This window comes from Eschrichtius robustus, chromosome 4 (genome assembly GCF_028021215.1).
Source record: "Eschrichtius robustus isolate mEscRob2 chromosome 4, mEscRob2.pri, whole genome shotgun sequence".
Taxonomy (NCBI): domain Eukaryota; kingdom Metazoa; phylum Chordata; class Mammalia; order Artiodactyla; family Eschrichtiidae; genus Eschrichtius; species Eschrichtius robustus.
In genome coordinates this window covers 44,076,152-44,220,330 of record NC_090827.1, presented here as the reverse complement: position 1 = coordinate 44,220,330, position 144,179 = coordinate 44,076,152, and the positions used below count along the sequence as shown (strand labels likewise).

Here is a 144,179-nt window from a genome sequence, read left to right as displayed (position 1 = left end):
GGCCCCCAGGCAGTGGGACCCATGACAATTAAGTTTGGAGCTGATTTCAGAAGCAATAAGAAACCACTGATAATTTTTGAGCCAGGAAATGATAGGACCAAATAACTATAACTCTGTAACTGGAAATTTAGAAAAATTTGTCCAGAGAAAGTGTGGTATGGGCTTGCAGGGGAGAGCCTGGAGAGAGAGGGAGCCCAGGGAGGCGAGGGAGGAGGTGATGAAAATGAGGGGGGCAAAGGTCAGAGGCGCTGAACCAGGGCCACGGCAGTGGGAGGGCAAAGGACAGATTCCAAGCACACAGTGATGGAGGGAGTGACAGGACTTAATTGGATGACAGGAGAAGAGGAGAGAAAGGGATCAAAGATGGCAGCAAGATTTAGTGCTTGGTGACATAATTAACAGAGATGGGAAGTCAGGAGGAAGAAGCAGGTTATACATTTTGCTTCAGCTGCCATCATGTCATCAACTTGGAAATGTCCAGTGACATGTTTGAAATTAGGAATGGGAACACAGCAGAGAATTTCAAAGTAGAAGCAGAGATTTGGGTGTCATATCATTGTGGGTCATTAGGGAAGGTGACATGTGAATTCTCTGAGGGGCATGAAGTAGATAAAAGCATCTTTGACTATGCTTGAGGGGGCTTGTGAAGGAGACAGGAAAACACAGAAAGGGACAAGGACAGGCTGTGTCTCAGGACTCAGTGAGAAGAAGAGATTCCAAGAGCATGGCATAATCTATAATGGCGAATGTTGCAGGAAAATAATCACAAATTAAGGCAGAAAAAAAACCCGGGGTATAGCCATTCACAGATCACTGGTGACCAAAAAAATACTAGGATGAAGGCAGCATCCATAGCAGGTGGGGCGAGAGCAAGACAGCTGGGAGCTGAAGGTGGGGGGCAAGAAAGTGGAGCCATGAAGTCAGGTCAACTGACTCAAAGAGTCTGCAGGTGGAGGAGAGAGGGAACTACCCAGACAGCTGAACTACCCATTCAGAGCAAGTGAAATCGATAAAGGAGCTCCATGAATGTGGACACGTGTGGGGGCCAGAGCAACCAGGGGAGACTTAGATGCCCAAGGGGAAGGGGTGCTGAGGAGAGGGCAAGGGGTCATTCAGAAGGTAGGTCAAAACGCAGCCCTTCCCAGGAAGGAAGGCTAGGTCATCTTTTTCTTGGAAACAGAAGGAAAGGAGAAGGGATTCAAGAAAGGACAGCTCAGCAGCAGTGGAAAGGAGAATAGTGAGGGAGCTGGAAAACCTGATGATCGAGGTTTTCCCAGTGACCCAGAAAACAAGGGTCCCTTCGAAAGATGGGAGAGCAGGTGGCACAGAGGCAGGAGGATGCCTGTGTGTGGGTGGGGGCAGGCAGAGCCCCGACCTGGGCTAGACAGATGACCCAAAGGAACCAAAGAACCCAGCCGGCACCAGCCTCAAAGTGGTCTCCCTTAAGTGCTACCACCCAGAAGCAATCTGAGTGTACAAGCCCCTCTCCACCACACAAGCTCCCCTTGAGGTCTTAAACCAGTAAGTCGTTCCCACCTCCCACTTCGGGTGTCAGGAGTTCTTTAAAAGGCTGCAAACCTCAGCCTGGCCCGATGTAAGCTCCCCTCCCCGGTTCAGCTTCACTGCTGTTATCTTCACTTTCAAGGCTCCTATGGCCCAAACGGGCAGATTCTCAACCCAACCTGCGTTCGTGAACAAGTCACATATCACGCGTCTCCTGGACTGGAAAATGAAGGGCGATGATGATGGGGCTCGGCCTCCAGCACAAAGGGCTTCTGAGGATTAAAGGACAAAGGGCTGAGCAATTTGCAGTTATGAAGCCATAGAAAAGCCCCGCGATCATCTCTGCCTGGCTGGGCACAGCACAGTCCAGCACACACAAAGGCCACAGTCAGACCTTCCCAGGTGCCAAAGACCCGCAGGGAGCTGGTCAAATGAAGCAGAAGCAGAAGACAAAAGAAAATCCCTCAACAAAACAAGGCCAGAGGAGAGAGGATACATAGAGGAAAGGGATTGGGCGGTTAGAGGGTCATGGGGTTTCTGCCGCTGAAATTCCCCCGGACAAAGAAATCATTTCATGTTTCTGTTTGGGTTCCAATACGTGGGCGCATATATCGGAGGCTGCGCGTTGACCCCAGAGCCAGCTAGGAAATCTATCTGATGGAGTGGGAGAGGTCTCTGCGCAGCACAGTGCCACTGCGGTCCAATAAAGCCAGCTGCTGTGGCTTGTCAAGCCTACCGCCATGCATTCCTCCTGCGGAGCACTTCCCTCCAGGGAAGAAGCAGCACCTCCAAGTATCGGGGGCAGCCCTCTTTTCCTTTTCTACTCAGCCAGAGACTTGCTCCATGGGGACTTCATGAACTTTAGAGACTTTCATCTTAAATAATAGTCTGTGCAAAACTTTTTTAAAGCCTACTAAATGCCGAAAGTCACCAAACTTGTCCACCCTTATCAGTGTTGTAAAGTGCTATGGAATGAGCATCCCCACGGCATTTTGAAGAAACATACTCCTTGGGGTGGGTCACACTTGAAGTTGTTGGGTAACGCAGGGTTCCCAGGACCCTGTCCAGTTTTCAGGCCCTAGAAGAACACATGAGCATGGTATGTCTTGGCTCTGTGAGTGGCCTTCATCCACTAGAGAGTGGTTATCCCCAGGCTCTATGTTCCCAGGTTTCTGAGAGGCCCTGAAAGGGCAGATGGGGTGGTGATCTTGCATGTATTCTGACAAAAGCTGAGCCAGTGTCTTTTCAGCCTGGCCCTGCGCTCCAACTGCTTCCTTCATCATGCAGCTCTGGGCTCCCTGGGCTCCAGGCCACTGCTGTGTGGTTGCCAAGCCCACCATATCCTGTGCTGACTGTCTCGTGACCACAGCTGCCCCCGGCTTCAGCCCTCTCTGTACGGCCAGCCTCCACCTTCCTCGTGGTCTCCGCCTTATGATGGCCATGCTACCTTCCTGCAGCTGATACAGAAAACAGTTGATACAGAAAATGTCCTCCTTGTTCAGAAAAGTGAGGGACAGTCACAGCCCTGGGGTCGGGGTGCTTGTGGCATGATTATGTCACTTCGTCCTCAGCTGCAGCCCTCTCTCACAGAACATGTGGGTGAAGGAGGGAGGACCACAGTGGTCCTTGGTCCCCTGTGGCCTCCTGACATCAGTTCTCGGGCTTGGTCTGACCCATGCTTTCAAACTCCTTATTCATTCCTGGTGGTTTTCTTACAGGGACCCTGCTCCCAGTCTTCCCTGAAGCAGGTTTCCAAGGGGTAGGAGTTGGGGAACTGTTACAGGGATAGTTAGATAGTGTAGTCAGTCCGTCATGTCAGGATAGGTCTGAACATCAGTTGTGAATGAGGTTTAAACCTTCTTAAGTGGCTTCTGGGCCTCTGGCCTGCAGCTCATTCTCTTAGAAAGGTCCCATTAAATGACTCAAGCCTGGGTCCACACTCGGTGTGCACTTGGCCCCTGGGAAATTCATCTTCTTGCTACTCTTTCCAGTGAGAGGACAGGACCTGCTGCTGCCACCCTATCCCCCTTGTCAGGCAGCTCTCCTTCTTTAAGAGGATGCCCAACCTCCAAGAGCGGTTCTCTTGAAGCGCTACGCCCACCTCCTCCCGTGAAATACATACACATATGTACAAGTGCGCATGCACGTACACACACACACAGACACACACACACACACACACACACAGAGCCAGTACTTCCTAGGCTGGCACAACCCTATCTTGAACTCCTTACGCTTTACTTTGATGGCTGTCTTCAACCCATCTTCTGAAGGTCTAGCCTTATCCTGGATAGGCTGAGCGGGTGACAGGTTTTCGTGACTGGCTCTGCTAGCCTCTTACTCAGTGCAGCAGGGAGGTCTCTGGCCCCCTCTTTGGAAAGTAGGAGTTACTTACTGCTTTGTTCTCAGCTTTGGGGCAGCAGCTGAAATTAGAGCAATAGGATATCATTTATTTATGTATGTGTTTAGGTTATTGAATACAAATTATTGATATGAGTTAACAGTTGTTGAAAAGCAATGGTTCCTAACAGTTTTTAATATAAATTAGCCGGTATTATATCTGCTTCATGATGAGATACTTTCCAGAGTATACTCATAATTTAGTGCATGAGAAAAGAGATTATAAAGGTTTACTGGAGCTTCAAAAGAATAAGGAAGAAATCCAACATAGAGGCATTTAATACTGATTATTTCACTTATTTGAAATCCAGTGACTCACTTTTGTTCACCAAGCCTCTTCCAGGCAGTAACAGTTCTGATTGCTCTAAGAGGTCTACAGTGATTGGAAATCAGGAAATTAGTTGAAAAAATTACTATTTTCTCTCACATATTAAAGTACAAAAAAAGATTCACCCTATGTAGGGTCTAGCTATTAAGTTGAATTATTAATGGAGCCCTCAATACCAGAGTTTACCACTCAAGTAAAAATACTCCAAATAAGTTAATATGCTTCCAAACCAAAGATAGTGTACTATTTAACATCACCCAGAAATGGTCACACAAGACACATCTAGCTTGACATTTAATCCCTGCTGTCATATTTTTGGCTCTCTCTGTATCACTGACCAACATAAACATAAACTTCTACTCTGAACCTAGACACAGTAAATCGCCTGTATCTTTTGCTTGGGCTCTTTTGGCAGAGTTGGCAAGTTTCAACACAGAAAGAATTAGGAGCAGAGGCATCCCTGACAATCCCACTGTTGATCTATCCCTGCGGTTTTCGCCTCTGAAATGCAGTGCATCCACAGATGTTGTTGAGATACTGTTGGCCAGAGAAGCAACTCAGGCAGCTGGTTCCACTCAGCACGGTCTTCATACACAGCTGCATCCCACCCACCACAGAAACCACTGCTTCTCTCTCGGAGCCGTGGCACTTTCACCAGCACTTCCTCAGGTAACAGCGTCTGCAGATGCCCCGTCCCTTACAGTTCCCCTTTCCGGCTTCACCCACACCCCGGGCCCATTGCCCTGAGTCATCGCACCCCAACCAAATAGGGAAAATACGGCTTTGACTCTCCCACCTCTCCCTTTCTCCACCTTTTTTTTTCTTCAGTGTCATCTCCTGGCCACAAGTCCCCAGGGGTCTTGAGTATGTTCCCTCCTTCCTAACAGAGTATGTTCTCGGGAAAGAATCAGGACAAGTCATTAGCTCGTTGAGACTGAAGTATAAAAGACTGACAAGGTTGCACTTTTCCTTAATGATTTTCACAGTCATTAAGTCCCTTGTTTGGCTTTAGCTGGAGCTCTGATTGTGGCAGACCTCTGCCAGCCTGTCTCAGCAATAAACTCTCATGGTCATTCCTTCATAACTAGCTTCCCAGTCTCATGACCTGGTCTGACACAGCCTTCTTCCCCCTGCATACTCCCCCCACCCCCAGCCATTTCACCTCTAAATTTCTAACAAGATTTGCCTTTTATTCTCTGCCAGTTACTCTGCTTCCCCTCACCCCTGCCACACACCCCCCTATCTCTCAACCCTAAGACTGCCTTATCTTTCCCCATTAAACTATACTCTCGGGCTTCCCTGGTGGCGCAGTGGTTGAGAGTCTGCCTGCCAATGCAGGGGACACAGGTTTGAGCCCTGGTCTGGGAAGATCCCACATGCCGCGGAGCGACTAGGCCCGTGAGCCACAATTGCTGAGCCTGCGCGTCTGGAGCCTGTGCTCCGCAACAAGAGAGGCCACGATAGGGAGAGGCCCGCGCACCGCAATGAAGAGTGGCCCCCGCTTGCCGCAACTAGAGAAAGCCCTCGCACAGAAACGAAGACCCAACACAGCCAAAAATAAATAAATAAATAAACTATACTCTCCACTCACTCCTCTAGCTATAAGCAAAATTGTTAAACAAACTTTCTCAGATAGCTGTTGTCCGTAACCTCTTTAAAGAGAAAAGAGAAATTGTAAGTTCCCTAAAGTGAATTTACAGCTTATTCCTCCGTTACACTAAAAAAGCAAAGGAGAGAAGATAAAGTACCCATCAATTCTTGGTTAACTGAAACCAAGTCGGTGTGTTTTCAAACAAACCTCTAGCACAGGATAAAATTAGTTAGCCAAAGAATACTAGGTTTAATATATGGAGAGCTCATTTTTAAAAAATCAGTGATTTCCAGTAGAAAAATGTAAAAGTTACCTGAACAAACAATATAAAAAGAGGAAATGTAATTGGCTATAAAAAGAGAAATCTTCTCTCTCTACATAGTTAACGCTTCAACAAAATTTACATTTTTCATGTACAAAATTAGAGGAACAAAATGATAATACTCAACATTGTGGAAGAGTAAATTCAGAGACGCTTTTGGAAAGCAATTTGGTGAAATATATCTAGTAGCCTTAAGAAGTTTATACTTTTTAATCAGAAATTCCACTTCTAAGGAAAAATTCTAAACACAGAAAAAAATAAGATTATTAAAAGTTTACAGTAGCAATGCTTATAAGAGCAAAATGTTGGAATAATCTGAAGAGCCAATAAAAAAGATATGATAAAATATGATATATACACTTCATAGAATGGTGAAACAGAATGAAAGGTTTATATATTCATATATTATGCCTAGAAAAGATGGAAGGAAATATATTAAAATGTTAGCACTGTTTTGTCTGAGAGATGAAGCTAATGGTGATTATTTCTTTTTATTTGATATTCTCCATGATGAAAAGGTATTCCATTTATAGTTTTTTTTTAAGTATACCTTAAAAGAAATCATTTATAAGCTACACTTATTTTCAGCCTAATAAATCTAGAAATCCAAAAAAGTCTGGAGAAGTCCTCTCACCAGGTTCATCCTTGGCTACTTCTTGATGACAGCCTTCTGATTCTCACTGGGGAAAAAAATCAATCAAAGGATAGAAAGTAATCCTAGTTCAAGGTGGTAAATTGAACATACACACATGCACACACACACCTGCCTTCCGTGCTGACGGAATGCAGCAGAAACTGTTCTGGGCCATCTGTATCCAGTTCTCCTTGCCCTCCTGGGTACACAGCTAAACTTCATTTCTCAGCTTCTCCTGAGGAGTCCAGCCAGTTAATGCTGACAGAGGCGCTACAACGCACTTCAAGGCCTCTCTGTAAAGCCACTCTAGCTCTAGCTATCTCTCTCCTGCCTGCATGGCTGGAAGTGAAGGACTCAGCTTGGAGGACAGCTGACCAGAAGAGATGCCCAAACAGGATCAACCAATTAGACTCTGGATGAGGCAGAAATACACCTTTACTATATTAAGCCACAGAGATGTCAAGATTTGTTTGTTATTATAGCACAACCTAACCTTCTCTGCCTAATATACCAAGGCCCTGGTGAAAGTAAAGGAATCCATGTAGAAATAAACCCATAAACACATTTTGAAAAGAGAAGGCCAAGGGAGGCAATTTGATGGAAGAAACAGAGGAGAAAGAGCTGCAGCTCCAAGTGTGCGCAGGACAACGCTGCAGCTGTGGGAGCATCTTCCCACAAAAACCTAAAGATGATGTCAAGGAGGATGCAGGACAGGTCTGACAAATGGAGCTGAAAACAAGGAATTGGATGGATACCTATCAAGAGGAAAGCTATTCCAGGTACCCTGCTCTCAGCAGTAGGTTAGCCAGCGTTTACCTCCAAGGAAAAAAAATTTCTTCCCTAAACAGCAGAAAGAAAAGGCACTAGGAAGAATGATCCAATAAGATTTCCTAAATAGAGAACACGGAGAGCAGTAAATTATTAGAGAAATGATAATCAAACATCCCCAACCTGAAGAAAGGGAGTGTTCTGATTGTAAGGGCCCACGGAGCACACGCACAGAAAACATAAGTGGGCCGACCTAGAAATAGCATCGTGAAATTTGAAAACTGCACAGAGTACAAGAAGATCAGTTCAAGACAACGGAATCATCAAGGTGGCCACCCACAGAATTGAAAACTGAAACAGTTCAAAGTGACTGCCTCTGACAGGGACTGCTACTGGGAGGGGTGGGGTGGGGACTCGCCTTTCATTTGAGTATTTCTACCATATTTCTAGTCAAACCCATACCTGAATAAGAGACCTTTACAGAAGTGTTATTTGCATAAGCAAATTTTGTCAATTGATTCAGTATATGCACTTTCCCAAATATCTGATGGGCCTCTGCCTCTTTGGTTCTCTCACTAACCCACTTTAGTCCTTGGCAGGAACGGGGATGAAATGCGTACTTGTGTGGTAAGGTTAGAACTGCAGTCAGAGTCCAAATGAAAGTGGTTTAAATTGGGAACCATTTAAATCATTGTCTTTTTTTTCCTGCATTAACAACTAGTAATTAATAGTTCCATTTAATGTATTCATACTCTGCCATTTTTCAGGAAAAAAAAATTAGAAGTCACTTACAAAACAAATATCATAAAATGCCTCAAAATAGGGATGAAAAAGAAGGTAACACAGGGGTAGAAAGAGGAAATCTAAAGGCCAGTCATCATAATGGTTGTGGTACCTGTGACTGAGCATAACCAGCATCACATTTTCTGGCAACTGAAGTTTGAGGAGGGAAGAAAAGAGGGAAGATTCTCATAGAAAAAAAAAAAAACCAAAGCATTCCTTAGGAAAGACAAAGGTCTTTCTTGGACCAACTTTGAGAGAAATACACTGGGTGGGGCATGACAGAGAGCTCTGAGAAACAGGAGAGCAACGTTCTTTCAGCATCTTCTCAACAGAGACAGAAACCCTCCTCCGACTGTTACTCAATATTTATCATCCCCACCCCCGACCCCCCCACACACACCCAGTCACAAAATCCACCCCTTTTAAAATGCCCGTCCTCATTATACGAGGTGAGTAATTCCCAGACTTGCCTGATCATAGCAATCAGCTGGTCCATTTCCTCAACTGGAGACGCAGTTGATTTGATGAGTCTGCAGGAATCGCCATGGTGAACACCTTCTCCAGGTGAGCAGGTGAGTCTGGGAAACAAGGTGACAGGGGATAGTCTCCAGCTGCAAATGAGTATGCTCCTCTGGTTGATTACAGCCCTGTGGTAACCTCCCTCAGCTGGACTCTCTCCGGATGACAGCCGCTCTGACATGAATTTGCAGGAACTTGAGAAAGATAAATAATGTAACATTTGTTCCTTGACGGTAATAACTCAAAACTCTCCCCTCCCTTCCTCCACAACACTAATTTCATCAGTGTTACCATGAGAATTCACTAGAGACTCCACATGAGGTACATCACCCACACGATTTGATACAAACACATCTGTGCTGATGTGCACAGCTCTTTATCACTACAGATGATACGTAGGCCGCTGCAGAATGTTTTTAAAGTCTTAAGATTGCATCTATTATTTCTGAAACGAGGGAGGAAAAAAAATCTCCCTGGGAAAAGAGCTACGTACAATGGGGCATACATTACTTTTGCTAGACTCCCATGCTGAATTAATTGCACTTCCAAAACATTCTTGCCTGAACCACGTTTCAAGAAGGTTCTTAGCTACAGAGAACGAAAATTCCCTTCCATACACATTGAAATCAGGAAATCAGAGCAGGCACCAGATTTCCCCCCACAGTGTCGTTTCCCTCCTGCCATTCATGAGAAACCTGGTCCAAGATGTTGCATTGCAAGGAAATTGGAGATGAAATGGTCACAAAAGTAGAGAGATGTTTAGCCTAAGGACAGTTATATGTGTTCCAGAACAAAGGAAAAAAAGGTCAAACCTAAGTCAAGGGACTGGCTCAGCTTTCTCTAAAATAGAGACAGAGAACTTTTCTCAGCTGAAAACATAATAATTGCAGGAGAGGAAAGAAACCTGAGAGGGAGCTCGATAGCATTCTCTTGACTTGGCCAAATGTTCATGTGGATTGTCAAAATTCATGGAGAATCAAACTGTGTGCAAAGCCTAAAGGTGAAGTATGACCTATAAATAAATACAAAAATCCTTAATCATGGGTTAGGAGTGGGGGTTCCCCAAAATACATTGTCCATGTACCCTGAAATTTTAGGATGCATTGGAAGCCATAGATTCAAAAAAGGCCAACCAGAGAGGCCAGACCTACTACATGCATTCCAAGTCAACCTAACCAGTCGAACCCTGGCCACCCAAAAAGGATTAAAGATTAGTTATCATTTCAATCCTGTGAAAGAAGATCTATATTTCTCTTTTAGACACAAAATTCTCTAGAGGATAGTGCTTGCCAACACTCTGAAAAAATAATCTCTCAAAATTCTTGCAACCCACTGTGTTATGATTTCATCTCATGAAATACAACACCTTTACATTAAACCTCATAAAACTAAGTCCCACTGGATCTCTTCCAAACTCAGAGAATAAGCAGCTCTGTTGGTGATGCTTAGAAAAGTGAAACACAGCCTCTCCTCATTGGGTTGGTTCCCACCACTGTGTCCATTTTGCTTTACTTCTACCACATATTTACATGTGATTAATCTCACACATAATAGACCTTACAAATGTTTTGTGATTGAAATAACACCTTCCAACATCACAAAGTTAATTACCTTTAAAAGGATCTTTTAAATTGAAATGTACACAAATTCATTCTGGTTTTCCAATCTATGAAAGTTATATCTAGTTGTCTTGGATTTGCCTGTGCGTGGTCAAAAGTGTGAATATAGGTTCAGAAAGGACAAAATAAAAGGGTCTTCTGGCTAAGGAGAAATTCCCTCGGGTTTCCATTATATTCTTGACTCAAGAACAAGAAACAGTTGCCTTGTTAGAGAGACAATATCTCCATCTATCATACACACACATTCACACAAAGCAAATCTTCACATGCTTTCATCAGTGGCTATATGTTCTCCCAATACTGTAATTTCCAGCAACAAAGTCATCTCTTGATAAAGATCTCACCAAGAAATCAATCAATGATCAGTACCCCAAAGATCAATACCTCGTGCTTTCATATTATTATCATTAGAATCGCCTCCCTTCACTCACATTTACCATCAGTCTTTCCATTTGTCTCAAAGGTGGGCCAAATGTCAAGAAAGTTCCATTGGAACCCCACATGTCTTCTCACACTCCCTTTGACACCATCCTTCTTCTGTCAGATGTAAAATGATACGGTATAGACTATGCTTTGGTATCATCACAGACAACTTTCCATACACCCCAGCAAGTATCACTTGGAATAGAGGCTAGTTTCTTGGCCTGGGAAATTCTTCTCTAGTCAGGCATTCATATGATAGGATAGAGTTACCATTTTATTCAGCAAATAACTGTTGAATGCCTTCATTGAACCAGCATGGTGATGCAAAGAGGTATTAGGTAGTAATGTTTATCCACCCAATGAAGAATCTATTCTCATTTCAGAAAGATAAATACCATATGATATCACTTATATGTGGAATCTAAAATATGGCACAAATGAAGCTACCTATGAAACAGAAACAGAATCACGGACATAGAGAACAGACTGGTGGTTGCCAAGGGGGAGGGGGTTGGGGGAGGGATGGAGTGGGAGGGTGGGGTTAGCAGATGTAAGCTTTTATATATAGAATGGATAAACAACAAGGTCCTACTGTATAGCACAGGGAACTATATTCAATATCCTATGATAAACCATAATGGAAAAGAATTTTTTAAAAAAGAATGTATATATATGTATAACTGAATCACTTTGCTATACAGCAGTAATTAACACAACATTGTAAATCAACTATACTTCAATTAAAAAAAAAGAATCTATTATCATTTCTAATGCATCTTCTAAAGGGCATTAGTACAGATTTGACATCCTTTTTACCTTTTCTATGTACATATATTTTCAGGATTCAACCCATCATTCTTGAGTAAAAAGTGATTAGTCAGTGACATTTAGATGTGACATGGGAATTCCAATGTTCTACAGAAGAGTTTCAGCTGGTCTTCTATAGCATTCAAATTCATAATGTACTCATGTCCATACTTATTTCAGGAATATATTAATAATTTACCCACAATAGGCTCTCAGACATGTAAATCCATTATTTCTACTATTCCAGATTAGTGGGGGTAAAGGTTATAAACCCCATGTTTCTAGTGGTAGGAAAAGACAGGATGAATGTGTCTGTATTATTCTTGGTCCCATCAAGCTTCCTTTATCTCATTCAGGTTGTCAATCATTTACATTAATGTTAACACAGAGAAAGTATTTTATTCTTCAAAACATCAAAATTCTTCTCCCATTTGGTATTTGCTTCCACTGGACCCATAAAACTCCTGTATTGACCCTCTCTGGCTGCCCTTGGAATATGAATTAAAGACAATGCTTGTGTTCCTACAGGGCTGATAGGGGCCATGAGCAGTTAATGTAAATTCCAGTGACATTTTCTCATCTAGATGTAAACACGCTTGTTCTCTGAACTGATACACAAGAAATACAGAGTAATCACATAGTTACTCATTCACTTAATATGTCATTAAAACATTTACTCATGTCCCCAAATCTGGCTGTATAGACAAGAAATATGGGGCACAAAATTTGTAATACAATTATCATGAGGTATGAGACCTTAAGATGCTTAATTTCTCTGAGCTTCCTCAGTTTTCTCATCTGTAAAATAGAAATGATACCTTTTTACCAGGGTTTCTGTGATTAATTGAGAATAATACCTATGCTTTTTAAACTAACATTAGTAGTAGTAGTTGTTGTTGTTATTAATAAGCCCAGATTGAACTTCCCAAGGCTACTCTTTCATGAGATCATATATTCATTCTACAGATACGTTCTGAGTCCCTGTGAAGGGCTGCCAAGCACTGCATGTCTCAGTGATGACCAAAAACAACTATAGCTTCTGCCTTCATGGAGCTTTTTAAGGTCTGCCTAGTGAGGGGGAAAGACAGTAATTTAATAATCACACTAAAAAAGAAAAAAGAAAAATTGTAACTGTAATAAGTGCTTTGAAGCTGTACATAGTGTTATGAGAATTTCTCATAGCGGATTTTGACCAGAAGGGGCCATTATGGTTCATTTATTTAACAGTATTAATTGGGCACATGAATTGCCACACACTGTGAAAGTGCCGGGGATTCAAAGACTAAAGCATGATGCCAACCCCCAGCCAGCTCACCATGCAGAGAAAGGGGTCACGTGGGTAAACAAGCAAGCACCGTGCCCAGGGGAAGCCAGTGAGGCACCAAGAAGAGGGAATTCTACAGAGAAAGGAAGGGAAAGGAAGATGAGAAAAGAGTTTGTAAATGAGGTAAGCCAAGACTTAAAAGGTAAGTAGAAGCCTCTCAGGTGTTCACCCAAGAAAGGGCAACACAGAAAGAAGCAGAAATGTAAGCAAAGACAGAGCAGTGGGAAGCGTAATCCACTGCAGCAGTAGTTGGTGGGGGGAGGCGTGATTTCCCTCACCCCTACTACCAGGGACATTTGGCTACGTCTGGAGACATTTTTGGTTGTCATAACCTGGGGGAAAGGGGAGGTACCACTGGCATCTAGTGGGTAGAGGACAAAGATGCTGTTAAACATCCTACAAGGCACAGACCGTCCCCCCACTGGTAAAAAATTACCTGGTCCAAAATGTCAACAAGGCTGAGGTTGAGAAACCCTACATTAGAGGAAATATGGTAGAAAAGCCTCAGTGCTCATACATGTACGAAAGAAACACAGAAATTTTTCCTTCCTTATGAGAAACAGTCCCCAGAATTGGATGTCCTTCTTCTCTGGGGTGTCGCCCACATCTCCCTATAGGAGACATTCAAGAAGTGAAGTGCACACTTTCTTTCAAGAGAAAGATGTACAATGGAAATATAGGCTTAGGGCACATCGGGAGGTGATGACTGGAGTCCTGGGAGTGGACGAGACCATGCAGGAAACATGTGTGATATACTGAAAATAGGAGAAGGCCCAACACGGAGCTCTGGAGAAACAGCACCATCTAAGAGGCTGACAAAGGAGGCAACAGCAAAGGGCAACAGGAGGGGATCAAAGGAGAAGGGCACCTGTGGAAGTCAGGAAGGACAGGCTTTCAGAATTGAGGGGCCATGACCCAAATGAGCAGAAAACCTGCACACGGATGTTTCTAGCAGCTTTATCCACAGTTGCCAAAACTTGAAGCAACCACAATGTTTTCAACAGGCAAATGGATAAACAAACTGGAGTACATCCACACGATGGAATATTACTCAGTGATAACAAAGAAATGAGCTATGAAGCCACACAAAGACATGGAGGAACCTTAAATGCATGTTGCTAAGTGAAAGAAGCCAGTCTGGAAATGCTCACACTGTGTGACTCCAAGTATATGACATTCTGAAAAAGGCAAAACGATGGAGACAGTAAACAGATTAATGGTTGCCAGGTTCAGGGCGGGGGGGAGGGGGGTGGTCAATAGGTGGAACACAGGAGATCTTCTAGGGCAGTGAAACTATTCTGTTTGGTACCATAACTGTGGATACGAGACATTATACATTTATCAAAACCCATTCAACCATACAACACCAAGAGCGAGCCCTAATGTAAGCTGTGCACTTTAGTTAATGATGTATCAATATTGGCTCATCAGTTGTGACAAATATACCACACTAATGCAAGATGTGAAAACTGTGAGAGAGGAAAGAAGAGGTATATGGGAACTCTCCCGGTACTTTCCATTCAATTTTTCTGTAAGCCCAAAACTGCTCTAAAAAATAAAGTCTATTAATTGTATTTTTAAGACTAGGATTTAGTAACTTAAGTTCAATTAATATGCATACTAATGAATGAAGATTAACATAAAAAGATGCTAAACATTACCTTAAATGTTATAATTTATAATTTATCTGCATTAACCACCCCCCCAAAAAAACTGAGTGATAAACTGTTAAATATCATAGAGAAGTCAAATAAGGAGATCCAAAACTGAATCTATTCAACTTGATAATCAGGATATCATGGTGACATTTGACAGACAATTAAGTGAAATGGTCAAGGCAAGGATTGCAGAGGGCTTAACATGAATTAGCGGTAAGAAAGTGGAAAAAATAAGTGTAGAAGCTAATACCACAATGGCAATAATATTGCAAAATATAAATGTATCGAATCAACATGTACACCTTAACCTTACACAATGTGATACATTAACTATATTTTGATTTTTAAAATGAAAAAATAAAGTGTAGACAACTCTTTCAAGAAGCTAGGCTGTGAAAGAATAAAAGGATAGTGGGATGCAGAATAAAGGTCTTTTTCTTAATATAGGAGGGACTTGAATATGTTTGTAAACTGCAGGGAAGACCCGGCAAAGAAGGAGAGATTAGAAATATGGTAAAGAGAGATTACTAAAGAACAGGTCAATGAAGAAGACATGGAAGATAATTGACTCAAGTCTTAGAGGAAAATACAGGGACATTTTTCTTTACTATTTTAATAAGGAGATTTTGAAAGACAAGGGGTAGCCTGAGAGTGGAGAGAGTAGCAAGACCAGCTTTGTCTCCCTCACCATCCAGCCTGGTCCTCAGTCTCGGATTCTCATAGACCAGCATCAGGAGCACTCGACAGGCTGACATGGCCAGCTTTCCATGGATGTGTGGACTTGAATTAAGAATCAGGAATTCTAGGACCTGCCCCCACCCCACATCTATTGCATCTCCATACCACTATCAGCTTCATCTCCTAGTGATTTAGCTAAGTTGTTTGGCCCTCTTGGGACCTCAGGTACGTCACCTATAAAACAGCAGAAGCACTAAATTCCCAGCCTAGGGCTGGGTGCCTGATCAATTGACCTTGGGATTGTACAGCCAGAGATACTGCAGATGGACCACCACTTTGGCTGAGGAAGTAAGCCTTCTGGTCATGGAGATTTTCCTTCAAACATCATGGAGAAGAAAAACAAGTCAACCAAGCAGTATTCTCCATGGAAATTTACAGTATCTAGCCTCTCCAAAGTCAACCTCAAAAGATAAAGTTGCACTTTGAGGTCAATATGAACTTCAACATGAGCCAATTCTAATGTTAACCAACACTGGCATTCATCCAATTTTTTAAAGCCTTTCTGTTTATATCAAAGGAAACTGCACTGAGGCAATCACAGATGGACTAAGCAATCTCTGAAACAAACAAAAACAGTTTAAATGACTTCATATGGACTAACAATCTTTATCACCAACTTTTGATCTTACAAGCATGACATTTTTTAATCAAGAAGGGTAATGTTCAAAAAAAGGTGGGAAAAGCCAAATAGGCTAAAACCACATCATCGCGAAGTGTGTTTCCACAAGCTAGAGATCAAAGCCTCAAGACCCATGGCATCCTATTCCCACAGATAAACCATCTTGGTCTGAGAAGTTTAGCAGAGTATGGCATAGAAATCTTAGTTGGAGGATTTTCCAAGGGAAGACATTTCAGTGCCGTAGAAATTAGTTGGCAAACTTCCTACCTAACTTCGTCCTGCACCCTGATACTTTCAATTGCTTCTTCTGTAGCCTTATCCCAAGCCTGGCCAGATTGAAAGTGCCAGGGATAGACCATGCGGCAGCCTGAGTCACAAACCACACATTCAAGGCATGACCAGGCTTGCCACAAAACCTTTGATACTAGCCTCACAGGAACACTAATGAAATCTGAGTAGAACTAACAATCCTAAGTGCCCCTCAACTCATGCTCCTGGAGGTTCTTTCAGCCAAGGATGACTCAGGGCTGGGCTGCTCCATGCTCATGCCTTTATCTATGCCACTCCCCCTGCTACCCTGTCTTCAGCCCTTGACCAGAACCAAAGGACACTCTGTGGGAAGGCAGGTGGCATGACCTGTCCTTGCTGGGAATTCATTCATCTGTGTCAGGGAACCAGAAACTGGACCAAGTGTTCACTGCCAAATCTAAACCTAGGACTGGTCAGTAATGCAAGAAGTTGGATTATATCTTTGTGTGAATTGTGCACAAGATGGTGACACGGAATAGCAGCAGGATGCTTGTTTCTTTCAAAGCCACACCAATAGAATACAGACCATCCTGTGGCTACAACAGGTGGATTGGAATGCTTGTGTCTCTTGAAGCAAATGCCTTAGAGTTCCAAAAGGAACTTTTTATGGATTGTTTTGTAGTAGAAAACACACTGTTGAACATCTCATACTACAAAATAGTCCTGCGAGTATTTATAATGTGACTTTAGGAGCACATGACATGTGCTCTGAGGAGTAAGTATTCGATGCACAAAAATATCCTTGTGGTACCCAAGCTGCCACAGTGAATCCAAGATGTTTGTAGAAAGATCATCTAAGGAAAACTTGGAACCAACTGTTGGCACATGGGGCACTTACTAATCATAAACTGCCTCTCAATCTGTAGTCATGTTTTACTCCTCCTATTAGAAGTTAAATTCTGGATACACAAGGAACACGTTCTGTCTTCTCCTTTCCCTTCCTCTGTTGGATCCTCCCTCACCTCACTAACTCATACCCATTACTGTAAATGTTTTCAGTGATAACCAATATTGAATTAATGAATGAATGTGTTTGGCTATAAATGAATGTAAAAAATAAAAACTTTCACTACAAGGCCTTACCCAGATATGGGTTTACTTTGTCTCTGGCGACAGGAAGTCTAAGGGTAGGAACACCAGGCTGTCAGAGGAGCTCAGGATGCCACAAGTCTCTGTCCTCAGGATCACCAGACGGCCACTGCACTTTCAGATGCCAAATCCACTCTCCAGGAAGCAAGACCGTGTGAGGGCTAATGGCCTTTCCCCCAGGCGTGTTGGTCTTTTTGCCTGGGAAGGGGTGCTGGGCACCTGAATCACTGGCCAGCACTGAGCCACGTGTCCCCCCAAGACAGAACATGTCCAAGAAAAGTGAGTGGTGAGCATTCCGGCCTCTTTAAAGGGGGAAGGCAAGGGACAAGCCGGTTGGGAATGGGGTTGAGTGAGCCAAGCCCTGGAACTATGTGCTAACAGCTCTTCTCCCAAGAATAAATGGTTTTCACATAACTTGCTGCTCACTGATACTGTTTTGTTCTATTTATTTAGTCCAGGCTCTTGGGTTGCATGTGATGAAGGGTCCTCTTCATTTCATTCCAGTATTTCTAGAGTCCAGTGAGAGCCTTATGGTCCAGCTCTTCCAGCCATTTCAAATTGATACAGACAGCTCAGGTTTCTGCCCCAAACTTCTGTCCAATTATATTTATTTCAATATCAACTTTTTTCACTTTGATTCATTTTGTTAACATTCTTTTTACCCTACTTTGTTTATAAGTGAGAGAGCTTGAATTCAAACTCAATCAGATCTGTAGTCACCATTTTTTAGCTGCTTCTAGAACACCTGTGACTCCGGGGATACTTGGACACACTTTGCCATCAAGAGGATTTCCACCACGTTTGCTCACCGAAGTCTGTATAAAGTTGCCTGGTATGTGATAACACATGAAAATAAAATATAAAAAGAATTATTTATGGACTTGAAGGGTTGGCTATTACAACCCTATCTCAGACCATTCACAAAAAGCAATTCCAGGTCAATTAAAGACTATGAAAAGCAAAATTTCTAGACAAATGTTAGGATACATTTTTATGAAGTTATGTTGAAAGGATTTCTTAACCAAGTCATAGAAAACATAAACCATAAACAAAAAGAATTATAATTTTGCCTAAATTAAAGTTACTTCTAGATGAAATGAGACAATAATAAAAATTTAAAAGACAAGATCCAGAGAAAGTGAAAATACTTGCAATTTATTTCATGGATTTTTTTTTTAAACATGACATCCAGAATATATAAAGAAGATCTACAAGTCAACTAAAGAAATAGAAAAGACAAAAAATAGAAAATAGGGGAAAACACGCAATTGGCTCAAGAAGAAATCTGAACAGCCCATAAATATTACAAAATATATGTTGACCCTCAGTTGTAGTCAGGGAATTGAAAAAAAATTAATACAATATTCATTCACACCCATCAAATTGGTAAAAATGTATGTCTGCCAACACTAAATGTAAGGGTGTGGGAAAATAGGAGCCCTCCAACATTGCTGGTGGGATTTTTGATTGGCACAGACACTTGGAGAGCAATTTGGACTATCTAGTACATCCCAAGACTCAGCAATCCTATCCCCCAGTACATATCCTGAAAAAAACTCTCCAGTGTGCAAGAGAAAACATATGCTAAGGTGTTCACAATAGCTTTGTTTGTGACAACAACAATTTGGAAGCAATTTAATTGTCCATCAGTAGGAAAATGGGTGAATAAATTATATATTCGTCCAATGGAATACTATAAAAACATTAAAATGAATGAGACAGAGCTCATGTTTCAAGATAGATAAACCTCCAAAACATGGGGAGATGAAAAAGCACTGCCCTTCATCGAGCTCTGCGCCTCGCCTTCCATTTCCATCCTCCACCTGTTTAAATTCCATCTCTCCTCCAAAATCCTTCCAGAAACTTTCCCTGCTGTTTCCAACTTTGATCCTTCCTTGGGGGCTTGTGGTTTGTATCTCTATGACGCTCACTCTCAGTGCAGCACAGCAGAGTGCCCTAGCATCATCGCCTCCCCGACATTTTTTCTTAATCTTGGATCACTTGATAGAAGGGAAAAATCTTACTTTAATGCATATTTATCAATTGCTCATGAGATTGAAATTTTTTCATATGTTAATTATTTACATGTAGTTCTTCTGTCGTATTTACAGCATCCCCTACAGCCTTTGAACATGGTGCCTAGCACATATAGAAAACAGCAAAGAAATTTTGACCTGACTTGAATTAAAAGCTAGAAATTCAAAGTAAATCAACAAAAACACTCAAAAAATTACTCCAACATAAGCCGTGTACTAAAATATAAAAGCATATCACTAATACTACAAGCTTGCCTGTTGAGGTCCTTTCTTAATTAGGGAAATGGAACACGTCTTATTGCTTATATGATGCCAGGTATAGGAGGCATCCACCCTTTTAGGCTTAAATAGCTTCTGCTGGTTTGAGGAACAAGTGGAATTTGATGCAAACAAAAAGAATACAGACGCCAAGAGAGTATGTGCCAGGAGCCAGTGTTCCCTACAAAGTCTCTAATGTGAGACAGGTACCCACTCCAACAAACCTTGAATTCCACAAATGTATGACCTTACTCCCCAAGTTTAATGTATGTGTCTTTGGAAAGGTTCCTATTAACCTCATGACTTCTGGGGTTTATAGCTAATAAGCAGAATCATAATTGAAATGATTACATAAATACAGAGAGTTACTTTTCTTCCAGAAAATGTAAGCTGAGAGTAGGGGCAAGATGGTGGAAGAGTAAGACGCGGAGATCACCTTCCTTCCCACAGATACAGTAGAAATACATCTACACGTGGAACTGCTCCTACAGAACACCCACTGAACGCTGGCAGAAGGCATCAGACCTCCCAAAAGGCAAGAAAATCCCCACGTACTTGGATAGGGCAAAAGAAAAAAGAAATAACAGAGACAAAAGAATAGGGACTGGACCTGCACCACTGGGAGGGAGCCGTGAAGGAGGAAAGGTTCCCACGCACTAGGAAGCCCCTTTGCGGGGGGAGACTGCGGGTGGCAGAGGGGGAAAGCTTCGGAGCCACGGAGGAGAGCACAGCCACAGGGGTGCGGAGGGCAAAGCGGAGAGACTCCCGCAGAGGATCGGTGCCGACCAGCACTCGCCAGCCCGAGAGGCTTGTCTGCTCAGCCGCCGGGGCGGGCGGGGGCTGGGAGGTGAGGCTCGGGCTTCGGTGCTAGCCGGGAGGGAGTCCGGGAAAAAGTCTGCAGCTGCCGAAGAGGCAGGAGACTTTTTCTTGCCTCTTTGTTTTGCGGCGCACAAGGAGAGGGGATTCAGAGCGCCGCCTAAACGAACTCCAGAGACAGGCGCGAGCCGCGGCTTTCAGCGCGGACCCCAGAGGCGGGAGCGAGCCGCGGCTATCAGCGCGGATCCCACAGCAACAGGGGCGCAGAGGGAAAAACGGAGATTCCCGCACAGAGGCTCGGCGCCGAGCAGCACTCACCAGCCCGAGAGGCTTGTCTGCTCACCCGCCGGGGCGGGTGGGGGCTGGGAGCCGAGGCTCGGGCTTCGGACGGATCTCAGGGAGAGGACTGGGGCTGGCGGCGTGAACACAGCCTGAAGGGGTTGGCGCACCACAGCTAGCTGGGAGGGAGCCCGAGAAAAAGTCTGCAGCTGCCGAAGAGGCAAGAGACTTTTTCTTGCCTCTTTGTTTCGCGGCGTGCAAGGAGAGGGGATTCAGAGTGCCGCCTAAACGAACTCCAGAGATGGGCGCGAGCCGCGGTTATCAGCGCGGACCCCAGAGACGGGCAGGAGACGCTAAGGCTGCTGCTGCCGCCACCAAGAAGCCTGTGTGCGAGCACAGGTCACTCTCCACACCACCGGGAGCCGGTGCAGCTCGCCACTGCCAGGCTCCCGTGATCTGGGGACAACTTCCCTGGGAGAACACACGGCGCGCCTCAGGCTGGTGCAACGTCACGCCGGCCTCTGCAGCCACAGGCTCGCCCCGCCTCCTCCGTACCGCTCCCTCCCCCCGCCTGAGTGAGCCAGAGCCCCCGAAGCAGCTGCTCCTTTAACCCCGTTCTGTCTGGGCGGGGAACGGACGCCCTCAGGCGACCTACATGCAGAGGCGGGTCCAAATCCAAAGCTGAACCCCGGGAGCTGTACGAACAAAGAAGAGAAAGGGAAATCTCGCCCAGCAGCCTCAGAAGCAGCGGATTAAAGCTCCACAAACAACTTGATGGGCCTGTATCTGTTGAATACCTGAATAGACAATGAATCATCCCAAATTCAAGAGGTGGACTTTGGGAGCAGGATATATTAATTTTTCCCCTTTTCCTTTTTTTGTGAGTGTATATGTGATTGCTTTTGGGTGAGATTTTGTCTGTATAGCTTTGCTTTCACCATTAGTCCTAGGGTTAGGTCCGTCCGGTTTTATTTTATTTTATTTTATTTTTACTTAAAAAAAATTTTCATTTCCTAATAAATGATTTCTTACTAATTTTTTCTTTATTTTCTATTTTTAGAAATTAAAAAAAATTTTAATAAGTTTTTTCATATATTTTCTTTTAAAAAATTAAAAAAATTTTTTTCTTACTTAATTGTTTTCTTATTTTTTATTATAAAAAATTAATAAATCTATTTTTAAAAATTAAAAAAAACTTTTTTCTGAATACATTTATTCTTAATAATTTTTTTCTTGTTTTTTATTATAATAGCTTTATTTTATTTTATCCTCTTTCTTTCTTTCTTTCTATTTTTTTTTCCCCCTTATATTCTGAGCTGTGTGGATGAAAGGCTCTTGGTGCTCCAGCCAGGCATCAGGGCTGTGCCTCTGAGGTGGGAGAGCCAACTTCAGGACACTGGTCCACAAGAGACCTCCCAGCTCCACGTAACACCAAACGGCGAAAATCTCTCAGAGATCTCCATCTCAACATCAAGACCCAGCTTCACTCAACAACCAGCAAGCTACAGTGCTGGACACCCTATGCCAAAAAACTAGCAAGACAGGAACACAGCCCCATCCATTAGCAGAGAGGCTGCCTAAGATCATAATAAGGCCACAGACACCCCAAAACACACCACCAGACGTGGACGTGCCCACCAGAAAGACAAGATCCAACCTCATCCACCAGAACACAGGCACTAGTCCCCTCCACCAGGAAGCCTATACAACCCACTGAACCAACCTTAGCCACTGGGGACAGATACCAAAAACAAAGGGAACTACGAACCTGCAGCCTGTGAAAAGGAGACCCCAAACACAGTAAGATAAGCAAAATGAGACGACAGAAAAACACACAGCAGATGAAGGAGCAGGGTCAAAACACACCAGACCTAACAAATGAAGAGGAAATATGCAGTCTACCTGAAAAAGAATTCAGAATAATGATAGTAAAGATGATCCAAAATCGTGGAAATAGAATAGACAAATTGCAAGAAACATTTAACAAGGATGTAGAAGAACTAAAGAGGAACAAAGCAATGATGAAAAACAAAATAAATGAAATTAAAAATACTCTAGATGGGATCAATAGCAGAATAACTGAGGCAGAAGAATGGATAAGTGACCTGGAAGATAAAATAGTGGAAATACCTACTGCAGAGCAGAATAAAGAAAAAAGAATGAAAAGAACTGAGGACAGTCTCAGAGACCTCTGGGACAACATTAAATGAACCAACTTCCGAATTATAAGGGTCCCAGAAGAAGAAGAGAAAAAGAAAGGGACTGAGAAAATATTTGAAGAGATTATAATTGAAAACTTCCCTAATATGGGAAAGGAAATAGTTAATCAAGTCCAGGAAGCACAGAGAGTCCCATACAGGATAAATCCAAGGATAAACATGCCAAGACACATATTAATCAAACTATCAAAAATTAAATATAAAGAAAACATATTAAAAGCAGCAAGGGAAAAACAACAAATAACGCACAAGGGAATCCCCATAAGGTTAACAGCTGATCTTTCAGCAGAAACTCTGCAAGCCAGAAGGGAGTGGCAGGATATACTTAAAGTCATGAAGGAGAAAAACCTACAACCAAGGTTACTCTACCCAGTAAGGATCTCATTCAGATGTGATGGAGAAATTAAAACCTTTACAAACAAGCAAAAGCTGAGAGAGTTCAGCACCACCAAACCAGCTTTACAACAAATGCTAAAGGAACTTCTCTAGGCAAGAAACACAAGAGAAGGAAAACACCTACAATAACAAACCCAAAACATTTAAGAAAATGGGAATAGGAACATACATATCAATAATTACCTTAAATGTAAATGGATTAAATGCTCCCACCAAAAGACACAGACTGGCTGAATGAATACAAAAACAAGACCCGTATATATGCTGTCTGCAAGAGACCCACTTCAGACCTAGAGACACATACAGACTGAAAGTGAGGGGATGCAAAAAGATATTCCATGCAAATGGAAAGCAAAAGAAAGCTGGAGTAGCAATTCTCATATCAGACAAAATAGACTTTAAAATAAAGACTATTAGAAGAGACAAACAAGGACACTATATAATGATCAAGGGATTGATCCAAGAGGAAGGTATAACAATTGTAAATATTTATGTACCCAACACAGGAGCACCTCAATACATAAGGCAAATACTAACAGCCATAAAAGGGGAAATCGACAGTAACACAATCATAGTAGGGGACTTTAACACCCCACTTTCACCAATGGACAGATCATCCAAAATGAAAATAAATAAGGAAACACAAGCTTTAAATGATACATTAAACAAGATGGACTTAATTGATATTTCTAGGACATTCCACCCAAAAACAACAGAATACACATTTTTCTCAAGTGCTCAGGGAACATTCTCCAGGATAGATCATATCTTGGGTCACAAATCAAGCCTTGGTGAATTTAAGAAAATTGAAATCGTATCAAGTATCTTTTCCGACCACAACGCTATGAGACTAGATATCAATTACAGGAAAAGATCTGTAAAAAATACAAACACATGGAGGCTACACAATACACTGCTTAATAACGAAGTGATCACTGAAGAAATCAAAGGGGAAATCAAAACATACCTAGAAACAAATGACAATGGAGACACGACGACCCAAAACCTATGGGATGCAGCAAAAGCAGTTCTAAGAGGGAAGTTTATAGCAATACAAGGCTACATCAAGAAACAGGAAACATCTCGAATAAACAACCTAACCTTGCACCTAAAGCAATTAGAGAAGAAGAGCAAAAAAACCCCAAAGCTAGCAGAAGGAAAGAAATCATAAAGATCAGATCAGAAATAAATGAAAAAGAAATGAAGGAAACAATAGCAAAAATCAATGAAACTGAAAGCTGGTTCTTTGAGAAGATAAACAAAATTGATAAACCATTAGCCAGACTCATCAAGAGAAAAAGGGAGAAGACTCAAATCAATAGAATTAGAAATGAAAAAGGAGAAGTAACCACTGACACTGCAGAAATACAAACGATCATGAGAGATTACTACAAGCAACTCTATGCCAATAAAATGGACAACTTGGAAGAAATGGACAGATTCTTAGAAATGCACAACCTACCGAGACTGAACCAGGAAGAAATAGAAAATATGAACAGACCAATCACAAGCACTGAAATTGAAACTGTGATTAAAAATCTTCCAACAAACAAAAGCCCAGGACCAGATGGCTTCACTGGCGAATTCTATCAAACATTTAGAGAAGAGCTAACACCTATCCTTCTCAAACTCTTCCAAAATATTGCAGAGGGAGAAACACTCCCCAACTCATTCTACGAGGCCACCATCACCCTGATACCAAAACCAGACAAAGATGTCACAAAGAAAGAAAACTACAGGCCAATATCACTGATGAACACAGATGCAAAAATCCTCAACAAAATACTAGCAAACAGAATCCAACAGCATATTAAAAGGATTATACACCATGATCAAGTGGGGTTTATTCCAGGAATGCAAGGATTCTTCAATATACGCAAATCAATCAACGTGATACATCATATTAACAAATTGAAGGAGAAAAACCATATGATCATCTCAATAGATGCAGAGAAAGCTTTCGACAAAATTCAACACCCATTTATGATAAAAGCCCTGCAGAAAGTAGGCATAGAGGGAACTTTCCTCAACATAATAAAGGCCATATATGACAAACCCAGAGCCAACACTGTCCTCAATGGTGAAAAACTGAAACCATTTCCACTAAGATCAGGAACAAGACAAGGTTGCCCACTCTCACCACTATTATTCAACATAGTTTTGGAAGTGTTAGCCACAGCAGTCAGAGAAGAAAAAGAAATAAAAGGAATCCAAATCGGAAAAGAAGAAGTAAAGCTGTCACTGTTTGCAGATGACATGATACTATACATAGAGAATCCTAAAGATGCTACCAGAAAACTACTAGAGCTAATCAATGAATTTGGTAAAGTAGCAGGACACAAAATTAATGCACAGAAATCTCTTGCATTCCTATACACTAATGATGAAAAATCTGAAAGTGAAATTAAGAAAACACTCCCGTTTACCATTGCAACAAAAAGAATAAAATATCTAGGAATAAACCTACCTAAGGATACAAAAGACCTGTATGCAGAAACTTATAGGACACTGATGAAAGAAATTAAAGATGATACAAATAGATGGAGAGATATACCATGTTCTTGGATTGGAAGAATCAACATTGTGAAAATGACTCTACTACCCAAAGCAATCTACAGATTCAATGCAATCCCTATCAAACTACCACTGGCATTTTTCACAGAACTAGAACAAAAAATTTCACAATTTGTATGGAGACACAAAAGACCCCGAATAGCCAAAGCAATCTTGAGAACGAAAAATGGAGCTGGAGGAATCAGGCTCCTGGACTTCAGACTATATTACAAAGCTACAGTAATCAAGACAGTTTGGTATTGGCACAAAAACAGAAACAGAGATCAAAAGAACAGGATAGAAAGCCCAGAGATAAACCCACGCACATATGGTCACCTTATCTTTGATAAAGGAGGCAAGCATATACAGTGGAGAAAAGACAGCCTCTTCAATAAGTGGTGCTGGGAAAATTGGACAGGTACATGTAAAAGTATGAAATTAGAACACTCCCTGACACCATACACAAAAATAAACTCAAAATCGATTAAAGACCTAAGTGTTAAGCCAGACACTATCAAACTCTTAGAGGAAAACATAGGCAGAACACTCTATGACATAAATCACAGCAAGATCCTTTTTGACCCAGCTCCTAGAGAAATGGAAATAAAAACACAAATAAACAAATGGGACCTAATGAACCTTAAAAGCTTTTGCACAGCAAAGGAAACCATAAACAAGACCAAAAGACAACCCTCAGAATGGGAGAAAATATTTGCAAATGAAGCAACTGACAAAGGATTAATCTCCAAGATTTACAAGCAGCTCATGCAGCTTAATAACAAAAAAACGAACAACCCAATCCAAACATGGGCAGAAGACCTAAATAGACATTTCTCCAAAGAAGATATACAGATTGCCAACAGACACATGAAAGAATGCTCAACATCCTTAATCATTAGAGAAATGCAAATCAAAACTACAATGAGGTATCATCTCACTCCGGTCAGAATGGCCATCATCAAAAAATCTAGAAACAATAAATGCTGGAGAGGGTGTGGAGGAAAGGGAACACTCTTGCACTGTTGGTGGGAATGTAAATTGATACAGCCACTATGGAGAACAGTATGGAGGTTCCTGAAAAAACTAAAACTAGAACTACCATACGACCCAGCAATCCCACTACTGGGCATATACCCTGAGAAAACCATAGTTCAAAAAGAGTCATGTACCAAAATGTTCATTGCAGCTCTATTTACAGTAGCCAGGACATGGAAGCAACCTAAGTGTCCATCATCGGATGAATGGATAAAGAAGATGTGGCACATATATACAATGGAATATTACTCAGCCATAAAAAGAAATGAAATAGAGGTATTTGTAATGAGGTGGATGGAGTTAGAGTCTGTCATACAGAGTGAAGTAAGTCAGAAAGAGAAAAACAAATACAGTATGCTAACACATATATATGGAATCTAAGGGAAAAAAAAAAAAAGGCCATGAAGAACCTAGTGGCAAGACGGGAATAAAGACACAGACCTAGACTTGAGGCTATGGGGAGGGGGAGGGGTGAGATGTGACAGGGTGAGAGAGTGTCATGGACATATATACACTACCAAATGTAAAATAGATAGCTAGTGGGAAGCAGCCGCATAGCACAGGGAGATCAGCTCGGTGCTTTGTGACCACCTAGAGGGGTGGGATGGGGAGGGTCGGAGGGAGGGAGATGCAATAGGGAAGAGAAATGGGAACATATTGTATATGTATAACTGATTCACTTTGTTATAAAGCAGAAGCTAACACACTATTGTAAGGCAATTATACTTCAATAAAGATGTTTAAAAAAAAAAAAAAAAGACACAGACCTACTAGAGAATGGACTTGAGGCTATGGGGAGGGGGAGGGGTGAGATGTGACAGGGTGAGAGAGTGTCATGGACATATATACACTACCAAATGTAAAATAGATAGCTAGTGGGAAGCAGCCGCATAGCACAGGGAGATCAGCTCGGTGCTTTGTGACCACCTAGAGGGGTGGGATAGGGAGGGTGGGAGGGAGGGAGATGCAAGAGGGAAGAGATATGGGAACATATGTATATGTATAACTGATTCACTTTGTTTTAAAACAGAAACTAATACACCATTGTAAAGCAATTATATTTCAATAAAGTTGTTAAAAAAAATAAAAAAGAAAATGTAAGCTATTTTTTCCCAGCAGTTCACAGGGCATTTAGTGGTCCCTGGGTTTTCTATTATTTCTTCGTAGGATTCTAGAGATCCCAAGGTTCATTTCCAGACAGCATAGTTTTTCCTAACAGCTTCCAGTAACTTATTCTGCCATTCAAATTCAGAGGTTCAACTTGGGAATCAGATGTTGAGTATAAAAAATATCTGTAGCTAAAAGAACAGCTGTAGCACTGGAATTACCAAGATCATGGCCAGTGACCATCACTGCAATAATTTTCTCTCTTTTCATTTATGAGTAATTTATCACTCTGTCTGGATTTTGACACGTAGCATCAACCAACCCAGATTTTAAAAGAGCACTTGGCTCCCAAAGTGCTGACCAGACAGAATCTCTTCTTTCAAGAGTAGTCAGAACATCAGGGTAGAGCTCCTTAGGAGATTAACTCTAGAATACTACTTACTCAGGATTTAACCTGTAGTGAACCCAACTGAATGAGGATGAGGTTTTATGATTATCACAGGACATTAAAAACAAGCAAATTAAAAAAAAAAAAAACCAGAAAGGACAAGATTGTCACATTTCCATTACTTTATCCCTTTATGGGGCTGTATTATAAGAAGGTAAAAACATTATTCAGTTGAAAAGCAAAATAACAATGGCAGCATTGCCCAGAAATATTATGCTTCCTCTGAATATTCTACCAGCTTCTAAACTATATTTTCATTGATATAAATTTAAATGTAACTTTATCTATATGTTGTAAGGTATTCAAGGGATGTTTCTGCTTTTTGTTCATTTGTTGGTTTTTGTTTTTGTTTTTAGTCTCATGCAAAATAAATAAGACTTTGTACTAAATCTGTAACTATCATGAGTGAATACTTGTCACAAAGTTTTAAAAAAAGCAGTGTAAACCAGACTTTATGTTAAAAAGTTCCCTAGGGAACTGGGTTTTACATTTGAGCCCTGTTTTAGCTAAAAGATTTATAAGGGCACATGTAGAAATACAGGTCCCTATTGGGTGATGAACCAGGGCTGAGACATAATTATGATTCTCTCTGCTCTCCATTCCACTGGAAACTGCTCCCAGGAGCCCAGAGGTGAGCTGGTGATTGAAGAAGAACATAAATGCTCTACACAATACGACCATCTGGTCACCTTCCCAACCTCCTATGCCAACCCAAAGGACACTAGAAGGTGACGCACAAATCTTTTCAGATATTCAGTTAATCGGAATATTTGTTTCTCTTGGAAAACTCATGTCAGTGAAATGTTTTGTAGGCCTTGAAGCCAAATTTGGTTGGATCTACTCGTGCGTTATCACTCCAGGCTGCCACTCGGCTCAGCCTGTCACAGGTGCAGTGACAGCCTAAGCAAAAGATGAGGTCGCCACGTAATGTGTGTAGAACAGTCCAGGAATGGAGAATTGAAATTTTCCTTGTAAAAAAAAAGAAAATGAAATTGCTCAATAACTTGCTGAAACTTCTCAAGAGTGAGGTAACACACTGGGAGGCCTAATCTTGGCAGCCCATCCCCTTTGAAAATGTCCCCAAGTTATCACCTTAAGGGACAGAGTGGGGAAACCTATTTATCAGTCTACTAGGGAGTACCACAAGTTTCTTACAAGCCTCAGGGCATGACAGTATTGTTGCCATCACTGAACTATCAGAGCAAAGATCTGGGCCACCCAGAAAACTCCTCACAGGAGCCTGGTAATCACCAGCCACGGGCTCAGGAACACAGGGGTTGAATGTCAATATTCAATTATATAACCAAAACAAGATTTAACAAGGAGATTATACGGGAAAAGTGTCTATTCTTTCTCTCGATGACAACCACCCCACCACCAACCACATACCCTCACCTCTGCCAACAGCTAAATGAATGCAACAGGGTTCCAAACTTACAAAACTTTGATAACCACCCTTCCCATATGAAAACTACCATGTTATCAGTTCTAAGAAAACTATACATATTTTGTACCCATATTTTGTACAGTAGGTAAAGGTGTAAAAAGTCAGAAATGTACAAATCTGGAAAAAATTTAGCAAGGTATTGTTCAGAGTATTTTCTGAAAGTTTGTTCCATATGGAGAAGTCAAGTAAGTTCCATATGGAGAAGCAATTTCAAATTATTATTCTAACCCTGTTTAGTTCTGTGGAATAAAACACTGGTCATCATTAATTGTTTATTCCCTAAAGTAAGATTGCTTACATACTTTTCTAATATTTCTGTTGAGGATTTTCTATTCCTTTGACAAAAGTACTTCACTGTTATAACTTTACTAGCTTGCCACTATTTTTATTTTTCATAATTATTTTATTTTTACATCCAATGTGAGGTTTGTTTCATTGTTTAATCTCATAAAGTGTTTATGGAAATTAATGTCATTTTTAGATAGCCCCAACATCGAGCTTTCTCCACATTAGAATAAATTTCATCTGCTAATTTGTGTAACAATCTGCCCATCAACAAACGGTCTCTTTGCCTGTGGCTTTAGCTTAGGAACTGGACAGTGGATTCACAGATGTCCCTTGTGGTTCCAGGGATTAAGCAGTGTGACCCATGAACCACAAGCCACACGGGATATAATACTGAAACCGTCCTATAACTACTGCATAAATAACAGGTGAAGTTTTCCCATGACTGGCAGCCTTCCTCTTGATCATTAACACAGTTTCTTATGGCTTAAAGCAATAATGCAGTCTGTGAATGTATTTGTGCCTTATTCTCAGTTCTAGAGGACTACTTCCTTATCGTCGGGTGTGTGATATTCAAAGGCCAAGGAGAGTAATCATCACTCTATGTTGCCAAATAAGGACAACCTTTATCCTCCATATTCATCTAACTAGGTCCAAATGAAAAAATTGCTAGTAAACATGGAAATAACACATGCACTGAAATATTTATTTTATGGAGATAGATCTATTTTTAACAACTGACCTTTCAAAATTAACAGCAACATGAAAAAGTAGGAAGGAACATCAGAACAGAAGCAAACAGAGAAAATGTAAGTGCCTACTACATAAGGACATCTGTGACATTAGGAAGAAATGTACATGAGAACAAACAGGGGAGCCAGATGCAGACTCCACCAACTGAGCACTCATGGGTGAAAACGAGCGATGCATCATTAGTCAAAGCAGGACGAATCTTCTGCTGCTAAATAAGAACCTACTACACCCAAGAGTTTGTAAATATCATTAAATGAGAAGGGCAAAGACATAATAAAAGAGGATGCCTCATTGAATATAAGTAATCTAGATTATAATGACCTACCCAAAGGTCATAAATAAATAACATTTGTCTACACAGAATAGAAAGAGCAGCTCATTGAAGCATGTAGAGCAAATCTGTTTGCTTTATGAAATATCTGCAATTATCTGCCACTAGCCATTTGGAAATAAGAAATCACAGTATAATCAGCACCTATTTCCAATAAGAATGCCCTTCAACTGTAATGAAAACTTATTGCATTACTGATAAGTATGACATCCCAAAAGACAATCACACATGTAAGTCCTGCCTGATGGGATCAGGCACTAAACCACATGGAAAGTCATCTCACTTTCAAAGCAGCAAAAGTACTGATGTGCCCGGGCGCCCTCATGAGGCTGTTCTCTCACATCTCCAATGTTTTTAATCTAATCTGCTTTGGCTTTCTACCGGTGAGCCCAAAGAATAAAGAGATGCAACTCAGTTTATTTCACTGGAGTTCATTTGAGAATTGAGTGCTTACTATGTACTAGGTACCATGCTAGACTCTGGTAGCCCAAGAGGGAGAAGGCAGGACTCCTGTCATTCAGGAGCTCACTGTCAAATATGGTCATTCAAGAGGTGATAAAATAAAATGAGGCCATTAGGGTGGGGCCCTAATCCAATATGACTGGTGTTATAAGAAAAGGAAGAGAGGGCAGGGGTGTGCGTGTGCAGAGGGACAACCACGTGAAGAGGCAGCGAGAAGGCGGCATCTGAAGCCAAGGAGAGAGGCCTCCAGAAACCAAGCCTGCTGCCACCTTGATCTTGGACTTCCAGCCTCCAAAACTGTGAGAAAACAAGTTTGTGTTGTTTAAGTGCCCGCACTCTATGGTATTCTGTCATGACAGCCCTGGCAGACTAATACAGCATCCTTCCCTGTACCAGGGTTCCTTGGTGAACACAGGAGACAGTGAAGGGAGTTAGATGACCTTGAAAAGGAGCTCATGAGGGAGTTCCTCATCCCCGTGTGTGTTCAAGGAGAAACTGGGTGAATCCCTGTCAGGGACATCACACTGGGTGGGAAAATGGACCAGCTGGTCTCGAACCTCTTTCCAACACTTAGATTCTATCATTTTTCTCTACAAACTTCAACTTATCCATGGAAGACAATTATCTCTTCCATCATCAAATATACTTTGGGGTCTCATATCTAGAAATTTAAAACAAAACAGAAACACATTTAAATACTTTCACTTGACTCCCTCTGGCCCCTCCTTCATTTGACTCCCTAATTTCTCAAACACACAGTGTCTTACTGCTGCCATCATCTTTCTCCCAATTTTTGGAGATGAGTATTTGAAATGGAACTTGAAGGACCAATGGGACCTTACCAAGTGGGAGGGAAAGGACTGGGAGTTGTCTTTCCAGGTGAGGAGAAGGAGGGCGATGAACCTGTCTCTACTGTCAGAGTCACAGAGAGCTGAGATGATCTTTGAACAGCTACAGTTACAAGTATTCTAGACTCTTCTGCCAGGCTCAAGAGTCAGCAGATTTGCATCTACTCTTGCTGGTTGTAAAGAGTCAACTCACCTTAGGGAACTGTGACCTGTGTTAAGTTATTAGCCAGTCTAACCAATTCTGTTGTAAGAAAAGAATAGCAAGAATAGTGGCTATTGATAATACAACATTTTCATTTTGGTCAATAAATTCTATTTCCTACACCAACAAATCATTTTACAAAGCTGTTGCTGAGAGAACCCATTAAATGATAAGTGTGTCCTTGCTCTTCTGTACCCTCGCTTTGGTAAAAATGCTAATGAACAGTAGATTCCCCAAAATGTGAATGGCACTTCGATCAAAAAGTTAATACATCTATTTAATGTCACTGAACTGTGCACTTTAAAAAGGATTAAATGGCAATGTTTAGGTTATATATATTTTACCACAATTTTTAAAAAGTAACACCAAGTTTTAGTCACATAATAAAATAACACCTCTAAGCCTGTTAGCCTTCTAAGAGGGTAGGTAATGGATAAATAAAACCATGTTGGTCAGTGTGGTGGGGTGGGAATAGGAGTGGAGAGTTGAGAATTATATCATCTGTACCCAAAGAGACATAAAGTCTCTATGCTGAGAATAATACTCAGTATGAACTTGTCTGCAAAACATGAGTTCCCTTGCCCTAGTAGGTTTTACAAGGTTACACTCTTATGCTGTTTGAATCATTTTTCTACGAGCACTGTCTGTCTACTGTTTTGGAAGGAGAAGGTGAAGGCCCAGGGTAAAGGCCCAGATGTGAGGCTCATACTGTCAGACCCAAGTTCACTCTTCCCACTTGGATTGTCTCTGAACACCAGCGTGTGATTGGAAAAGGGAATGGCTCTGCTCCAGGAAACCCTTCTGTTCTATGTTTGCCTGAAGTCTAGGATTTGATGTCCTACTCTCACTGCAGAGTAGTAACAAAATACTTTGATTATACACTTGCTGTATACACAACACACCACTAAGTCTTGGGGCTGTGGCAGTACCCAAAAAATATACTCCTGCCATCCCCAGGCCTAGACTCTGGATGGGCTGAGAAAATGTGTTTCTAATTAGTAACGGTTACCCTGAGATTACCAGTGAAGATTAATTACAAGGGTTTTTCTTGAAGTGCCAAAACTGTTTCCCTCAGTTAATATTTCAACTACTTGTCATCTATTTTGGAATACAATTTTGACTTCAAATTCAAATTCCAACAACAGTAACAACATTTAAAAAATAATTAGATCTCTTTCCAACTTAGTGAGTCTGATTTTCTTTTGAACCTGTGTAAAGCGTAAGTTGGATTTGCCTGCCCCTTCCAGGGATGGAGGTGTGGAGTCCACCCCTGGCCCAGTCTTTCACAGCTGAGTGGCACTCCACCTCTCCTAATGATCCAGGACTTTCTTTGTTACCTGGGTAAGTCTCTTAACACTTCATTACACCCACATGAGAAGTTTCCAGAGGAAGCCTCCGTGGCTAGAGTTGGCTGACATCATGCACTAATGACTACCTAGTAGAACAAAAATAATAAACAGCACTTACATAAAGTACTTAACTGTACTGCTAAGTGCTTTATTCCTTTCATCAGGCGCATTAGTATCCCGTTCAACTGGTGAAGAAACTGAGGCACAGAGAGTTCAGGTAACCTGTCCAGGATCTCTCAGCTAGAAAACAGTGAAGTTAGATTCGAATGCAGTCTGAGTTTTGACCATCAGGCAGCCCCAGGAATCAGCCTGGGAGAAGCTGATCTCTCCCAGTACCAAATGGATATCTCAAATTAAGCCACAGGATTTGCTTTCTTGGGTTGCAACCCTGTTGCAAGAGTCTCTAAGAAAACATCTGCAATCCTCATTCCCCCTCTGTGACAAGAAAGACTCTGACTCCCCTCCCCTGGGGAGTCTTGAAGCCTGTTCTTTTTGGCATTCCTCGGTCTATGGAAAACAAGAGAATCAAAATAGTTCAGAGGGTTCCTTTCTCTTCCTTCCCTCAATCTGCCATCTTTATCTAATTTCCTGGCAATTTACATTTCATTGAACATATTTGCATAGCTGGATCACCTTAAAATGCCACCAAAAAAATCTAATCCGTGAAGACCAGAAATGCATGTTATACAAAATACATCATAATATGTATTCCTGGCTAGAGCCCTGATAGATTTCAGTTTGCTCAAGGATTTTATTTTATTAAATTATTTCACAAAGTCATTTTATTTCGTTAAGAGTTTTATTCTCCCAGATTACATTCTCCCAGAGAAATCATTCTCTAAGCTACATAATGGAAACATATTATTAAAGCAAATTTCCACAGATAGGTCCTTTAGGTAATGCTCTTATTTCCTATACTACTGGAAACACCTATAGGAGTTCATTAAAATTACCAATTAGAAATGTAGAGGAACTTCTATAGCACCCATCAACTCAGGCCTCTCAATTCCAGGGAGCAGGTTTATATTTCTCTAGACCTCTTAAGAGTGGTCTATTTTTATTTCTTCATGTAAGTTGACAATGCCAGTTAAAATGCAGTGGACTCAGATCATAACCTAGCTTGCTGTCATATAGATTCTGCTCTGATACAAATCAAAGCATAACCATAGAAAAAGGTTCATGTAATATTTTCCAATTGTCAATTTTTTCACTAACCCCAACTTTACAGCATATTATAATCTATAAACCTTACCAGTATTTACTTATTACTTGACATTTATTGACATTTATTGATTAACAATAGCAGCTTAAGCACGGTACAAAGCATGGAATTAGATGTGGAGTGTGTACATATACGCTATAGGTGTTGCTACCATTCTCTGACATCCAATTCTTCTCCACTTCCAGCCGCAGGGCAGGAGTGCACATTCGACCCCTCTGAAGTTAGGGGTGACCTTCTTACTCATTTTGGCCAATGGAATGTGAGTGAAAGTGACATGTATCATTTCCCAATGGAAGCATTTACTTCCAGTAATGGATTCACCAGCCCTTTGCCTGTTAAGTGACTATGGGAGCACATCTTGATATGGAAATGCCATAAAATAAAGCAGCTGGGAATGCTGAGCCGAGAAAATAGCTGCCCTGGAAGACCCCACTGACCCTGACCCACAGCAAACTTTGCATTAGTGAAAGACAGACTTCTGTTGTTTGGTGATGATTGTTACAGCAGTAAAACCTAGCCTATCCTGATTGATATGGTATTGTATGTGATGCATGATTTGCATCACACTGAAGCCCAGGGCTGTGTGTGTAATTCCTAAGTAAACCAGTCAATTTGCTTTGTCAATGGCTAAACATCATTTTAACCCTACCATCTTGAAAATGAGTACTAATGTGTGTTACAACGAAAACTGAGAAAGATAGTTTGCATAAATAAGTGTACATTCCCTTGACTTCTATAAAAGTGAGTGATGGCACATATCTTAATGATTAATATTCAATAGGACCATCCTCGCCCATAAATGACAGTTCACTACATCTTGTAAATCAAAAATCTATTTTAGCTAAATTGATTCTAGAAGTAGAACATAGATAGACACAACATATCAGAGAGTGTCCAGCTATTTCATGCCAGCGTGAAGAGCCTCACTAAAGGTCTTATAGGCACACACTATGTGAACAGACAGAGCACCACTCATGTGAGTGTGTCAGACCTATCCTGACACTGTCTCCTTCCAAAACTACACCCACCTGGGAGGAGAAGAGGGAACCCTCCTACACTGTTGGTGGGAATGTAAGTTGGTGCAGCCACTGTGGAAAACCGTATGGAGGTCCCTCAGAAAACTAAAAATAGAATTACCATATGATCCAGCAATCCCACTCCTGGGCATATATCCAGACAAAACTATACTTTAAAAAGATACATGCAGGGACTTCCCTGGTGGTCCAGTGGTTAAGACTCCATGCTCCTAATGCACGGGGCCCGGGTTCAATTCCCGGTTAGGGAACTAGATCCTGCATGCCGCAACTAAGATCTGGCACAGCCAAATAAATAAATAAATACTTTTTTTAAAAAAGTTACATGCACCCCTATGTTCATAGCAGCACTATTCACAACAGCCAAGACATGGAAGCAACCTAAACGTCCATCAACAGATGAATGGATAAAGAAGATGTGGTACATATATACAATGGAATATTACTCAGCCATAAAAGAATGAAATAATGCCATTTGCAGCAACATGGATGCAACTAGAGATTATCATATAAGTAAATCAGAAAGAGAAAGACAAATCCTATATGATATCACTTATATGTGGAATCTAAAATATGAAAAGTGAACCTACCTATGAAACAGAAACAGAATCATGGGCATAAAGAACAGACTGGTAGTTGTCAAGGGGGAGGGGGTTGGGGGAGGGATGGAGTGGGAGGTTGGGGTTAGCAGATGTAAGCTTTTGTATATAGGATGGATAAACAACAAGGTCCTACTATATAGCACAGAGAACTATATTCAATATCCTATAATAAACCATAATGGAAAAGAACATTTTAAAAAAGAATGTATATATATATATATATATATATATATATATGTATAACTGAATCACTTTGCTATACAGCAATAATTAACACAACATTGTAAATCAACTATACTTCAATAAAAAAAAAAAAAAAAAACCTACACCCACCTGAGAGTGAACACATTCTTCTCCCAGAAAACATGAACTCATGGAGTGGCAGCCCTTAACCATGACTCATCCTCCCCTCACCTTCCCTGTGGATCACCCTTGTGGTAGACAGAACTGAGCCTTCCAAGGATGTTCTCCAAGAACCAGAAAGTTCTGGTTCCCAAAGTACATTCTTCTCTGCACAAAGGGATATTTGAAATACGTGAATGGGAAAAATGGCTCAGAAAAATAAGAGCTAACCCTTCTCAAATTCTAACCACGCCATTTTTGAGGTTAAAAGCAAAGCTCAATTACTTTTTTTATTTTTCATTGCAAATCTAAAATTCCTCTTTTCAACCAAGTTGATATGGGAAATATGAGAAAAAACAGTTTCTGTGTTGTGGCCAACCTGTCCAAATGCCAGAAGACATTACGATCAAACTAATATGTTGGAAGAAATCTGGACAATGAGGTGCTTACCCAGACCCATGTTAATCATGATAGGCACAAATCAGTCACTACAAAAGCAGTGCCACTTATGAGCCGGTAAGAAACTGTAGAGGAAACATCAATGCAGAGGAATTCACTCATGAAATTGAATATGGTTCAAATATTATATTCAAAGGTAATTTATTATGACATAGATCAGCATTTGTTGACATATGGAAAGTTGTTATAAACAGTATGTATGTTTGACTGCATTTTTATAAAGCTTTGTGTGTATTCATTTTCTCTTAAATTAGAAAAATACAATTATGTTTCTCATTTTTTGGCAAATCAGGACAGTGAAATTAAAAGATTTCCACTTTCCTCTTTATAATTCTCTGTGTTGCCTGAATTTTTTACATGTATTACCTTTACAAACAATAGGCATTGGTGGGGGAGGAGCAATTCATGAGTAAAAATGAGTTTCATATTAACTTGATTTAATTTTCAATTCATTCCTTCAGTCCTCTATCCAGTTGTCTGCTGTTGATTTGGGAAATGGAGCTGTGCAGGATACATCATTTATCTGTTGGTTAATGAGAATTTCCCATGTATCTATTACAGTTCAGAGTTTCTTAGACACTGAATATTCTTCTCTGAAAGTAACTTCATAAACTGGACAGAATGTAATCTCCTTTTGTTAGTTTAAGCTGGTCCATCTGTTCCTCTCAAGATCTTTTACAGAAGGTTTTTCCGATTGCCTGCTTTCTAATAAAGCTTATGACTATATTCTATCACAATTCAAAAAGGAACTAAGGTTCTCAGACATGACCTACAACACATATTTCACTCTATGTGAATCATCATAGCTTTCACAGCCTTTCATCCAAGTGCAGTGGGGAAAAGTCTTTATCCTCAGAAATACGTGCCACCTTCACCTTTAAAGCTCAATGCAGGGAAGTGGAAATTTTACCTTTACCTACAAATACTAAACCATAAACCCTTTAAAGGTGGGGACCTTTTGATTACTCCCACAGTATGTGGTAGAGGCCCAATAATCTTTTGATTGGATGGATGGAATTAAACCCTGAGGAACTTGAGGAATTACTTCTTTACGGCATTAGGCTGCTAATTACATCGTCTATGGTTAAAGAGAAGAGCAGGGCAGAATATTTGTCCTGCCTCTGGTGATATGGCAACATTCCATGGAAATAATTCAGTGACTACCTGGCTAAGTCTTTCAGATACCATGAGAATATCCTAGGGAATAATACATTCTTTCACCAAAAAATAAATAAATAAATAAAAATCCAAAATAAAAGAAATCTGGTTGTGAGGCACGGTACAAGCAAAATTGACAGCCCCCCTCATCTTTCCCCCTACCACCACACCCAACTGCTCTGAACGGAATGATAACTAGCATAAGAAGTAAAAGTTTCAACTTAATAATACCAAACAGCTTAGAGTTAAAGACTTGTTTATTCCAGGGAAGAATTGATAAAAGAAAACATCAGATAATCTTGCTCATTTTGAAGCTGTAATCCAGACAAACTTGGACATGGAAAGGGTTTCTGAACTAGTACAAATAATAATAAATTAACTGTACTCATAAAAGCACTCTTTTCTTCTTTATTTTCTTCCAGGGCAGAACTTGTCATGAATTTCTTTAATTAATTAAGATTTCAAGGAAACTAAGGAAAAACAGCAAAGCTGTGGACAACATGGCTAAGATGATCCCTAGACACTTCACAGGCTGGCCATCTCCCAGAAACCCAATTTAACATTTGGAACTGTTATTTCTATGTAATATTTCACTCCCTATTGTACCACTGGAGATTTACAAGCTATTAAGAAATATTAGGCTTGCTAATGAAACTTTAACATTTAATGCCAATGAATTCACTCAGAGTGCTGAGTCTGTGTGTTTGGATCCTGTAGTTTGAAGCTACAGGTTACACTATTAGCCCTAAATTAACTAAAAACAAATGCTTTTTCTAATTTACAGATTTCTTTGTTGCTGTGAATACCTGTGACTTACTGAGTATGTCATAAAAGGATGAATCACTTTAATGAATCTGACAAATGTCTTATTTTGGGCAACATAAAAATCTACCATTATAGAGAAAGACCCAAACAGACAAACACATACAGAGTATGAAAAGGTGTCCCTAAAAGTCAGTTTGGTAAGAATGACAAAGGGCTTTTGATTCTGGGATTTGTATCTGGAAAGACCGTACATATGTGCAGGAACTCAGATTCCATCTGTTGCTTTAGAGCCAACAGAATTTATTGTATTGACTTTGTGCTCTTATCTGATGGCAATAAATTCCCACCAGAGTGAAACACCAGCTTAGCCAGTGACCCCTGCTGTTCAAATCAGACAATGGAGCAGGTCTTTCTTCCCAGAGACACTCTGTGACTTCTGGACGGCCCTCTATGAATGGCCTTGGGATTCTGCACTTTCCATTCAGGATTTCCTAATGTGGGCAATTAGGAGATGCTTCATTTCAAGAGTCTCATCAGCAGTTGCAACACATCGGTGAGCAATGAACTACTGAGACCCCAGAAAGAGACAGGACAATTGGGAAGAAAGGGGCAGGGGAGAGGAAAGGGAAAGTATCTACGGGGTTCCTTGCATACAAGCTGTGTTCAGTATTTCTTTAAGAATGCCAAATGGACTAGCTGTACACAGATGACACAAACTCCAAGTTTTTGAACCCCCAAGACCAAGGAATTACTACTGGTCCAGCAAATTTGAGACTTTCTGCTGTAAACAAAAAGTTGCTGAGGAGGATACCTGCACTGCACAGAAATAGAATCTCCTTCCCAGAGAGGTCCAGGAAACTGAACCACCTCAGGTGCTTTTGTTTAGTTGGGTGGGTTTCTTTTTGTTTTTTCTTTTGTTTTTGTTTTGAAGCAGAAGCAGCCCAGGGATGCAAGTAGGACATACCATGCCCTAGTTCCATCCTTATTCCCAAAATGTCTAGGGCCATTTTCCCATTGAGGGAACAAGAGAAGAAATGGAAATTGGTCTCTCCCAAGGCAGACAGCCTCCATAATGTGCCTCTAGCTTTTCCTGAGAAAAGTATACTGTCAAACAGCTTTCTCAGTCCATCCCAAGTCAGCTTTGACTAAAACACTCCAGTGACTGAGGAAGAGCAAGAAAATGCACTGTTGCACTAGTAGATGATCATTGTAGGTGTAATTGTTTTTTACCATTTTGGAGCGACTGTTTTTCAGTAGTTTTCTATTGAGCTCCAGAAGTATCCATCCACAATGCCTTCAGACCTTTCTCAAAGAGCTAGTTCACTGTACTCGGTACCCAGAGGCCTCGGGAACCAGGGGTTCACACTGGCTTTGGACCCCCACCCCCAAACAGAGAGCTCACACAGACCCGAGCAATTACAGCTCTCGCCGTCGGGCTCCTTCGCGGCCAAGTAGGGCCCGGGGACAACTCCTGCTTCGCCCCCAGGGAATCGTCGCCCCGAGCCCTGCGCCAGGGCTCCGGTAGAGCGCCGACCACAGTCTAGTCTCCGCCGCCCCTCCCGCTCCCTTCCTCGGCCAGCTCGCCGAGTCTGAGCCTCTCTGGACCCTTCGTTTGCTCTTGCAGCGCGGATCTGGGGCCCATCAGCCCCTTAAATCTTAAAGAAGGAGATAAGCGCAAGAGCTTGGGTTAGCAGCTGGTAAACTGTTCGCTCTCAGCCTTGACTTTTCTTAAAATGCGAGGCAAAGGCTTTGCGGTCGCAGGCACGGACCTTGGTATTGGAAATCCGCGACTGAACCCTTGGACTCCGAGGGCCCAAGGGGAGCACGGAGTGGGCGGCAGGGGAGCTGCGGGCACTTGCCCTGCGCGCGCGTTTGCGCCGGGCACCTTCACGTCCAGCGGCAGTCGGCGTCCCGGCGGTGGGTGCAGGGGAGCGCCCAAAGCGAAAGAACCAGGTAATCCCTTCCCGCTGCACATTTAAAAAACAAATGAACAAAACACCCTCACGCCCAACGTGTAAAAGTATAAAAGATCTCAGAGCCTCAACAGAGTAAAAGAAGCCGATTTGCAACCCTAAAGGGGTTTGGGGAAACTGTGTTTTGGGTAATGGCGCCCCCAGATGGCTGCCGCGAATCCCACAAAAAATGCTGGGGCTGGCGCGCCGCTCCGCCCCCGGGGAGCAGGGAAGGCCCGGGTCCCCAGTCCCACTAGAAGGTGACGTCACCCACCCCGCCGGCCTGCGCGTGGACGAAAGCCAAACCACCGCGCTGTCCTGGCAGGACAGGGTGCATCCCCACAGCCGCCGGGGCAGGAACCTCACCCAGCTGAGGCACGTGCAACACCACCAGCTGTGCCACACGCTGTGTGACCCTGTTCTAGTTCCTTAACCCCTCCGTGCCTCAGTTTCCTCGTGACTAATTATTTGCAAAATGATAATAATCACACCCACCTGCCGGGTGGTAGTGAGGATTTCCGGGAACAGGGGTAGCGCTCAGCCGGTCTGTCAGGGAGTTGGCTCGGGGCGTCCTTCTCAGTGCTTACCCAGGGCGCTCCGGGCCTGCCCCCTGTAACTGCATTCTTCCCCACTCACGAGTTGTTGTAAAGGCTTAAATCGCAAGAGGCCGTGCATTTTAACAGGGAGCGTCGAAAGCCAAGCTTTCCAATCTAGTGGGGGCTAAGAAGCTTGTTTCCGGGTCGAGGTTGCCCCTCCACCGGTGCTAGATTATGAGAAATTAAGGCGTCGGTTTATCACACGTGTCGTTCACCCCCTTCTTGCTTGCACTCCCTCTCGGAAATAAGAGTCTGAACGCCTTTACTCAACTATTCTCGGGGTGGGGGGGTGGGGTGGAAGGCTCGGTTTCCCTGCTTCTCCGCCGAAGCAGAGCAGACGCAGGGGTCTGGAGGCCCCCTGGAGACCGCTCCCAGCCCCAGGGCAGAATCTCTGGGCCGCAGAATGAGGGTCCTGCCTGCCCAGAAACTTCCAGCCAGCACAGGTTTAACCAAGCAGCCGAACTGTTCTGGCGAGATTGGCAGGAACTTTCTTTGTGCCTCAAGATTCTTTAGTGCCTTGACAACAGAAAACAAGCAGAGAAGCGGGGCCAAATCCAGAACACGGGGTTGCTGAGGTTCTCAGGCCTGCAGCATTCGGGTGGGGTGTAGTTCACCGTGGCGGGGATGGAGCACGCCCAACCTCGTCAACTGGGGCCCATGGGCCACCCCTTTAAGCAGGTCGCCCGGCGGGGTACTTCGGTCCTCAGAGGAGTGGTCACCCCCACTACTTGTCCTGGGTTTGGGCGAATAGGTTCCGTTCCTAAAAACGGCAAGTACTAAATAGACCCCGGAGGAGTGGGGGGTGGAGGGGTGAGGGGGGTAAGCATTGACTCTCCATTTGTGGAAAACAAAAGCCTTTGGCGGATTTTGATAACTTGCATGGATCGGAGGAGACCTGTAGGCCCAAGGGCCGGCATGGAGGGTAGAAGAGTCCGGGTTACTGAAGGCGCCGCCGGGCTGCACCACGTGCGCCCATCTCTCTGCGGTGGCACAGCGACCCGGGCGGGGGAGGCGCGCCAAGCATCTGTGTTCGAGCATTTGTCACACAGACAACGGTCCGCGCTCGCGTCCGGGCCTCGGTGAGAGGTTATTCTCCTCTTCGTCTGCAATCTGCTAGTCTGGCTGGTGCGCCTGTCACACGCGCACGCGCTTGCCCGGGCGTTAACGAGCGGCGGAAGGGAAAGGGAGCGGGCCGCGACCCCGAGGTGGGGGAGGAAGACGCAGCCTGTGCAGGGTGAGGTCTAGGCTGGGTGGCGCGGGTGCGTGGAGGGGCCGCGACCCCGGAACCAGGCAGGCCCGAGCGCGAAACTAGGCGCGGCCGAGATGGAGCCCCTAGTGCGGCTCTCGACGCCCCCTGGCGGCCAGGGAGGTGAGGCAGCGGGTTCTCGAAACAATGCGTCCGGCCGCGCGGGCCCCAAGGGCTCCTGGGCCCCCAGCCTCTCTCGGGTGCACGGCTGCGCACCGCCTCGAAGCACCCCGACCGGCTTCGGGCTCCTTGTGCCCCGGGCTCCTTGACCCCCGAGGGAGTCTGAGAAGCGGAGGGGACCCAGGGGAAGGCGTTGGGGCTGGGGGCGGTGGAGGCGGGAAGGCCCTCATCCCAGCCCCGGGCCCAAGTCCTAGCATCTCTCAGAGCTCAGGCTCTGATTAGCTGCTTGGTTCGGTGTGCTTCCGTTTTATTTGAGGTTTATTTTCAAAGTAGTTTGTACTGGGGAGCGGGGCTTTTAGGCATCTCAGTGCTTTAGTTAGACACGAAAAGACCCAGGACCCATTCGGCGGAAGAGCGGCCTTTTGCTGCCGCCCCCGGCCCTTCTCCTGCAGAGCACCAGCGTCAAAGGAGACAAGACGCAAGCTGGGGTTTTAAGGACCTAGATTATTGGGTCAGAATCAAAAGATACCCTCCTTCCAGGTGGCGATTTTCCTGGTGGGTTCACGGCCAGGATGGGGTAAGAGAAAACACTAAGTGGGCTTTCGCCATCCCACGTTAACCCCCTCCTCTAAGCAGTGGGACCACAAAGCTAGCTGGGCGACTTGGGCCTGGGGGGCCACCAAGGCCAAAGCATCTTCCGGAAGGAGGGAAATAGAGACGCTGCGGACGGAGCCCACTGATGGCTCTAAGTGACCGGGAAGTGATAACAATGCGCCCACCTTCCATATGAAAGAACCTTGGAGCCTCGCTCTCCGGGGATTCTCTCTTTGGAGCTGCACCGCCAACCTGCGGGGAGGGGTGGGGGGGTTGGCTGAGAGGGAGGAGACGATCAGCTACAAGGGGAAACTCGGGGCGATTAGAAGAAAGGAGCCCCCCCCACACACACACACACATTCCTCCTGCTGACACCCTAGTGCCGGTTTACAGCTGTGAACTTACAGTTTGGAGTCCTCCAGGGCACGAGATCTCCAGCTCCGCGAGCGCACAGGCCCTCTGCCTGTTCGCCTCCGTACACCCGGTGCCCGCCGGCATATGTAGCATGAAGGAGCCGTCTCTGCCCAGGCTTCGTGGATGTCTAAGCAGGGCTTCTTCCTCTGCCCCCACCCCTTCCCAGCCTGCCCACCTGGGGCACTTTCTACCAGTCCCTTGTGCCGGGCACCAGCCTTTCCAAACCGTGCCCTGAGGGCACACACCCCTCAGCGCCCGCCGCCAGGGCCAGAGTGGGTTAGGGCGCGTGGTGCCTTCGAGCCTTGAGTCAACCCGTTCCTTTAGGCAGGGAGGGCAGGTCTCTTCTCCCAAACCGGGAAATGGTGGGCAGTCGTGTGTGATTCTGACGAAACTCTGTAGAGGCGCTTCCACAATGGCCAAATTTTCCAGACTTACCCCAGCAAAATAACACCCCCAAGGTTTTATTGATATTTCCTTTTTCATGTAAAAGTTTTGCTCATACGACTCTACTTATGTAAATTCTGATATTTGGAAGGGCAGGCGGGAGCCACCGTACGGGCTGGGCCAGGCTGGGAACCGTGGCTGGGGGTCCGAGAGGAGAGCAACCAGGCCGAGACGGCCTCGGGCGGGCAGGTCCCGGGCGCGGGCCAGGGGCACAAAGGGCCGGCCGGCTGCTGGCTCGCGACTGCCCGGAACGCAGTTCCGCCCCGCAGCCCCGGGGCCCGAGCAGAAACTTCGTGCTGGGGTCAAGCAAACCCACGCCCGGGCCTCGCGGGGTCGGAGCGCGTTCCCTCAGGGACCTGGCGACAAGGCCGCTGGTCACGTCCCCCTGTCTCCCGCAGCCCGTGCTCCGCACGCTCACTGTTGGGGCGCAGCTGCCAGGCTGGTCTATTTGTTTGTTTGTTTGTTGTTTACAGCAGTCCTAGAGCGCGCGCTTGGCAGCATCCTCAGGGGCGGGGGGAACGGGGGTCGGTGGGGCGCAGCCAGAATTTCCTTCCAGGGAGCGCGTGAGGGGCATTCTCAACGGAAAACCAGACCCAGAGAGTAGTGACCAACCCTCCTCGGATTACTCTCCACTGGCTCCTCCCTCGCTCCCCCCCCCCACCTCCAGATTTGCATAAAATAGGCCAAGAAAACGCTGGCCGGGCCCCAGCAGTGGCTCACTCTGCTCCCCCGGGTCGGAGCCCCCTGGAGCTGGGCGCGGACTTGCTGCGCGGAGCCGAACGCAGAGCCCCTCGCCGCCGCAGTCCGCGCGCCCGGCGTCCCGGCGTTCCCACCGCCCGCTTCCCAGGCCCCGAGCCGCGCCGAGCGCAACGAGCGGGCCGGGAAGAGCTCCGGCCCCTGCCGCCTCGCGCTTCCCCGCCTTGGCTCCCTCCGCCCCACCGGGGGTCGCGCGCCCACGATGCCGCAGGGTCCCGGCTCGCTGCTGCTGCTCGTCCTCGCCTCGCACTGCTGCTTGGGCTCCGCGCGCGGGCTCTTCTTCGGCCAGCCCGACTTCTCCTACAAGCGCAGCAACTGCAAGCCCATCCCGGCCAACCTGCAGCTGTGCCACGGCATAGAGTACCAGAACATGCGGCTGCCCAACCTGCTGGGCCACGAGACCATGAAGGAGGTGCTGGAGCAGGCGGGAGCCTGGATCCCGCTGGTCATGAAGCAGTGCCACCCGGACACCAAGAAGTTCCTGTGCTCGCTCTTCGCCCCCGTCTGCCTCGATGACCTGGACGAAACCATCCAGCCGTGCCACTCGCTCTGCGTGCAGGTGAAGGACCGCTGCGCTCCGGTCATGTCCGCCTTCGGCTTCCCTTGGCCCGACATGCTTGAGTGCGACCGTTTCCCCCAGGACAACGACCTCTGCATCCCCCTCGCTAGCAGCGACCACCTCCTGCCGGCCACCGAGGAAGGTAAGCCCTCCTCCTTATTACACACACCCCCACCAGCTCCGCTAAGACTTTCCGGGGGTGTTCTCGCGGCCCCCGCCCCCCATCCCGATGCTTCCCCGCCGGGGGTGCCAGTCCCGGGCAGGGCAGACGCTCTCCTTGCCCTGGTGTGTCATCGTGACAAATCTGAGATACCCCCCCCCCAAACACACACCCAAGTCTCTCATTCCCTTCCCGAGTTATACCAGTTGCTCTTTCTAAGGGACAGTTTAGAAGGGGGGTGGGGGGAGAAAACGTAGAACTGAAAGAGATCTTTCCCGTGTAGATATATGTACAATTCTTTTTGAAGATGCTAGCACGGGGGCCGCAACTGAGAGTGTTGGAAGTGGTCCTGCTAGGAGGAGTTGGCGGTGAGCACCCTGGCCAGAGCACGCTGGCCTCAGCCTCACGCAGCACGTTCTTACCACTGGGCAGGATTCTAGGCACAGGGACATTCCCTACAGGCACGATCGCCAAAATGTGCAAACAGATAGTCTTTTAAGGCACTCTCTGTTCTTTGCCGATTTAGGCTTTGAAAATAAAAAGCAGGACTGGCTCATGCAGGTTGAAAATTGAGCATTGGTTGTAACTGCTCAGAGGTCCAAGAAAGAGGGCACAAAGGGAATCTCCAGGAATCATTTTTCTATCACTAATCAGCTTTTATCTTAGGAGTGGTTTTAATTAACTGGAGAAAATCGTGCAAAAGAGAGTTTCCCAAGTTTTTTTAGAAAATAGAGGGGGAGTTCCTGTGCAGAAACCATCAAAGCAATGAAAACCTCATGGGCTCTTGATAGTCTTCCTGAAAGGAAAACATATACAATGTGTCTGAGCTGATTTAGGTCCCCCCGGGATGGAAAGGGGGCTTCCTAATCCCTTTCAGGGCTCCACCAGCGTCTCCCTTTCCATCTCTAATTGTTTTCCTACAGCCATCATTAGTTAAAGAAAATGCAAAGTTGCTTAGCAATCTTTCCTGGCAGGCACCGTGAGTTTGCAATCATCTTATTGGTTAGATTTATAATTTATTGCAAATGTTTGGCATATTTCAAACATTTGTCCAACATATACCACAGACCAACCAAGACAGGTTAGTAACATTTTATATACACTCCTAGAGCTCCTAATTGGAAAAGTTTCATTTTGTTTGAGACAGGGGAGTTAAGGGCAGTTTTATGTGTGTTGCTTTTGTTTTTATTTTTCACAGTCCCACAAACATTATATACTACATTTCTCCAAAAAGTCATTTCCCCCTTCAAAATAAAAGTTTACGTGTTTCAAAATCTGCTCTGCGCTTTTTCTTATTTGATAAATAACTTCTAAAATGAGTCATATAGTTCTTTTTTCCCTGCGAAAATGCAATTTCATATTAATGAAATTTCACCTAAATTTTAAAGACAGCATTAGTACATTTATAAGTGGGAGAAAATGAATGTTTTCTTTTTTCCCTTTTCCCAAGGAATCAGACTCTTTTAGAAGAGCCTTTAGCAGGCTCTCTCATGATTGTGCTAGTGCACCTTCCTGGGTTTGGTCAGATTTCAACTGGCTTCAGGAGAAGCTTTGGGTTTTTGTTTGTTTGGGTTTTGTTGTTGCTGTTGTTTTGTCTGTTTGTTTTTGAGAGTTTGAAACAGGCAAAGAGAGGCAAGAAGAATCTGCACCAGGGATGAAGATAACAGTGAAATAAATGCTGCTTAACTCAAGCACAAACTTGGCAGAAAGCACGAGGTGATACAGAACCATTTAGAGCAGGCTATAGTCATTAGCAAGGTGTGCTACCAAGGGGGAAGAACCCAGACGTGAGCCTTACAATGCTAGCCACCCCGCCCTGTCCAGACCTGAAAATATCTTGAAATGACTCCCCCGAGAGACAAGTTAGCTGAAGAGCCCAGCAGAGGCCAGGCTGCACCAGTGACCTGCAGCTGAGAAAGACGATCTTCTGGCCGTAGTTTGTGGTTGCTAGTTTTCCAAAATTCCTTAAGGGTCTTTTGGTGCTTTCTCCTCAGAGAGGCTTTGGGACTAACTTTTTCAGAGACCGAGTTTGTCCCAGGAGTGGGAGGAAGAGTGAAAAGCTGCAGCCTGTCTCAGTTACCTGAGGCTGCACCTGTACACTCCACCAGGGTGCCCTTTGCTTGGGGAGTCATCATACATGAAACACAGCACGTGGGTATTTTTGCCTGTCCGAAAGATGGGAGGCATGGGAGACTGTCTTAGGAATGAGTGGTTCTTCTTTTATAAATGAGGCAGAAGCTGGGGTCTTCCAGGACAATTGCTACTCTTGCCTGAATAAGCCCCTGAGTTGTTTACAAATGCCACCTGCTGTTTCATTTTAAGCAGACTTACTAACTTTTCATGTTTCTAGCTCCAAAGGTATGTGAAGCCTGCAAAAATAAAAACGAAGATGACAATGACATAATGGAAACTCTTTGTAAAAATGATTTTGGTAAGTAATACACCACCAACAACAAAAGTTTTATTGCCCAGTACAACTGAAAGGTACAATTCATTAAGATGTTACTAGATAAAGTTTGGGTGACATATCATCACAGCTCATCTTTCCTTGAGCTAATCATCTGTGTTATCCTAGTTTCCTCCCTATGTAACTATCTTGTATTGAGTTGTATCTTTTTAGGTGAGAGTCATTGCTCTGTTAAGCAATAATCAAATAATGAGAATTGTTCACATTATGAATTTCCAATGGCACATTTTTCATTTCACTATGGCTTTTTCTTGCCAACAAGCATAATCTTGGACCATGTTCTCTTTTAGTCACTTAACATGTGTCCCAGGGATGGGAACATGTAAATATTAGCCTCAGCAAAACAGATTCAAGGCATGAAGTTGGCCAAAAATTGAAATTTACTCCAGTGCCAAACAGAAATATTTTTACGTTATTCATAACCCATGATGCTCTGCTTCCCATGTTCCACCATCAGTGAGTATATCCAAGGTACTTGTTAATAATATGTCAGGGAGAGTTTCCTTAAATTTAAAAAGAAGAAACAATAAAGCTAGGAGTTTACTTTGGCAAGATACATGCAAGGTGCCGTGATGACAAGGTTCTGGAGCACAGTAAATAATGTGCGAGGTATGTTACCCAAGTTCCACGGCGTGTGGGTCACTCCCCTTAAGAAAGAACTATAAGAGGAAGGAGGGTTGGAGACTGTCCACCCAGAGCTCCAGCAGCACCTCATCTGTGTCCTCAGGCCTCCAAGGGGAGCAGAGGAGCCAGCTAGACACAGGATCAGTGCTGTGTTGGGGGAGGAGTTGGGGATGGCCAGGAACTTTGCCCAGATACCTGAGACATTCGTGTTTTCCTCCCATTCCAAGAGCAGGCACTTTTGGGTGTGTTTGAGGGGTTGGTATTTAAAGGTATTTATTCAGGCAGAAGGTTGAATTTACTGGTAAACAGATGTGGTCCCTGTTCTAGCAAACAATAACAGACTGTAACAGATCTGTATGAACACTTCTACATACTCAATTAAGTCCTGGAGACAGAGAAATCACTCCAGCGCCCACTGTGGAGGACTGCCCTCCCACCCTCTCCTTACAATTTACCAGCCCAGAAATCTCAGACCTGGCCAGGTCCCTGAAACTGGAAACAACCCAATCACTGCCCCTTACAACCCCAGGTGTCTTGCAGGAAGGGTCCTGGGCTTAACCTTAGCAGGTCCCGGGACAGCCGTAGCTATAGGAGAAGCTTCAAACAGCTGAGGAAGGGGAAAGGAAGGAGGTAACTCTGAGTCCTAGCCAGTCCTTCCCCTCAGTGAGAGCCACAGATGGATGATAGGGTTTCAAATGTCTATATTCTAATACATACAGCTCTCAGAGTAGGAGAGGGCCAGGCATGTTGGCAGCAGCAACCCTAAAGCTCCAGAGCCTTGCCCAAAACACGGTTCTTAGCTTCCATGCTACAGGATTTGATTAAGGACAAAATTTTTAAATATAATTTTAATAAAGTTTATATAAAAATGTATATAAAATATCATTTTCTTCTGGCAAGTTATGGCCTTTGCACCAGATTTAGTATAGATCTCTCTCCTGACTTCCATGAAAAAGTTTAGTGGGGCTCCAAAAAAGTTGAAATTAGAGCACATGCACACACACACACATTACCTGCTTGCTTTGTGGCTTACCTTACAGAAGACCTCCTTCCTAAGGATGCTGCATCAAGACCTGGGCCAAAGAAATGTTGTGTGTGTGTGTGTGTGTGTGTGTGTGTGTGTGTGTGTTCAATGTTCTCTCTCCTTAGAGGAGAGAGCCTTTCAAAACAACATGGAAGTCATTACACTTAAGGTATCACACATGCAGATACCTCACAAGCTTTGTTTTCTATTTCTCCACATTCAATTTGTCCCAAAGGGGATAATGAACCTAAATTGTAGGGGGTGCGTGTTATACTGGTTTATAAGCGGTTCTCCACATCGCCTCTGTACTCTGGGGGAGTAATGAAAGGGTAGAAGGAACCAGGGTAGAAATCGGAATCATCCATGAAAGCATGACACTCTCTCCACTGCACTTGGAGTACAGGGAAGATGGAGAAGACTTCCTTATTACAGTGGGGAAAGTACTGGTGAAGAAAGAATAGCCCAGAACTGCCTGCGTCTGAATTCAGTCTATTGTTGGAGCAGACAGTATCAACACCCCTGCCTCCTACCATGTGTGGCATCCCCGTTCACATCTTCCAGGGCAGGAAAAGTTATCTGAGGACTTTGATTCCCTATATTTGGTCCCAGCTGAAAACCCAGGGAGGAAATGTCTGAAGTTCTCCCATGGTAAGCTCTTGCAAAGTTGGTTATTTCATAGCTAGAGAAAGATGAGTAATAAATCTCCCCCCTTGTTAAAAGTGATGGTTCTTCTGATATTTGGAGCTCAAGAATGTCAAATTTGACCAGGAGAAATCTCACACATGCTCTGTCTGTGCTATGGATGAGACTCCCAGGTAACATTACAATCACTTCTCCCACCATATACCTTCCCCACTCCCAGCCCTTAGGCAGAGGCCATAGGAACATGTGACATTGCCATGTGGCTTATCTCATGATAAACCCTGAGAGCTCAGTACTACAGCCCAGATGCATATCAGACAGATAATGGTTGGCCAAGTCCCAGTATCCTTGATTTACCTAGTTGAGCCTCAGTCATTTCTTGGTTGACTAGAAAAGCCATGCTTAGTCAAATTCCCCTTCTGAGAGAGAAAGAAAGAAAGAGGAAGAAATTTCCAGAACAGTGATATACACAAAAAAACCTCTTCCTCTATTACTAATTTAAACAATGCATTAAACTCCATCAGAGTCAGGAAGTCACACCTGCATGTCATCTATATGGAACAATTGTTAATGTCACCAAGGGTCTGACGACACATTACAGTGGGCGTATTAATGCACCAACCAGGACAAGAAATTCGATACTATGCCTAAGAGATCACAGTGGTGTTACAGGAGGAGGTTTGGGGACCAGAGTTCTGAGAATTAGACCTTGCCAGGGCACAGCCTAACTGGGTGACCTCATGTTAAGTCACTAAACTTCTCTGGATTTCAGACTCTTTGTGTACCAAGAAGAGATTTTAACTGGATGATCCCTTCCAGCCTTAAAATTCTATCCTTTCCCTGCCTTCATGGAGTCTTGAAATTTAATTCCAGCATGTATGTTTGTAGGGTTGTCTTTCCCAAAGCATACTGTTCATGACTATAAAATGTGTCTTTTATCGTAAACCACTTACTTTTGGTCTTAGCATTCTAATGAGTCTACATATCCATCTTGGAAACAGTACATATATGATCTGTAAACGCCTTGGCCTCGGACAGGCAAATGATAGCATATGAGGATGAGGTCTTCAGAAAAACACTTTTACAGCTAAGCATGTTGTGCTCTTAAAAAGAGTCTTGGCTATTTTTTCTCTGAGTTACTTTACCAAATCAAATGCAGCTGTAAGATCAATTCTCCTTCCCTGTAGTTTGTTCTTTAGAAAACAATGATTTTGTGATATAATTTCCTTACAGGTTTGTCCAAAAACCTCTCCGACGTAATAAATTGAGTTTAACGTTTACGGCCACAGAAGGATCGTGTTTCACCTAAGAGTCAGGCATTTCTTTTCATGCTGAAGTTTCCAATAGGGGAAGTCATTTGTCAAGGAGAGCACACACCACAGGCAGCCTACGTACAAACACAAGAACACAAGGGCAAGGAAGAAAAGTCAATTGAGTCCCCGCAAAGAAAGTTTTTAAAGGATGGCTGGTTTGAAACAAAGTGCCTGACAAACCCTTTGAGGCTTTAGAAATGGAGCCACCTGCTGCCCTCAGCTCCCAACCCCCTACCCGCAGCCCCTGACTGTCCCATCAGCCCTGGGAAGCTCTTCTTCCCTCTCCCAAGCCGAGCCACAAATATGCAGTGGGATGTGTTCCCTCCTTATCACTCTGTCCTCTCTTGTCTTCGTAGCACTGAAAATAAAAGTGAAGGAGATCACCTACATCAACAGAGATACCAAAATCATCCTGGAGACCAAGAGCAAGACCATCTACAAGCTGAACGGTGTGTCCGAGAGGGACCTGAAGAAGTCGGTGCTGTGGCTCAAAGACAGCCTGCAGTGCACGTGCGAGGAGATGAATGACATCAATGCGCCCTACCTGGTCATGGGGCAGAAACTGGGCGGAGAGCTGGTCATCACCTCTGTGAAGCGGTGGCAGAAGGGGCAGAGAGAGTTCAAGCGCATCTCCCGCAGCATCCGCAAGCTGCAGTGCTAGTCCCGGGGCCACCACCCGGGCTCTGCTGACCCTTCCCACTTCTGCTGTGGGACCTCAGCACTCATTTCCCAAGCACAGTCCCTGCAGCTCCGGCCCCAGCCTGGAGCTTCCCCTGTCTTTTGCACGTTTGCACCCCTGGCATTTTCTGAGTTATAAGGCCCCAGGAGGCCTCAGGAGCAAATAGTTGTTTTCACATAAAGGAGAAACCCACCCAAATCTTGTAGAAATCTTCCAACTAATAAAATCACGAAGATTTTTATGAAGTTTTAAAATAGCTCACTGAAAAGCTAGTTTTGAATACGTGCAGCCGTGACTTGGGTTTGATTTTTTTTGGTTGTTTGGTTTGGGTCAACAGATTTTCACTTTCTGCTGAGGTTGCCATAACGTGCAAATAGCTTTACTTTTCTCTGTGGCCCAAACTTTCACTTTTCTGTGTGGGTCCGAAACCCAGTTGAGATAAAGCTGGCTGTTATCTCAACTTCTCTCTCAGCTCCAGCCTGACACTCAGCACCTAAGTCTTATAACAATTCACCTGTCATTTTACATCCCTGTTGGGAACTTACAACTCTAGCATGTATTGCATTTTGCATTTCCAGGTAGAGTACTCCCATTTATAAAAACCACATTAACCACCGTAGCATGAGTTCTTCAAATAAAGGGCAAGACAGACTGGTGTTATTGATTGACCCGAGTACTTTAAGCTTTGTTTAAAACATTTTTTTACTTAATTTTGCAAGTTAAACCATTGTAGCTTACCTGTAATATACATAGTAGTTGACCTGAAAAAGTTGTAAAAATACTGCTTTAACCAACACTGTAAATATTTCAGATAAACATTATATTCTTGTATATAAACTTTACCTCCTGCTTTACCAACTCCTGGTCTTGTGTCTTGTCTTCTTCTTGGGAGGAACTGGGAAGGGAGCTGAACAAGAGCTGTCACCTCCTTTGTCCTGAGGCCCAGCCTTCCCGCAGTTTTGAAGTGCCCGTTTCCTCTGTGACTCAGAAAGTGCCTTTCCCCACACCACCCATCACCCGCTCCTGCCTCCCATCTCACTCAGCTTTTACCACTGCGGACCCTGCCGGGAGGCAGGGATGGGCAGGCTTTTGTCTGGTCTCAGCAGTCCCGCAGCAGCTCGTCGGGACACTAGTCTTAGCCTACGGTTCACAAGCTTGACAGTTGTGCTTTTCATTTCTGCAGATTTTTATAATGAAAAAGAATCACCATTGCAAAAATGTTCATTCTTTCCCCACTTCAACTCTAATGCTCAGCTAAACAGAACCATGATTTGAAGAGTAGCCACTGGAAGGCAGAGGGTAGGGAGGGGATGGTGAAAAAACAGCATGAAGGTGAGAAGGGCATCCATCCACAAAGCGTCCGTCCAAACGCTTCGTTGTTCTATTTTAGGAGCCTCCAGAGAAATTCTATTAAACACACGAGGAAACAGGCTCAGAAGGGTTAGGCGGCGTGGACCCACTGCCACAAGGTAGAGTCAGAGCTAAAACTCAGGCCTTTCAGATGACAAATTCTATCTTCTATTTAATCCAGGATGGATTATAGGAACAGGGTGGCACTCATCTATTCAACAAATACTCATTGGGCATCTGCTGCATGCCTGGCCCTGTTCTAAGTGCTGTGGACATGTACATCAGTCCTTGTTCTCATGGCGTTTACATGAGAGGGTGAAAGAAAATAACCACAATTACAATTATATATTTACAACTGATAAGTTACATGAAGTATAAGGACAGGTAATACATGAGAGCAACAGAGTGTCCTCAGCAAATCCGAAATTTTTAGTGGTGTTCGTGTGAAGACTTTATCTGATAGCATTTTGTTGATTTAGTTTAAAAGTTTCCTGAACATACAGCCATGATCTCTCTACAGCGCTTCAAGCTCTTCTAGCTCCAAAAGTCAATAGAGCCCTTTGCCTACCTGAGCTGCACAATTCCTTTCATCTTTCTCTGGATTACCACCTGACTCTGCTTCTCACCGGTTCCACAAACTCATGGCACGACCCTCTTCCTAAAAGGCACGCATGGACTGGAAGAGGGACACTCATGATCAAGGCCATTACTCATTGTAAACATTTGAAACAGGAAGCTAGGAACCCTGGAAAAGGCGAGAGAGAGAGAGAGAGAGAGAAGATAAAAGACAAAAGAAAGTAGACCAAGGATTTAGGAATTAGAAAGTGAAAATAGGTACAACACATCCAAAAGTAGTGGAAAGAAACAATTTGGAAGAAACTGACCTGTCTGAATGCCCCCTCTCCAATCAAAGCAAAAGCCACCTGCCTGTGTTAAGGGATGCAAACTCTCCAGCTCTGGAGAGCTTGTTAATGCCAGACACAGCCTCCTTTGGTCATGTTGTAAAGAAGTGGCAGAGGCATCACTCCCGTGCCTGCATCCTGCCTTATGGGCCTCTCTATGGACTTTCCAATCCCCACACAAATCTTGTTCCCATCTTTGGCAAGCCTATAAGTCAATGAGACATGTTTGGACAGAGCAGGTAGGTTTTTGGTTCACTTTTCATTCTGTTTTATTGTTTTCTTTTGCACGATGATTCTAATATGTATGTGGCTCATTTTTGAAATAATCATGACTGTATTCTTAATTAGTTTTTCAACTATTAGATTTCTTTCATAGGCAGATAAAAACACAAATGTTCACCCATTATTGGAAAAAGAAAGCAAGCAATCAGAAGACATTGGATTTCTGAGTTTCCTAAGATGATTCGTGACCTGTTAATAAACTGCTAAAATGCCCCAAATAGGAGATCAGGAAAGTTTAGAGATATAAAAACTACACATCTACTACACATGTAACTCCTCTTCCCTTTCCTAAATAACCTGAGAAATGAGTTGTGTACAAGAACACATTTATAAGACTTTTGGGGCAACATTTCCTAAGTGTTCAAAAGCTCTGTCTACGTGCACTGAAATTCATAGAGTTAAAAAAGATCCATTTTATCTAACAGCACCCTCCAGTCTTCATTCCCTATTCTGTCATCAAATGATAATTTGATTTTTTTACCTTTCAAATCTCGTTTACTACCAGGTTTTCAATGTTCTTGATGGCGGGAGGGGTCACCTTGGAAAGCAAGTCCAGGCATATGTATCCTGCATGCAGTCACTGCCTCTGGATTATGAAACAATGTAATTTTTGCCCATGAAACTTGTTGCACAAATACACATTAATTCATTAACTCAGCAAAGATTTTCTGAGCACCAACTATCACCATTGATGTATTCACTCAATAATAGGTAGTGAGTGCTTACCCACATGCCAGGCGCTGTTCTAGGTGGTGGATGCACAGTGATCCTGCCCTCCTTCAGCTTCTATTCTAGAGTTAGAAATTGTGTTAGGCACTGAAGATAGACGGATCCTTCCCAAAAGGAGCTCTCAATCCAGTAAGGGAGAGAGGCATGCAAACAAATAATTCCAACATGCTGGGTTAAGAGGTAGGTATGCACATGCCCAGGGATGGCATAAAGGAGAGAGTGCATTAACTCAGGTAGAAAATAGAATGTTTGGTTCAGGTCGAACTCAGGTAAAGGTGCTTGCAAGGAGAGAACTTTCACTGAGTTGTACCAGAATATTTTCTAATAGGACAGAGCCCTAGAAATTAAGTATTTATCATCAGTTTTACATATTGACCAATCAACATTGTGCAATTATCGTGCTGAAGGTATTTTTCTAGACACTACAAATAAACCTGGCATAAGGCTCATTGCCTTTATAATCAATAAAATCCCCACATCCTCAAATTACAAACAAATGAATTCACATTTAGCTCAGAAACAAAGAGCAAGTGAGCATAATAAAATATTTCTTAAAGCTGTCCATGATTGTCCAGAGAATAATGCAGATAGGTGCTAAAAAAAAAAAAATCTATTGATAAAAATAGCAGTTAATACAGATAGCGTTAGAAGAGAAAACCAAAGAATTTAACTGTCCCAAGATGTCCCAGTAGAGAGTAATAATAATCATTAATTTAACAACCCAGACATTCTGCTATACCATGAAATGTGCAAAGCACGAGAACTTACTGTCATTAACTGGCTCCCCAGTAGCAATACCTGAAAACCTATGCTCTTCCTCATGCATGCATGTGCTTTCTTGTACACCCACACACAAATGTAGCTCTGGCAGGAAATCTAAAACTGTATAATCTAAGGGATGTCAGAACAAACCACTTAGCAGACTAGAAACTGCAGTTCAAGTGGAAAGCACCTTGGTGTAGCTTTCGAAATTCAGAGAGACCTAGGCAAGTCAATAGTTTCTGCAAGCCTGAGACTACTCATCAATAAATAATTAAGAATTATTACTCTATAAGTTATGCTTAAGCTCAATACATTCTCATCTCTTGTTCATCGTCTGTTTTAAGGTGGAATTCTCAGAGCTTGTTTCTGTGTAAGGAGGCACCCAGAACAGGAAGGAGCACCAGTCTGCAACCAGCCCTAGTCCTACACCGACACACTCCACTGCCCCACCAGCAACCCCACGCTCTTCAAATTCTTGAGCACATTGGGTTGCTCTAGGTGGTATGGCCGATCACGGCCTGCTTGGAAGCAGCTTAGGCAAATAAGAGGGAAAAAATGGAGCCATAAGTACTATCTACTCCTCCCTTCTTCCCAAAAGATTTTTCCACCCCCAAAGAAGATTCGGGTGCCTCCATGTTGCCCTCTAACAGCATCAGGCTTCCAATCTGCAGCAGAGTGCTGAGAGTCGATTCAATTATTCAGCAATCTTACATTGAACACCTGCTATGTGCCAGGTGCTGTCCTAGGTGCTGAGGTACCAACAATGACCAACATACATGGCTACTCTCAAAAAGAACACAGGCTAATGTGTCATATACACATGTGACATACAATATTAACTGAGACCCAAAATTCTCCAGACTTTGCTGAACACAGTCTTCCTGGGCTCCATTTGTTCTTATGGGTACAGATAAGTTCACATTAAAATAATACTAAAAATCAAAATCTCTAGGCCCAGAAAGTGTCACTAGAGAATTTTGCCAAACATTTAAAGAATAATGGACACCAGTTTTACATAATCTCTTCCAGAAAATAGAAGAGGAGGGAATGCTTCCCAACTCATTTTATGAGGCTAGTATTGTCTTAATACCAAAACCAAATAAAGGACAAAAAAAGAAAACTATAGACCAATATCTTTAATTAATTTAGACACAAAAATCCTCTACAAAATATTAGCAAATCAAATCCAGCAATGTGTAAAAAGAGTAATATACTACAAACACACTGGATTTATTCAAGGTATGCAAGGCTGTTTCAATATTCAAAAATCAATGTAATCAACAAGTTAAAGAAAAAAATCATACAATCGTGTCAACTGATGCAGAAAAAAAGCATTTGACAAAATTCAATACCTATTCATGATAAAAATCTCTTGGCAAACTAGGAATGGATAGGAGCTAGCATACAAGATTGACATACAAAATCAATTGTATTTATATATACTAACAACAAACAAGTAGAAATCAAAACAAAATCACAATACCCTTTACAATTGCTTCAAAGAAACTAAAATATTTAGGTATAAACGTAACAAAGCATGTACGGCTTCTGTACACTGAAAATTAGAAAATATTGATGAAAGACATCAAAAAAGACCTAAATAATTGAAAAGACATACCATGTTCATAAATTGAAAGACTCAACATGGTGAAGATGTCAGCTCTCTTCAAACTGATCTAAGGGTTTAATGCAATTTCTATCAAAATCTCGGCAAGCATCTTTGTAAATATGGACAACGTTATTCTAAAATTTGTATTGAAAGGGAAAGACCCTAGAATAGCCAGAATAATTATGAAAAAGAATAAAGCAAGAAAAATCATTCTTCCTAATATTAAGGCTTACTATAGAGCTTCAGTAATCAACACAGTATGGTACTGTGGGATAGACACATAGATCGATGGAATGGAATACAGAACCCAGAAATGAACCCAGCTCAGTTTTTACAAAGATGTAAAAGCAACTCGATGGAGTAGGGATGGTCTTTTCAACAAATGGTGCTGGAGCAACTGAATATCCTATAGGCAAAACAAAAAAATCTAAACCTTACATGGTATACAAAAACTAACACAAAATGGATCATGAACTTAAATGTAAAATGTAAAACTATAAAAGTTTTTGAAAAAACAGAAGATAAATTTATTATTTCAAGACCTAGAACCTGGCAAAGAGTTCTTAAATTTGATACCAAAAGCACAATCCATAAAAGGAAAGGCTGATAAATGGAACCTCTTCAAAATGTAAAACTTTTGCTATTCAAGAAAACCCCATTAAATGTATATCAAATCATCACATTGTACACTTTCAATATTGTACAATTTTGTTTGTCAATCATAACTCAACATAGGGGTGGTGGGAGACCCTGTTAGAAAATGAAAAGGTAAATTACAGATTAAATACTTGCAAACCACGTATTTGACAAAAGACCTGTATCTAGAATATATAAAGAACTCTCAGAAGTCAAAAGTAAAAACATCAAACAATGCATTTAGAAAATGGGTAAAGACATTAACAGACATTCAGTGGAAGAGGATATACACTTGGCCTTGATGGTATCTGCCACGGGCTTGGGAGGAGGGAGTGGTAGCCACGTCCCAGATGCTTGCCACCCAGGCCCTAGGGGGCAAAGGAGACTTGCAGTGCTTAATTCTATGGTGAGCAACACATTGCGTTTAGCGTGCCAGTAAAGCAGGGTTTCTAAAAACAGGACAATTGGGGGAAAAGCATTTGATTTTGGTTTTTGATTTTTTTATAAAGCATCAACATAGTCATCATAGAAGAAAACCAAACCATTGTATGCTTACTTATACCTTTTAAAATGAGTTAGTGGGTTTTTTTGTTTTGGGGGTTTTTTTTGTTTGTTTTCAGAATGAAAATATGGGGGTGATGTGGGGAGGTCATAACAATATTTTTAGTGTTTTGGACTTCTAACAATCTGAACATTGACTTACGACTGATATAGAAAGGGGAGAGGTTCTGAGTGTAGCATGGTCCCTTCATGCTTCCTGGCCTAGTTGCTTTAAATTCGTGTCCTTCAGAGGATTAGAATGTGCACACTGGCCTGTGATGAGAGACTAGAAGATAAAATTTAAACTAAAACCAACCCAAACCAGTAAAGTTACCCCCTGCTCAGCAGATCCAGACCAACAACCTGAATCCAGAATGACTGTTTATGGTATGAGGAGTTATCTAGGCAAAGGAGAAAGTGGGTGGGGACACAGTGGATGGACAATTCAACAATAATAGAAGCTTCAAAACCCACTTTCAGCAAGGGAGTGAACAAATAGCCGGAAGATCAAAAGCAAACAGAAGACTCCAACACACTATAAGCCAACCAGACAAACAAAGGTCTATAGAACTTTCCATCAAACAACTGCAGAATATACATTTTTCTCAAATTGTTCTATAAGTGACCCCTGTATATTGGCCCTCACATTGTTTACTTTTTCACAAGAAGTTGGCACCATCAACCCAAAGCCAAACTCAAACTCTTACATATCCAATTGCTTTAAAATATATCCAAAGTAAACATATTTTTAGCATTTAGAGCCTGCCTGCTTTGTATACCCTGCAAAACTGCACCCAATATCTGCAAGCCATAGAGAAGACAAACCCTGTAGGCGTAAAGGACCCGGAACCACTGCTGCCCCTCAGAGCTCTCTGACTCAGAAACCCCCCTACCTTGCTGCTGAGTGACATCACCTTGACACATAAGCTCCCTCTCCATTTCCCTCTTCTCTGGGAGTTCACTTACCCTCTTCTCCCTTTGGATGGTGGTCCCTGTCTCTGGAAGATCTTCTGCTGTGAGGCTTTTCCCCTCTCATGCAACCCTGTCCAAATACTGCCCAATAAGCTCACTGTGCACCACAGCCATCTCATGCTCCAGTCTTTCCTTGATCAGCCCCAAAATCCTCAAACTCAACACACAAGTGAATGCACACGGGACATTCTCCAGGATGGACCATATGTTAGGCCATATAAGAAGCCTCAATATATTTAAAAGTGCCAAAACCATGTCAAGAATGTTCTCCAATCACAAAAGAATGAAATTAGAAATAAATAACAGAAGGAAATTTGGGGAATGCACAAATATGTGAAAATTAAACACCACATTTCTAAATGTGTTTGAAATTTAGTTGAATGAAAATGAAAACTCAGTATACCAAAACATGTAAGATGCAGTTAAAGCAACACTGAGAGAGAAATAGATGTAAAAGCCTATATTAAAAAAGAAGAAAGATTTCAAACCAACAACCTAATCTTCCACCTTAAAACACAAAAAGAGCAAACTAAGCCCAAAGTGAGCAGAAGAAAGTGAGTTACACAGATTAGAGAAAAAATTGATAAAATTGAGAATAGAAAAACAATAGAAAAAATAAATGAAAATAAAGTTGATTGTTTAAAGAACTCTACAAAACTGACAAAGTTTTAGCTAGACTGACCAAAATAAAAAGAGATAAGACCCACATTACTAAAATCAGGAATGAAAGAGGGACATTACCGCCAACCTCACAGAAGTTATGAGGGAATACTATGAACAATTTTAACCCAATAAATTAGATAATGTTAACACACATTAAAGAAGAACTAACATCAGTCATTCACAAATTCATCCCAAAAAATAGAAGAGGAAGGAACACTTCTCAACTCATACTATGAGGCCAATATTACCCTGATACCACAATGAAACAAAGAAATCCCAAGAAAATAGACTTCCAGCCAATATTCCTTATGAATATAGATGCAAAAAGCCTCAACAATCTAGCAACATATTGAAAGGATTATGCACCATGACCAAGTGGGGCTCATCCCAGGAATGCTAGCTTGGTTTAACGTACAAAGATCAATCAATGTAATACACTATATTAATATAATGAAGGACAAAAACCACATGATCATATCAATAGATGCAGAAAAACACTTGACAAAATTCAGCACCCTTCTGGATAAAAACACTTAACTAGGAATAAAAGGGAACTTCTTCAACCTGATAAAGCCATCTACATAGCCACAATTAACATCATACTTAATAGTGAAAAAAATAAATGCTTTCTCTTTAGGATCAGGGGAAAAAAAGAGTAATATCCACCCTGAGCACTCTTACTCAACATATTACTGAAAATTCTAGCCAGCATGATAAGGAAAAAAGGAAAAAAAAAGAAGAAGAAGAGAGGAGGGGGGACAGAAAGAAGGAAGGTGAAAGGTGGAAGGGAGGGAAGGGAAAAAAAGAGCGAAAGAGCACAAAAATCTAGATCAGAAAGGAAGAAGTAAAACAACTACCTCTATTAGCAGATAACAAGACCCTGTATACAGAAAATCCTAAGAAATCCACTAAAAAACTATCAGAACTAACAAGTGAGTGCAACAAGGCTATAAAATACAAGATCGACATCCAAAAATCTATTGTAATTCTATACTCTAGCATTGAACAATCCAAAAATGAAATTAAGACAACAATTCCATTTACCATAGAATTAAAAAGAAGAAAATATTTAGGAATAAATTTAACAAATGAAGTGCAAGATTTCTATAGTGAATATGATAAAACATCATTGAAACAAATGAAAGAACTAAATACATGAAAAGACATCCATGTTCATGAGTTGGAAGACTTAATATTGCTAATATGGCAATACTCCCCCAAATTGGTCTACAGATTCAATACAATCCTTATCAATATTCCAGTTACTTTTTTGCAGAAATTGACAAGCTGATTCTAAAATTCTCATGAAAATGCAAGAGACCAAAAATAGCTAAGGCAATCTTGGAAAAAAAGAAGAAAGTTTGAGGCCTCACACTTCCCAATTTAAAAACCTAATACAAAACTACAGTAAGCAAGACAGTGTGGTACTGGCATAAGGACAGAAGAATAGAAATGTAGGTCAAAAGAATAGAACTGAGAGTCCAGAAATAAACCATTATATTTATGGTCAATTTATTTTTGACAAGGGTGCCAAGACAATGATTCAATGGGGAAAGAATAGTCTCCAACAAATGGTACCCGGAACACTGCACATCTGCATGCAAAAAAATAAAGTTGGACCACTGCCTCACACTATGCACAAAAATTAACTTTAAATGAATCAAAGACTTAAATATAAGAACTAAAATTATGAAACTCTTAGAAGAAAACACAGGAATAAACTTTTACAATCTGAGATTAGGCAATGATTTCTTAGATATGATACCAAAAAAACATGGTACAAAAGAAAAAATGGTAAATTTTAAAACTTTTGTACTTCACAGCATACCATCAAAATAATTAAAAGGCAACTCACAGAATGGGAGAAAATATTTGTAAACCATATATCTACTAAAGGACTGATATCCAGAATATATAAAGAACTCTTAAAACTCAACAATAAAAAGACTAATGACCCAATTTTAAAATGGGCAAAGAAAGATATTTCTCCAAAGAAGATATACAAATGGCCAATGATCACATGAAAATATATTTGACATTATTAGTCATTAGGGAAATACAAATCAAAATCACAGTGAGATACCACTTCACACCCACCAGAATGGCTAGAAACAAAAAGTCAGAGGATGTAGAGAAATCAGAACCCTCATGCTTTGCTGGTGGGATTGTAAAATGGTACTGCTAACTTGAAAAGCAGTTTGCCGGTTTCTTAAAATCTTAAACATAGAGTTACCATATGACAGAGCAATTGTACTACTAGATGTTATAATCAAGAGAATTGAGAACATATATCCACAAAAACACTTGTATCTGAATTTTTATAGCAGCATCAGTCATAAGAGCCAAAAAGTGGAAACAACCCAAAAGTCCATCAGTTGCTGAGTGGATAGCAAAATGTGGTATAACTGTATAATGGAATATTATTTGGCCATGAAAAGAAATGAAGTACTGTTACATGTTACAACCTGAAACATTATGCTAAATGAAAACATTATACACAAAAGGCCACATATTGTATGATTTCATTTATATGAAACATCCAGAACAGGCTAAGCTGTATGGACAGAAAGTAGATTAGTGGCTGCTAGTGGGTGGAAGAAGGGGGAAATGGGCAGTGACATCTAATGAATATGGGTTTTCTTTTGGGGGTGATGAAAATATACTGAAATTATATAGTGGTGATAGTGGCACTGCTGAATCATATACTTTAAAAGGGTGAATTGTATAGTATGTGAATTATATCTCAAGTCTATTATTAAAAAAAAATGTCAGGTATCCCAAGGCTTAAAGTGACACAGTGTGTATGTTATAAGTGACAACTGAAGCTTGTTTGATTCTGAAACTCATTGTCTTAACTATCAACTATAGTCCTGGGCTGCCTTCTTTTTTCACATTACAGACTTTCAAGACAATGCCATTCATTCTATAGAGTGAATTTGGCCAACACCAGATCTCGATCTCTATCCCTTATTTTTCTCCTGAGTGGACTTGTCTCTCACTGTGGACTACTCTGCCTGCGTGGCCTAGAGAGGCCTCAAAATCAACATGTGTTAAATTAACTAAAGTCTGTATGAAGGGCAGACACTCAATCCATAAGACCTTAAATAAAATGCCTAAAATATATCCTCAATTTATGCATCTGTAAAATTAGAACAAGCATTTCTTAATCCATTTCACAGAATTGCTACTATAAATATGCAAAGATACAAATGACTATAAATAATTAATTATCTGAAATTCCTAACTCAATGTATAACATATCAATGCAATCAGTGACTGTTGATTTTTATTATTGTTATCATTATCATTTTATTCAATGTATGTCTTATCATGATCTGCCTTCAACATCTTTTTCCAGTTATTTCAACCTATGTATTCAGATGTCAATAAAATGATACTGAACATACTTGAAAAAAAAAATCAACATGTGTTAAACCAAATTTAACTTCACCTCCCGCAACCTTATCTTCCTTTTATGAATAGCTCTCACTGGGAGTTATTCCTAGTTGGCTGCTGTCCTTTCCATTCCTCAGGCTATTTGGAAAGCAAAGATAATTAACTTCCCCCAAGTCCAGTAAATGATCAAGTTTTTCAGGCTCATGTTACCAGCTCTGACCATTCTCTTTGCTGACTCTTCACCCAGACGACATATTCCCAAGAGATTTTTCATCCTTATTTCACATTAATAATGCCTTTAGGATATGAACACAATAGCAACTAAGGGGAAATGATAAAGACCCTGTCTCCAAAAACTTCTAGGGAGCCAGCAGTGGAAGTAGGACCTGGACTCAAGTCTTGCTCTGCACTGGGATCACACACGTTTGTCTCCACTTGAAACTTCCTTTGAGTTGTTCTCTTAAAGTCATCCCCAAGACTACGGTCATTCTGGTGGATATCTTCAGGAAAATCTTAAACTGGTAAAGTCGAACTATTCCCTAAGTTATACACTAACTATTGTATCTAGGATGGCTTCTAAAGTTTTCCTTCTTTTGAGACCTAGCAAAATATGTTTGCTATAAAAATTAAACATACATAAGTAATTTTATGCCAAGATACTAAAATTTTAAAATAGCCATAATTAGACAACATGCCCAGCCCCAAAGTTTTGTTTATAACCATTTAGTTACTTGGAATAATTGAAATCCTTCATCCTCCCCCGCAAAAAAAGGTGAAATCAACAACAACCAACCAAAGACACTAATATTCCGTTTCTCTCATACTCTAAAATAATATAAATATGTGTTTTATTTCCATCCATGCACTATTCCAACTATTATATGGTGTGCTAGGATTACTGCATTTATGGAATAAATTAGAAAAGCAACTATATCATCAACACTCATGTGCCACATATTTTCAGCAGTTATGTGGCTAAACACCAAAACTTACGTTCCTTTGACACAAGGATAAAATAACAAGAAGAATGGAACAGACTCAAGCTTTAACCAGGCATGGCTTCCTTCTCCCAATCCCATGTCAGCATCTCTAAGTGATGGCAAAAGTATGTCCCTGCCCTGGTGAACAATGCCACATCATAAAGCAAGTAGTATACACACATTCTGAACTGGATGGATTTATGTTCAGGGCACAGTTTAGGCCTCTTATTTTAAGTCCGTATCGATGTACAGAATTCTCGATGGTCCTGTAATGGGTAGATGGCGAAAGTCTGTGGCCACAGTGACAGCAGCTCCGTCCCCTTCCTGAAGGAAGTTCTGCAGGCGATGGGCTAAGGGAAAACATCCGTCCTATATATACACTACCAAATGTAAAATAGATAGCTAGTGGGAAGCAGCCACATAGCACAGGGAGATCAGCTCCGTGCTTTGTGACCACCTAGAGAGGTGGGATAGGGAGGGTGGGAGGGAGGGAGATGCAAGAGGGAGGAGATATGGGGATATATGTATATGTATAGTTGATTCACTTTGTTATAAAGCAGAAACTAACACACCATTTTAAAGCAATTATACTCCAATAAAGATGTTTAAAAAAAAAGAAAAAATGAAAACATCCGTCCTGGGAATGTGACCACACCACCAATTCCATTTGGCGCCAGGCCAGGCATCGTGCCAGATGCAGAGGTGGAATAAAGATGAGAATGGGTCTCTGCTCTCCAAGCCTTTGCAGTTGGTGGCTGACAGAGACATATGCGCCAGCACCTTGAACACAAAGCAGTCTGGAATAGAGAGGCAAATGCAAAAAGCTGTGGGAGCACAGGGTTGAGAGAGATGTGTTCCCACCTGGGATCTGGGAAAGCCTGGTGAGAGAACAAAGTTGTCCAGGCCCTTGGCTGAGGGATGGGACTTGGGCAGATCCAAATGAGGAAAGGAAAGGGCATTATAAGCAGAGGGGATGGCCCAGAAGCCCTTATTTGTCCTTAATTGTAAGTAACAGTAAGAATAGTACACCTACCCCATAGGGTGGTTTTGAGGATTAAGTATATGTAAAGTACCTGGCACTGGTAGGCACTAGAAAAAGTCTTAGCTATTATGGCAGGTAGGGAGCAAAGTAAGTACGGCCAGCAAGGCACACTGGACGGCTTTTTACTCCAGAAAATAATAACTGTGTCCTCTTGACGTTGCTTCTATAACTGATCTTGTTCCAAGCCCCCAAGTAGGACAAATATCTAAAGTCAAAAGAAAATAGGAATGTTAGTACTTCTCTTTCACGAGAATGTGACTTTTGTGGAACAAAGGTGCAACGTGATCTTGGCAATTAACCTGAGGTAGAGGAATTATGACGGCAAGTCCTCGGTCTTAACTAGAAATGACAAATACAACTTCCACACCAGGACGGGGTTTCCTGGGGGCACCCCCATGAAGCAGGGGACCTCCCACCCCACCCAGGGACTAGGGCACTAGTGGGGCAGTGTCGCAGCTCAGCATTCTTAGATGAAACAATTACCCTCTTCTAACTTATATGGCTTCATCTGCAAAACGGAGATGCTGATGCCTGTCACTCGGGGTCATTTTGAGGATTAAATGATATTAGACACGTAGCCTGCTTAGCCCAGAGCATGGCATGCTGTAGGTGTTTGATAAATATTAACTCTTTTGATAGGACAGGGGAGAGGCTGGCTTGCCTGGGACAGGATGTCTGGCTTCTAACTTAGTAAAGATGAGACTTCCTAGAGGAGGCACCGGGAAAGGAAAACAAGGAGAGGGGAGAGGGAAGAACCCCCATCAAGGATTTAAATGTGGTTTTTCCTCCTGCTGAGAGGGCCCCTGCACTCAATAAACCGAAATGACCCAGGTTGAACTTTCAGGCTTCAAAGTATAGTTGGTTTTTAAAAGAAGGTCTTCTTTTTCAAGATCAGTTATTCAGCAGAACTGGAAAGCTTGCCCTCAGAAGAGGCTTAGTCCTAAAACCTGCAGGGAAAACCATGAAGAGTGAGGATGTGCGATCTCTCTATAGGGAGCGGGAGTCCCATACATGCTATTGTTTGATCACTGCGACTCTGCTGCCACCTCGATTTTAAATTAACCAGAAACCCGAGAACCTGAAAGCTGAGCTCCAGCTAACATTATTTAAATGAACCAGCTGTTACATGGACTTTAAACCACACGTCATTTGGTAGTGGGGCTGCCCTGGGCCAAGAGACATCAGTACAGAGAGTTCCCAGCTCACAAGTGGATTGTGTTCCAAATGTGCATTTGGAAGGCTGTGGTTTGAAAGGCAGAATACACTTTCCCAAAGCAGCGATGTTATAAATGGTGATTAGGGCCACACGCCAGCTCACAAAACTCCATGTAACCATAATATAGCTAAATACTATACATTTTAGCCAAAAAAGTAGAAGTCAATAATGTTACAATACTAATAATTAAAGAATGAGATAATAAAGTTGAGCATCTTTCATTTGTCTTGAGTACTAGTGATTAAGCAAAAGCAGATTTAATTAAAGGAAAACGTAAAGGTCTACCCCGTGAGGCTGAGGGGCCTGGGAACACTGCTACTGTAGTCAGGAGCCCAGGCAGTCGGCAATCAGACGAGCTTGCGTGATTTCTGCCAGTGTCTACACCTGAAGACTAACCTATCATCCAGAGGGGGATGAGGGGATGGGGGTTGAAGTGCCGGGATGGAAAGTCAGACTAATTATCTCTATGCAGCCACTCCATCTTCCAAGGTAGAACCTGGCTTTGGGATCACTTTCCTTTAAGGGATGATTGCCCCCATCAATGACCCAGGCTGCCCCTGACCCCAAGAATCACTGAAGTGCAGAACTTTTGGCGCCTCTTTTAATGCTGATTTTTGAGACCAGGCAAGCTGTTGATTACTCACATTGCCTGGATGGTTTTGAACTTAAGCCCCCTGCCCCATTTAGACTGAATCTGCCATTGCCAGCCTTTCACAGAGGAGAGGCCCCACCAGGCTCTTAGACTCCCTCCCTCCAGCTCCCTACTCCACGTGACCGGCACTGCACCTGGCTGAAGACATCCTGAATCACCCATTTTAGCTGTAATGATGAGGATGAAATACAAATTTTATCTATCAGTATGAAAAGGGTTTGAGAAAGAGGAAAGGAGCACAGGGAAAAAGAAAGTTACTTGAAAAAGATCATTTATAAAGCAATATAGTGGTCTTTTGCAAGATCAGAACATTAGGGGGCACCATCAGCCATTAGCAGTTTGGTTGTTCTCAGCAGAGAAAGGGGAAATTAATAGGTGGTCAGAATGGGTGGGAAGGTGGAAGGGACCCACTTTGCATTCAGTAATTTAACATATACAAGGCATTTCTGTGAAGCATGCACTTTAGATTAACTCTTATATACATAAATGCAGTAATTAATTCTCTTTAAATTACAAAAACAGAACTATTTCTTCCAATTTGTTTACATCCCTTGACCATTTTCTAATGATTTAGATTTTTTTAAAAAAAGTATTTCCAGCAGTTCTGTTTATTCTGAGCACTGATCCTTTGACAGCTAGATAAATGCAAATATATTCTCTTGGTCCAAGACTTGCTTCTTTTTATTTTTATTTTTTAATTTCTGTGTGTGTGTGTGTGTGTATACCACATTTTTTTTTGAATTTTTGAATTTTATTTTTATGTAGAGCAGGTTCTTATTAGTCATCAATTTTATACACATCAGTGTATACATGTCAATCCCAATCGTCCAATTCAGCACACAACCACCCGCACCCCCCACAGCTTTTCCCGCTTGGTGTCCATACGTTTATTCTCTATACCTGTGCCTCAATTTCTGCCCTGCAAACCAGTTCATCTGTATCATTTTTCTAGGTTCCACATATATGTGTTAACACACAATATTTGTTTTTCTCTTTCTGACTTACTTCACTCTGTATGACAGTCTCTAGATCCATCCACGTTTCAACAAATGACTCAATTTCATTCCTTTATATGGCTGAGTAATATTCCATTGTATATATTTACCATATCTTCTTTATCCATTCATCTGTTGATGGGCATTTAGGTTGCTTCCATGACCTGGTTATTGTAAATAGTGCTGCAAGGAATATTGGGGTGCATGTGTCTTTTTGAATTATGGCTTTCTCTGTGTATATGCCCAGTAGTGGGACTGCTGGGTCATATGGTAATTCTATTTCTAGTTTTTAAAGGAACCTCCATACTGTTCTCCATAGTGGCTGTATCAATTTACATTCCCACCAACAGCGCAAGAGGGTTCCCTTTTCTCCACACCCTCTCCAGCATCTGTGTTTGTAGATTTTCTGATGATGCCCATTCTAACTGGTGTGAGGTGATACCTCATTGTAGTTTTGATTTGCATTTCTCTAATAATTAGTGCTGTTGAGCAGCTTTTCATGTGCTTCTTGGCCATCTGTATGTCTTCTTTGGAGAAATGCCTATTTAGGCCTTCTGCCCATTTTTGGATTGGGTTGTTTGTTTCTTTAATATTGAGCTGCATGAGCTGTTTATATATTTTGGAGATTAATCCTTTGTCCATTGATTCATTTGCAAATATTTTCTCCCATTCTGAGGGTTGTCTTTTCGTCTTGTTTATGGTTTCCTTTGCTGTGCAAAAGCGTTGAAGTTTCATTAGGTCCCATTTGTTTATTTTTGTTTTTATTTCCATTTCTCTAGGAGGTGGATCAAAAAAGATCTTGCTGTGTTTTATGTCAAAGAGTGTTCTTCCTATGTTTTCCTCTAAGAGTTTTCTAGTGTTCGGTCTTACATTTAGGTCTCGAATCCATTTTGAGTTTATTTTTGTGTATGGTGTTAGGGAGTGTTCTAATTTCATTCTTTTACATGTAGCTGTCCAGTTTTCCCAGCACCACTTATTGAAGAGACTATCTTCTCTCCATTGTATATCTTTGCCTCCTTTGTCATAGATTAGTTGACCATAGGTGCGTGGGTTTATCTCTAGGCTTTCTATCTTGTTCCATTGATCTATGTTTCTGTTTTTCTGCAGTACCATATTGTCTTGATTACTGTAGCTTTGTAGTGTAGTCTGAAGTCAGGGAGTCTGACACCTCCAGCTCCACTTGCTTCCCTCAAGACTGCTTTGGCTATTCGGGGTCTTTTGTGTCTCCATACAAATTTTAAGACGATTTGTTCTAGTTCCATAAAAAATGCCATTGGTAACTTGATAGGGATTGCATTGAATCTGTAGATTGCTTTGGGTAGTATAGTCATTTTCACAATATTGATTCTTCCAATCCAAGAACATGGTATACCTCTCCATCTGTCGGTATCATCTTTAACTTCTTTCATCAGTGTCTTATAGTTTTCTGCATACATGTCTTTTGTCTCCCTAGGTAGGTTTATTCCTAGGTATTTATTCTTTTTGTTGCAATGGTAAATGGGAGTGTTTCCATAATTTCTCTTTCAGATTTTTCATCATTAGTGTATAGGAATGCAAGAGATTTCTGTGCATTAGTTTTGTATCCTGCAACTTTACCAAATTCATTGATTAGCTCTAGTGGTTTTCTGGTGGCATCTTTAGGATTCTCTATGTACAGTATCATGTCATCTGCAAACAGTGACAGTTTTACTTCTTCTTTTCCAATTTGTATTCCTTTTATTTCTTTTTCTTCTCTGATTGCTGTGGCTAGGACTTCCAAAACTATGTTGAATAATAGTGGTGAGAGTGGACATCCTTTTCTCGCTCCTGATCCTAGAGGAAATGCTTTCAGTTTTTCACCATTGAGAATGATGTTTGCTGTGGGTTTGTCATATATGGCCTTTATTATGTTGAGGTAGGTTCCCTCTATGGCCACTTTCTGGAGAGTTTTTATGATAAATGGGTGTTGAATTTTGTCAAAAGTTTTTTCTGCATCTACTGAGATGATCATATGGTTTTTATTCTTCAATTTGTTAATATGGTGTATCACAATATTGATTTGCATATATTGAAGAATCCTTGCATCCCTGGGATAAATCCCACTTGATCATGGTGTATGATCCTTTTAATGTGTTGTTGGATTCTGTTTGCTAGTATTTTGTTGAGGATTTTTGCATCTATATTCATCAGTGATATTGGTCTGTAATTTTCTTTTTTTGTAGTATCTTTGTCTGGCTTTGGTATCAGGGTGATTGTGGCCTCATAGAATGAGTTTGGGAGTGTTCCTTCCTCTGCAATTTTTTGGAAGAGTTTGAGAAGGATGGGTGTTAGCTCTTCTCTAAATGTTTGATAGAATTCACCTGTGAAGCCATCTGGTCCTGGACTTTTGTTTGTTGGAAGATTTTTAATCACAGTTTCAATTTCATTACTTGTGATTGATCTGTTCATATTTTCTGTTTCTTCCTGGTTCAGTCTTGGAAGGTTATACCTTTCTAAGAATTTGTCCATTTCTTCCAGGTTGTCCATTTTATTGGCATACAGTTGCTTGTAGTAGTCTCTTAGGATGCTTTGTATTTCTACGGTGTTTGTTGTAACTTCTCCTTTTTCATTTCTAATTTTATTGATTTGAGTCATCTCCTTCTTTTTCTTGATGAGTCTGCCTAATGGTTTATCAATTTTGTTTATCGTCTCAAAGAACCAGCTTTTAGTTTTGTTGATCTTTGCTATTGTTTTCTTTGTTTCTATTTCATTTATTTCCGCCCTGATCTTTAAGATTTCTTTCCTTCTGCTAACTTTGGGTTTTGTTTGTTCTTCTTTCTCTAGTTCCCTCAGGTGTAAGGTTAGATTGTTTATTTGAGATTTTTCTTGTTTTTTGAGGTAGGCTTGTATAGCTATAAACGTCCCTCTTAGAACTTCTTTTGCTGCACCCTATAGGTTTTGGATCGTCGTGTTTTCATTGTCATTTGTCTCTAGGTATTTTTTTATTTCCTCTTTGATTTCTTCAGTGATCTCTTGGTTATTTAGTAACGTATTGTTTAGCCTCCATGTGTTTGTGTTTTTCACGTTTTTTTCCCTGTAATTCATTTCTAATCTCATAGCATTGTGGTCAGAAAATGTGCTTGATATGATTTCAATTTTCTTAAATTTACTGAGGCTTGATTTGTGACCCAAGAGGTGATCTATCCTGGAGAATGTTCCGTGCGCACTTAAGAAGAAAGTGTCATCTGCTGTTTTTGGATAGAATGTCCTATAAATATCAATTAAATCTATCTGGTCTACTGTGTCATTTAAAGCTTCTGTTTCCTTATTTATTTTCATTTTGGATGACCTCTCCATTGGTGTAAGTGAGGTGTCAAAGTCCCCCACTATTATTGTGTTACTGTCGATTTCCTCTTTTATAGCTGTTAGCAGTTGCCTTATGTATTGAGGTGCTCCTATGTTGGGTGCATATATATTTGTAATTGTTATATCTTCTTCTTGGATTGATCCCCTGATCATTATGTAGTGTCCTTCCTTGTCTCTTGTAACTTTCTTTATTTTCAAGTCTATTTTATCTGATATGAGTATTGCTACTCCAGCTTTCTTTTGATTTCCATTTGCATGGAATATCTTTTTCCATCTCCTCACTTTCAGTCTGAATGTGTCCCTAGGTCTGAAGTGGGTCTCTTGTAGACAACATATATATGAGTCTTGTTTTCGTATCCATTCAGTGAGCCTGTGTCTTTTGGTTGGAGCATTTAATCCATTCACGTTTAAGGTAATTATCGATATGTATGTTTCTATTACCATTTTCTTAATTGTTTTGGGGTTTTTTTGTAGATCCTTTTCTTCTCTTGTGTTTCCCACTTAGAGAAGTTCCTTTAGAATTTGTTGTAGAGCTGGTTTGGTGGTGCTGAATTCTCTTAGCTTTTGCTTGTCTCTAAAGCTTTTGATTTCTCCATCGAATCTGAATGAGATCCTTGCCCAGTAGAGTAATCTTGGTTGTAGGTTCTTCCCTTTCATCACTTTAAGTATATCATGCCACTCCCTTCTGGCTTGTACAGTTTCTGCTGAGAAATCAGCTGTTAACCTTATGGGAGTTCCCTTGTATGTTATTTGTTGTTTTTCCCTTGTTGCTTTCAATAATTTTTCTTTGTCTTTCATTTTTGTCAATTTGATTACTATGTGTCTTGGCATGTTTCTCCTTGGGTTTATCCTGCCTAGGACTCTCTGTGCTTCCTGGACTTGGGTGGCTATTTCCTTCCCCATGTTAGGGAAATTTTCAACTATAATCTCTTCAAATATTTTCTCGGGTCCTTTCTCTCTCTCTTCTCCTTCTGGGACCCCTATAATGTGAATGTTGTTGCATTTAATGTTGTCCCAGAGGTCTCTTAGGCTGTCTTCATTTCTTTTCATTCTTTTTTCTTAATTATGTTCTGCAGCAGTGAATTCCACCATTCTGTCTTCCAGGTCACTTATCCGTTCTTCTGCCTCAGTCATTCTTCTATTGATCCCTCCTAGTGTAGTTTTCATTTCAGTTATTGCATTGTTCATCTCTGTTTGTTTGTTCTTTAATTATTCTAGATCTTTGTTAAACATTTCTTGCATCTTCTCGATCTTTGCCTCCATTCTTTTTCCGAGGTCCTGGATCATCTTCCCTATCATTATTCTGAATTCTTTTTCTGGAAGGTTGCCTATCTCTGCTTCATTTAGTTGTTTTTCTGGGGTTTTATCTTGTTCCTTCATCTGGTACATAGCCCTCTGCCTTTTCATCTTGTCTGTCTTTCTGTGAATGTGGTTTTTGTTCCACAGGCTGCAGGATTGTAGTTCTTCTTGCTTCTGCTGTCTGCTCTCTCCGCTTGCTTCTTTTTAATGGCAACTTTCCATTGTACAGAAATTTTACATTTTAACATAGACCAACTTATGAATCTTTTCCTTCATGGTTTGTTCTTCTTGACTCTTGTTTAATATATCTTTACTATATTGAGATGACAAAGATATTCTTTTAAATTGTCTTCTTAAAGTTTTGCTTCTTAAACCATCTGTTTGTCTTGTTATGTTGTAACTTTTTTCATATGGATAAGCTAATTACTACCCAGTCAATCCTTTCCCTGCTGATTTGCCATTCTTCTCATAAAACTAGTTCCTGTCAATGCATGTGTCCATTTGGAGTCTTTCTGCTGTGTCCCATGGGTCTATTTCTCTCTTCCTGTACAATATACCATATTTGTCTGTCTAGTCTTGACTCCACCTTGTTTTTCAGGCACCTTTATGACATTATCTCAATTCTTCTCTTACATCATTACAATCACCTCGGGGGTCTAGACCAGGAGAGGATGGGGGCAGCAGACTGGGGCTAACATGCTGAAGAAATTACAGCTAAACAACAGGAATAAAGTTCATCTTTTCCACACTGATGATGGAGTCAGCTGCCAACCATTCGATCTGGGAAACAAAGTTGCAAATTACATGGGCTGGACCCAGAAGACAAGGGTTCAGGTGATCTCCCAGGGGAAGGCCCAGGTCCTGGAGGAGCACAGGGGTGAAGGCGCTCTGCATTCTCCCACAGTGGAGTTTCCCTCCTTTGTCATCTGTGGAGGGGCCGATGGGACTCTACCAGGGAGCTCTCTCACCTGACTGAGGCTGCAGATAACTGAGGAGGAAGGGGCAGGGGGCTGGGCAGGCAGCAGAGGGTCAGTCTCCGGGCATGTGGACCATCACCTGAACTCTTGTCTTCTGATAAACACTTCTGAGGGAGAGAACTGAGGAGAAAACGACCTCGCTCGTCCTTGCTCCTCTCTCATCTCCACTGCTCACTCTTAGACTCCCTACATCTTATCCTTCCTGTAGCCTGGTAACAGAGCCGCTGGGTCCAGCCCAGAGCACGGGAAGCGGGGTGGGGGTGGGGGGGCGCAGGACGTTTCACTAGCGATGGCGGCTGATGGAACGGCTACACCACAGAGGGCCCCAAGACCCAGAGGGTCTCCTCAGCAGTGATGGTGACCATCATGAGCGTCCCTGCTCTGCAGGAGGCTCCCCGTGCTGGTACCGGGACTGCACTGCCCGGGGCTGGTCATCCAGGCAACCACCACCTGCGTGCTCAGAGACCCTCAGCAGCGGCTGTGCATGTCGAAGGTATGGCCACGGGGGTGACGCCCGGACTGGAGGCGCCCCCCCAGCACGAGCAAGTACCGGTTGCAGGGCACGGGTGTGGGGGGACACCGGGCTGGGGTCCCGAGGCCCACGCAGGGGCTGGGAGGCCGCACAGATAGGTTTCCAGGGTCCCCCACCAGCACCCGGTATGAACTGGCCGGGGATGGAGGGAGGGATGACCTTCTGGAAAATGCTGTCTCTTCGCCCCGCCCCACCCCACCCCAGGAGGCCGAGCTCCTCTCCATTTCCCTCTCTGCCTCTTTCCTTTTCTTCTCCCCTTCCTTCTCCCCTTCCCCTCTCTTCCTCCCCGCTCCTTCCCTCCATGGCTCCCCACCCACTCTGTCTCTTCCAGCATGAGCCTTCTGCTCAGCCCTCTCTGCTGGCTGCCCTCCGTGCTGGCTGCACCCCTCTCTCCTCCTTGCTCCCTGGCGGAACCAGGTGAAGGCCGAGGCACTGGAGGAGGACAGCTGAGGAATGATGGATGTACCTCAGGCTCAACTCTATGGTTCTCACTCTGGAGCAAGCGTCAGAGCCACTTGGAGGGCTGGTTAAAAAGTAGATGTAGGTCGATTGCTGGGCTCTGCCCCCAGGGTCTCCAAGCCTCACCTCTGGGGTAGGGCCTGACCATTTGCAATCTAACCAGTTTCCAGGGGGTACTACTGCTTGAGCTTTGAGAATCACTGGGCTAGCACGTTCTTCCTCCTGCTGGTGGTGATCTCAAACCCAATCGTTCATTTATTTTTCATTCATAGGACAATTCTTAGGTCATGACCAAGTACTGGGAACTGGGGTAGGGAGAGGGGGAAGAATACAATTAGAGGTGGACCTTTCCTCTGGGAGCTCACATCCTGGAAGGAAAGTAAAACTAGGACACAAATAACTCATCGAGGGGAGGAAGAAATTACTGAACCAAAAACAGGTTCAAGTGAAGCTTTGTAGGATTTCTAAGAAGCAAGGGATCGCTCCTGGCAGGGGGAATGAGCAAGGCTGGTGGGGGACATGGCATTTGAGCTGGGCCTTGGAGGATGGGTGAGATATGACCTTGTGGCCATGAGGGGAATGGAAATTCTAAACGGAGGGAACAGCAGTACCAAATTGCTTGGAGGTGAAGAACATTGTTGGGGGATGGAGACCCTGGGGAAAGGGAGAGGGAGCAGTACTTATTGTGACCCTGGTAGAAATCCAGGGTTCATGAAGACTTGTAGTGAAAGATAAGGGAGAGAGCTAGGCTGCTGCAGGCCTCATGTCCCGCACTATGCATTTGGGAGTTCGTCTCCAAAATGGAGAAGCTCTAAGGAAACTCCATGGCTTCCTTGCTGGTTTCAAACCCGGATCATCCAGAGAGAGTTATGGATGAAGACCTCTGCACACCAGGAGGGGCAGAAGACTGGCAAGGGTCACTTTTGCTGCTGCTGTTTGCTCTCCCTTAAGCCTGACATCACTGTCTTGCCATCGCCCTCAGGAGGCATGGTCCCTCTGTTAACTGGGAGGGACTCTCAGCTTTCCCCTTAGCCCCAAAGGCAGAGCTGTGTGGTCCAGGGCCAGAAGCCAAGGTGTCACCTGAAAGTTATTTAGAAGTGAGAGTCTGAGTCCCCACCCCAGACATACTGAATTAAAATCTGCATTTTAACCAGACCCCTGGGTGACTGCACATCAAAGTTTGAGAAGTGCTGGTTTAAACCAGACTTTACAAGAGCCGGGGATAACAAAAGAAAAATAGATAGGGTTACTGAGCACCCAGTAAAAATTTACTAACCCCCCTATATATTATATCACCCTCTCACTCTAAACCTCACCCTGTTTTATTTTCTTTCATCTCCATTGCCACCTGAAGTAGTCTATTTGTGTATTTGTTCCTCTAAGAGCCTCCATCACCTCCCAAGGTCCAAGAGAGCAGGCACTTCATCTGCTTTACTAGTTACTATGTTTCCAGCACTGAAAATAGTCTGGCAAATGGCAGGATGTCAAGAAATATTCACTGAAAGAATGAATGAGTGGACGAATGAGCAGACAACCCCATGACCTGGGACACAGTCTGCGCAGCTCCCAGCGAACCTCTCTGTGGCAGAGGTCCGCCCCATTCCCCACCATCCTCCTCCTCCCAGCTCAGCAGCACCCCTGGGGTCTGCTGAGCCAGCTAGCCTCGTGTGCTTTTGAGATGCCTCAAAGTTGGAGTGCAAGAGAGCAGAGAGTGTGAATTCATGTGTTCCCTCCTCTGCTTGACTGAGGTCTGCTTTGCAGGCTCTATCGTCCCCCGAGAAGACCCACCTCTGCCCCAAAACTGCTCTCTGCCGCACAGCCCTCCCCTCCCCTCTATGCATGGGAATTTTGTCCTCTTCTTGTAACATGAATTCCTTATTGCTGGACACAGCGCTCCAAACCTAACACCCTTTCCTCCCGCTCACGTGTGCCCTAGGGACATCAGTAGTTTGAGTTCACTGTTCTGCTTTTGCCACTCGTTTTAGCAAGATTCTTCTATCAGATGGATTGTCATGAGGGAAGAGTTGAAAGGGAAAGGTAGCAGCTGGGGTGAGAAAGGATGAGAACTGGCACCAGTGGGGGTTCAGTGGTGGGGGGTGGCCCAGCCCTACCCTCCTGCAGATTCAGACACAGAAATAGTCAACAGTGACGGTGCAGTGTGGCAACAGTGTTCACGGGCCAAACCTGAAGGGCTTCCTGGAGGAAGTGGGTCCAGGGCAACCCACAGGGAGGCTGGGGGTGCAGAAAAAGTATTCAGGAGACAGAAGGTTCTGCTTAGTTGGAGCAGAGGGTGTGCAGGGGCAGTGGACGGAGGTGAGGCCAGAAAGAGACACGAGGCCTCATGAGGGACATTAACAAGGGTGGCCAGGGGGATGCTAATGTGATCAGTTGGCTTTTGATAAGATCACCTCACTGTTTGAAGAGGGGAAAGGCGAAGGCAAGGGCCCTGGGAGGAGGGGAGCGCCCTGGTGCCTGGCTCCATCTCCATGTCTCCTGGCTCAGAGCGCCTTCCCCGCCCACCATCTAGAGTCAGGACCCCTCCCCCGCCGCCAGTTATGCTTTATCACACATTGTGTTTATTTTCTTCTAGGATTTACTCCATTAGGTAATTGTTTTGTTTATTTGTTTATTGTCCACGCTTTCTGTCGCACACAAGGCTCCATTCATGAGAACAGAACGTCTGTCTTATTCTCCATTGTATGCCAGCCCCACCCCCCAGTGCCTGGCACACAGGAGGTGGTCAATAAATATTTGTTGAATGAATGAAAACATGGATGGTATAGAGGCCATAGAGGTGGAAAGAAGTGGTTTGCGAGGTCTTTAGAGGTAGTGTCAACGGGAGGGTGACAGGCTGGAGGCGGAGGGTTAGATCAACAATGGTGCCCCAGGTTTCTGCTTTGAGCGATTGGGTAGATGGGATGTGGGGCTATTGGGGGAGGTGGGGGGCGCTGAAATGGGAGCATTTTGGGTGAAATTAATGTATTCAGTTTGGGGCAGGTTGAGTTCGTGTGCCTGAGGGACATCCAGGTGGATTTGTGTAGGAGGCACTTCAGTAGAAGAATCCGGAGCTCAAAAGTGAGATTTGGCTTAAAAGGAGGGGAGAGGTCGACTGGAATGGTGATGCAAGGATAGGAAGAAAAGGGCTTGGCAACTGACAGACAAGGAGAAGGGGCAAGGAGAGGGCCAAGTAAACACGACTGCTTGATCTCTTTTAAGTGACGTATTCATGTAGAATATATTCAATATAGACGAATATAAAAAAAGAAGTAAATATCCCAAGATCCAGCACCACCCATGGGTCATGGTTACATTTTGGTAACTGTTCTGGATCTCTCTCTCTTCTGGATGTCTCTGTTCTTCATTCTATGTAACTGCACATTTACACTGTTAGGCTCATATTATACACAACTGTTTTTGGAGCATGCATTTTTTCTTAACCATACGTCATGGAAATATTTCTGCGTTGATAGATATGGTTCTGCACCATCATTTTAAAGAGCTACATGGATTTCCTTTGTAGAGAGATACCATAACTCATTAACTGATCCCCCGCAGACTGACACATAGATTGTTGCCAGTTTCTCAATATTATAAATAAAATTACGTGAACACCTGTGTCATCCTTCCTTGTCTCTTCATTTCCTGAGACAATATTCCTAGAACATTCTACACTAGAATAGACAAACACTTACAATTTTGATATGCGTTGCCAAATTTCTCTCCAGAGAAACTGTCTTAATGTACACCCACACGTGACAGGCGCGAGAGGGCTGTTTTCCCCCTTGTCACTCTTTTCGGTGAAAATTATACCTTGTTATGGGAATTTTTTCTTTTTATTGTTAATTTTTATTAAAGTTTTGTACATCCCAAATTTAAAGACTCATACATAATTCTGTAAGACTTAAAACAAACAAAAAAAGCATCCCCACTTTCACTCACCTTTCCCCATTCCTGATTTCCACTCCCCAGAGGCAACAATTTTCAACGCTTTCACCCATTTTTTCTGGTATGTGTTCCAAATTTTCAATAACACGATCATGCAGCATTTCTTGATTTTTAGTCACTGGTGTTATCTGACTGATCCCCTACTGTGGATGATGAGAACTACACTCTCTCCCACCAGCCTGTCCACCCCACCCCCACTGCTTTCCTTCTTCCATCCTCTCAATTTAGTTACATCACACATTTTGGCTAAGTCTTCACTCACTGCCTACGTTAGCGACTCAAGTGAGTACTAGTCACTCCCAGACGGGTCGCTACACATCCACTCTGTACTAGTCTGCTTTCCCTTGAGTTTCATGTTCTGGTTTCCTTAGTTTTCGGTGTACCAGTCACCCATTCATCCCCAAACCCACTGCCGGAATTGTATGGATCTTCTCAACATGCCAGAACACACTGGCTGATCTCTCAGCTTCATCTTTTTCTTGGAGATGCACTTGGTGAAACCCCCCATGCCTGGTCCAGTCTAGGCTGGCCACATCCCCAGTCTGAGGCCCAGACACCAGTCCTGGATGCCCCTCCACCGTCCTCCTGGAGCGTCCCTTCACCTGGAGGGGACTCTCCTGGTTGCACCCCTCTTTCCTGGAAATCCAGTTTTTCTCTTTCTCAATTTACTCTGTTGTTTTAGTCAAGCCTCCTGAGACAGGACACATGGGAGATGAATGTTTTTGAAATGTTGCATGTCCATAAATATCTTCATTCTGCTTCCAGACTTGATTGGTAGTTTGTCTATAGAAGTAATTTTCCCTTGGAAGTTTGAACACTTTGTTCTGCTCTCTTTGTAACTTGTGGAGATGGTGTTCAGGAGTCTGTGCCATCCTGAGTTTTGATCCTTTACATTTGACCTGTATTTTCTCTCTGGATAGGCTCTTCCTTCTGAACCACAATTTTCAAATTTCCAACTGGTGTGACTTGACGTGGCTCTTTTTTCATTTATTGTGCTGGGCACCTGGTGAGTCCTTTCATTTGAAAACAGGTGTCTTTCAATCCTTGGGAATTTTCTTGTAGAATTTCTTTTAAATTTCTTACTCTCAGCTATCTTGTTCTCTTGTTCTGGAACTACTCTATTTTGGATTTGAGATTTCCTGGCCAGATTCTCTCATTTTCATATATTTTCTTTCTTCTTTTCCATCTCCTTTGGGGGTTTTTGGTTATTCTTTCTGAGGGAGTTTCATAATTTATCTTCAACTTTTCCATTAGATTTTTAATTTCTGTTCTCAAATTTTTCATTTCTAAGAGCTTTTGTTTGTTTCCATTTTTAAAGCCTGGGATCCTTGTCATCATTGCAGAACCCTTTCCTGACTCAAGGACTTGGTGATCTTTGGCCATCTGTTTATATTTAAGGGGAGACACTAAAACACTGTTCAGAAGCTCCCGTAAGCAGAGAGAGCTTGTTGACAGGCAGGTTGTGCTGGAAGGGGACCTACCTGGGCCTTTTCATGGGAAGAATGATGACGGTCCATATCTGTAAGTCTTTTGTCTTGGATGGTTTTACAAAAAGTCCTCTGGTCTTCCATGTGCTGCCTGGCAGCCAGCATCCCCAGCCAAGTGGCAGGCCCGCATCTGATAGGCCCAGGGCAAGAGTACAAATAAAGTCCCACATGCCACACGTCTAAAGATTATAAGCCAAGCTGCTCTGCCAGACCTGCCTGCAGGGTCCACCGGGACCTGTGCAGCCTGCTTGACCCAGAGCTTACAGGGGTCACGCCCTCCCCACCCGCCCCGCTGCTTGCAAACCGGAGTGTATAACGACCTGCTGGGGATGGACATGCGTGTATCCTTTTCCCGGAGCTGCCATAACAATAGGAATTTACTGGAGGGATAAATTGGGAGATTGGGATGACATACAGACACTACTATATATAAAATAGATAACTGATAAGGACCTAGTGTATAGCACAGGGAACTCTACTCAGTACTCTGTAATGGCCTATATGGGAAAAGAATAGATACATGTATACGTATGACTGAATCACCATGCTGTACACCTGAAACTAACACAACATTGTAAATCAACTGTACTCTGATAAAAATTATTTTAAAAATACAGAAAATAAAAGAAATATTGATAGAAAAGGGGGAAAAAAAAATTAGAAATTTACTCTTTCACAGTTCTGGAGGCCAGAAGTCCAAAACCTGCGTATAGGCAGGGCCATGATCCCTCCAAAGGCTCTAGGGTGAATCCTTCTTTGCCTCTTCCAGCCTCAGGGGACTCCAGGTGTCTTTGGCTTATAGCTGCTTATCTCCAGTCTCTGCCTCTGTCTTCACGTGGCCTCCTCCTGCATGTTTCTCCTCCGTGCTTATGTGTCTCTGCTTATGTGCAAATCTCCCTCTGACTTTCTCTTGTAAGGACACCAGCCGTTGGCTTTAGGGCCCACTGTAAATCCTGGATGATCCCATCCCAAGATCCTTAACTTGATCACATCTGCAAAGACTCTATTTCCAAATAAGGTCACAGTCATGGGTACCAGAGGTTAGGAATTGGTCATATCTTTGGGGGTAGGGGGGGACGTGGAGGGACATAGTTCAACCCACTGCAGCATGGAAACCAGGGAGGAGGACTGGTCCCATCAGATGCACCAAGAACCCGGGGTAGGAAGGGCCCCCTGCACACCTTACCTCCTCACTTCTCAGACTCAGGATTTCCAGGCTGTTCCTAGCTCCTTCCAAACTACCCCACCGCAGTGGAGGGAGAGAGGCAGTGCGGTTACAAGGGGGACCCCATCTGCTTAGACACCAGCTTCGGATGGCCTGGGGGGGGGGTGGGCAAATTAAAAACTCTATCTCTGATTTTCCAGGGCTGGGGCTGTTCTTTATTTCCGCCCTTCTCCCTCAACCCACCTGAGGGCCTACACCCTACACCAGCCCTCTTCTGTCAATTTCTACTCAACCAGCGACAAAACTTTCAAAATATTTTCTTAAGAGTTAGAAAAGACAAAAAAAAAGATTTTGTGTTTCCAGGTTTGAGATGCACAGGGGCTTGTAGAGCAGGGCAATGCCCGTGGGGCCTGATAGAGGACGGGGCTGGGATCCCTCCTCCAGACACGGGCTTTCAATGCCTCCGCCCTCCCTCCCAGCTCCTGGGCCTCTGAGCCCTGTCCAATCACCCTAGGGGTGGGGTGCAGGGGAGAACGACACAAAGCCTCCCACCACTCTTAACTGAACCTTCTGTTTTCACCCAGCTGCACCCACACTTCCAGAAGTGCTAGGACCCCTCCACCCCTCATCCCTCCCAAGGGTCGTCAGCACAATCAGTCTTCTTTCACAAAGGCTTTTCCAAAGTTTTTACTAGTGAGTTGATACATCTTTTCATTAATGAGCCATTTATATTTCCTCTTTTATGAATTTCTTGTTCATGCGCCTTGCCCTTTGGAAATGTTTTGTCTCTTTTGGATTAAATTGTAAAACCTCTTTTTCTATTCAGGTTATTCACTTCTTGCCTTCACATATGTTGTATCTTCTCCAGTTTAATTTGTCTTTCAGATATAGGTGATTTTAACGTATTTGATTTTTATGTCCTCAAAATTCATCAATTTTTTTACTTTACAATTTCTGGGCTCCACATCATACTTAGAAATGCCTTCTTCACTGCGTGATTATTAAAATATTTACCCATATTTACTTCTAGCCCTTTTAAGATTTTCCTTTTTACATTTAAATATTTGATCCTTCTGAAGCCGGGTATGGATCCGGCTTTATATTTTTCCCAAATGACTAGCTAATGGTCTCAGCACCATTTATTGAACAATCATTTCTTTCTCACTGATTTCTCACTGCTTATCATATGTAGTTGGGTCTGTTCCTGGCCTCTGTGTTCTGTTCGCTCCTCTGTCTTCTTGTTCCTGGGCCAGTAATGCTTTCAATTAATTTCTGTGGCTGTATTGTAGATTTCAGTGGCTGATAGGCCAAGTCTTTACTCTCTTCTTCTGAATTTTCCTGGCTATCCTTATGCTTATCCTTCAGATAAGCATAAGTCTTAGGGTCATTTCAATTTCCAAAATAAATCCTTTTAAGATCCCAGATGGGCTTACATACCAGAAAAAAATTGTCAAAAAGTAGATTCCACCCTAGAAAAAAAATATTGTACTATAGGGAACTATTACTAGGAAAAAATCATTTCCATCATCATCATAGTTTGCTTTTTCCCTAGGAAATAAGAATATTGTTTCAATATCACTTGATCTAAGGAAGTTCTTAACTGTATCCAATATTTAGCAGAAATCTTTTCAGCTATAATTTCTACTCCCTAAGCTTTCCTGGTCTTCTGTAGAATAATTTATCATACTTCTTTTAAAATGACTTGAGAAACAGACTAACAGATATAGAAAAAAAACTAGTGGTTACCCAAGTGGAAAGGGAGGTGGGAGGGCGAATTAGGGGTGTGGGATTAAGAGATACAAACTACTATGTATAAAATAGATAAGCAACAAGGTTATACTGTATAGCACAGGGAATTATAGCACTATCTTGTAATAACTTTTAATGGAGTATAATCTATAAAATACTGAATCACTATGCTGTACACCTGAAACTAATATAATATGGTAAATCAACTATACTTCAATAAAAAAAAAAAGGCTTAGAATCTGATAGATAGTTACACATTTATGCCCAGGGCTATATTGCTTGTAAAAGTCAAAGGGAATTTATCTTCTCAACAAAAAACCCAGTTCCCTGTTTTAAGGTTATCTGAACAAAAAGCACTGTGAACCCGAAGATCTTGAATAGCAAAAAGAAAAGGACCCAGGGAGTCTTTGGTTACAACTTTTACTGAGATAACTGGCCCTTGGATTGAAGCACCTTCTTACAAAACTCTCATCTATTGTCTTATTTATACTCACAGTACTCCAGTGAAGTAGACAAGAGCAGCTTTTATGTCAATCTCCAGTCTCTAAGAAGTAAATGGAGACAAACACAGGTTGGTGATGTGCCCTGGGTCACCCAAAGCCCCAGTCAGCTCGATATTTAGTGCTGGGTGTTGCTGGGTGGCTGCACGGCTCTTGGCTCCAAGCCCGTCCAGTGTTTTCTCCCCCAAAGCAGATGTCAGCCGAGTGAGCCCTATCAGACAAAGGAGGGGACTCGGGTACCGCTCTTCCCTGAGGGTTGCCACTAAGGTTTTGCTCCTGGAAAGCAGCCTTGAGCCCAGGTGCCAAGACCTCCATTGGCATCTCAGGGACCATCTGGTGGGACCACCAGTGGGCAGAGAGCCCGGGAGAAGCTGCCAGCATCCCCTGCTGCCTCACCCACTTCCTCTCCTGGCATCATCCAGCCAGCCCTCGCGTTGTGCAGATACTGCCCAAGCCTCTGCTTAGCTGTATCACCTGGAGCTTTCGTCTCTCTTATAAGGGAACCCCTCCAGCCTCTGACCAAGGCATAGGTGTTTTATGGAACCGGTTGACCTCAAGTCAGAGAAAGCCTAGCCTGAAATATGGATGGCGCTGTTTCTTTCCCTGTCAGAATTGCTTATGCCATTTGAAGAAAACAAAGGGAAAAAAGCTGGTTAATGTCAGATTTGTGTAACAAATGCTTTATTTGCCTTCTCTTCTTTGCCATCATTAGGGATTTTTAGCTTTTGATGCTACTGGGCTAGAGATTAAGCAGCCTGTGTTCTCCATGAAGGTTATACGATGACGTATTTTCGAAGATTGGCCTTAAAGGCTTCAAATGACCCAATGTAGTGGATTAGCAGTGACCAACGGAAGGCAGGCAGCACGTGGGAACACTCTGTAGATCAGCCTAAAGCACTTCCTGGGGATGGTCTCTATGCTCTCCCGCTCAGTGTGCAAGGGCAAGGCCACATTACCCCACTTCCCTGGGGTCAGGGTTTAAATTAAATTAACAGGAGGACACAAAAATGCTGCAAACAAGTAGCTGGTCAGCTCTGACTCTAAAACCTTGAACTTGGAGATGATACTTACTCATTGGCATCATTTAAGACACCAGCAAAACAGATGTTTTTTAGAGGTTCTCCAATTCACAGATCATATACCAGAAGCCAGGGTGACATTGTCCATTAGGAGGCCACTCCCTAAAACCTTGACTGAATTGCCAAACAAAACCACAGGAATGGGGCCTCATCTGGTTCTCTGACCTTAGACAGAAGAATCAAGTATTTATTAATAGTGACCTGATTACTGTTTTGTTTAGGGTGTGTATGTGTATGTGTGTTTTAGTTCCATAAGCAAATATTTTATTAGCGCTTTCATCCTAAATTATTCCAGTACTAAGAAACATCACTCTTTTTCATGGTTTGGATTTCTCATGTAATGCTGTAAAATGCAAGCTAAGAAAACAAGAAAAACTTGAGAAGTGCTCTTTTTATGTTTTTCAGGTCTCTCACACAAAGCTTTCTGCAGATGATGAGTGGAAGTAAGTGATTTGTATTTTTTTACAGCTGGTATACTAAAAATTAGACTTCCATCTTAACAGTTTGAGAAATTAAATGAAGCCATCATTTTATTTATAAATTTCCCAGGATAGAAGGTGGGTTAGCATGGCCATGTGTGCACAGTGATTGTATAGAACAAAACCACAGGGATTTCATCTGTTTTCTGCAGTAGGCTCCATGCAGTCCCACAAATGTGTATGTCCCTCAATATATGTCCTTATATGTCCTTGTCCTCTGAGGCACAAGACACATCTGGTTTTCTTTATAGGCTGTTTCCCCTGTGCTATGGTACCTGCTGTGGGACCATTGGACCCCTATGGGCACCAAATGAAATAACAGTGAAATGTTCCTCCTTTTTTGCATTGTGGTTATCAGTTATGAATGTATTCCTAATCAAAGTAGAAATATTTATTGCATTTGTACACTACTTTATACTTTCCAAAGTACTTCCACATAGGTTAACCATCTGAGATGCATTTTACTGTATATGCACAAAATAGATTAATGTCATAAAGTATATTTTGTTTGATATCTATGCAAGTCCTATTTTAGACTGATGATAAATTCACTCTTCTATCTACGTGGCCTAAGTTGAAGTCCACTCATTACAGAGAATATTAAATAGTTACTTGGGATTTGGGGCTGTCAAAACTATAACAAAGTGCTTGTACCTTTTTATTTTTTTTGCACTTCCCATTTCTTCAGAAGAATGAATATATTTTTTAAAGAGCTTCTAGAAAGCATTCTCAGCTCCTAAGCTCAGCTTCCAACACAGAAACAAATAGCCATGTAATTTTATTCAGGTTGCTTACCTGATGTGGATTTCAGCTTCTTCATTTGATAAATAAAGGGGTCTCAGTACATCTATGGTACCTCCCAGCACTAACATTTTCAGATTCCATCTCAGAAAAGTTGAACTCAAGCAGGAATATTTATGAGGGTCTGTGGGCTCATTTCTATGCATTCTCCAGCAGGGGGCACCCCTGGGATTTGGATGGGGCTCTTACTGAGGCAGCTCTGTAGAAATGCTGGTAAAGACAAAGACCCAGCCCAGGTACCCAACAAGTGCCTTTAAAAGGTCGCAGAATGTTACCGTGGAGTGCTTTCTGATCAGTGCTCTAACTAAATACATATTGTGACCAGTCATAAGTGGACACTGAGAGATTTTGTGACTGATGGTTCCCCACTTGGGGTGAAAGATAATGCTAATCAATATTTATAAAGTAATTGATTGGCAAGATTCATACTTTTCCCCCTTTTCCCTAATCTTGATCCCGGACTGCTCTCTCCTCTAGGCCAGTGAATCCCAATCTTGGCTGCACCTTAAAACCACACAGGGAACTTTAAAAATTACTGATGCCTGGATCCCATCCTGGAAATCTCTATCGGTTTGCTCAGACTGCTATATCAAAGCACCACAGACTGGGTGCTATAACAACAGAAATCTATTTTCTCACAGACTGGAGGCTAGAAGTCTAAGATCCAGAGGTCAGCAGGCTTTGGTTCCTTCTAAGGCCTCTCTCCTTGGCTTGCAGGTGGCCACCTTCTCCCTGTGTCTTCACATGGTCTTCCCTGTGGGGGTCTGTGTCCTCACGTATAAGGACACCAGTCATGTTGGATTAGGACCTGTCCTAACGACCTCATTTATCTTAATTGCCTCCTTAAAGACCCCCTCTCCAAACACAGTCACATTCTGAGGTCCTAGGGGTTAAGACTTCAACATATGAATTTTGAGGGGACCCAGTTCAGCCCAGAACACCCAGCAATGCTCATTTCATTGATCTGGGGTCCAGCCTGGGCACTGTTTTTAAAAGCTCCCTAGTGATTTCCAACTCACAGACCAGATCAAGAGCCTCTGCTCTAGACTCTCTTAGAGACCACTTCTGCTGTAGGAAGTTAAACCAGATGACATAATATTTTAGTGGTTTTCTCTACCACTGTATAAAATTAAGAGTCCAACTAAACACTGAAGCATTTAGCCATCCTCTGAATGTTTGTGCCTAAGATAATACTTAGGTCTCTTCTTTCTCCTTATAATGAAAATGATTTATACAACTCAGGAGTTTTCTGTAGCCCCGCGGATAACATTCTCTTCACAGGCACCATCTGCAGGATATCTTTGTACTTGAGAATGTTAGCAATTACTTGAAATTACCAGTATTTGACTGGGTTTTTTTTTTTTTACTTTCAAAAATGGCAATTTTATATGATTCAACCTAATAGCAATTATTATTCCTCATATAGGTACAAATAAAATATATATGTGCTTTGCAGTTTTAGACCAATCCTGCGAGGTACAGAGGGATCATTATTTGAGATCTGCAAATGAGGAAACTGAGGCTCAGATAGAATAAGTGACTTTCCCAAGGCGATCCACGTGGCAGATCAGGGGCTAGAACCCAGGTCTTCCCAGGGCCCATCAGTGAGCTTTTGGCCCCATCACTTTCCTTGAAAGGACAAGGCTGAGGCCAAAAGCACGTGGGAAAGCTAAGGGCTGAGAGGAATTGGTTTTGCTGACAAACTCAGGCTCCTCCTCTCAGCTGTCCCTTCCCCAAGCCCAGGAGAAGGGAGGAACCAAGAAGGACTTTGGAAAACTTTGTAATCAAAGCTTCAAAAACCCTACATTTGAAATTCCCAGTTGCTTCTTATGAGTCCCACCTATTTTTCTTGTTCTGCTAAATGTGCAAGAGTTGAGGGCTTTTTCAGCTGACTTCCTTTGCTGGTTCCAGCCTGCAGCAGGAGAGGATGTACAGGATGCACCGGGACCATGAGTCCATGCACATGGAGATGATCTTGATCTTCCTCTGTGCCCTGGTCATCGCCCAGATAGTGCTGGTGCAGTGGAGACAGAAGCATGGTCATTCCTACCATGTGAGTCAACCCGGGGGCCGCTGGAAGCCTGCTCCTCTTCCCATCACATCCCTCCTTTGTTACCACTTTGAAGGAAATGGTTTGGTTTAAGTTGGTGGCTCTCAACCCAGTACAGTTTTGCTCCCGGGAGCAACATCTGGGAACATTTGTGATGGTCACGTCTTAGCGGGAGGGGAGGGGGGATAGGAGCTGCTACTGGAATGTAGTGGGTAGAGGCCAGGGATGCCACTGAAACTGCACAGGACAGTTCCTCATGACAACAATGTCAATAGTGTCAAGGCTGAGAAACCCTGGTTTAAGTAACCCAATTTTCCTTTTGGGCATGAACTACTTCTGCCAGTGGCCCAGGACAGGAGGATTAGGCATGGCAGAAACAAAAGACTGAGTCTGTCTAACTTTGCTTCATTAGCAATAAACTGTCTTGGCATTGATGGTTTCCATATCCAAGGAAGCATGATAAGGCAGACACTGCGCTGACCTTGGCCACACAGAGCGGGATCTTGTTGTCACAGACCAATCCCACCCAAGCACACCCACTGGAGCCTTCCCATCTCATGGCCTCAGAGTCATACCCTGGGCTTGTTGGACCTGAGACCAGGCCACTGCAATGTGCAGAGCAGTGGTGCTCACATCTCAGGGTGCATCAGAATCACCTGGCGGGCTCCTTAAATCAGATTCCCAGGTCCTACCCCCAGAGTTTTTGATTCAATAGGGGCCAAATAATTTGCACATCAAACAAGTTCCCAGGTGGAACTGATGTTACTGGTCCTGGGACCGCATGCTGAGAACCAATGGTTTAGACCTGAGTATGGCCTGAGTGGAGAAACGTTGCAGAGGAGATAGGTCCTCAATTAATGCTCTCCATGGTTTGGGTCTTGGACTGGTCGTTGTATAAGAAGACTTGCCTGTGACATATGAAGGGCTGGCTTAGACCGGTATTTTATTTTCTTTTTACCCATCATAAATATTACTTCCTACCTAGCATGGGATCTAAAGGAATTCTTTTGAGTTCCCTATAATATGTAAATTTAGGTAATTTTGAACATTTATTTAGAAAGGGGAATCTTGGGGGGAGGGGGTTTGTTTGTTTTTTAAGCAAATGCATCCATGTGCTGCCATGTCACCACTGCCTTGTCAATTAAAATGAACATCCTCTATATTCCATTTGGACAAATGTTCTTCAATGAAGGAGACAAGAATCAAACCTCATTAGTTACTTTATATCAAAGAAAAGCCCCTTAAATATACGGTTTCCTTATCTTCAAAATGGAAATACCTAACATAGAATTTCTAGAGTCCTTAAGAAGAAACCTGGATTCTTAATGAAAAGGTTCATAGCCCTGTTCCATCCTTCCTTTATAACTGTTAATTACCTCTGGATTAGATTTTTTTTTTAAGTTCCGTTTCCATGATGACACAGGTGTGGATTTTACATAGAAAGAAATCCCCCTTGAAAGGAAACACCACATGAGCCAACTGACTTGCACTGTGTCCCACCACTCCTCTGCTATTTTTATTTGATGATTTTTGAGGTACTTACGCCAAAAAGAATCTGTCCTTGTCTATTTGACGAAGTTGCTCATGTGTCAACTCTTTGAAGCAAATGCATCCATGTGCTGCCATGTCACCATTGCCTTGTCAATTAAAATGAACACCCTCTATATTCCACTTGGACAAATTTTCTTCACTGCGTCCGTCAATGTGGAGTTCACACACTGGCTATACCACAGATACACCTGCCCATGAGTCAGAGGCCCCTTGAAGGGCTTGTTGCCATTGGAGGTTCTGACCCTTGGTGGCTCAGGCTACAACTGTTGGTTAGCTGGAGTGGTCTGCCCAAGTTGTTTCCTGTTGCTCACTACACAAGTTGTACTGCCTAGAATGCCTCTCCAGGGACGTTGCTTTTGACTATGCTCCACTCCCCCCACCAAACTAGACTCCCTTAGTCACCCCACTTATCCCTGCAGTTCCTGTTTCTGTGTCCTTCTGTCACACAGCTGTGCTATTTTATGGCTACCCAGAGGGCCTCTGTGGTCCTAAGGATACCTTGGAGGTAACCAGGTGACTGTGATCGTGGCATCTCTTAAGATGGCCCAGTCTGGCACTTTGACAATGCCAGGAGTCTAAAGATGCCCTCAGGGGTCAAGGACAGATTTGGGTCTCATTGGAACTGTGGTGCCATTGGAACAGTTCTGGGTTGGCTCATAGATACAGCTGAAAACACAGTGGAGTATTTTCTACTTCTTTGCCCATCTGTCCATCTATTACTGTATTGCCCCAAAGGAAAAGGTGGAGTAACCCCCTTCCCCTGCATGTTTCTGATGACAATCTTTGGCTCAAGGTGAGATCCAGCACGTGAGGCTGCGCTTTCCCCATGCTGCGGCCTTGACGTTGCCCCATGCTGTGCATGCCTACTTGGATGTTCACTACAAGAGCCAACATCAGAACTCAGCCATTTCAGTAACTCTTGGTGACAACTGCAAACATTGGGCCTGGAAATGGTTCCCAGAGCACCAGTAGCTGATTCCAGCACTGGTTTCCAGCTTTTTTATTGTGCTCTGCATGAACTTATCCAAAAACCTGAACCTAATACACTGCTCAGTTTAATATCTTTGGGGTGGAATTTGCTGAACATGTTTCCACAAAAGCTGACCTAAATAGCCTTATCATCCAAAAATAACCTAACTTTTAATTTGTTTCTCTTGTCATTTAAGATTATGTAGGACCTACCAGAGCTAGAGCTTTGAACATGTTCATGAGGTTCCTGGCTATTTTCTTTTTTTTATTTTTATTTTTTTAAATTTTTACATCTTTTTTTTAAACATCTTTATTGGATATAAATGCTTTACAATGTTGTGTTAGTTTCTGCTGTATAACAAAGTGAATCAGCTATATGTATACATATATCCCCATATCCCCTCCCTCTTGTGTCTCCCTCCCACCCTCCCTATCCCACCCCTCTAGGTGGTCACAAAGCACTGAGCTGATCTCCCTGTGCTATGTGGCTGCTTCCCACTAGCTACGTATTTTACATTTGGTAGTGTATATAGGTCCATGCCACTCTCTCACTCCATCCCAGCTTACCCCCTCCCTGTGTCCTCAAGTCCATTCTCTATGTCTATATCTTTATTCCTGTCCTGCCCCTAGGTTCTTCAGAACCTTTTTTTTTTTTAGATTCCATATATATGTGTTAGCATACAGTATTTGTTTTTCTCTTTCTGACTTACTTCACTCTGTATGACAGACCGTAGGTCCATCCACCTCACTACAAATAACTCAGTTTTGTTTCTTTTTATGGCTGAGTAATATTCCATTTTATATATGTGCCACATCTTCTTTATGTTGCTTCCATGTCCTGGCTATTGTAAATAGTGCTGCAATGAACATTATGGTACATGACTCTTTTTGAATTATAGTTTTCTCAGGGTATATGCCCAGTAGTGGGATTGCTGGGTTGTATGGTAGTTCTATTTTCAGTTTTCTAAGGAACCTCCATACTGTTCTCCATAGTGGCTGTATCAATTTACATTCCCACCAACAGTGCAAGAGGGCTCCCTTTTCTCCACACCCTCTCCAGCATTTATTGTTTGTAGATTTTTTGATGATGGCCATTCTGGCTGTTGTGAGGTGATACCTCATTGTAGTTTTGATTTGCATTTCTCTAAAGACTACTGATGTTGAGCATCGTTTCATGTGTTTGTTGGCAATCTGAATATCTTCTTTGGAGAAATGTCTATTTACGTCTTCTGCCCATTTTTGGATTGAGTTGTTTGTTTATTTGATATTGAGCTACATGAGCTGCTTGTATATTTTGGAGATTAATCTTTTGTCAGTTGCTTCATTTGCAAATATTTTCTCCCATTCTGAGGGTTGTCTTTTGGTCTTGTTTATGGTTTCCTTTACTGTGCAAAAGCTTTTAAGTTACATTAGGTCCCATTTGTTTATTTTTGTTTTTATTTCCATTTCTCTAGGAGGTGGGTCAAAAAGGATCTTGCTGTGATTTATATTATAGAGTGTTCTGCCTATGTTTTCCTCTACTAGTTTTATAGTGTCTGGCATTACATTTAGGTCATTAATCCATTTTGAGTTTATTTTTCTGTACGGTGTTAGGCAGTGTTCTAATTTCATTCTTTCACATGTAGCTGTCCAGTTTTCCCAGCACCACTTATTGAAGAGGCTGTCTTTTCTCCATTGTATATTCTTACCTCCTTTATCAAAGATAAGGTGACCATATGTGCGTGGGTTTATCTCTGGGCTTTCTATCCTGTTCCATTGATCTATATTTCTGTTTTTGTGCCAGTACCATACTGTCTTGACTACTGTAGCTTTGTAGTAAAGCCTGAAGTCAGGGAGCCTGATTCCTCCAGCTCCATTTTTCTTTCTCAAGATTGCTTTGGCTATTCAGGGTCTTTTGTGTTTCCACACAAATTGTCATATTTTTTGTTCTAGTTCTGTGAAAAATGCCATTAGTAGTTTGAAAGGGATTTCATTGAATCTGTAGATTGCTTTGGGTAGTATAGTCATTTTCACAATGTTGATTCTTCCAATCCAAGAACATGGAATATCTCTCCATCTGTTTGTACCATCTTTAATTTCTTTCATCAGTGTCTTATAGTTTTCTGCATACAGGTCTTTTGTCTCCTTAGGTAGGTTTATTCCTAGGTATTTTATTTTTTTTGTTGCAGTGGTAAATGGGAGTGTTTCCATAAATTCTCTTTCAGATTTCTTATCATTAGTATATAGGAATGCAAGAGATTTCTGTGCATTAATTTTGTAAAATGATACTTTACCAAATTCATTGTTTAGCGCTAGTAGTTTTCTGGTAGCATCTTTAGGATTCTCTATGTATAGTATTACATCATCAGCAAACAGTGACAGTTTTACCTCTTTTCCGATTTGGATTCCTTTTATTTCTTTTTCTTCTCTCAGTGCTCTGGCTAAAACTTCCAAAAGATGTTGAATAATAGTGAGTGTGGGCAACATTGTCTTATTCCTGATCTTAGTGGAAATGGTTTCAGTTTTTCACCATTGAGAAGGATGTTGGTTGTGAGTTTCTCATATATGGCCTTTATTATGTTGAGGTAGGTTCCCTCTATGCCTACTTTCTGGAGGCTTTTTTATCATATATCGGTGTTGAATTTTGTCAAAAGCTTTTTCTGCATCTATTGAGACGATCATATGGTTTTTATCCTTCAGTTTGTTAATTTAGTGTATCACATTGATTGATTTGCCTATACTGAAGAATCCTTGCATTCCTGGGATAAACCCCACTTGATCATGGTGTATGATCCTTTTAATGTGCTGTTGGATTCTGTTTGCTAGTATTTTGTTGAGGATTTTTGCACCTATTTTCATCAGTGATATTGGCCTGCAGTTTTCTTTTTTTGCGACATCCTTGTCTGGCTTTGGTATCAGGGTGATGGTGGCCTCGTAGAATGAGTTGGGGAGTATTCCTCCCTCTGCTATATTTTGGAAGAGTTTGAGAAGGACAGGTGTTAGCTCTTCTCTAAATGTTTGATAGAATTCGCCTGTGAAGCCATCTGGTCCTGGACTTTTGTTTGTTGGAAGATTTTTAATCACAGTTTCAACTTCAGTGCTTGTGATTGGTCTGTTTATAGTTTCTATTTCTTCCTGGTTCAGTCTCAGAAGGTTGTGCTTTTCTGAGAATTTGTCCATTTCTTCATTTGTCCAGGTTGTCCATTTTATTGGCATATAGTTGCTTTTAGCAATCTCTCATGATCCTCTGTATTTCTGCAGTGTCAGTTGTTACTCCTCCTTTTTCATTTCTAATTCTGTTGATTTGAGTCCTTTCCCTTTTTTTCTTGATGAGTCTGGCTAATGGTTTATCAATTTTGTTTATCTTCTCAAAGAACCAGCTTTTAGTTTTATTGATCTTTGCTATTGTTTCATTTCTTTTTCCTTTATTTCTGATCTGATTTTTATGATTTCTTTCCTTCTGCTGTTTTTTTTTTTGTTCTTCTTTCTCTGATTGCTTTAGGTGTAAGGTTAGGTTGTTTATTTGATATTTTTCTTGTTTCTTGAGGTAGGATTGTATTGCTATAAACTTACCTCTTAGAACTGCTTTTGCTGCATCCCATAGGTTTTGGGTCGTCATGTTTTTATTGTCATTTGTTTCTAGATATATTTTTATTTCCCTTTCATTTCTTCAGTGATCTCTTGGTTATTTAGTAGTGTATCGTTCAGCCTCCATGTGTTTGTATTTTTTACAGTTTTTTTTTTCCTGTAATTGATATCTAGTCTCACAGTGCTGTGGTCAGAAAAGATACTTGATATGATTTCAATTTTCTTAAATTTACCAAGGCTTGATTTGTGACCCCAGATATGATCTATCCTGGAGAATGTTCCATGAGCACTTGAGAAAAATGTGTATTCTGTTGTTTTTGGATGGAATGTCCTATAAATATCAATTAAGTCCATCTTGTTTAATGTATCATTTAAAGCTTGTGTTTCCTTATTTATTTTCATTGTGGATGATCGGTCCATTGGTGAAAGTGGGGTGTTCAAGTTCCCTACTATGATTGTGTTACTATCGATTTCCCCTTTAATGGCTGTTAGTATTTACCTTATGTATTGAGGTGCTCCTATGTTGGTTGCATAAATATTTACCATTGTTATATCTTCTTCTTGGATTGATCCCTTGATCATTATGTAGTATCCTTCTTTGTCTCTTGTAATATCTTTATTTTAAAGTCTATTTTGTTTGATATGAGGATTGCTACTCCAGCTTTCTTTTGCTTTCCATTTGCATGGAATAACATTTTCCATCCCCTCACTTTCAGTCTGTATGTGTCCTTAGGTCTGAAGTGGGTCTCTTATGGACAGCATATATACAGGTCCTGTTTTTGTATCCATTCAGCCAATCTGTGTCTATTGGTTGGAGCATTTAATCCATTTACATTTAAGGTAATTATGATATTTATGTTCCTATTACCATTTTCTTAATTGTTTTGGGCTTGTTATTGTAGGTCTTTTCCCTCTCTTGTGTTTCCTGCCTAGAGAAGTTCCTTTAGCGTTTGTTGTAAAGCCGTTTTGGTGATGATGTATTCTCTTAGCTTTTGCTTGTCTGTAAAGGTTTTAATTTCTCTGTCGAATCTGAATAAGATCCTTGCTGGGTAGAGTAATCTTGGTTGTAGGTTCTTCCCTTTCATCACTTTAAATATGTCCTGCCACTCCCTTCTGGCTTGCAGTTTCTGCTGAAAGATCAGCTGTTAACGTTATGGGGATTCCCTTGTATGTTATTTGTTGCTTTTCCCTTACTGCTTTTAATATTTTTTCTTTGTATTTAATTTTTGATAGTTTGATTAATATGTGTTTTGGCATGTTTCTCCTTGGATTTATCCTGTATGGGACTCTCTGTGCTTCCTGGACTTGACTATTTCTTTTCCCATGTCAGGGAAGTTTTCAACTGTAATCTCTTCAAATATTTTCTCAGTTCCTTTCTTTTTCTCTTCTTCTTTAGGGACCCCGATAATTCAAATGTTGATGCATTTAATGTTGTCCCAGAGGCATCTGAAACTGTCCTCAATTCTTTTCATTCTTTTTCCTTTATTCTGCTCTGTAGTAGTTATTTCCACTATTTTATCTTCCAGGTCACTTATCCATTCTTCTGCCTCAGTTATTCTGCTATTGATTCCTTCTAGAGAATTTGTAATTTCATTTATTGTGTAGTTCATCATTGTTTGTTTGCTCTTTAGTTCTTCTAGGTCCTTGTTAAACGTTTCTTGTATTTTCTCCATTCTATTTCCAAGATTTTGGATATCTTTACTATCATTACTCTGAATTCTTTTTCACGTAGACTGCCTATTTCCTCTTCATTTGTTTGGTCTGGTGGGTTTTTACTTTGCTCCTTCGTTTGCTGTGTATTTCTCTGTCTTCTCATTTTGCTTAACTTACTGTGTTTGGGGTCTCCTTTTCACAGGCTGCAGGTTCGTATTTCCCATTGTTTTTGGTGTCTGCCCCCAGTGGCTAAGGTTGGTTCAGTGGGTTGTGTAGACTTCCTGGTAGAGGGGACTAGTGCCTGTGTTCTGGTGGATGAGGCTGGATCTTGTCTTTCTGGTGGGCAGGACCACGTCCGCTGGTGTGTTTTGGGGTGTCTGTGAACTTATTATGATTTTAGGTAGCCTCTCTGCTAATGGGTGTGGTTGTGTTCCTGTCTTGCTAGTTGTTTGGCATGAGGTGTCCAGCACTTGAGCTTTCTGGTTGTTGAGTTGAGCTGGGTCTTAGCGTTGAGATGGTGATCTCTGGGAGAGCTTTTGCCGTTTGATATTACATGGAGGCAGGAGGTCTCTGGTGGTCCAATGTCCTGAACTCAGCTCTCCAACCTCAGAGGCACAGGCCTGACACCCAGCCAGAACATCAAGACCCTGTCAGCCACATGGCTCAGAAGAAAAGGGAGAAAAAATGAAGGAAAGAAAGAAAAAAAATAAAATACAAAGTTATTAAAATAAAAAAATTATTAAAAATTAAAAAGTAATGAAAAAAAGAAAAAAGAAAGAAAGAAGAGAGCAACCAGACCAAAAAACAAATCCACCAATGATAACAAGCACTAAAAACTAGCCTTAAAAAAAAAAGACAGGCAGAACCCTAGCATAAATGGTAAAAGCAGAGCTATACAGACAACATCACACAAAGAAGCATACACATACACACTCACAAAAAGAGAAAAAGGAAAAATATATGTATATCTATATATTTTAAAAAGGAAGAGAGCAACCAAATCAATAAATAAATCTACCAAAGATAATAAACTCTAAATACTAAACTAAGATAAACCTAAAACCAGAAACCAGTCAGTCGCATACAGCAAACCCCAAGTCTACAGTTGCTCCCAAAGTCCACCGCCTCAATTTTGGGATGATTCATTGTCTATTCAAGTATTCCACAGATGCAGAGTACATCAAGTTGATTGTGGAGATTTCATCTCCTGCTCCTGAGGCTGTTGGGGGAAATTTCCCTTTCTCTTCTTTGTTTGCACAGCTCCTGGGATTCAGCTTTGGATTGGCCCCACTTCTGTATGTAGGTCACCTGAGGGCATCTGTTCCCCCCCAGACAGGACGGGGTTAAAGTAGCAGCTGATTAGGGGGCTCTGGCTCACTCAGGCCTGGGGAAGGGAGGGGTATGGAATGTGGGGTGAGTGGCAGAGGCCAGCATGACGTTGCAACAGCATGCGGCGCACCATGTGTTCTCTCGGGGAAGTTGTCCCTGGATCATGGGACCCTGGCAGTGGCAGGCTGCACAGGCTCTTGGGTGGGAAAGTGTGGATAGTGACCTGTGTTTGCACACAGTCTTCTTGGTGGCTGCAGCAGCAGCCTTAGCATCTCATGCCCATGTCTGGTGTCTGCACTGATAGCCGCAGATCATGCCCATCTCTGAAGCTCATTTAGGTGGTGCTCTGACTCCTCTCTCCTTACGCACACAAAAACAATGGTCTCTTGCCTCTTAGGCAGTTCCAGACTTTTTCCCGGACTCCCTCCCAGCTACCTGTGGTGCACTAACCCCCTTCAGGCTGTGTTCACGCAGCCAACCCCAGTCCTCTCCCTGGGATCTGACCTCCAAAGCCCGAGCCTCAGCTCCCAGCCCCCACCTGGCAGGGTGAGCAGACAAGCCTCTCAGGCTGGTGAGCGCTCGTCGGTACAGATCCTCTGTGCGGGAATCTCTCCGCTTTGCCCTCTGCACCCCTGTTGCTATGCTGTCCTCCATGGCTCCGAAGCTTCCCCACCACCACCCACCGTCTCTGCTAGTGAAGGGGCTTCCTAGTGTATGGAAACTTTTCCTCCTTCACAGCTCCCTCCCCAAGCTTCAGATCCCGTCCCTATTCTTTTGTCTCTGTTTTTTCTTTTTTCTTTGCCCTACCCAGGTACGTGGGGAGTTTCTTGCCTTTTGGGAAGTCTGAGGTCTTCTGCCAGCTCTCAGTACGTGTTCTGTAGGAGTTCTTCCACGTGTAGATGTATTTCTGATGTATTTGTGGGGAGGAAGGTGATCTCCACGTCTTACTCCTCTGCCATCTTGAAGGTCTCCCCTCTGTCCTCAATTCTTTTCATTCTTTTTTCTTTATTCTCTTCTGCGGTAGTTATTTTCACTATTTTATCTTCCAGGTCACTTATCCGTTCTTCTGCCTCAGGTATTCTGCTATTGATTCCTTCTAGAGAATTTGTAATTTCATTTATTGTGTTGTTCATCATTGTTTGTTTGTTCTTTAGTTCTTCTAGGTCCTTGTTAAACGTTTCTTGTATTTTCTCCATTCTATTTCCAAGATTTTGGATATCTTTACTATCATTACTCTGAATTCTTTTTCACGTAGACTGCCTATTTCCTCTTCATTTGTTTGGTCTGGTGGGTTTTTACTTTGCTCCTTCGTTTGCTGTGTATTTCTGTCTTCTCATTTTGCTTAACTTACTGTGTTTGGGGTCTCCTTTTCACAGGCTGCAGGTTCATAGTTCCCATTGTTTTTCATGTCTGCCCCCAGTGGCTAAGCTTGGTTCAGTGGGTTGTGTAGGCTTCCTGGTGGAGGGGACTAGTGCCTGTGTTCTGGTGGATGAGGCTGGATCTTGTCTTTCTGGTGGGCAGGACCACGTCCGGTGGTGTGTTTTGGGGTGTCTGTGAACTTATTATGATTTTAGGTAGCCTCTCTGCTAATGGGTGTGGTTGTGTTCCTGTCTTGCTAGTTGTTTGGCATGAGGTGTCCAGCACTGGAGCTTGCTGGGCGTTGAGTGGAGCTGGGTCTTAACTTTGAGATGGAGATATCTGGGGAGGGTTGTCACCAACTGGTATTACGTGGGGCCAGGAGGTCTCTGGTGGTCCAATGTCCTGGACTTGGCCATCCCACCTCAGAGGCTCAGACCTGACACCCGGCTGGAGCACCAAGACCCTGTCAGCCACACGACCAGGTACATGGGGAGTTTCTTGCTTTTTGGGAAGTCTGAGGTCTTCTGCCAGCATTCAGTAGGTGTTCTGTAGGAGTCGTTCCACATGTAGATGTATTTTTGATGTATTTCTGGGGAAGAAGGTGATCTCCACGTCTTACTCCTTTGCCATCTTGAAGGTCCTCTCCCTGGCTCTTTTCTATAAGGGGCCATATAGTGAAGTTTATTTCCACGAATTGATATTGTAACTCCCACCAGTATATTAGTAGTATATTATTATATATAACTTAATTATAATTACTATAATAATAGTTACTCCATAATAATAATAATTATATCACTATAATAATATACTTATATATGAAATACTATATATAAATTTATATATAACTATTACATTTTATTATAGTTGTAATAAGTGCTTTTTGTACGTTATCTAAGTTACCCTGGGAGACAATAATTTTTTTCTTCCCTTTGTGAAATATAGTTCAGAGAGATTAAATAACTTGGTCAAGGTCATATCACTAATTAGTTGCAGAGAGGAGACAAGAATCCAACCTCACTAGTTATTTGCTCTCATATCAAGGATCAACTCCTTCAATATCTCTGAATCATGGTTTCCTTATCTGCAAAATGCAAACAACACTGCAGATAAGAGCCCATCTCCCAGACTTGTGATTCAGAATATTTCCCTGTGAGAATTTCTAGATACACAGTGAGTGTTCAGTACCATTAGTTGACTCTGAATACATTCAAGGGATATGACTTGTATATAACATTTGTGCAAATTTAATCATACACTGTAAAAGCAGTTTACTAATAAAAGAATCCTTTTCTGAATGCTTTTGTAAAGCTAAAATGAATACACCCCCCATTAATTTACATTCTCTGTTAGGATATTTTGATGTACTGTTTTTTCAAACATCACACCTGTTTACCCTGCCTTAGCACACCCTCCTACTCTGCCATCTGCTTTGTCTGGGAGTATTCCCCGGGCTGGTTTGGTGAGATGTATTACCAAGAACCAGGGGCAAGCTGTGAAGAGAAGAGCACTGGCTTAGGAGTTAGATGACTCTAGCTACTCATCTTACCACAGTGAGCCTCAGTTTCCTGATCTTTAAAATGATGGAATTTTTAAAAATAGGAAGGCCTTCTAGTTTCAGCTCTAATATGTAAGAAGCTTGAAAGTCATCACTCCCATATAACAACAACAACAAAAAAAAGCTGAACCAACTGAATGTCAGTGACTTTTCCTGGACCTATCAGAGAATTGAGGTCACAGGGAAAGCCATCACCCCCAAAACCGGAAAGACAGATGAATACAGGAACTCAAAACTAAGATCTGCTTATTGGGAGCAGAAGCTGCAAGAGCCATAAACTGGAGGAAACACTTAATGGGTAACTTGGAAGAATTGCTGGGAGTAGAGTTTAGGCCAATGTGAGAGTGAGAAACTCCTGGGAGTAAGGACCGCCCATATTTTTGTAGGTTTTACCTCCAAGGATCCCACCAAGTCTTCTCATGGTAAAAAGCCAAGAAAAACTTTTGTGCTTCTGACAGGGTTAGGGGAAAAGATAATTATTTTGAACTAGACCCAGAGTGTTCACCATGACAAAGACCTGCACCGCAAGGGAAAAGATTTTATCAGAGCCTTAGCCAATGTGGAGAAAGGGAAATTATCCAACTCCAGGACCCTCTAGCCTTCATGTCTCAGCTCAGGGGAAAACAAAAATTTCAGAAACACTGTGAAGGTCGTAGTATGGGGACTACTAAAAGACCAAGGCTTAATCACAGAATAATAGAACACTTCCACTGCCCATCACCTGACCCCCACATCATCAGGCATCCAGTATAACAGTGGATTACAGCTGAAAGAGCTGCAAGCTACACAAGAATGAGTTTCTAGGGGAACCAGTGACAAAAAGGGAGACACAAACACATATACTAATGGAAATTGAAGCCTCTAACACATAGCAAACATCAAACACAGCCCAACTCCTAGCCAAATTAACACAAAATCTCACACTAAAGGTTCTTACTACCCAAATAAGAACCTCAATAAGAACTTCTCAACCAAAAATTACAAGTCATGCTAAGAGGAGAAGAGTTCAAAACTAGTTCAAAAGCTAGTTCTTTGAGAAGATCAATAAATTTAATAAACCTCTAGCCAGCTAACGAAGAAAAATAAGAGAGAGAACACAAATTACTAATATAAGAAAAGAATAAAGGGTCATTATTACTGATCTCATGTACATAAAAAGCAAATAAATGAATATTATGAACAACTGTATGCCTACAAGTTTAGATGAAATAGACTAATTCCTTGAAAGACTCAAACTATACCGGAACTCACATAAGGAGAAATAGTCTGAATAAGCCTTATATCTATCTTTTAAAATTGAATCAATAATTAATAACCTTCCAAAACATAAAGCACCAGGTCCAGATGGTTTCACTGGTGAATTCTACCAAACATTTAAGGAAGAAATGATAGCAATTCTCTACAATCTCTCTAGAAATTCGAAGCAGAGGAAATATATCAGAACACATTCTTTGAGGCCAGCATTATCCTAATATCTCAACCAGATGAAGACATTACAAGAAAGAGAAACTCTAGACCAGTATCTCTCATGAAAATAATTGTAAAAATCCTAAACAAAATAGAAGCAAATTGAATTAAACCATGCATTAAAAGAATTATACACCATGACCAAGTGGAATTTGTTCCAGGTAGGTAAGATTCGTTCAACAATTAAAAATCAGTTTATGCAATCAACCACATCAAGAGGGTAAAGAAGAAAACTTGCATGATTATATTAATGGATGTAGAAAAAGCATCTGACAAGGTCCAACACCCACTCATATAAAAACTCTCAGCAAACTAGAAATAGAGGGGAACTCTTCAACTTGATAAGAATATCTACAAAAAACCTACCCTAACATTATACTTAATGGAGCGAAACTGGATGCTTTCCCCTTAAGATAAGGAAGAAGACAAGAATGTCTCCTCTTATCACCTCAATTCGTCATTGTACTGGAAGTCCTGGCTAGTACAATAAGACAGAAAAAGGAAATAAAAGGTATACAGATTGGGAAGGAAGAAATAAAACCATCTTTGTTTGCAGATGACATGTTTGTCTCTATGGAAAACTCCAAAAAAATCAACAAAAAACTCCTGGAAATAATAAGTGATTATAGCAAGGTTGCAGGATACAAGGTCAATATACAAAAGTCAATTACTTTCTTATATACTAGCAATGAATAATTGGAATTTGAAATTAAAACACAATACTATTTGCAATACTTAGGAAGGAAATACTTAGGTACAAATCTAGCAAAATATGTACAAGAGCTATATGCAAAAACTGAGAAGATCTCAAATAAATGGAAAGATAATCAATGTTCATGGATTGGAAAGTTCAATATTGTCAAGATGTTGATTCTTTCCAACTTGATCTATAGGTTCTACAATCCCAATCAAAATCCCAGCAACCTATTTTGTGAACATTGACAAACTGATTCCACAATTTATAAGAAAAGGCAAATGACCTAGAATAGACAGCACAACAATGAAGAACAATGTTGGAGGAGTGATGCTCCCCAACTTCAAGATTTACTATAAAGCTGTAGTAATGACTACAGTGTGGTATTGGTGAAAGAATAGACACATAGATCAATGGAACTGAATAGAGAGCCCATAAATAGACCCCCACAAATATAGTCAACTGATCCATGACAAAGGAGCAAAAAGGCAATTCAATGGAGCAAGGATATCTTTCAACAAATGGTACTGAAACAATTGGCCATCGATATGCAAAAAAATTAATAATAATCTAGACAATCTAGGCATAGAACTTACATATTTCACAAAAATGAACTCAAAATGGATCATGGACCTAAATGTAAAATGCAAAACTATAAAACTTCTAGAAGATAACATAGGAAAAATATCTAGATGAATTTGCATTTGGTGACGAGTTTTTAGATACAACACCTAAAGCATGATCCAGGAAAGAAAATATTGGTAAGTTGGATTTTATTTGAAGTAAAAAGTGCTCTATGAAAGACACTGTTAAGGGAATGAAAAAACAAGCTACAAACTGGGAGAAAGTAACTATAAAATACATACTTAATAACGGACTGCTATCCAAAATATACTTAAAACTCAATCATAAGAAATCAACTCAGTTAAATGTCAAAATATCTAAGAAGACAGCTCATCAAGGAAGATATACAGATGGCAAATAATCATATGAAAAGAAGCTCATCATCATTTGTCATTAGGGAATTGCAAGTTAAAACAATAATGAGTTACAAATACGTGCTTATTAGAATGGTTAAAATAAAAAATCTAACAATACCAAATGCTGATGAGGATGTGGAGCAGCAGGAACTCTTGCTGTGTGGGAATGCAAAATGGCAAAGCCATTTTGGAAGGCAGCTGGGCAGTCTCCCACAAAGCTAAACATAGCCTTATGATTCAGCAATCACTACTAGGTATTTACCCAATTGAATGGAAACCTACATTCACACAAAAACCTGCATGAAAATATTTATAGCACCTTTATTCATAATCATCCCAAACTGGAAGCAACCAAGATGTCCTTTAAAATATGAATAAATAAGCAAACTGTGGTACCTCCATACAATGAAACATTAGTCAGCAGTAAAAAGATATGGGCTATCAAGCCACAAAAAGACATGGAGGAACAAGCCAATATGAAAAGGCTATATGCTGTATGATTCCAATTATATGACATTCTGGAAAATGCAAAAACAAAGACAATAAAATGATCAGTGGTTGCCAGTGGCTCAGGGAAGGAAAAGGATAAGGATAAGCAAGTGAAATGGGAATTTAAGGCAGTAAAACTGATCTGTGTGATACTGTAATTTTGCTTACAAGATATTATGCATTTGTCAAATCCCATTGAACTATACAGCACAAAAAGCAGACCTTAAGGTATGCAAATTTTAAAAAATCATTTTGGAAGGTTAGGGAATCCCAGGGAGAAATGCAGACCGTGAAGAGAAAATCTAAGTGCATTATAAGTGTGTGAAACAACCTCATTGAAGGGAAATAGGGGGAAAGGTGCTGCTCTGAGTACCTTTGGAAATGAGACGAGTCTGTAAGATGAAGGCGATAGGAGCTGCATGTGATCACTAGTGGGTAAGGTTGTTTCCCGTGGGGTACAGGTTAACAATTCTGATACTCCTATATTTGTGTACTGGGATGGAACAATTCAGTCAATCAATGATAAATGGTGGGAGTGGGAGTTTACAGATAAAAAAGGGCGGAATTTAGAAAAAAAAGTAGAAAGCACACACACAATAATGTGTGTGAACAGCTTTGTACATTGAAGGTATTATTATTATTTATACATAATATTTATGCCCTGAAGGTACTATTTATTATGCATAAAGTATTATTACTTTCACATTATTTCATGCATAATTTGGACCAGGTACTTCAGAGGCGAGAGACCAATCCAAAAGCTCAGTATTTTTTCAGATACAGCTTTTAACAAATTTGTCTGTCTTCTGAAGTGCTCATTTAATTTGTCTAGACTGATTCTGTTGTATGGTCTATAGGAGCTGTGTACATCAGAGCAGCTTATCATAAATACCTAAAGCAAAGGAAACAGGTTATTAAGAAAATAAAGTTGAAAAATATAACATTAACTGCTCCTAGGTGATGCCAAAAAGTATGGGTAGAAAGTAGAAAATTTTTAATATTTTGTTTGAGATACTACTAAATACCTGAATGTTTGCAAATACACGATCACATTTTTAGCACAACATAGACTGAACATCTGGATATTTGAATTTTTCTCTTTCCAGCTGCTAGTGTTGATACAGTATAGACATAGGCAAAGCCTCAAAGTTAAATTATTCCCAAATGCTTTTAACAGCATTTAATTAAAAATAAAATTTCATTCAACAACACCCTCGCCACCTTCTTTTATGTATCCTGGTTTTCGTATCTGCAGGAGATGGAGGAGAGTGCACCAAAAAAGAATCTTTCTACTGCTCTTCAAATCAATAGAAGACCTGATGACTAAATACACAGAATTTCAGCTTCAGATACACTGTTAACTTGCCTCAATACACAGGCAAATAATTTGCCACAGATTGAAAATTTGCTCTATTTAAATCAAACTTCCTGCCTATTAATAGCTGTGAAACACTAGAACATATTATTGTACCAATAAAGTATCTATTCGAATCTTTTTAATACACAAATACATACATAGTTGCATACATACTTACATGCATACATATATGCCACTGCAGAATCTCTTTTAAGAATTTGAGTAGCAAAATCAACAGTCAATTGATTTGAAGATAGAAATATGGAGCAAGTGAATTTCTAAGAGCCCTTCATATGCCAGGATTCCGTACTTTTACTTGTTCGATTTGTCCACACTCTCCTTCATTGACTTTGAACTGATAGCAGCAGTATTTCCTGGAACCAGGAAATTATAATTTTCTGCTTACCTCTGAGCATCGCTCTGCTCTCCCTCCAGCCCCACCCATACAAATACACAGAGACACACCACAAATGGTTGCAGATAGTTTGGGATTTGTAGTGCAAAGGGAATGAGCATAACACAACTTTCTTTCTCTTTTTCTTTCTTTCTCTTTTCTTTCTTTCTCTTTTTCTTTCTTTCTCTTTTTCTTTCTTTCTTTCTTTCTTTCTTTCTTTCTTTCTTTCATTCTTTCTTTCTTTCTTTCATACTGTGTGACTCATTCATCATTCTGCACAATTAGACAAATGAAAAGATTCCTTTGTTTTGACTTGATTAGCAGCTCTTTTCAGATTCATTATGTGCATGGCTGCAAGAACAAACATGGTACCTTTCGGCAGCATCTTATTTGTCAGGAAATTCCTTCTGCCATGATGCGTGGGTGGGGAGGACGGGGTGATGTGATCCAGATGCAAAGGCTGCCCTTTGCCAGGAATGCAGATGTGTTTTATCCGCACATGCCCAAATGGTGACCCCTCTGGCATTATTAATGTGTCCCAGCTGCCAGGCTTCCTCCTTTGCATGCATGTGCCTCAATTTCACATATTTCATGCGTTTATTTATGAGGCACAACATTCCTACATTTCATATGTGGCAGTTACTATTAAAAATGAGAAGTTCTAACTGCTCTGGAAATTGATAAAGAATCTTTTAAATTGCTCTGAAATGTGGCCCTCATTTTAAAATGAGTTCTCATACAATTATTGAATTCATCATGCAAACTTCTGACCTTTCCCCTTGCATGTTGAGAAAACATGGCACTGGGTATCCACTTTAAAGATAGTTAAGAAATTAAATATTTGCATACATAATACATTATAATGATTTTTTGCTTTCCTTTTATTTCTGATCTCCAAGGCCTATTTTTTTTTAAGTAGCATGTGTATACATTTGAACGTTGTTATTTACTGTTAATTAAATCCAGGCATCAAGTAAGAGAAATTTGGCATCTTCTAGAAATAGGTTGTACTTATAGACCTACAGGGAAAGAACTAGTTTTATAAGAATATAGTCCAGTCATCACTTCAAACTGTAAAAGAGTGTAGCTCCACTGATTAGAGGAAATGGATTAGTCTTGTAAATTTTGGCTTATAATCTAAAGTATAAAACATAGGAGCATGGTAGTTTCACTAAATTAAACTGAACTGAATCTTAACTTTTTATTTTAAAAAAATTCAGCATTTTATGGGGTAGATATAAAAGTGAATCAAATTCTTAAAACAAAAAGATGAAAAATGCAAATGAGAGATGATCAGATTTTGAAAGATGGAGTTTATGTCCATTTCCTCTTTTAATATCAGAAGTAATAAACTAAGAAAAATGCCAAAATCTATCATTCATCATAGCTAACAAGCTCCATGATCAGCTACGGAAAATGAATGATCTAGATACAGAGGAGATTTTTTGAGGGGCTGCACACTTTCATTATCACTAGTAGAGTCAAAGTTGCTGGCGCTGAGTGCTGAAGGAAACATATCTTGAGTCCTGGTTACCTAGAATGTGGTTTGTGGCCCTCATGAAAACTATTCTACTTCCTTAAGTAAAGCCTGTTTTTCCTGTTTAGATATATACATCTTTATCTCAATTTCTGAAAGAAAGGTGCAAACTCATTCATTAGCTTTGACTGTACCCACAAAGTAGAGTGGAAAATTAAAGCAATGATCTGACTAATTTGGACAGAAGTAAAGAGTATTTACTCTTCCCTGAAAGTATTGCCTGGAATTTAAAAACAAAAAAAGTAAGTTATAAGATATTTTTTCCTGAACTCTCCAAATAGTTACTTCAGATTTGTTCTGTGTGTATTTTTGTTCAAATGCATATATATAATAACAATTGTAGTGTTCTCTGAAAGAAGATTTAGAGCCACTCTAAGAAGACTTCAGATCCAGGCCATTTATGCCATGAAGAAATAAAAAGAATAAAAAGCCTGGAAGATTTCTTCTTATTTGACATGTAAAGAAGAATGGCTGTGGCCTTGGACCTTTTTGGTTTAAATCTTGAAGTTCTATCAAATAATTTTGGTTATTGACCTTGAGACTATTATAACCAAGTTCCTATTAAAGGACCCAAAAATATACTCACAAACTTTTTTTTCTAAGCCACCTCTTTTTATCACGAAGATGAAGAAAGTAAACAAACAAATGACATCAGTCTTTTTTATACTCAGATGACAAACATGTGACATGCGTGCTCTGGCAAATTTTTCCACATCACTGTCAGACATAATTAACTGATCATGATACTCTTTACTGCTAAACTAAGACCCGAGCTCAGAATCTTCCTCAACAGAGTATTGCCAGGTGCCACTACCTATTAAAGTCTACACCTGAGACAAAACCTCTTTGCCAGCCTCCTCGTATATTGGTGCTGAGCATATATAGGTGGTTAGTCTGAATGTGATAAAACATAAAAGATCAAAGGTTATTGCTATTGTGCTTTTTATAAGGAGGTGAGTAGCTGGCATTAGGCCTGATCTATAGAATAAGAGTGTCACTATGGTAACCATAACAAGTCATTGACCCACAGCCCATCAGCACAGTCTATCCTGCTTCCTGCCAAGTGGGATTGAGGCCAGCCAACTTAAAGGACCCTCTGAAGGCTACTTGGACTCAGGTCAGTGGTATAGGCCACAAAGGGGTTACACACAGAGGGACACGAAAGAGTCTGATCCACATCTGGGGCTGCCTGGACAGGGCACCAATAATTGAAGAGAAAAGACAAGAAGAAATATGGTGGGTTGCAGATCCGATCATCAGGGACAAGGTAACCCCACAGTAGGGATGCGAGAGTAGCCCTGCAGAGCGCAGTGGGACAGCAGGCAGGAGAGCCCCAGACGCTGCTGCATTGACACCACTCCCTCCTTTTGCCATCGCAGTGCATTTGCGTATGTGCTGTCATAGTAACAGCCGCTGGGCTCCCTGTAGCCCACTACGGCTTCCAGAGCACTTTCCCAGCTGTGATCTCATTTGTTCCCCACCTCAGTCAACACGGGAAGCAGACATTGTGTCCCCCGATTTTACAACTAAAGTGCAGCTCATTTGTCCAAAATCACATAGCTGTTGCACCCTAAAGTTCCTTTCATCTGAAATATCTGGAGAAGGAGGTGACAGAAGATGGATATTTTGGATTATTTCCCATCCGAATGTTCAGATAACTGTGCCCTCCATAGCTGTGCATGTACAGAGCAGCTTGCAGGTGGGTGGTGAGCCAGGCGCATGTTCCAGACAGGATGGTGAAGGTGGCTTCCCCCCACCCCAGAGTAGCTTCTGAATCGTGTAATAGTAGACGTGCCATCTGGCCCTCAGTCACTGAAGGAGTCTTTCTGTTTATCTCTCTGACAGCTGGTGACCCTGTTGCAGATGTGAGTTGTCCCTTAGTATTTCATGATAAAACTTTACTGGTGGCGATTTCTGTCTATGTGGGGAATGTTCTCAGTTATTACCAGCTGCATCCTCTTCAGCGCTACCCGAAAACCCCTCTCAGGGAGAACACCACAGTATGTATTCCACTCATTCTTTCCCCACCACACCCTTAATTTTAACCATTAGAAAGTATATTTAATTTCCATTTTCCTGATGGGGAGGAGGGCATTACACCTCTTTGACCCTTTGTAGCAAAACTGGAGATTCGCTCTATTGTTGGGCATTCACATTCCTATTTAATGGTGATTCCAACATGTCTGTGAAATTTATTATTTTAGACATCAGCTAGTGAAGGCCTGGAGAAAGAGAAGTGAAACTCTTGTTTAAATTTTTTAGAGCATCATTTGCATGTTGACTTTTAGCTCAGCATTTTATTGGATCCCATGCTAAGTCACGTCACATACATTTTATCATAAAGCAAGAGTTAGAAGTGTGTGCTTCTAACAACTATGTATGTATTTTATGTCTGATAAATCATGAGTAATGGACAAGCTATTACTCTCATAACAAATGAGGCTTTAATATTCCAATGCTCACTTTAATTACCATTGCCAACCTCTTGAAATGTACATAATTCCATCAGAGCATTCACAAATCTTTCCAAAGGGCTTATAATCTCATAACGTGTCCACAAGTTTGTTCTTGCTCTCTGTGTTCTGTAGACAAGATCTGAATCCAATCCAGATAAAACTGATGAGATGAAGAGAAAATGTGTAGTGTTCAATGATAATAAGGCAATGTCAAATTTTGATCTGTGTAGGAGAATAAATCATAAGCTTCTATGAAATATTTTTATGATTTTTTAGCCATTCAGGTATTCTTTTTTAATCCTCTAGAAAAGTGGGAGAGACAAATATCAATTTTTTCTTCTACTTTGGAGAAGGAAAATATATTCAGTGAGAGAAATCAGATAAATAAATGTAAAGATAAAGATTGAAATTCAAATAAATGAATTCTGGTTTATGAGTATCTTAATTTAATCCCATTTGGGGAAGAGCTTTAGGGTGGTATTAAGAGACCTTCTAAATTGGCCAGTTTGGAGTTTTACACAGCCTTTGTAGGGCCTGGTTTATCCATGAGTAAATGGACATATGGTACCCTTTCTCCTTCTTACAAAATGTAAGTTGTTTAAAACTTGTGAAGGGGATCTAAGTTTTGGATGAATTGAAATTTACTTGTTTTCATCCCCTGAACATAATCCACATTCTGTTTCATTGAGAATGGTTCACTTTTCTACTGTATAATGAATTACCTGAGCTAAATGCTGTATTTCTGTGCACATGAAGAGGAACTCCAATACCAAAAATACCCAAATGCCGCCTCATGGCACTTCACGGCTCCTATATCTCAGATGGCCAGGGCCCATGCTGTCTGCTGCTCACGCTCACCGTGCTGCCATTCCAGCTTCTTCGGGCTGCTCAGCTCCGAGCCCTGGCACAGTCTGAGAGCCAAGATGCTCCACTGACATCTTAAGAGACAACAATGGGAGAGGCTCATTAGGGCCCCATTTCTTCCAGAAAAGCAGCCTGGATAAAGAAGCTCCAGTTCATGATAGGTAGTACACCCTAAGGATCCTTATGGATCGTTGCTTATTCATCATACTATAGGTAAGTCTCATATTAGCTATGTTCCATTTGGAAGTGGAGGATTTCATGACGAACGAGGAAAGCTGGTCGGAGCAAATTGGCATGGTGCAGAAGGCAAACCCAAGAAGAGTCTCCAGTACCAATGCCATTTAAAAACTGGCTGTTCCTCTCCCAGAGTATACCAGGGCTCCTCTGTGGAAAAGAGAGCAGAGAAAGGGAAGTGGGTTTCCTCTCTACTATAGTTGGGTTGTCTGTCAAGCAATATTCAGGCTCAAAAACAGGCCGCAGGCCAGCCACAAAGAGCTGGGCTCGATCACATCAACTCCAACTTAAGGCCAAGCTTCCCTTTGTGGAGGCTGCTCTGACACCAACACAGTTTCTAATCTAACATATCTGCGTCCAGTGTAATCTGAGTAGCAAGGAAGTTCTGGGCTTTACAAACTCATACCGCCAATAAGCAGGAAGATTTGGGTGGGGGGAGGGAGGGGTACATTTGGAAAACATAACACAACCATAACAATGATATGACATATTGAGTTACTACATTTTCTCACATAATCTTCGGGACTGCTTTAGGATCTGGTGCTACCCTTCTCACTTCATAAATGAGGCAATCACAGTTCAGAAATGCTAAATAGGGTGGCCAAGGTCCCACAGGTAGTAAGCCAGGGAGCCCAGAATCAAACCACGGACTACTGGAATGCAAAGCCTCTGCCCCAAGAGCATGCTGTGGCTTAATTACATCAATCAGCTGCTTTGCACAGAGAAACCCTGCAGTTTAAACAGTTATCAGACACACCTCTAATGCTGGTACAACCTTGAGATGGGCAGAAAGTACATGTGGAGTTCAAGGAAGCCCACTCTGGTGCTGCCAATGTTGTGAGGGTTGGAGGGGATATCCTCTCAGAGCTGCCACTTTTCCCACTTTTCCCATCATCACCCTTTTTGGCAACATTAACTTCTGCCTGTATCTCAATGCACTGAACGATGCTCCACAGTGCTCAGCACTGGCAAGTCATAAGGACCGATGGCCCAAGGAGTCACTGTGGCAGAAAGACCCCAAAAGCCCTTTCTGGCTCCCTTTGGAGATGACACAGCCTCATAGTGATTTAAGACACCTTGTGCAGCCCATGTGAGTTTCCTGCTCCAAGTAACGCTACATTGTTGACCCCTCTGATGAGGCAGGATTACACCTATAGGAGAAGGTGCTGTCTAGATAACTCTTGTATGTCACTTGCTTGAAGTGGAGAAAGCATTTCATCATAGAAATAATGTAAATGACAAATCATTTCTCAGGCAAGCCCACAAACCCCCCATTTAAATCATGTTTCATAAGCTCCCTTCTAACCAGAACTCAGTGAAGCACAGTATCTTTTAAAACAGCACTGGCCCCAGCCCACACCCGCTCCAGCCGTCCTGCCAAGGCAGCCCAGCCCCAGCATGCCCTAGGAAATCCCCAGCCTATGCCCACTCCAGCCCTAGCCAGCCTGCCAAAGCTGCCCAGCACACACAGTCCACACAGGGGTGCTGCTGCACAAGGCCACCTCCTTCAAGACTGGGAGGTAGCTATTACACTTAATTCATAGAAACAAACACAAAAGGCCAAACAAAATGGGGAGACAAAGGAATTTGAAAGAACAAAACAAGATAAAACTCCAGAAAAAAAAAAACTAATGAAACAGATATAAGTAATTTACCTGATAAAGAGTTCAGTTAATGGTCATAAAGATGCTCACAGATCTTGGGAGAAGATTGGAGGAACACAGTGAGAACTTCAACATATAGTTAGGAAGAGAACCAATCAGAGCTGAAGAATACAAAAACTGAAATGGAAAATACACTAGAGGGAATCAACAGCAGATTAGATGATACAGAAGAACAGATCAGTGACCTGGAAGACAGAATAGTGGAAATCACCCAATCAGAACAACAAAAAGAAAAAAGAATTTTAAAAAATGAGGATACATTAAGGGACCTCTGGGACAACATCAAGTATACTAACATTCACATTACAGGGGTCCGAGAAGGAGAAGAGAGGGAGAAAGGGACAGAACATTTTTTTGAAGAAATAATGACTGAAAAATTCCCTAACCTGGAAAATGAAACAGATATCCAGATCCAGGAAGCACAGAGAATTCTAAACATGATGAACCCAAAGTGATCCACATCAACACATGTCATAATTGAAATAGCAAAAGTTAAAGATAAAGAGAATATTTTAAAGGCAGCAAGAAAAAATAAGTGACATACAAGGAAGCCCCCAATTTTTCAGCAGAAACTTTACAAGCCAAAAGAGAGGGGCAGGATATATTTAAAGTGCTAAAAGGAAAAAAACTTACAACCAAGAATACTCTTCCCAGAAAGGTTATCATTCAGAATTGAAGGAGAAATAAAGAGGTTCCCAGGTAAGCAAAAACTAAGAGTTCATCACCACTAAACCAGCCTTACAAGAAATGTTGATGGGTTTCCTTTAAGTGGAAAACAAATAGCCGTAACTAGACATAAGAAAATATGTGAAAGAAAAAAAATTCACTGGTAAAGGCAAATAGATAGTGAAGGCAGTGGATCAACCACCAGTAGTATGAAGGTTAAAGGAAAAATTTGTAAAATAAACCATAACTACAATAAGTAGTTAAGGGATACACAAAGTGAAAAGATATAAAATTTTATGCCAAAACCATAAAACATGGGCTGGAGGGGAGTAAAAATGTAGTACTTCTAGAATGTATTCAAATAAGTGACCATCAGCTTAAAATAAACATATATATATATATATATATATATATATATATGTGGTTACATGTATATGAACCTCATGAACCACAAACCAAAAACCCACAATAGAAATGCCAAAAAATAAAGTGAAAAGAACTCTAACCTAACACTAAAGAAAATCATCAAACCACAGGGGAAGAGACTAAAAGAAGGAGAAAGGAACAGAGAACTACAAAAACGACCAAAAAACAATTAACAAAATGGCAATAAGTACATACTTATCATAAGAACTTTGAATGTAAATGGACTAAATGCTCCAATCAAAGGACATAGGGTGGCTGAATGGATTAAAAAAAACCAAACCCATTTATATGCTGGCTTCACATCAGATCTAAAAACACACACTGACTGAAAGTGAAAGGATGGAAAAAGATATTCCATGCAAATGGAAACTAAAAGAAATCTAGGGAGGCAATACTCATATCAGACAAAATAGACTTTAAAACAAAGACTAAAACAAAAGACAAAGAAAGGCATTACAAAATTATAAAGGGGTCAGCCCAAGAAAAGGATATAACATCTGTGAATATTTATGCACCCAACATTAGGAGGACCTAAATACAATATAACAAATATTAGCAGACATAAAGGGAGAAACCGACAGCAGTACAGTAAGAGCAAGGGACTTTACTATTCCACTTATATCAATGGATAGATCAGCCAGATAGAAAATCAGTAAGGAAACATTGGTCTTAAATGATTAGATCTGATGAACTTAATAGATATGTATAGAACACTGCATCCAAAAACTGCAGAATACACATTCTTTTCAAGTGCACATGGAACATTCTCCAGGGTAGATAACATGCTAGGCCATGTGTCAAACGTGCCAATAAATTTAAGAAGATCAAAATCATATCAAGTGTTTTTCCTGATCACAACAGTATAAAAGTAGAAATCAATTACAGGAAGAAAACTGGAAAAAATATAAACACATGGATACTAAACAACTTGCTACTAAACGACCAATGGGTGAACAAAGAAATAAAAAGAAAATCAAAAAACACCTCAAGACAAATGAAAATGGAAACACAAAGATCCAAAATCTATGGGATGCAGCAAATCAGTTTTAAGAGGGAAGTTCATAGCAATACAGGCCAACCTCAAGAAACAAGAAAAATCTCAAATAAACAACCTAAATTTACACCTAAAAAGAACTAGAAAAAAAAAGAAGAGACAAAGCCCAGAGTTAGTACAAGAATGGAAATAATAAAGATCAAAGTGGAATTAAATGAAATAGAGACTTAAAAAAAATTAAAAAGATCAATGAAACTATGAGCTGTTTCTTTGAAAAGATAAACAAAACTGATGAACCTTTAGCCAGTCTCATTAAGAAAAAAAGAGAGGGTCCAAATAATTAAAATCAGAAGTGAAATAGGAGAAATTACAACCAATACCACAAACATAAAAACAATCATAAGAGACTATTATGAACAATTATATGCCAACAAATTACACAACCTAGAAGAAATGGATAAATTGCTAGAAAAATACAATCTGCCAAGACTGAATCAGGATGAAATAGAAAATCTGAAAAGACCAATTACTAGTAATGAAATTGAATCAGTAATCAAAAAACTTCCAACAAACAAAAGTCCAGGACCAGATGCTTCACAGGGAGTTCTACCAAACATTTAAAGAAGAGTTAATACTAATCCTTCTCAAACTATTCCAAAAAATTAAAGGGGAAGGAACACTCTCAAGCTCAATCTACAAGGCTAGTAATACCCTGATACCAAAACCAGACAAAAACACTACCAAAAAAGAAAATTACAGGCCGATATCCTTGATGATCATAGATGCAAATATCTTCAAAATATATTAGGAAACCAAATTCAACAATACATTAAAAGGATCATACACCATGATCAAGTGGGATTTATTCCAGGGATGCAAGGATAGTTCAGCATCCACAAATCAATCAACATGATACACCACATTAACAAAACAAAGGATAAAAATCACATGATCATCTCAATGGGTTCAGAAAAGGCACTTGACAAAATTCAACATCCATTTATGATAAAAACTCTCAACAAAGTGGGTATAGAGGGAACATACCTCAACATAATAAAGTCCATTTATGACAAACCCACAGCTAACATCATACTCAACAGTGAAAAGCTGGACACTTCTCCTCTAAGATCAGGAACAAGACAAGGATGCCCACTCTCATCACTTTTATTCAACATATTGATAGTTTTGGAAGTCCTAGCCACAGCAATCAGACGATTAAAAGAAATAAAAGGAATCTAAATTTGAAAGGAAGAGGTAAAACTGTCACTGTTTGCAGATGACATGATACCATACATAGAAAATCCTAAAGATGTCAGAAAACTACTAGAGCTCATTACTGAATTTGGTAAAGTTGCAGGATATAAAATTAATACAAAGAAATCTGTTGCATTTTTATACACTAACAATGAACTATCAGATATAGAAATTAAGGAAATAATCCCATTTATCATAGCATCAAAAAGAATAAAATACCTAGGAATAACCTACCTAAGGAGGCAAAAGACCTGTAGTCAGAAAATTGTAAGACACTGATAAGAAAAATTGACGATGACACAAATAGAGAGATATACTGGGCTTATGGATTGGAAGAATTAATATTGTTAAAATATCCATACTACCCAAGGCAATCTACATATTCAATGCAATCCCTATTAAAATACCAATGGCATTTTTCACAAATAGTCCTAGAATTTGTATGGAATCACAAAAGACCCCAAATGGCCAAAACAATCTTAAGAAAGAAGAACAGAGCTGGGGGTATCACACGCCCTGATTTCAAACCATACCACAAAGCTATAGTAATCAAAACAGTATGGTACTGGCACAGAAACAGACACTTAGATCAGTGGAACAGAATAGAGATTCCAGAAATAAACCCATGCTAATATGGTCAATTCATCTACAATAAAGGATGCAAGAATATAAAATGGAGAAAAGACATTCTCTTCAGTAAATGGCATTGGGAAAACTGAACAGCTACATGTAAAAGAATGAAATTAGACCATTTTCTTACACTATATACAAAAATAAACTCAAAATGGATTGAAGGTTTAAATGTAAGACCTGAAACCATAAAAATCCTAGAAGAAAACATAGGCAGTATGCTCTTTGACATCAGTTTTTGCAATATTTTTTTGACATGTCTCCTCAGGCAAGGACAACAAAAGCAAAAATAAACAAATGGGACCACATCAAACTAAAAAGCTTTTGCATGGCAATGGAAACTATCAACAAAAATGAAAAGGTAACCTACTGAATGGGAGAAGATATTTGCAAATGGTATGTTCAATAAGGGGTTAATCTCCAAATATATAAAGAACTCATACAACTCTATCAAAAACCAACAATCCATTTTAAAAGTGGGCTGAGGACCTGAATAGACATTTTTCCAAAGAAGACATACAGATGGCCAACAGGCACATGAAAAGATGCTCAACATCAATCATCAGGGAAATGCAAATCAAAACCATAGTGAGATATTATCTCACACCTGTCAAATGGCTATTATCAAAAAGACAAGAAATAATAAGTGTTGGCAAGAATGTGAAGAAAAGGGAACCCTTGTGCACTGTGGGTGGGACTGTAAAGTGGTGGAGCCACTATGGAAAACAGTATGGAGGTTCTTTAAAAAAATGTTTAAATACAATTACCTTACCATCCAGCAATTCCTCTTTTGGGTATTTAACCAAAGAAAACAAAAACACTAATTTAAAAACATGTGTGCTCCCCCACGTTCATGGCAGCATTATTTACAATAGCCAAGATATGGGAGCAGCCTAGGTGTCCATCAATAGGTGAATGGATAAAGAAGATGGGGTATAAACCCACAATGGAATATTACTCAGCCATTAAAAGTATCGAATTTTGCATTTTGATTGGACAACATGGATGGACCTAGAGGATGTTATACTAAGTTTAAAGGTCAGGACAAATACCATATATTACTTATATGTGGGATGTAAAAACAAACAAACAAATGAACAAACATAACAAAACAGAAACAGAGTCATAGATACAGAGAACAAACTAGTGGTTGCCACAGGGGAAGGGAGTAGAGGAATGGGTGAAATAGGTGAAAGGAATTAAGAAGTACAAACTTTGGGACTTCCCTGGTGGTCCAGTGGTAAAGAATCCATCTTACAATGCAGGGGATGCGGGTTTGATCACTGGTCGGGGAACTAAGATCCCACATGCCTCGAGGCAACTAAGCCTGCACACCACAACTACAGATCCCACGCACCCTGGAGCCTGCGCGCCACAACTAGAGAAGAGGAAAACCTGCTCGCCACTAGAGAGAAGCCCGCGCACTACAATGAAGAGGGCTCGCACTGCAACAAAAGATCCCGCGTGCCTCAATGAAGATCCCGCATGCCGCAGCTAAGTCCTGAGGCAGCCAAAAATAAATTAAATAAATAAATAAATAAAATAATTTAAAAAAAAAGAAGTACGAACTTCAAGTTATAAAGTAAGTAAGTTACAGGAATGCAATGTACAGGCATACCTTTTGCATCAGGTTCCAGACCACTGCAATAAAGTGAATTTCACAATAGAGTGAGTCACACAAGTTTTCTGGTTCCCCAGCGCACATAAAAGTTTACACTATACTGTAGCCTATTAAGTGTGCGATAGAAATATGTTCAGAAAAACGATGTACATACCTTAATTTTTAAATATGTATTGCTAAAATGTGCTAACCATCATCTGAACCTTCAGCAAGTTGTAATCTTGTTGCTGTCGGAGGGTCTTGCCTCCATGTTGGTGGCTGCTGACTGATCAGGGTGGTTGTCACTGAAGGCTGGGGCTGCTGTGGCCATTTCTTAAAATAAGACAGCGAAGTCTGACACATCGATTGACTCTTTCTTTCATGGACGATTTCTCTGCAGCATGTGGTGCTGTTTGATAGCATTTTACCCACATAGCACTTCTCTCAAAATTGGAGTCAGTCCTCTCACACCCTGTTGCTGCTTTATCAACTGAGTTTACGTAATATTCCAAATCCTTTGTTGTCCTTTGAACAGTCTTCACAGCATCTTCACCAGGAGAAGATTCCATCTCAAGAAACCACCTTCTTTGCTCATCCAGAAGAAGCAACTCCTCATTTGTTCAAATTTTATCATGAGATTGCAGCAATTTGGTCGCAACTTCAGGTTCCACATCGAATTCTAGTTCACTTGCCATTTCCACCACATCTGCAGTTCCTTCTTCCACTGAAGTCTTGAGCTCCTCAAAGTCATCCATGAGGGTTGGAATCAGCTTCTTCCAAACTCCTGTCAATGCTGATATTTTTACCTGTTCCCATGAATCACAAGTATTCTTAATGGCATTTAGAATGGTGAATCCTTTCCAGAAGGTTTTTTATTTACTTTGCCCAGATCCATCAGCGGAATCACTATTTATGACAGCTATAGCCTTATGAAATGTACTTCTTAAATAATAAGAATTGAAAATTGAAATTGGTCCTTGATTCATGGGCTGCAGAATGGATGTTGTGTTAGCAAGCATAAAAGCATTAATCTCATTGTCCATCTCCATCAGAGCTCTAGAGTGACCAGGTGCATTGTCAATGAGCAGTAATATTTTGAATCTTTTTTTCTGAGGAGTACTAAGTATTCAGTAAACCGTGTTGCAATCAGATGTGCTGCCAGGTAGGCTTTGTTGTTCCATTTATAGAGCAGAGGCAGAATAGACTGAGCATAATTCTTCAGGTCCCTAGGATTTTCAGAATGGTAGATGAGCATTGGCTTCGACTTAAAAGTCACCAGCGACATTAAACCCTAACAAGAGCGTCAGCCTGTCGTTTGAAGCTTTGAAGCCAGGCATTGACTTCTCTTCTCTAGCTGTGAAAGTCCTAGAAGGCATCTTCCAATAGAAAGCTGTTTTGTCTACCTTGAAAATCTGTTGTTTAGTACAGCCACTGTCATTAATTATCTTAGCTAGATCTTCTGGGTAACTTGCTGCAGCTTCTTGTTGCAGCAGCTCTTGCTGCTTCACCTTGCACTTTTGTGTTACAGAGATAGCGTCTTTCTCTAAATCTTATGAACCAACCTCTGTTAGCTTAAAACTTTTCTTCTGCAGCTTCCTCACCTCTCTCAGCCTTCAGGGAATTGAAGGGAGTTAGGGCCTTGCTCTGGATTAGGCTTTGGCTTAAGAGAATGTAGTGGCTGGTTTGATCCTCTATCCAGACCACTAAAACTTTCTCTACATCAGCAATAAGGCTGTTTCACTTTCATTTCTGTGTTCACTGGAGCAGCACTTTTAAATTCCTTCAAGTACTTTTCCTTTGCATCCACAACTTGGCTCACTGTTTGGTGCAAGAGGCCTAGCTTTCAGCCTATTTCTGCTTTTGACATGCCTTCCTCACTATGCTTAATCATTTCTAGCTTCTGATTTAAAGTGAGAGACACGCAACTCTTCCTTTCACTTGAACACTGGGACCACTGTAGGATTATTAATTGGTCTGATTTCAATATTGTTGTGTCTCAGGGAATAGAGAGGGCTGAGGAGAGGGAGAGAGATGGGGGAATGGCCAGTGGATGGAGCAGTCAGAACACACACAGTATTTATCAATTAAGTTTGCCATCATACATGGGTGTGGTTTGTGGTACCCCAAAACAATGACAATAGTAACATCAAAGATCACTGATCACTGGTCATCATAACAAATATAATAATAATGAAGTTTGAAATCTTGCAAGAATTACCAAAATGGGACACAGAGACAAAAAGTGAGCAAATGCTGTTGGAAAAACTGGCGTCTATAGACTTGCTTGACAAAGGGTTGACACAAGCCTTCAATTTGTAAAAACAGACAAACAAACAAAACCCCCCCCCACAGTATCTGCAAAGTGCAATAAAGCGAGGTCTGCCTGTATAGTTGATAATATAGTAATAACTTTGTATTGTGATAGATGGTAACCAGACTCATAGTGGTGATCATTTCGTAATGCATAAAAATGTCAACTCACTATGTTGTACACCTGAAACTAATATAATATCATAAGTCAACTATACTTCAATAAAAATTTTTAATAAATAAATTAAATAATGCTGAAACATTGCATCAGTAATACCATAGAACATAGCATTTGGTGCAATGTCTCCAACAGGGAGGAAGTCGGGGAAGGTGAGAGTTGGGGACAGGGCTCCAGGGGTCAGAGGTAAAAGGGGGGGGCCAAGTTTTTCGAGGGTGACTCTGAATGAAGTTTGGGGTGAAATGCAGGAGAGGGGCTTGAAGAGGATGAGGAGGGAAAGGGCTGAGGGCGAACAGGGCCCCCTGCCATTGTTCACCTTTGTGTGCAACGTGCCAGCACCCCCTATCTTCTCTGGGCACCAAGCCTGGGCCCTCCAGCCCTCCTCCTTCCACCCTCTCTTCTTGTTCCAGTGGGCAGGGCCCTGGTACCACGGTGTCCCAGGAATGGAGCTGTGCCCCCATCCTCTTCCCACATTCTCTCGGGCACGAAGCAGCCATGTGGCCTTTCTGTAGTTTTTCTAAGGGCCTTTTACTGCCTGGAATGAGGGAAATGAACAGGGTACATGGCTCCTTCTAGATCATCTCCACTCTTGCCCTCCATCTCCATACTCTCCCTTCTCCACTTGGACCCTGTGGGAAGAGGGAAAGGCCTTAAGAGTCATCATGGTGAGTGTGGTACACACAAAGGACCCGTCCACACAGCAAAAAAAACAATTCTGAGGCACTCTTGTTCCAGGACTGCAGGGTAGGGTGCTGTTTGAGTGGAGAGGCGATGGGGTGAGGGCTGGTGATGCCTGCCCTGGGGCTGGGGCAGCAGGAGCAGGAGGGAAGAGAAACTCCTGGGGATCTCTCCTCTAGACTTCTCTTCCCATCTTTTGCTTGCCTCCAAGGTACTCTTGCCAAAACCACTCTAAGATAACCTAGGGCCAAATGAGAAAAGGAGGAGAGGAAGGTAGGCAGGGTCCCATATAGAATAACCAGTCCTGAAGGCCATTTTTACATGAGGAACATAAATAAGTCACAATGAATTTACATATGCATATACACAGAAACACATGTGCATGATAGTACTGTTTATATACTGCTTGTTGATAGTGTATTAAAACTCGAGATTATTATGGGGTTTAGCTGATATAATATATTCATGTTCTGTATATTGCATAATGAATAGAATTTTAGAAACTAAAAGTTGACTTATAACAATGTTCTAAAAAGGTAAAATATTTTATAGTATAGTGTTTGATAGTATGTGTTTTGTGCTTCTGCCCATTTTTTACTCCACAGATTGGTCTACAAATGGTTTCTTCTCATCTACAAAGTCAGCTGTGCATTTGGTGCTGTGGGTTATTTGGCTATCATGTTTACAATGTGTGGATTCAATTTATTTTTCAAGTAAGTATCTCCAATTAAGACATTCATATCTCCAAGCACTTGCTTATAACATTCACCTGGTCAAGTTCTCTGTCTCTGCAAGCCACGTTTGGCCCTATACTTTTCCACACACATGTTGTTTATAGGCCTATCATTGGTATCATAGATATCACTGGGGAAAACCAGGAGAAAAGGAAGAGAAAACCCACAGATTTAAAAGTTTTCCAAAAATTATAAGCTTTAAAGAGAATCTATACGTGGTCTATAAGTTTAAAAGATCACCATTAAAAGCAGGCTGACAGGGCTTCCCTGGTGGCGCAGTGGTTAAGAATCTGCCTGCCAATGCAGGGGACATGGGTTTGAGCCCTGGTCCGGGAAGATCCCACATGCCGCGGAGCAACTAAGCCCGTGAGCCACAACTACTGAGCCCGAGTGCCATAACTACTGAAGCCTGCGCGCCTAGAGCCCCTGCTCTGCAGCAAGAGAAGCCACCCAATGAGAAGCCCGTACACTGCAATGAAGAGTAGCCCCCACTCGCCGCAACTAGAGAAAAGACTGCGCGCAGCAAGAAAGACCCAACGCAGCCAAAAAGTAAATAAATTTAAACAAACACAAAAAAAGTAGGCTGACATTTATGGTAGAGTAATTCTTACTGAACTACAAATTTCCCTTCCACAAAATTCTGAAGTGTCATTTCCTTCTATAGATCTTCTTCCTTAAAACCTCTAGAAGTATGCTGTCCAATACAGTAGCCACTAGCCTATGTAACTACAGAGCACTTAAATTATGACATAAAAGGTGCTGTAAGTCTAAAATATACATTGGATTTCAAAGACAGCAAAAGAAAATAATTTTTCTATCGATTACATGCTGAGATGATAGCACTCTGGATGTATTCGTGAAATTATTTCATGTGTTTCTTTTTACCTTTTTAGTGTGGCTACAAGAAAACTTTTAATTTTGTCCAATCTATATTTCCACTGGACAGCACTGCTCTAGAATTTTGTTTCTGGTATCCATGAAATCTCTTTTGCTGGGAGCAGTTAGGAAAAGAGGAAACTGAGTACTGAAACTTTCGCTGAAAGAGAGGTGAAGAGATAAAAAAAAACAAGAAAGTCTAGGGAGAAATAAAGGAAATTGGGATAATAATATCTATGACTCAGAACCGTGCTCCCATTGTGAAGATGGTTGCTGAGATGTGTTATGGGTGAGGGCAGAGCTGAGGCTGTGTAATCAACCTATGTCCTGGAAAGGGAATGTAAGACATACCGCACAGCCATGGAAAACATCTCAAATGAAAAATTCCCTGGAAGATCTGTCACATCAAAGTTACTCTAAATCTCTAGGACCTTAACAGAAATTCAGAGGCAGAGGTCAGCAACCCTTAACTCATAAAATAAGGAAGACAGGGCTTCCCTGGTTGTGCAGTGGTTAAGAATCCGCCTGCCAATGCAGGGGACACAGGTTCGAGCCCTGGTCCGGGAAGATCCCACATGCCGTGGAGCAACTAAGCCCGTGCGCCACAACTACTGAGCCTGTGCTCTAGAGCCCGTGAGCCACAACTACTGAGCCCACATGCCACAACTACTGAAGTCTGCATACCTAAAGCCTATGTCTGCAACAAGAGAAGCCACCTCAATGAGAAGCCCATGCACCGCAACAAAGAGTAGCCCCAGCTCGCTGCAACTAGAGAAAGCCCGCGTGCAGCATTGAAGACCCAACGCAGCCAAAAATAAAATAAATTTTAAAAAATATTTTGAAAAAAATAATAATAAATAAATAAAATAAGGAAGACAATCAGATGGAGAGCCAGCCCTGGGAGGAAGGGCTCTTCCTATGGCAACATAGCAATCTGATTTTATAAGTATTTCATGAAACTTTCAGAGTGGGAACTCCTACCATTCTCTAGCAGGAAAGGGATAGAAAATAACTGTACAGATCTATTATTATTAGTTTAAGCTATAGAAAGACACTGATTTATTTTTTCAGCATACTGTCTGTATTACTTTAATGAATGTAAAAGTATTCATAAGGACTTTTATGAAGTTACTTGGGAATAGAGTTGCCCCAAGATTATTATCCATACAATTTTAAGATCCTTAACCAGGAATTCTCCTATAGTGAGGCATTCAAAGAATCTAACCCTTCCGATGGGAAGGAACTATTTTTTTCACTTCTAATTTTTGTTGAGCATTATGGTATTAAGATTCTTTTCTGTGGAACCACGAGTTCATTGCTACACTTTTTATCAATTAGATTATAAATACGTGCTCCCCTGGGTATGGAGGGAAGGTCATCTTCATTCTTCCTCACTGCCCCAATTCTCAAATATTGAAAGGATGAAACCACCCGCTGTGTTGGAATTCCTGGTTCGCATTACCAAAAGATGGCTGCCCTCTAGGTCTACACAGCTCTCTGCCTTTACCATTTCCTCCTCAAATTAAGAGTACAAAAACCACCAGAAGAAGGTTCCAGAGACAGACTACCCAACGTCTCTCCTCTCTCCGCTTCCTTCCCAACTCAGTCAGACCCACTTACATCCATTGCTAGTATTTGAGACTCTTTACAGAGGTAGCACATCAAAAGTGCCATGATTAAGATCCAGATATTACATTAGAAGCTAATCATTTACTTTCTTTTTGAATTTTTTTTTAATACAGCAGGTTCTTATCAGTTATCTATTTTATATGTATTAGTATATATAGGTCAATCCCAATCTCCCAATTCATCCCACCACCACCAATCCTGCCCCCACCCCCGCTTTCCCCCCTTGGTGTCCATAAGTTTGTTCTCTACATCTGTGTCTCTATTTCTGCCTTGCAAAACTGTTCATCTGCACCATTTTTCTAGATTCCACATATATGCATTAATGTACAATATTTATTTTTCTCTTTCTGACTTACTTCAATCTGTATGACAGTCTCTAGGTCCATCCACGTCTCTACAAATGACCCAATTTCATTCCTTTTTATGGCTGAGTAATATTCCATTGTATATATGTACTACTTCTTCTTTATCCAGTCGTCTGTCAATGGGCATTTAGGTTGCTTCCATGACCTGGCTATTGTAAATAGTGTTGCAATGAACACTGGGGTGCATGTGTCTTTTTGAATTATGGTTTTCTCTGGGTATATGCCCAGTAGAGGGATTTCTGGGTCAAATGGTAATTCTATTTTTAGTTTTTTAAGGACTATGTTCTTAAACTATGTTATCCATAGTGGCTGTATCAATTCACATTCCCACCAACAGTGCGTGAGGGTTCCCTTTCCTCCACACCCTCTCCAGCATTTGCTGTTTGTAGATTTTCTGATGATGCCCATTCTAACTGGTGTGAGGTGATACTAATCATTTACTTTTTAAAGAAACCTTTACCTTTAAAAAAGAAATAGGGGTTGTCGTAGAGAATCCTAGTGCATTTGAAATATGATCCAACTAGCAAAAAGATTTTTTTTATTAACACACGGCAACCACGGCATAGCAGCAAAGGGCCTCAAAATTTGCGCTTGATTCCTGGTTTTGTTTTGTACCAATTGTCATGTTAAGCAAATCATTATTTCTAAGTCTCCATTTTTTCAAAGGTAAATTGGGGATAATAATATCCATCTCAAATATTTTTAGGAAAGATAAAGTATTTGAAAGCATTCTGTAGAATCTAAGTTTGATAGCAGGGATTCTCAACCCTAGCTGCTGTCCCGACCTCAGCCCAGGCCACTTAAATTAGAGCCCCTGAAAGTGGGCTCGTGTATCAGTATATGTTTAAATCTCCCCCAGGTGATTCCAATCTACAGTTAGGGCTGAGAACCATTGGACTATTAAAGAGGTTCCTAATGTTAGCGGACCACTGCAATCACCTGGTGTCTGGAGAGCCTCCAAAAATATTGCTGCACAGGCCCCACCCCCAGAGAGCCTGATGTAATTGGCCCAGGGTGCAGCCTGGGGATGGAGGTTTTTACAAGCTGCCCAGGTTTTTCTACACGCAGCCAAGCTTGAGAACTGCTGGTTAGAGTTGGCTTGTCTCAGCACTGCAGTCCTAAGAAGCCTTTAAACACTCTCAATAATGACTTTGTCCACTTAGCCCTGAGTAGTAAAATTTGAATGGAATTGAGAGAATTTTAAATTCTTTCATTAAAAAAAAAGAAAAGAAACATTAAACAAATAAATGGGGGGCCCAAGGCTCTATTAGATACCATGGCAGGACTAGTGGGTTGGCCAAAAAGTTCGTTCGGGGTTTTGGGCAAACCGAATGAACTTTTTGGTCAACCCCATACTTTCCAAGCTGCAGCCCTCACCCATCCCCGCAAATGCCACGTCCTTATTTCCCTTCACTGTTGTTTTCAATAGAATCAAGGCTAGAGATTCCATGGATTTTGGCATCGTGCCCTTGTTCTATGGCCTCTACTATGGAGTAATGGGGAGAGACTTTGCAGAGATCTGCTCAGATTACATGGCTTCTACTATAGGGGAAGCATTGCTTTCATTCTTTGAAATCATTTATGGTACATGGAAAAATGGTCTCATCTTACACATTTGCATCCATTTTCAAAAACAGATAAGTCTTTTTTGGTTCTGTCAGCCCAACTGCTCCCTGGATTCTCCTGGCATCAGATTATCTGGAAGTAACCATGTCTAGCATATTCCAATTGTCAACATATAAAGGATTAGTAAAAATTAATCTAAAAAAATAAAAATAAAGGATTAGTAAAAATTCAGCAATAACAAAAACCTTGATCTCTGCTAATGCAAATAAAAGTCATATTTGATGCGCATAAAACACTTTAGAATCAACCAATGCCTCAGAGTAATGCTCATCATAAAGATATGATGTTGTCATTATCATTATACAGCAGTTATCATTATACAGCATTTGAAGAAGTAGAAGACAAAAGAAGTGTGTTAAATGTATTCTAACTGTAATATTCTTCCCTGGAATTTAAAAAAATCCCTAAGAGTTTTTTTTTAACTCTCTTAAAATTAAAACTCAGAATGGACATACTTTCTGGTTAGATGGATTCCAGATTCAGATATTAGGAGTATCCATCTGTGTCTAACACATGCACATCTCTTAAAAACTTGCATACCAAGGGCTCCAGGGAAGACCCAGTGGTTTCAGAAATTCCACATCTCTGCCCTCTACCAGTCTTTTGGTACACAGCCAGATGTAAAATGGAAAAACCAGTGTGAGTGGCAAGAGAAGAGTGAACTTCTGGACTGTTGTTCTCCCTCTCTTTATGGGACAGGACTGAGTAAACAAGACCTTGACTTCATCTCCCATCTCTGTAGGCTCCATCTTACTCTTTTCCTAGAGCCTGGAATCCAACTTCTGTAGTGAAATTCTGGAATCACCCTGGCATGTGTAATCTCTGAGACAACTGCCTTTCTTATAAGGTTTAAGGTGAGCACAGGAGGGAGCATTTTCACTCCTAGTTCCTCCAACAAAAACCAGAGCCATCCCCCCTTTAAAAAATTCCCAAAGTCTCTTGTGCTTGTTTATGGACAGGAGAGGAAGAGAAGAGTTGTATGTCCTCTGTTCTCCAGTGGACCAGGAAGAAGAGATTTAACCTGGCAAGACAACCAAGTCTTTAAGCACCAACATCCTGGAGATTTCTCACCTGACCCCACCCCGCCAGTCTTCAACATCTTGTCATCTCCTGTCATCCTCTTTCCAACCACTAGATACATAAAAACCCCTGCCTCGAGCCATTGGCACAGCCATCTGTGATTTAAACTGATGGTGTGTGTGTGTGTGTGTGTGTGTGTGTGTGTGTGTGTGTGTGTGCATGCACACTTGTGACAGAGGTAAAGAGGAAGCAAAGGATGAGCACTCTCCATTCTCACCCCAGTGCTTAAGCCCCACACTAATTAAGTCAGACTCTGGGAGTGGAGCCAATGCATCTGCTTTGTTTTAAAAGCTCCCTAGGAAAAGGAATGAGCTATTAAGCCATGCCAAACTTGGATGAATTGTAAATATATATTGCTAAGTGAAAGAAGCCAGCCTGAAAAGGCTACATACTATACGATTCCACTTCTATGACAATTTGAAAAAGGTACAGCTATGGAGACGCTAAAGAGATCTGTGGTTGCCAGGGGGTTAGGGAGGGAGCAGGGTTGAATGTGTGAAGCACAGGTAATTTGTTAGGGTGGTGAAGTTATTCTGTATGATACTCTAATGGTGAATACATGACACTATGCATTTGTCAAAATCAACAGTATTTTATAGCAGAAGGGGTAAACCTTAATGTATGCAAATCTTAAAAAATCATTTAGGATGTCAGGGAATGCCAGGATAGAATGTAGACTGTGACAAAAGAGTTTAACTGTATTACAAATGTATGAAATAACCTCACTGAAGGGGGTGGGGGGAAAGTGCTGACCTAAGTCACTTTGAAATGAGTGGAGATCTAATATTAAAAGCAAAAGGAACTATACATAAGCACTGTATGCTAGTTCATAAAGTAGTTTCCCTCAGGGCTATGGGTTAACAATTTTGATACCACTATACATGTATTCTGGAATTGGACTACCAAGTAAATGGAAGACCGATTGTGGGAGCTACATTTCTTACTCTCAGAAGCTTACATACAAGCAAGGAGAAAAGGGTAGAATGATCTATGTAGTAATGGATGAGTCAAAGACACCAGGCTGAACTCATGTTTAGCTTAATGTATCTTAATGTAGATGATACATATAGAAATATTTATAGATATGTGTATACACATGGGTTAGTATATACAGACATATTTCCTTGCTCTGTCAGCTACGAAGCCCTAGAAGCAATGACACCTCAGTAGCAGTGAGCACACCGAGTACCCAGATCTTGGTTTCTAATACCATTCTATAATAAGAGGAAGCAGTGCTTCTTGGAAAAATGGCTGATTCTGATCTTGGCAGGGAATATACAATATGAGCCTGGAGTATCTTGTAGTGTTAGAAAGTAAGGAAGTGCTCAAAAAAAAAACCCACACAAGAAAACACCCACAATGATGGAGATATGTCAAAGAGACATAGAAGCCAACTGAAAGAGATCCCAATGGCCAAATCTGAAACAATTTGAGCAACACAATAGTAGGTAGTAGTAGTAGTAATAGTATTGGGTTATAACTCAAAGTATAGAATAAATATCCATGAGTCCATAGTGACATAAATAAATGATTGGATAGATAAATAAATAAAATAAATAAATAAATAGAGGAGAATAGACAAATCTCCTATGCAGAAGAATTCCACATAATTTATGTAGATACTCCACCCTTAAGAAGGTTGTGTGGTTAAATGTTATGTGTCAATTTGACTAACCTCTGGTGTCCAGTTGTTTGATCCAACACCAGTCTACATGTTGCTTTGAATGTATTTTGTAGATATGATTAACTTTAAGGGAAAGAAAATACCCTTGAAAATATGGATGGGTCTTAGCTAATCAGTCGAAGGCCTTAAGGGCAAAAACTGAAGTTTCCCAGAGAAGAAGTAATTCTGCCTTAAGTCTGAAATAACTCTTTGCAGAGTTTACAGCCTGCTAGCCTGCCCTCCAGGTTTCAGACTTCCCAGCCCCAAGTCTTTAAAATGAGTCTCTCTCTCCCTCTCCCTCCCTCCCTCTCCTCCCTCCCTCCGTCTCTCCCTCTCTCTCTCTCTCTCTCTCTCTTTCTCTCTCTCTCCACACACACACACTCATGCATATCCTATCAGTTCCATTTCTCTGGAGAATGCTGACTAATGCAGAGGTGGAGCATAACTTATAACTTCCCACTCCTTAAGTGTGGGCTGCTCATGGTGATGATGATTTCCTTCCAAAGAGTACAGTATAAAAAGAAGTAAAAGGACGAGTAGCTTTATAGTGGAGAAATTTGACAACAACTACCTCAAGCTAGGTGATCAAGGTCAACATCAACAGTGACGTCATGTTGACTGCATGTACCCTTGCTACGGTGTGGTAAGAATGGCACTTCACCTCTGTTATCTTCCTCCCTAAAACCATAACCCCAGCGTAATCAAGAGAATAAACATCAGCTAAATTCCAATTGAAGGACATTCTACAAAATACCTGCCTCCAAAACTGTCAAAGTCAGAAAAAAACCAAAGTCTGAGAAACTGCCAAAGCCAAGAGGAGCCTAAGGAGACACGATAATTAATGGTATCCTAGGTGGGGTTTTGAAACAAAATAAGGACATTAGGGGAAAACCAAGTAATCTGAATAAGGCATAAACTTTATTTCATAATAATGTATCAATGTTGGCTCATTAATTGTGACAAATGTACCATACTAATATAAGATGTTACTCGTAGGGGAAACTTGGTATGGGAACTCTGTACTATCTTCGTATCTTTAAGTTTAAAGCTATTATAAAATAAATATTTTATTTTTAAAAAAGCTTCTGAGACATTCTAATGTGCTGCCAATGTTGAGAATCACTCCTCATCTGCAGCCCTGGGGAGACGCAGTGCCTTAAATTAGGGTTCTGGATGCATTGCCTTCTAATGGGATTAGTCTGTGTGCTCCGTATAATCACTTGGGATTATATTAAAATTTTAATTATATTAAAATTAATTAAAAGATACATAGATGCCTGGGTTTACTCCAGATCTATGAATCAGAGTCTCCAGGAAAATAAAGGGAAGGATCAGGCTCTGGGTGAGCTTAAAAAGCTTCCCATGTGAGTCTGAACTTACAGCTCTGGATAAAAACTGTTCCTCTCAAAGGATTCCTTGGTGGGGAGGTTAGGCAGTTATAATTAGCGATGTGCTTTGGGTCCATTTGGGGTTCAGTGGGGTTTTGCCTAGAAATATTTACCCCACAGTAGCATTGTCCCTATGGGAAAAAGTGTTTCAAGTTCTAAACCAACAGAGAAACAGTAAAGACTATGTTCCCAAGCCTGGCAGTGGCTTCCCTGTGTTCCGAGAATGGTGGTGCTCTGTGCCTTTCCCCCAACAGTTCTACAGAGTCAGTGGGATGCCCACCGGGAGCTTGTCAGACAACATCTGTGCCATCTGTGGGCAGAAGATCATCGTGGTGCTCGATGAAGAAGGACCCATTGAAAACACCTACCAGCTTTCGTGCAAGCATGTGTATCCTTTTCATGGGAGACCCTTTGGTCTTCATCAAGCCAGTGCCAGGAGGCAATTTTCAGATAATCTGTGTCAGGCATGGGACATAGCCAGTCAGGGAAGACTGTCTCATCACTTCCCTCCTCCTTCCCTTCCTCCCCTTACCCCCACCCTCTGCCTTGCTTAATGCTCATCCCCAAACCCCAAGCCTTTATCCTCCCACCCATCTTCTTTTTGAGACTTTCTGGCAATCCCTGCTGAATAATGAACTGCTCTTAATTAGCAGGAGGTGAACCTCCTCCTCCTCCAGTAATTTCTTTTTTAAAAAGGAATCTTCATTCCACACAGACAGGAGGGCTGCAGCATCTGTGCAGAGGCTGGCTGGGAAAGCTGGCGAAGCTATAAGCGAACAGGTAGCCAAGAAGGACAAGAGAGAGAAAGGGTTGGGGAGTGAAAAACAGAGTGAAGTTTCAGGTGCAGGGAGGAACTCAGGACTCTCCAGGTCTCACAGGAACAAGAACGACAAAGTGGTGTTCTTTGCCTGGAAATAATCCTTAGGAACCTGCTTGTGTCAACAGTGGTGATGGGGGAAGCCAAGTATCAGCTTTGGTCTTGAAAAGAGGATAACATCACAGGCAGCAGGACACCTTAAGTTACACAAGGAGGGACCAAAACGTGAGCACCCAATTCTTGGACTATTTGGTTCCTCTGCCTATGGGCTGTACCCCAAATCGCTATCTCCTGGCTGAGGGATCTTTAGGTATTAGGGACCAGACCAGCCTGGGCCTGGAAACCAGCATCCTCTGGGACTCCAGTAACCGTGAGGAAGATCTCCATGTGCTGAAAGATGCTGAGGTCAAGAGCCCAGCAGCCTGCCCTGCCTGAGCAAGTAACTCTGGATACCAGAGTTGTGTTTGCGTTGGCCAACAATCAGTATTTTAATTCTTTTCTTAAGAGAGGGGAAAAAAGGCATCATTTATCTTTATTTTATAGTGCAATATCAATTTTATAATATTGTTATGCACTCAGTCAGTTCAAAGCTCTGGCATTATGAGGTGGTTAAACCATCTGTCTTTTGCCTCTGAAGCCCACCTAACTCAATCAGTAATACCCTAGATGTGCAGCACTCATGATTTGATTCTGTTTAATCTGGACAGATTCCATTTATTCAATCCTGAGAGTCAAAAACTGGACCAAATTCATCTGAAATGTATTATTCCAACTTTTAAGTCTTAACATTTTAAGGTGAGAAACATAAAGATACCCCATGTGGAAGTCTATGTGGTTTCTCAGTGTGATACCTTTCCCAAAAAACTATCATCCTTAGTAGAAATTTTCCAAGTCTGGTCCTAGTTTTAAATATGATTTACTTTTCAAATGTTGGAACAGAGCCCCTTCTGCCATTTGCAAGTGGAAGTATTTTCTCTCTCTTCACCTTTAAAAGCCCTTAGGGATTGTTGTACATGTGTGCATATGTGATCGAAAATGTAGTCACCTTTAAATTTGCTTTTCAAGGAGTATTATTAATGGCCCATTTTAGCATGAGTCATATTAACAAGGAGTGGGCAAACCGGAATCATATTAACAAGGGGGCGGGGATCTGAGTCTTGCTCTGCGGCAATTCTACCAGTGTGGAAGCTTTGCAGACGAGATTTTGAAGATGAAAGAGAATATTAAAGAGGAGATGGACATTTCGATGCTGGCTCGATGACCCCTGAATGCTATACCTATCTGGAAGAAGGGGCTGTACTCCAGCCCTTTTGAATGAAGAGCTGTATGGGCTGTGATTCAGAATCTTTGTTATAATACACTGTATGTTAACCCAAGCACGTTGCAAACGTGACCCCAATGCCAAGAACATAAAAGAGTGGGAACTCTTAGTTGCACACAGATCTAATATTGAGGAATCATCTACATGGCCTTGACTTGCCTCCACCTTCATACCCTCCGTCTGTTAGAGAAGGAACATGATTGTTGTTCACACAGGTGTGTAGCAGGCCAGGCAGCACATTGTGTGATCTTGATCCAGAAAGCCACACTGGGGTCAACAACTGTAGAAATAAATCAACATGATGGATCTCATTATAGTTAATCATTTTACCCAAATCTATAAGCTGTGGAACCTGGGGGAAATACATTTGCAAAAGTAATCAGTTTTCAATGATTCATTCAAATATTTGTTCAATAAGTAGGCATTTAGGTACTGCTTAAGGTGCTGAGCACAGAGATGGATGAGTCATGGTCCCACAGGTAACATATTGCCCAGAGAGAAATGTAAATACACAGAAAGTCATGACACAGAGTGACTTGTGCTCTGTAAGACTCCGTCCCTGGTGCTGCAGGAAAACATACAGTTCACTGGCAACTTTGGGGCCAAAGGGTCAAACTTTCTGGACAAGGGGATGTGTACAACTGAATCTGTAAATGCCTAGAGTTTTAGATGTTCATTATAGGTTTATATTCTATTAAAAAATAACTGGCCCTTTATCAGTAATAAAAAGTTGAGAAAAAACTTATGAAGCTAACAGAAATATTTGTACAAATTCTTGACCACAAATAATTTAAACTTGTCTAGTGCCTAAGACAAGTCTGGTTACATACATAGTAGGTAGTGAGTAGGTGCACAAAAAGCCGAATGGAGAGGTTCTACGGTAAACACAGAAAAATGCATGATAAACGAGACAGAGAAATACAATGATACGTATATGTAAGACATTCCTGTAAAAACCCCTGTCCACATTCTTTATCTAATTTAATCACAAGAATCGAGTGAGGTAAGAACACGTAAGGCCAAGAAGATCAGTAAATTCCTCAGGGTCTTAAGCTATTGCAGCTCTGACTCCAGGCTCCTCTGGGACTTGGTGGTTCCCTTGTCCTGCAGAATCTCCCTAAGAGAGTGATGGACACAACTGAGTCATAACTGAGAGCCATTCCCACCTCCACCACTCTGCCCTACAGGTGGGATCACTTCCATTACATCATCATGAAGCAGACCTTGCCCTTTAATATCCAGAAGCTTCCCTAACAAGATCCCTAAGCTTTCATGAATTCTGCAACCGAGGTTGGTGTATTGTTGGTAAAAAGCAGACGTGCCCTTACTGCAAAGAGAAGGTCGATTTGAAGAGGATGATCAATAACCCGTATCCTTTTTTATAAAGTTATGAAATATTATCTTAAATGTTTTTCTGGTGATGTATTCTTTAATCTAAACTTTCCTTATCTTCATTATAGATACAGCAGAAAACATTCTGTTCTCCCTAACCACCTATTTCAAAACAACTTTCTGGTTTCTTTTCTCCCCTGTGCTTACGTTACTATTCTAGTTAGGAAATTAAATGCCAAAAAAGATACAGTCTACTCTTTATATTCCACATATTCCACTATTAGGGCTTTAGTGGAAATGTGATGGGACATTGCGAAAGATAGGTGAATATATGGAAGGATAAGATAGGTAGGTAGGTAAGTAGGTAGATAGATAGGTAGATAGATAGATAGATAGATAGATAGATAGATAGATAGATAGATAGATAGATAGATAGATAGATGATAGATAGATAGATAGATAGATGATAGATAGATAGATGATAGATAGATAGATAGATAGATAGATAGATAGATAGATAGATGATAGATAGATAGATTATAGATAGGTAGATAGATAGATAGATAGATAGATATAGACAGATAGATAATAGATAGATAATAGATAGATAGGCAAATAGATAGATGATAGGTAACAGGTGGATGGGATGAGTGGGTGGGGAGACAAATAGATTAGAATTGAAATTTTAAAGGCCCCAAATGTGAGCTAGAATAGAAAAGTATTTTTAAGGTGTACCAAATTGTATTATTTCCAGACATGAGTAGGGGTTTTTCCCCTGAATTTTGGCTTTTTAAATTCCTTGCTACAGGTCATCTTTTCTTAGGCTAACCTAAGTAATAATAATATTGAAAGGAGTGAAGACCTACTACAGATTTGCTCAGCAAATGGCAGCAAAAGGATTTTTATAGACAGCAGGGATCCCTAACTGAATAAACCCAAATCTCCTTAAGGTCACAGGAAGGGAATGTCCCCATCCAGAGCTGACTACAAAGACTTAGCCCTCAACCCCCCACTGGTGCAAGACCAGAGTGTATATCTTCCAGGGGTGTAAATGGAACTAAAACATATCCCCCCTTAAGCAGAAGAGCACTGAGGGGATGGTTTCTGCCTGCCAAGTACTCGCTCTTCTCCTAAGTGACAGCCTTACTGTTCCTTCTGAGTTCCAGTCACCTGCATTCACAGTGCTAAAGGAGACCCCCACCCTGCTCCCTGCCCTGCCGACTCTTCAAACCCTGTTTAGTTTGAACTGGCAGCTGTTGGCAGCAATGCCCCCATATCTGGGGGCTGCAAACCAAGGAAGGACTTGCAAGCAGGGCAGTGGAGGAGGCAGCGTGCTTGGGCCCCTGGATCTCGGAGCCGCACGCCAACAACAGAGAGCACCCTCTGCGGCCACCAGCTCCCTTCCCAGGCCTGGCCTTCCTCGCAGAGTCCCTGCGAGGCAGGCACAGGCAAGGCTGAAGTCCTGTCATGCGCCTTCCTCTCCTCCACTCATCCTAACACGAGTCCAGAACAGCTTTTGGTTAATAACTTACTTGTTAAACTGCAGTAAATAAATCTTTATTATAAAATTGGTGATATGATCATAAATGTCACCTTAACAATCATTTAAATAACAAAGGACAATTGGTTTCTCTGAGAGAAAGAAATGGTCTTGAGAGAAGAAACTTTTGAATACTACATGTACTCTTTTTTTTCCCCTGAGATACAGAACTTTATTTCTGAATGTAACATCCTAACAACAATCGTCATTCTTCTAAGGCAGCTAAAGAAATACATGTACTCTTTATTGAGACTCAGTGTAAGATAAAAGCTACATGTGAAAACTCTGCCTTTCTGTGTAGAACATTGCTAACAGAGATACCGGGTATTAATTAAGTTCCCTTAGTACAATTTATCAAAGATACCAGGATAACGTATGTAGTATCTATGAACTAATGTTTTTCTTTGTAATATGCAATGAGTTCCCTCTGATGAGCTGACAGTTCTCCTGCCAGAGCTGTTTTTGCTCACTACGGTAGTTCCCATTATTCTTGGTTTTCCACTGTAACCATTCCCCTCTTTCCTCTTTTTTTTAGTATGTGACCATGGCCTTTAATTCTTGTTTGGGATTATGATATTTGGGGATTTTAAAGTGGATGGATTCGATTTATTTTTGGAAATTAGGTGTAGTGTAAATAACAATGACTATTTCTGCTACGTGGCTGTAGGTAGAGGAACCTCCTTAACTGAGATTCAGCTCAGAGCGCATACACTTTTTTCTTTTTTTTTTTTAACATCTTTATTGGAGTATAACTGTTTTACAATGGTGTGTTACTTCCTGCTTTATAACAAAGTGAATCAGTTATACATATACATATATCCCCATATCTCCTCCCTCTTGCATCTCCCTCCCTCCCACCCTCCCTATGCCACCCCTCTAGGTGGTCACAAAGCACCGAGCTGATCTCCCTGTGCTATGCGGCTGCTTCCCACTAGCTATCAGTTTTACATTTGGTAGGGTATATATGTCCATGCCACTCTCTCATTTTCTCCCAGCTTACCTTTCCCCCTCCCCGTATCCTCAATTCCATTCTCTAGTAGGTCTGCGTCTTTATTCCCATCTTTCCACTAAGTTCTTCATGACCTTTTCTTTTTTTCCTTAGATTCCATATATATGTGTTAGCATACTGTATTTGTTTTTCTCTTTCTGACTTACTTCACTCTGTATGACAGACTCTAACTCCATCCACCTCATTACAAATACCTCCATTTCATTTCTTTTTATGGCTGAGTAATATTCCATTGTATATATGTGCCACATCTTCTTTATCCATTCATCTGATGATGGACACTTAGGTTGCTTCCATGTCCTGGCTATTGTAAATAGAGCTGCAAGGAACATTTTGGTACATGACTCTTTTTGAATTATGGTTTTCTCAGGGTATATGCCCAGTAGTGGGATTGCTGGGTCATATGGTAGTTCTATTTTTAGTTTTTTAAGGATCCTCCATACTGTTCTCCATAGTGGCTGTATCAATTTACATTCCCACCAACAGTGCAAGAGTGTTCCCCTTTCTCCACACCCTCTCCAGCATTTATTGTTTCTAGATTTTTTGATGATGGCCATTCTGACCGGAGTGAGATGATATCTCATTGTAGTTTTGATTTGCATTTCTCTAATGATTAATGATGTTGAGCATTCTTTCATGTGTCTGTTGGCAATCTGTATATCTTCTTTGGAGAAATGTCTATTTAGGTCTTCTGCCCATTTTTGGATTGGGTTGTTTGTTTTTTTGTTATTGAGCTGCATGAGCTGCTTGTAAATCTTGGAGATTAATCCTTTGTCAGTTGCTTCATTTGCAAATATTTTCTCCCATTCTGATGGTTGTCTTTTGGTCTTGTTTATGGTTTCCTTTGCTGTGCAAAAGCTTTGAAGTTTCATTAGGTCCCATTTGTTTATTTGTGTTTTTATTTCCATTTCTCTAGGTGCTGGTTCAAAACGGATCTTGCTGTGATTTATGTCATAGAGTGTTCTGCCTATGTTTTCCTCTCAGAGTTTGATAATGTCTGGCCTTACACTTAGGTCTTTAATCCATTTTGAGTTTATTTTTGTGTATGGTATCAGGGAGTGTTCTAATTTCATACTTTTACATGTAGCTGTCCAGTTTTCCCAGCACCACTTATTGAAGAGGCTGTCTTTTCTCCACTGTATATGTTTGCCTCCTTTATCAAAGATAAGGTGACCATATGTGTGTGGGTTTATCTCTGGGCTTTCTATCCTGTTCCATTGCTCTATATTTCTGTTTTTGTGCCAGTACCAAACTGTCTTGATTACTGTAGCTTTGTAATATAGTCTGAAGTCAGGGAGCCTGATTCCTCCAGCTCCATTTTTCATTCTCAAGATTGCTTTGGCTATTCGGGGTCTTTTGTGTTTCCATGCAAATTGTGAAATTTTTTGTTCTAGTTCTGTGAAAAATGCCAGTGGTAGTTTGATAAGGATTGCATTGAATCTGTAGATTGCTTTGGGTAGTAGAGTCATTTTCACAATGTTGATTCCTCCAATCCAAGAACATGGTATATCTCTCCATCTATTTGTATCATCTTTAATTTCTTTCTTCAGTGTCTTATAATTTTCTGCATACAGGTCTTTTGTCTCCTTAGGTAGGTTTATTCCTAGATATTTTATTATTTTTGTTGCAATGGTAAACGGGAGTGTTTTCTTAATTTCACTTTCAGATTTTTCATCATTAGTGTATAGGAATGCAAGAGATTTCTGTGCATTAATTTTGTATTCTGCTACTTTACCAAATTCATTGATTAGCTCTAGGAGTTTTCTGGTAGCATCTTTAGGATTCTCTATGTATATAGTACATAGAGTATCATGTCATCTGCAAACAGTGACAGCTTTACTTCTTCTTTTCCGATTTGGATTCCTTTTATTTCTTTTTCTTCTCTGATTGCTGTGGCTAACACTTCCAAAACTATGTTGAATAATAGTGGTGAGAGTGGGCAAACTTGTCTTCTTCCTGATCTTAGTGGAAATGGTTTCAGTTTCTCACCATTGAGGACAATGTTGGCTGTGGGTTTGTCATATATGACCTTTATTATGTTGAGGAAAGTTCCCTCTATGCCTACTTTCTGCAGGGCTTTTATCATAAATGGGTGTTGAATTTTGTCGAAAGCTTTCTCTGCATCTATTGAGATGATCATATGGTTTTTCTCGTTCAGTTTGTTAATATGATGTATCACGTTGGTTGATTTGTGTATATTGAAGAATCCTTGCATTCCTGGAATAAACCCCACTTGATCATGGTGTATGATCCTTTTAATGTGCTGTTGGATTCTGTTTGCTAGTATTTTGTTGAGGATTTTTGCATCTATGTTCATCAGTGATATTCACCTGTAGTTTTCTTTCTTTGTGACATCTTTGTCTGGTTTTGGTATCAGGGTGATGGTGGCCTCGTAGAATGAGTTTGGGAGTGTTCCTCCCTCTGCTATATTTTGCAAGAGTTTGAGAAGGATAGGTGCTAGCTCTTCTCTAAATGTTTGATAGAATTCGCCTGTGAAGCCATCTGGTCCTGGGCTTTTATTTGTTGGAAGATTTTTAATCACAGTTTCAATTTCAGTGCTTGTGATTGGTCTGTTCATATTTTCTATTTCTTCCTGGTTCAGTCTCGGAAGGGTGTGCATTTCTAAGAATTTGTCAATTTCTTCCAGGTTGTCCATTTTATTGGCAGTGTTGCTTGTAGTAATCTCTCATGATCCTTTGTATTTCTGCAGTGTCAGTTGTTACTTCTCCTTTTTCATTTCTATTTCTATTGAATTGAGTCTTCTCCCTTTTTTACTGATAAGTGTGTCTAATGGTTTATCAATTTTGTTTATCTTCTCTAGGAACCAGCTTTTAGTTTTAGTGATCTTTGCTATCATTTCCTTCAATTCTTTTTCATTTATTTCTGATCTGATCTTTATGATTTCTTTCCTCCTGCTAACTTTGGGGGTTTTTTATTCTTCTTTCTCTAAGTGCTTTAGTTGTAAGATTAGGTTTTTTATTTGAGATGTTTCTTGTTCCTTAAGGTAGGGTTGTATTGCTATAAACTTCCGTCTTAGAACTGCTTTTCTGCATCCCATAGATTTGGGGTTGTTGTGTTTCCATTGTCATTTGTTTCTAGGTAATTTTTCATTTCCTCTTTGATTTGAAAGACAAAGTTCCAGTGGTATTAACACCTGCTTCTTCCAATGTGTACCTAGTAGTAAATCTTGTTTTGTAATTTGAAGGCATGTGTTAAGGCCAACAGGCAACCAAATTTCGCCTCGTCTGTCGGCCACAGTGGGGGACGGGGGGCAGAGGGCTAGAGAATTTTTAATTTCATTTATTGTGTTGTTCATCACTGTTTGTTTGCTCTTAGTTCTTCTAGGTCCTTGTTAAACGTTTCTTGTATTTTCTCCATTCTATTTCCAAGATTTTGGATCATCTTTACTATCATTACTCTGAATTCTTTTTCAGGCAGACTGCCTATTTCCTCTTCATTTGGTAGGTCTGGTGAGTTTTTACCTTGGTCCTTCATCTGCTGTGTGTTTCTCTGTCCTCTCATTTTGCTTAACTTACTGTGTTTGGGGTCTCCTTCTCACAGGCTGCAGGTTTGTAGTTCCCGTTGTTTTTGGTGTCTGCCCCCAGTGGCTAAGGTTGGTTCAGTGGGTTGTGTAGGCTTCCTGCTGGAGGGTACTAGCGCCTTCGTTCTGGTGGATGAGGCTGGATCTTGTCTTTCTGGTTGGCAGGTCCATGTCTGGTGGTGTGTTTTGGGACATCTATGGCCTTATTATGATTTTAGGCAGCCTCTCTGCTAATGGGTGTCGTTGTGTTCCTGTCTTGCTAGCTGTTTGACATAGGGTGTCCAGCACGGTAGCTTGCTGGTTGTTGAGTGGAGCTGGGTCTTGGTGTTGAGATGGAGATCTCTCGGAGATATTCTCCGTTTGTTATTACGTGAAGCTGGGAGGTCTCTTGTGGACGAATGTCCTGAACTTGGCTCTCGCACCTGAGAGGCACAGCCCTGATGCCTGGCTGGAGCACCAAGAGCCTGTCATCTACACAGCTCAGAATTAAAGGGAGAAAAAGAAAGAAAGAAAGAAAGAAGATAAAATTAAATTAAATTAAATTAAATTTAAGTTATTAAAATAAAAAATAATTATTAAAAAAATTTTTTAAGTAATAAGAAAAGAAAGAAAGAAAGAAGAGAGCAACCAAACCAAAAAACAAATCCACCAATGATAACAAGCGCTAAAAACTATACTAAAAAAAAAACAAAAACAAAAAACGACGGACAGACTGTACCCTGGGACAAATGGTAAAAGCAAAGCTATAGAGACAAAATCACACACAGAAGCATACACATACACACTCACAAAAAGAGCAAAAGGGAAAAATATGTATATATCGTTGCTCCCAAAGTCCACCTCCTCAATTTGGGATGATTCGTTGTCTATTCAGGTATTCCACAGATGCAGGGTACCTCAAGTTGATTGTGGAGGTTTAATCCACTGCTCCTGAGGCTGCTGGGAGAAATTTCCCTTTCTCTTCTTTGTTTGCACAGCTCCCGGGGTTCAGCTTTGGATTTGGCCCTGCCTCTGTGTGTAGTTCGCCTGAGGGCGTCTGTTCTTCACTCAGACAGGACGGGGTTAAAGGAGCAGCTGCTTGGGGGCTCTTGCTCACTCTGGCCGGGTGGAGGGAGGGGTAAGGAATGTGGGGCGAGCCTGCAGCGGCGGAGCCCAGCATGACGTTGCAACAGCCTGAGGCGCGCCGTGCGTTCTCCCGGGGAAGTTGTCCCTGGATCACGGGACCCTGCAGTGGCGGGCTGCACAGGCTCCCGTGAGGGGTGGTGTGGATAGTGACCTGTGCTTGCACACAGGCTTCTTTGTGGCGGCAGCAGCAGCCTTAGCGTCCCATGCCCGTCTCTGGGGTCAACACTGATAGCAGCGACTCGCGCCCCTCTCTGGAGCCCCTTTAAGCAGCACTCTTAATCCCCTCTCCTCGCGCACCAGGAAACAAAGAGGCAAGAAAAAGTCTCTTGCCTCTTCCGCACCTCCAGACTTTTTCCCGGACTCCCTCCCGGCTAGCTGTGGCGCACTAGCCCCCTTCAGGCTGTGTTCACGCCACCAACCCCAGTCCTCTCCCTGCGATCCGACCGAAGCCCGAGCCTCAGCTCCCAGCCCCTGCCCGCCCCGGCGGGTGAGCAGACAAGCCTCTCGGGCTGGTGAGTGCTGGTCGGCACCCGTCCTCTGTGCGGGAATCTCTCTGCTTTGCCCTCCGCACCCCGTTGCTGCGCTCTCCTCCGTGGCTCCGAAGCTTCCTCCCTCTGCCACCTGCCGTCTCCGCCTGCGAAGGGGCTTCCTAGTGTGTGGAGACCTTTCCTTCTTCACAGCTCCCTCCCACTGGTGCAGGTCCCGTCCCTATTCTTTTGTCTCAGTTTTTTCTTTTGCCCTACCCAGGTACGTGGGGAGTTTCTTGCCTTTTGGGAGGTCTGAGGTCTTCTGCCAGCATTCAGTAGGTGTTCTGTAGGAGTTGTTCCACATGTAGATGTATTTTTCATGTATTTGTGGGGAAGAAGGTGCTCTCCATGTCTTATTCTTCCGCCATTTTGAAGCTCCTCCACACACACTTTTTATATGGGCAAATCCTGGTCTGGCTTTGTTATCTGGTGGCCTGGCAACCTGTGGTGATAGGAATCGTCCAAGGCATTAATTATTCACTAGGGCTGGAATAGCATGGCACACCTACCCAAGAAGCAATGTATTGCATGTTGAAATATTTTCTAATCCTTAATCCTACATTTAATATTGATATTCTTTTCTAATTTTAGAGATGACCCCAAGAATTTAGAGAACTGAGTAACAACTGGCACTTTGTGTGGAAAGAATTTAAAGAGAAGCTGAGCAATGGAATAAACAAATAAAGCGTGTTTTGCATCCTTCCGATTACAATCATTTTGTAATCATCGCATCTGACACATTTGGT

General features: G+C 41.6%; 2 protein-coding genes across 2 annotated transcripts; both read left to right on the top strand.

The window, feature by feature from the left end:
* The first annotated feature begins 45,898 nt into the window (after nucleotides 1–45,898).
* Nucleotides 45,899–54,289, top strand: SFRP2 (secreted frizzled related protein 2). The gene is made up of 3 exons (XM_068542085.1): nucleotides 45,899–46,663; nucleotides 49,032–49,112; nucleotides 53,108–54,289. Exons 1-3 carry the CDS (start codon nucleotides 46,165–46,167, stop codon nucleotides 53,410–53,412), a joined length of 885 nt encoding a protein of 294 aa, XP_068398186.1. The 5' UTR covers nucleotides 45,899–46,164; the 3' UTR covers nucleotides 53,413–54,289.
* A 22,331-nt stretch (nucleotides 54,290–76,620) lies between these two features.
* On the top strand, nucleotides 76,621–143,928 carry RNF175 (ring finger protein 175). The gene is given in 11 exon segments (XM_068541960.1): nucleotides 76,621–76,750; nucleotides 82,402–82,520; nucleotides 87,078–87,115; nucleotides 89,864–90,005; nucleotides 110,752–110,906; nucleotides 123,466–123,573; nucleotides 127,894–128,017; nucleotides 132,476–132,609; nucleotides 135,627–135,728; nucleotides 142,158–142,164; nucleotides 143,809–143,928. Coding segments are annotated over 11 exon segments (1,179 nt in total).
* Nucleotides 143,929–144,179: the final 251 nt, after the last annotated feature.

What these genes read in the sequence shown, in the direction of transcription:
- SFRP2 (XM_068542085.1), top strand. Translation starts at nt 46,165, where the DNA reads ATGCCGCAGGGTCCCGGCTCGCTGCTGCTGCTCGTCCTCGCCTCGCAC. An exon ending in CCTGCCGGCCACCGAGGAAG is followed by an intron (nt 46,664 to 49,031) that starts GTAAGCCCTCCT and finishes TCATGTTTCTAG; the next exon opens with CTCCAAAGGTATGTGAAGCC. An exon ending in TCTTTGTAAAAATGATTTTG is followed by an intron (nt 49,113 to 53,107) that starts GTAAGTAATACA and finishes TTGTCTTCGTAG; the next exon opens with CACTGAAAATAAAAGTGAAG.